Source organism: Bos indicus, chromosome 15 (genome assembly GCF_029378745.1).
Source record: "Bos indicus isolate NIAB-ARS_2022 breed Sahiwal x Tharparkar chromosome 15, NIAB-ARS_B.indTharparkar_mat_pri_1.0, whole genome shotgun sequence".
NCBI classification, from domain to species: Eukaryota; Metazoa; Chordata; class Mammalia; order Artiodactyla; family Bovidae; genus Bos; species Bos indicus.
In genome coordinates, this window is record NC_091774.1 from 47816905 (window position 1) to 47961083 (window position 144179).

At 37.9% G+C, this 144179-nt stretch overlaps 9 protein-coding genes and 1 pseudogene across 9 annotated transcripts; 5 read left to right on the top strand and 5 right to left on the bottom strand.

Annotated features, from left to right (window-relative positions):
* Nucleotides 1-1050: 1050 nt before the first annotated feature.
* On the bottom strand, nt 1051-2453 carry LOC109568871 (olfactory receptor 52E8-like). The gene is made up of 2 exons (XM_019974241.2): nt 1538-2453; nt 1051-1091 (listed from the first exon to the last, which is right to left on the bottom strand). Exons 1-2 carry the CDS (start codon nt 2451-2453, stop codon nt 1051-1053), a joined length of 957 nt encoding a protein of 318 aa, XP_019829800.2.
* Nucleotides 2454-14023: 11570 nt separating this feature from the next.
* On the top strand, nt 14024-15073 carry LOC109568872 (olfactory receptor 52E8). Its single transcript, XM_019974242.2, has one exon. It carries the CDS (start codon nt 14024-14026, stop codon nt 15071-15073), a length of 1050 nt encoding a protein of 349 aa, XP_019829801.2.
* Nucleotides 15074-27139: 12066 nt separating this feature from the next.
* On the top strand, nt 27140-28081 carry LOC109569336 (olfactory receptor 52E8-like). Its single transcript, XM_019974674.2, has one exon. The coding sequence runs from the start codon at nt 27140-27142 to the stop codon at nt 28079-28081; it is 942 nt and encodes a 313-aa protein (XP_019830233.2).
* A 13375-nt stretch (nt 28082-41456) lies between these two features.
* Nucleotides 41457-42395, bottom strand: LOC109569381 (olfactory receptor 52E4-like). The gene has a single exon (XM_019974729.1). It carries the CDS (start codon nt 42393-42395, stop codon nt 41457-41459), a length of 939 nt encoding a protein of 312 aa, XP_019830288.1.
* Nucleotides 42396-59676: 17281 nt separating this feature from the next.
* Nucleotides 59677-60642, bottom strand: LOC109568873 (olfactory receptor 52N2). Its single transcript, XM_019974243.2, has one exon. The coding sequence runs from the start codon at nt 60640-60642 to the stop codon at nt 59677-59679; it is 966 nt and encodes a 321-aa protein (XP_019829802.2).
* Nucleotides 60643-62495: 1853 nt separating this feature from the next.
* LOC109569195 (peptidyl-prolyl cis-trans isomerase E) lies at nt 62496-63124 on the top strand. Its single transcript, XM_019974508.2, has one exon. It carries the CDS (start codon nt 62537-62539, stop codon nt 62852-62854), a length of 318 nt encoding a protein of 105 aa, XP_019830067.2. The 5' UTR covers nt 62496-62536; the 3' UTR covers nt 62855-63124.
* A 12721-nt stretch (nt 63125-75845) lies between these two features.
* Nucleotides 75846-76804, bottom strand: LOC109569306 (olfactory receptor 52N2-like; annotated as a pseudogene).
* A 21080-nt stretch (nt 76805-97884) lies between these two features.
* LOC109569347 (olfactory receptor 52N1) lies at nt 97885-98850 on the top strand. The gene has a single exon (XM_019974685.2). The coding sequence runs from the start codon at nt 97885-97887 to the stop codon at nt 98848-98850; it is 966 nt and encodes a 321-aa protein (XP_019830244.2).
* Nucleotides 98851-108619: 9769 nt separating this feature from the next.
* On the top strand, nt 108620-109585 carry LOC109569318 (olfactory receptor 52N5-like). The gene has a single exon (XM_019974654.2). It carries the CDS (start codon nt 108620-108622, stop codon nt 109583-109585), a length of 966 nt encoding a protein of 321 aa, XP_019830213.2.
* Nucleotides 109586-135532: 25947 nt separating this feature from the next.
* Nucleotides 135533-136542, bottom strand: LOC109569343 (olfactory receptor 52N2). Its single transcript, XM_019974682.2, has one exon. It carries the CDS (start codon nt 136496-136498, stop codon nt 135533-135535), a length of 966 nt encoding a protein of 321 aa, XP_019830241.2. The 5' UTR covers nt 136499-136542.
* Between the last annotated feature and the right edge of the window lie 7637 nt (nt 136543-144179).

The window sequence follows — 144179 nt, forward strand, 5'->3', positions numbered from 1 at the left end:
AGAATTAGTCTAATTCTTATCATTTGCTTGATTATACTTTGGTAAAAATTTTACTGTTTACTTTTAGACAGTACTTTATTTTCAAAATTAAAAAAAATTATGGGAGAATATTTGTTTTACAATGTTGTATTACTATCTGCTGTACAGCAAAGTGAATCAGCTACATATTTATATATATTCCCTTTTATGGATTTCCTTTCCATTCAGGTCCATTTAGGTCTCTGTGTTATACAGTAGGATTTCACTAGTTATCTATTTTATGCATAATATCAATAGTGCATATATGTCAATCCCAGTCTCCCAATTTATCCCACTCCCTCTTCCCCCTTTGTATCCATACATTTGTTCTGTTGACTTAGAATATATTCACAACTTAAAAGTTCAGAGTTATGTTTTATTTGGCAGGAATTTTTAGGACTTCAAGCCAGTAGGCAGTATCTCAAGTAACCCTAATAGAACTGATCCAAGGAGGCAAGCAGGGGAGGGGGGCCAGGAGATACAGAAGTTTTGAAACAAAGGTAGTCTGATCACCAAAAGATTGTTGTTAATTAAAAAAAAAAACAACTGATTTGAGATCTTAAAAAAATATTAAAAAAATAAAAAATAACAGATATCCAAAGTTAAGAAATTTAGTGCTTTTCTGTTTTTCTATGTATGGGAAAGTGCAAGAGTCTAGGCTAACTGAAATCATTCTTTTGGTATGCACCTTAGTCATCTGGGGCCAGTAATCTGTGTTTTCACATTCAGAATTTCTTCGTGGCTCACTCTGAGGAGTGGCTGCAGTCTGATGGCTGCTAGACAGCAGGTATTCTTTTACTTCCTGAGTTCCCTCAAGGCTCGCCAGCTCGTTTATAAAAACTTTGCATTTTACTTCCTACTCGTCATGTGATCTCATTGAATATCCTTATGAAAGAAATCTTATTTCTATCTGAAAGAGATCTAGAGCACCTTACAGTTTTAACAGAAAGCTATTTCTTCAATGAATAAAATCTCTCCTCCTTGAGATTTACTCTTGCATGGCATATTCTATGCCTGGGTCATTAGTGAATATCATTGCAAGTATACATTGAGACACACACAAACACACATGCCTGCAACAGTTACAACCAATATTTCTTTTCTATGTCTACATATAATCTATATGGTACTTATACAACTTTAAGGGACTTCCCTGATGACTCAGTGGCTAAGAATCCACCTGCAGTGCAACAGACACAGGAGAGTACAATCCCTGGATCAGAAAGATCCCCTGGAGGATGAAATGGCAACTCACTCCAGTATTCTTGCCTGGGAAATCCCATGAATAGAAGAGCCTAGTGGGCTGCAGTGTATGGGGTCTTAAAGAGCCTAAGTGACTAAGTTCAAGCATACACACACACACACACACACACACACACACATACACACACACACAGCTAATTTGGGTGAAATACATTGCTTTATTTAATCACAAATGTCAGTCTTCCTAGACTTTATACGTTTCTAAGCTGAATGAATTACCTCTAATTCAATCTTTTTTTTTTTTTAACAAATATACTTTGTACACGCTCCTGGATTTGCTTGGTCCTGATTCCATAAATGACTGGGTTGAGCGCAGGGGGGACAACTACATAGAGATTAGCCAGAAGGATATGGATATACTGGGGGATGCTATGGCCAAAACGATGAGTGAGGAAGGAGAAGAGAGCTGGACCAAAGAAGGCTAAGATAACACAGATATGAGAACTACAGGTATTTAGAGCCTTTAGGCGGGCATCTTGGGAAGGGAGATGAAAGACAGTATTCAATATCCTAGCATAGGAGATAATGATAAGAAACACATCCAGAAACAATACAGAAATATTCCCAAGACCATAGTAGACATTAGCACTAATGCTGGCACAAGCCAGACGAGCCACTCCCATGTGCTCACAATAGGTATGAGGAATGATTCTGTGTCCACAGTAAGGCAGTCTCAGGAGGAGAAAAATGATGGGGGCAATCATGCATAAACTTCTTAGAACTACCACCATACCAATCATACCAATAACTCTATTGGTGAGGGTCATGCTGTACCTGAGGGGATTGCAAATAGCCACATAGCGATCAAAACCCATGGCAAGAAGTACAATGCTCTCCATGACTGTAAAAAAGTGGATAAAAAAGACTTGAGCAATACAGCACCCAAAGCACAGCTCCTGAAGGCTGAACCAGAAGATACCCAGCGTCTTGGGGATGGTAGCAGTAGAAAGACTCGGGTCAATCACTGACAGCATGGCCAGAAAGTAGAACATGGGTTGGTGAAGGCTACGATCTGTCCAGATGACAAGCAGAATAATAATATTCCCAATGAGAGCAATCAGATACACGACACAGAAGGGAAAGCCAAGCCAGATCTGTGCAACTTCCAACCCTGGAATCCCCAGCAATAGGAACGAAGAAGGATGTGACTCAGTGACATTGGGAGAAGACATTCTTCTTCAGGTGGCATGATTTTTAAAAATTGTTGATGATTACCATTGGACAGTCCACAGTTAACTGATATCTATAAAGATTAAAAATAAAAAAATCCCAAACAAAGGATTAGTATTAGGAAGAAGTTTCTCTAAATGTCTTTGATTATTATTTTTTTCTTTTCCAGTTCTCCATACATAATCCTAGTGACTCTTCTCACCTGTACCATAAGTATGAGAGTTGAAGTGTCAAATAGAAGTTAACACCATTTTTCTCTTAAACTTATGGGTTCAGAGTAGATAAATGCACTAACTCTCCTCTTCTCCAAGAAATAAATACTATTAAGCAATAATAAAATTGATAATAATAGCAATAACCACCAGAATAATAACATCTATCTTGAATTGGTTACCTACTATTTTTCAGACATTATTCTTAATATTATGTGCTTATATTATCTCATTCAGTTCTCCCCACAACTTTATGGCACAAGTTTTACTGGTCTCTGGTTTATGAAAGTAAAAGGTTTTGATAAGTTGGTTAACTTATACCATTGCTTACAGAGCTAATAATCATCAGAATCAAGATTTGAAATTAGTTTGGAAGTAGGTTTTGTGACATTGATCTGGACCTATATTTGCAAACTTGTCATTAGAGGTAGTGAAAGAGGGTACAAAGAAAAGTAAGAGATAAGGAAGAATAAAAGGAGTTGGTTCAGTCAAAAATATCTCAAAGAAGAATAAATCTGAAATATTTACACTATCAGATATTGAAATTTTCCATAAAGCTATGATATATCACAGTGTTACTGGCAAAGTAAAAATGTAGAAAAAGAGACAGTGGAACAGAATTGAGAACCTAGAAGCAGATCCACACAATACTTGGGGTCCAGATATCTAAATTTCAGATATCTCCAAGTAGGAATTTAAGATAAATCATCAAGAGGGGAATGATAATCCATGAAGTTTCCTCTCAGAATGAAGTTCATTTTTAAGAACCTGTCGACTCCATTAACTGTTGAGAGAAATGTTGAGACATCAGATCTGAGAAAGCTAAACTGCAAAGTTAAGGCACAGTTCCTAAGACAGTCCTTCCTTCTGCCCAAACTTCAAGTATATGGGTTTCCCCAAACTATACTTGGGTTCAATAATTTACTAGAAGGGCTCATAGAATTTACTGAAAACTATGATATTCATGGTTAGAGTTTATTCTAGAGAAAGATTATAACCAGATAAAGGAAGAAAGGCTTAGGGAAGAGGGTGAGGTTTCCAAACATGAAACATCTATTGTCCTTTCACGTAAAGTCAGGATGAACTACCCTCCTGGCATTGATATGTGGCAATGTGCATTGAGCCAGTGTGCCAACCAGGAAAGTTCACTTGACCTCTTGTTTGGACTTTATATTGAGGTTTCATTACATATACTTGATAGATTTTTTGCACACATGGTTGGACACCCATTGACTGATGCCACATGACCCAAATCTCCCATCCTATTATATTGTTGGTCTTTATGGCAGGGTCAACCCCCACACTCAGGTCTGGTTTGGCCAGCCCTCACCTTAAATAAAGACACTCCTATCAGATATGACATAGATTACTTCATGGAAGCCAAGAGCAAAGGCCAGACCTTTCTCTGGGCAAAGCCAAATTCTTTACTCACATCTGTTCATTTAGTTCCAAAGATATTTTTTTACTATTGCTGTAGTTATGCTTTCCACTTCATGCTTCATATTGGGCCATGCCATCAAATCGTTAATTCAGGTCTCCAAATGATCAAGTTTGAATTCAGTTTAATCCCTTTGAAATACAAAGCAAGAGAAAAAAATCAACAGCTGATCATATTGTATGCTTTCTTTTTTTTTTTTTAACATTTTGGTATGTAGGGAGTCACTAAGTATAAGGGGATTCAAGTTCATCGCTCTAGTCTTATTTGCCTACTCAGCTTTTTTTTCACTTTGTGTTTTTGTGTTTTTTGTGTTTTTTTTTCGCTTTGTGTTTTGTGTTCACATACTACATTATCATGGTAGTATGTGTAGGAAAAAGAAGCAAAAGCATATAATATTTAATATTACTCATCTTGTGGCATGAAACAGAGTCCTGAGTCTGTTCTTACTGGCCTTGTGACCTTAGGTAAGTTGCACTATGTTCTGTGTTTTAATTTTATTTAGAAATAAGCACAGTCATACTTACCTCATATTGAGTGGGATAGGGAAGGCTGCAATATTATAGGTGTCCAGCAGGTACTTTCTCTTCAACTTCTTCCCATGTTAGTCCTCCCGGTATCTCTCCCCAGACCACCGATATGTGCCATTTTATTCCTTACTCCAATACTCAAGGTCTTAACTTGATTTCTGTGAATCAGAATCCCAATCTTAGGCATGCATTATTCAGATCTATCAGGGGCACTGACCAGGTACTCTGTCTTCTGTCGTAGGGGATCACGTAGCAACTGAAAATTCAGTTATTAACATTTTTTAGGTCAGACCCTTGATACATCCCAGAAGTTGTTAACAAATGTTTTCGTGCCTGTGTGTTGAGGAGGATTTGCCATGTCATCTCTAGATGCCAGAAAGTCTGAGGTACTGGAATTAAAATGAATAGGAATTCCCTTTGGTCATTGCTCCAGCTAAAGAGAAGCTCTAGGGAAATCTTAGTGACCTTGCTGCTTGTTATTTGGTCAACTGTCAATTCTTGCTATTTTACATAGTATTAGTGATCCATCATATTTAATCATTTTTCCTCCCTTATTTCTTATCCTGTACTCCTTTAGGTCATAAAATGCTGGGACTAATTTTTTGAACTCTGTTGGGCATCTATATAATCAGAAATTCTTTTTTTAAATTGTAGTAAAATACACATAACATAGAAATTGACCATTTTAACCACACCAGTTCAATTCCTGGATCAGGAAGATCCACTGGAGAAGGGATAGGCTACTCAGTCCAGTGTTCTTGGGCTTCCCTTGTGGCTCAGCTGGTAAAGAATCTGTCCATAATGTGGGAGGCCCTGGGTTCGATCCCTGGGTTGGGAAGATCCCCAGGAGAAGGGAAAGGCTATCCACTCCAGTATTCTGGCCTGGAGAATTCCACGGACTGTATAGTCCATGGGATCACAAAAAGTCGGACATGACTGAACAACTTTCACTTCACTTCACTTCAACCATTTAAAGTATGCAATTCAGTGGCACTTAATACATTCACAGTGGCAACTATCACTATCTAGTTTTTGTACAATTTTCATCACTCTAAAAGAAAACCTGGTACTCATCAAGCAACCACTCCATGTTCTCCCCTTTCTCCACACCGTGGAAGCCACTAGTCTGTTATCTGCACACGTGTGCGTGCTAAGTCGTTTCAGTCATGTCTGACTCTTTGCGACGCTATGGACTGTAGCGCATCAGGCTCATCCATCCATGGGAATCTCCAGGCAAGGATACTGGAGCGGGGTTGCCATGCTCTCCTTGAGGGGATCTTCCTGACCCAGGGATAAAACTGGTGTCTCTTTAGTCTCTTGCATTGACAGATGGGTTCTTTACCATTGAGCCTCCTGGGAAGCCCAATCTGCTTTCTAGCTCTATGAATTTTCTCCAGGAATCAATTCTACATATTTCATATAAATGGAATCATATATATGAGACTTTTGTACCTAGTTTTTTTGCTTAAAAGTGTAATACTTTTAAGTTGAACCCTTGTTGCAGTGTATGTCAGTACTTCATTCCCTTTTTATGGCTAAACAATGTTCCATTGTATGCATATACCAATTTTGTTTATACACTCATAGTTTGGCTATTGTCAATAGTGCTGCTACATACATTCTTATATAAGATTTGTTTGAATACCTGTTTCAAATTCTTTAAGTGTATACCAAGGAGTGGAATATTGGGGTCTTATGATAATTCTATGTTGTCATTTAGTTGCTAAGTCATGTCCAACTCTGCAACTCCATGCATTGTAACCCTCAGACTCCTTTGTCCAAGGGATTTTCCAGGCAAGAACACTGGAGTGGGTTGCCATTTCCTTCTCCAGGGGATCTTCCCAGCTCAGGGATACAACCTGCGTCTCCTGCAGCGGCTGCATTGGCAGGTGGATTGTTTACCACCGTACCACCTGGGAAGTCCAATTCTATGCTTAACTTTTTAAAATTGGAATATAGTTGATTTACAATATGATATTAGTTGCAGGTGTACACATAGTGATTCAAAAATCTTATAGATTATACTCCATTTATAGTTATTTAAAATATTGGCTGAATTTCTTCTGTTGTACAGTATGTCCTTATAAAGCTTGTTTATTTTATCCATAGCAGCTTGTAGCTCTTAATCCTCTACCCTTATCTTGTCTATCTCCTTCTCTCTTCCCACTGATAAATACTAATTTATTTTCCATATCTGTGAGTTTCTTTCTTTTTTAAAATATTCGCTATTTTAATTTTTAGATTCCACATATGTGATAGCAACAGTATTTGTCTTTTTCTGACTTATTTCACTCAGCATAAAACACCCTAAGAACACTCTCAAATAGTCTTTGACATAAATTGTAGCAATATTTTTTTGAATCTGTCTCCTAAGGCAAAGGAAACAAAAGCAAAAATAAACAAATGGGACCTAATTAAACTTAAAGGCTTTTGCACAGCAAGGGAAACTGTTGACAAAACAAAAACACAACTTACAGAATGGGAGAAAATATTTTCAAATTATATGACTGATAAGGAGTTAATATTCAAATTATATAAACAGCTCATACAATTTAATATAAAAAATAAACAACTGGATTAAAAGATAGGTAGAAGACCTCATAGATATTTTTCTAAAGAAGATATACAAATGGCCAACAGGCACATGAGAAGAAATATTCTTTTTATCATTACTTAGCATCATTAATTATTATAGAATTGCAAAGCAAAACCAGAATGAGGTATCACCTCACAGTTGTGTTTTGCTGAAAGTTTTCACTTTCGTCTCAGGTTCAAAGGATTTGTCAACAAAATAAGCCACTAGTTATCTGCAAATAAATAGTATAAATATTTATTAGAGAATTATCTAGCTTACTTTCAATATACTAACATTAAAAGAAAAGAGAAATAGAACAGAGGATACATCACCAAATTGGGTTTTGACCAACATCCAGACTTAATCAGCTCTGGGAAGTCCCATGTCACAGCACATCTGGAGTCCCAATTAGGAAAGGGTCCCAAGCAGTGCATCAGCTCATCCTCTGTAGTCCCCTTCTCCTCCTGTCTTCAATTTTTCCCAGCATCAGGGTCTTTTCAAATGAGTCAGTTCTTCGCATCAGGTGGCCAAAGTATTGGAGTTTCAGCTTCAGCATCAGCATCATTCCTTCTGGTGAATATTCAGGACTGATTTCCTTTAGGATGGACTGGTTGTAAGCCTGGTTTCATGTTAATGCTGTTTGTTTTGTCTAGTAAAACTGGGAATGTTGATAAGCCTGGGATTTGGTTGGCCAGGCCCCCTTCAGAATCTTGGGAACAATCTCAAGATTCCTCCCCTAATTTATCTAAGGTGCTGCAAGTCTTACACTCACAGCAAGCAGTCACTCACAGTCGTTCCCAGTCAAGGCAGTGTCCAGGCAGATTAGAAGCAAGGTTAGAGACCTGTTCTGCTTTGTCTCTGAAGCCTGCTAAGTCACTTCAGTTGTGTCTGACTGTGTGCAACCCCACAGACGGCAGCCTACCAGGCTCCCCCATCCCTGGGATGCTCTAAGCAAGAACACTGGAGTGGGTTGCCATTTCCTTCTCCAATGCATGAAAGTGAAAAAACAAAGTGAAGTCGCTCAGTCGTGTCCGACTCCTAGCGACCCCATGGACTGCAGCCCACCAGGCCCCTCCATCCATGGGATTTTCCAGGCAAGAGTACTGGAGTGGGTTGCCATTGCCTTCTCAATCTGAAGCCTGAACAAGACTATTTTTTAAATTTCCATAACAACTTGTCAGAATAGTTATCATCAAAACCCCGCAAATAACAAGTGTTGACTAGGATGTATAGAAAAGGGGACCCTGGTACACTGTTGGTGGGAATATAAATTGGTGCAGCCACTATGGAAAACACATTGGAGGTTTTTTGAAAAATTAAAAATAGAATTGCCATATGAGTCACCAATTCATTTATGAATATTTACCTGAAGAAAACAAAAACCTTAATTCAAATATTATATGCACTCTAAATTTCATTCCTGAACATGGAACAACAGACTGGTTCAAAATCAGGAAAGGAGTACATCAAGGCTCTATATTGTCACCCTGTTTATTTAACTTACAGGCAAAGTACATCATGCGAAATGTCGGGCCAGATGAAGCATAAGCTGGAATCAAAATGCTGGGAGAAATAATATCAATAATCTCAGATATGCAGATGACACCACCTTTATGACATAAAGTGAAGAAGAACTAAAGAGCCTCTTGATGAAAGTAAAAGAGGAGAGTGAAAAAGTTGGGTTAAAACTCAACATTCAGAAAACTAAGATCATGGCATCCAGTCCCATCACTTCATGGCAAAGAGATGAGGAAACAATGGAAACAGGGCTTTTTCCAATTTCTGTTGGGCTCCCAAATCACTGTAGATGGTGACTGCAGCCATGAAATTAAAAGATGCTTGCTCTTTGGAAGAAAAGCTATGACCAACCTAGATGGCATATTAAAAAAGCAGAGACGTTGCCGACAAAGATCTGAATAGTCAAAGCTATGGTCTTTCCAGTTGTCATGTATAAATGTGAGAATTGGACTATAAAGAAAGCTGAGCACCAAAGAATTGATGCTTTTGAACTGTGGTGTTGGTTAAGACTCTTGAGAGGACAGCAAGGAGATCCAACCAGTCCATCCTAAAGGAACTCAGTCCTGAATATTCATTGGAAGGACTGATGCTGAAGCTGAAACTCTACTACTTTGGCCATCTGATGGGAAGAACTGACTCATTGGAAAAGACCCTGATGCTGGGAAAGACTGAAGATGGGAGGAGAAGGGGACAACAGAGGATGAGATGGTTGGATGGCATCACTGACTCGCACATGAGTTTGAGTAATCTCCAGGAATTGGTGATGGATAGGAAAGCCTGGTGTGCTGCAGTCCATGGGTTGCAAAGAGTCGGGCACAACTGAGGGACTGAATTGAACTGAATTGGACTTTCATTCCAACATTATTTATGATAGGCAAGATTTTGAAGCCATCTAAGTGTCTATGGATAGATGAATGGTGAAGAAGATATGGTATACATATACAATGGAATGCTACTGAGCCATAAAAAATCGAGTCTTTTCATTTGTGACAACATGGATGTATCTGCTGCTGCTGCTGCTAAGTCGCGACAGTCGTGTCCAACTCTGTGCGATCCCATAGACGGCAGCCCACCAGGCTCCGCCGTCCCTGGGATTCTCCAGGCAAGAACGCTGGAGTGGGCCGCCATTTCCTTCTCCAATGCATGAAAGTGAAAAGGGAAAGTGAAGTCGCTCAGTTGTGTCCGACTTCTTGAGACCCCATGGACTGCAGCCCACCAGGCTCCTCCGTCCATGGGATTTTCCAGTTAAGAGTACTGGAGTGGGGTGCCATTGCCTTCTCTAATGGATGTATCTAGGGTTTGTTATATGAAGTGAAGTAAGTCAGATAAAGAAAGATAAACACAGTATCATCTCACTTGTATGTGGAATCTAAAAACAAAACCAAGCAAAATGAAAACAGACTCATAGATACAAATAACAATTATTCGTATTAGTTTAGTTTAAACTATTAGATTAGTTACCAGAGGGGGATAATGTTGCAAGGGTTGAAACAGGTGGAGGGGATTAAGTACAAATCCCTGTTATAAAATAAGCCTTATGCAATATACAACATAAAGAATGTGGTCAGTAATATTGTAGCAACTTTGTATGGGGACAGATGTTTACTAGACTTATTGTAGTGATTATATCATAATTTTGCAAATTTTAAATCACTATGTAGTGTAAGATACCTGAAACTAAGATAATATTGTATGTCAAGTGTATTTCAATAATAGTAATAATAAAGAATTCTTTGGAGTCTATTAACTGCATCAAATCCCCTAAGATACTATTGGGACCCATCCCAGGGGATGTGGGTTTTAATATAAGTGTAAATATCTCCCACTTAGCATAATAAATGGTATGCCAAGGGATGTTTCTTAGAGACCATGGTAAGTTATATAATGGTTAGGCTGTGAAAATATCAAGATGAATGGGGAAAGAGCTTATGCCAAAATAATATGGAGAGTTGGAGGAAAAGTGAAGGTAAAAAAAAGATGAAATGAGAATGCACACTCACAATCTCCTGAGGCTACACTTTTACCTACATGTTCTTATACCTTTGATTGTGCAAAATCTCATTTGGAAAATGTGGAAGGAGATGCACCAATATAGCCTGCATTGATTTAGCTATTGTTTCTGATCTAGTTTGCAATTGTATGTATGTGAATAGCAAGAGGTCAAGGAGTACTTTTCTCTGTTTTCTAGAACTGCTTTTGAATTCATGAATTTGTTAATAAATGAATCTTGAAGCATAGCTCTGGAGAACAGATTGGATGAAAATAAGACTTAGGGCTAGGTTGATGAAGCATCTGAGAAAGGAAATAGCAGGATTACCATGAGGTGACAAAATCAGGCCAGGACAAGAAGAAGGTATGCATGCTGCTTGTGCTCATCAGTTCTGGGAAATGGGAATGTGGATAGTTGGGGTCTGCTGGTGGTTGGTGGAATAGAGTAAGTAGACACCATGTCAAAGAGAGCCAAATATACTCTCATGTAGAACTTTAAAGTTAGAAGGTAAATGAGGGATTGGGACCAGTCTTAATTCTGAACCCAGAGAAATTGAAAGATATATGAATGTATATTGAAATAACAGGTCAGTATACATTATAAAATGATTAAATAATTTTTTGACTTGTTAAGTGTTTACAGACTGGAAATGATGTTGACTCTGAGAGGAGGTAAGCATCCATTTTCAAGTCCACTTAAAAAATTCACAGAAATAAGTGGAATAATTGGTTTTCTTGGGATGTAACTATTTATTTTCTAAAGTTTTGCTGTGTGGTGCCCTTAAGAAAGACTAAGACATCAGATAATTAAGAATTTGGTCATTAATCTACTGGATTTCTGGATAAGGTCATTGAGAGAATATGTTATTCCTTTTTGATGTTATTTCTGTCCACTGTGCTTTCATTTTCACTTTATTCTTACTCTTCACTCCATTTAAAATAAAACACATTTTGTTCTTTGGCTGAAGAACAGTTCTGTGAATCTTAGCCTAAGCCTAACCACCTTCATGCAATTTTTCTGACCCATTTCTATACAAAAGCATTCTGTGCATACTTATAAATTGAACTTAGAATACAATTTCCAAATTTCATCTTTGGAGTTTTATCTCCCTTACTGCTCAATGGTCTCATTGAAGGTATGTGGTTAATTTTATTCAAACTTGTATTCAAATTCCCTAACCTAGGTTGGTACACAGAGGACCTCTTAAGTACTTGATGGACTAAGTTGAGAGAGTACATCTCCACTTGGGCTTCCCAGGTGGCCCAGTGGTAAAGAATCCATCTGCCAAGTGAGGAGATTCAGGAGACATGGGTTGATCCCTGGGCCAGGAATGTCTCATGGAGAAGGAAATGGTAACCCACTCCAGTGTTCTTGCCTGGAAAATCCCACAGACAGAGGAGTCTGGTGGGCTACAGTCCATGGCGTCAGACAGAGTTGGACATGACCGAGCACGGACACACCTCCCCACTTACCTTATATATTCTTACTAATGAAAGACAGTAGCTGTCTCTGAAAGCTTAACATGACAAAATTGAGAACCTCAACTGTCTTCTCCTCAGCCCTAGTAGTCCAATTTTACCCCACAGGTCTATTATATAACATAGCATATAAATATATATATATATATATATATTTCCTGGGAGGATTTCCCAAAGTATCAAATTATCTCTCATTTTTACTAGTCTTCATAGGCTTTAAAGGACACAGCAAATCTTGACATGGGTCAAAGTCAACAGATGTATTTACCTTCTTGTGCATTTATCTCTGATGGATGCTTCTCAACTTTGACTTCCCTCAATATTCAAACATTCCTAAATTTGAATCAAAACTTTCCATATAATTGCACACATCAAACATCCGCATTTTCTATAGAACTAGTTTTCCCCACAAAATCTTCCTTTTTTTGCTTCAAATATTTATTTATTATAACTAAGTTCAGAATTCCCATGTATTCTGGATGAGTGCTATGAAACAAAATCACTTGATAATTCTTTTCAATGTCACTATAAGGAAGGTATCCATAAAGATATGACCACCAGGATAGAAAGAATCCTATTAGGAAGTAAGATTTAGGGTTTCTAAAATGCTCTGCCCTCTCCCCATGGTTACGAGGTAGAAATATATTTGAAAGTTGCCTAGTCCAAAATATTTAATCTCTGCTCCCTCAGCTGGGCTGTATGTGGACAATGTCTTTACTGAATATGTTGAGTTATGAACTCTCTAAATGATAGGCTTATTTAGATTAGAATGATCTCTCAATTCATGTTTCATCATAACTAAAAAAATACTCTGTCAAGTATTTACCTCTCTTTGATCCATTTTCAAATTTCATGGGTACTTTAAAAAAAATTATGATGAGAACTGAGTTGTTTATTTTCTAAAATAGGACATAGAAATTTCTTGTCCTGTTTCTTCTTCAGCAATTCATCTATTTGTGAAGTTTTAAAATTAATTTTTATGTGGTAGAATTTTTCATTCATATATGTAAATAAAAATAAATTGTTTCTTCTGCCCTAAAAAACCAGACCATCTATTATTCACAAACACCACAAAAATGCATAAACATACATACAAGATTATTCACATTATATTTTGAGGGGTTTTTAGATTCCCTAATAGGGTAATAGTTGAGATTACAAGTACCAAAGAAATCACCATACCCCCTAAGCAAAAAATATATGGAATGCTATCACATACATAGACTCTGGAATTTTATTCTTTCTACTTATTTCTGGCTATACTTCAGATTTTTAATTTTCACTGTGCAGAGGATATTATTCTGCCCTCTCTTGTTTATATCAGTTTTTTATTAGGGAAAGCGGCAATAAAGTAAGGTAATTTCTATTCCTGGTGCCATACGATGCTCAGGAGAGGCTAGCAAAAAATAAGGAATGGGAGTGTACTTAACCTTGTTTCTTTTTTCAAAAATTTGATATAATTGATACATAGTGTTGCGTTATGTTCAAGGTATACAGTGTTGATTTGATACATTTGTATATCACAATATGACTACTGCCATAGCTTTAGCTATCACTCCCCTCACATCACATAGACTTTTTTTTTGTGATGAGAACATTCAGTCTGTTAGCAATTTTGAAGTATGTAATCAGTATTGCTGACAAAAATTATTTATCTTATTTTTTTTAATAGAAACAAAGGATGATTAAAATGTTCTTTTGCATCTTAACAGGAGTCTGAAAAAATGGAGACATGGAGGAGGGATCACTGACTGGAAGCCAACAATTGTTTCTGATATGGACAACAGACAAATTGTGGCAGGAATGATGGGGCAGAATAATTGTGGCAGAAAAAATGTCTATGCCTAATGACACCCAGTTCCATCCTTCTTCATTCCTTTTGTTGGGCATCCCCGGGCTAGAAGACATGCACATCTGGATTGGATTTCCCTTTTTCTTTGTGTATCTTGTTGCACTCCTGGGGAACGCTGCTGTCCTATTTGTGATCCGGACTGAGCATAGTCTCCACCAGCCCATGTACTACTTCTTGGCCATATTGGACTCCGTTGACCTGGGTTTGTCCACGGCCACCATTCCCAAAATGCTGGGCATCTTCTGGTTCAGCCTCAAAGATATATCCTTTGGAAGCTGCCTTTCCCAGATGTTCTTTATCCACTTCTTCACTGCCATGGAGAGCATTGTGTTGGTGGCCATGGCCTTTGACCGGTACATCGCCATTTGTAAACCCCTTCAGTACACCATGATTCTCACCAGGAAAATCATTGGCGTTATTGCAGGCATTGCTATTCTGCGGAGCCTGAACATGGTGGCTCCACTGGTATTTCTCCTCCTGAGACTACCCTTCTGTGGGCACCATATCATCCCTCATACCTACTGTGAGCACATGGGCATTGCCCGTCTGGCCTGTGCTAGCATCAAAGTCAACATATTATTTGGTCTTGGGGATATGGCTATCTTATTATTGGATGTACTTCTTATCATTCTTTCCTATATCAGGATCCTCTATACTGTCTTCCACCTGCCTTCCTGGGAAGCCCGGTTCAAAGCTCTCAATACCTGTGGCTCCCACATTGGTGTTATCTTAACCTTTTTCACACCAGCATTTTTCTCTTTCTTAACACACCGTTTTGGCCACAACACTCCTCAATTTATCCATATCCTCTTAGCCAATCTATATGTGATTGTTCCACCAGCCCTCAATCCTGTAATCTATGGAATCAGGACTAAGCAAATTAGGGAACAAGTTTTGAAGAACTTTTTTTTGAAAAAAAAAAAAAAAAGGTTAACCATTAGTAGCCTTAGAATGTTTAACAGTTCATATTTTATCCATATGCTTATTAGAAGGGGGTTATTGTCTAAAAAGATAGAGGGCAGGGAGCCTTAACAGTGATTATTAACAGTAATGACATTCCTTTGTCCATAATTCTTTTAGTTTAAGAATAATACTGAGTTTATGATGATAATATAATCATCTGTAAGGATTATATCTTTTGAAACCTGTTTATAGTTAGATTGATCAAGATAGCCCTGTGACATAGTTACTCTATTTGAACGTTTTCAAATGAGTAGTTAAAGATTCATCTGAAAATTCAGTTGTTATTGGAATGTAGATTGCTAGGGAAGGTAGCTTTAAAATTATAGTAGTTTCTGGATCACCAGAGGAAATGTGAAAGCAATAGAATAAAATCGGTAGCAGGATTTTAGAAATAATAACAATGATATTATTTGGAATCCTTAGTATGTATTGTTCTAGAAAATTTACTTGTATTAATACACATATTTCCTATGTGAGTTCTATGATATGGTTACTTTTAAAATTTGCATTTTTATATGAGTAAATGATGGGTCATAAAATTCTCCACAACAAATTATGATCATGATTTTCACTCTAGGGAAACATGAGAAACCATGCGTTAGAAATGAAATAGGAAATTCTGTCATGGTCCGCCTAGTCAAGGCTATGGTTTTTCCAGTAGTCATGTATGGATGTGAGAGTTGGACTGTGAAGAAAGCTGAGCACCAAAGAGTTGATGCTTTTGAACTGTGGTGTTGGAGAAGACTCTTGAGAGTCCCATGGACTGCAAGGAGATCCAACCAGTCCATTCTGAAGGAGATCAGCCCTGGGATTTCTTTGGAAGGAATGATGCTAAAGCTGAAACTCCAGTACTTTGGCCACCTCATGCGAAGAGTTGATTCATTGGAAAAGACTGATTCTGGGAGGGATTGGGGGCAGGAGGAAAAGGGGACGACAGAGGATGAGATGGCTGGATGGCATCACTGACTCGATGGACGTAAATTTGAGTGAACTCCGGAGTTGGTGATGGACAGGGAGGCCTGGCGTGCTGCAATTCATGGGATTGCACAGAGTTGGACACAACTGAAGTGACTTAGCAGCAGTAGCAGCAGCACTATGAAATTAAAAGACGCTTACTCCTTGGAAGTAAGGTTATGACCAACCTAGACAGCATAATAAAAAGCAGAGACATTACTTTGCCAACAAATGTCCATCTAGTCAAGGCTATGGTTTTTCCAGTAGTCATGTATGGATGTGAGAGTTGGACTATAAAGAAAGCTGAGCACAGAATTGATGCTTTTGAACTGTGGTGTTGGAGAAGACTCTTGAGAGTCCCTTGGACTGCAAGGAGATCCGACCAGTCCATTCTGAAGGAGATCAGCCCTGGGATTTCTTTGGAAGGAATGATGCTAAAGCTAAAACTCCAATATTTTGGCCATCTGATGCGAAGAGCTGACTTATTCAGCTCTTCAGAAAAGACCCTGATGTTGGGAAAGATTGAAGGCAAGAGGAGAAGTCAATGACAGAGAATGAGATTGTTGGATGGCATCACCAACTCAATGGACATGAATTTGGGTAAACTCCTGGAGTTGGTGATGGACAGGGAGACCTGGTGTGCTGTGGTTCATGGGGTTGTAAAGAGTTGGACACGACTGAGTGACTGAACTGAACTGAAATAAATATTTATGAACTTCAACACATGCTAAGTTGTATGTGGCTATTTGGTGATATGCAGATGGAAAGGAGAGTCTTACATCCTGAGAATCCCATGGTAGGAAAGTTACGCTATTAAGGCTAAGAACATTCTGTTATAGGATTGTATATTACTTTATTTTGGGAGGAGACTTTTAGAAAATTTGCAATAATATCCAATAAATATTACAAATATTGCACCAATATATTGAAGAATACCAAGCAAAGCTAGAAGTATATTTGGCTTTTTCCACTTTCTAGAATAATCATACAAAAAATTATTGACTTAGTCCATAAAGGAGGTGTCATTTGAAATTGCATTCAAGAGGGTCTTCCACAGTTATCTCTTATACTTCAGTTACTTCAGAAATTTTTACTTTTGATTCTTCATCAGCTTATAAGCATGGACATTTTACTGCATGACCAGAAACCATCATAGATAAATTAAAAAAATAGATATTGTCTTCTAAATCTTAAAGCTAATTTAACAAAAATGTTGTAAACAGGATAACATAGGTCCATTCAGTTCAGTTCAGTCTCTCAGTCATGTCCGACTCTTTGTGACCCCATGAATCGCAGCACGCCAGACCTCCCTGTCCATCACCAACTCCCGGAGTTCACCCAGACTCACGTCCATCAAGTCAGTGATGCCATCCAGCCATCTCATCCTCTGTCATCCCCTTCTCCTATTGCTCCCAATCCCTCCCAGCATCAGAGTCTTTTCCAATGAGTCAACTCTTTCCATGAGGTGGCCAAAGTATTGGAGTTTCAGCTTTAGCATCATTCCTTCCAAAGAAATCCCAGGGCTCATCTCCTTCAGAATGAACTGGTTGGATCTCCTTGCAGTCCAAGGGACTCTCAAGAGTCTTCTCCAACACCACAGTTCAAAAGCATCAATTCTTCAGTGCTCAGCCTTCTTCACAGTCCAACTCTCACATCCATACATGACCACAGGAAAAACTATAGCCTTGACTAGATGAACCTTTGTTGGCAAAGTAATGTCTCTGCTTTTGAATATGCTATCTAGGTTGGACATAATTTTCCTTCCAAAGAGTAAGTGTCTTTTAATTTCATGGCTGCAGTCACCATCTGCAGTGATTTTGAAGCCCAGAAAAATAAAGTCTGACACTGTTTCCAGTGTTTCCCCATCTATTTCCCATGAAGCGATGGGACTGGATGCCATGATCTTTATTTTCTGAATGTTGAGCTTTAAGCTAACTTTTTCACTCTCCACTCTCACTTTCATCAGGAGGCTTTTTAGTTCCTCTTCACTTTCTGCCATAAGGGTGGTGTCGTCTGCATATCTGAGGTTATTGATATTTCTCCCGGCAATGTTGATTCCAGCTTGTGCTTCTTCCAGTCCAGCGTTTTTCATGATGTACTCTGCATATAAGTTAAATAAGCATAGCCACTGCTAAATCTTTTGTACTTAGAAAATTTAACAAACCAAAAGATCATACTCAGGCAAATTAATAAAGAGGTATCAGATAAATTGAGTCAAGCTAGCCTATATATTCCGGAGAAGGCAATGGCAACCCACTCCAGTACTCTTGCCTGGAAAATCCCATGGGCAGAGGAGCCTGGTAAGCTGCAGTCCATGGTGTTGCTAAGAGTCGGACACAACTGAGCGACTTCACTTTCACTTTTCACTTTCATGCATTGGAGAAGGAAATGTCAACCCACTCCAATGTTCTTGCCTGGAGACTCCCAGGGACGGGAGAGCCTGGTGGGCTGCCGTCTATGGGGTCGCACAGAGTTGGACACGACTGAAGCGACTTAACAGCAGCAGCCTATATATTCAGAACCTTCTGATTCTAGACAGGCAAGAAAGTTTTAGTCATCCAAATAGATGTCAGAGGAGCTCACATTAACAAGCAAAAATAATATTATCATATTAGATGTAAATAAATATATAAAAAAATTTTAGAACATTATCTGTAGCAAATTGGGCCTTTGGATAAAATCATCACAGTAAGAAAAACCTCTCAAAGACTTTTGAGGAAGAACATATAGCTAGCCAATTTGTTTTTCAGTAGTGAAAGGGTGAAAATTAAAAAATATTTTTTGACACATTTAAGTTAGGCATTCCTGGTGCTTACCGACATTTCCAACTTTTCTTTTTCTTCCAGGAACATGTAGGGTTTATGTGTGTAAAACTTCTTGCAGTTAGACTTGGCCATGGGACTTGCAATGGCAAAATATTTGTAGAACTGATCTTTGTCAATTCTTAGTGAAATATTTAAGACTAATTATGTAATTTTTCATTTTCTCTCTCCCACCTCTGTGTTCACTGAAGGCTTTTGTTCAGATGTCATGTCATAAAATTCTGACCTTTGTCAGAATAACTCCCTGAGTGACTACAATACAGCCCCTCCCCACTCCCAAAGGTTGTATTAGTCATGTAGTAGGAATAAGAATTAAACCTTTTATTTCTTAATACACTGAAATTTGGGATGGAGTGAGTATTATCTAAGTATTATCTAGACTATCTTGAATAGTATCACATTCATGAAAAGTGTCCAAGAATAGCCAATTTTCTTTCTGAAGAACTATATTGGAAGACATACGGAAAAACAACAAGACCTGTTCTAAAGCTGTAGTAGTGATGACCTATAATAAAGCACAGTAATTTGGAGAGTATTGTTTTGGTGCAAGTATAGAAAACCAGTCCAATGAAACTGAATAGAGAGTTCAGAAACACCCACAGATACACGTTTGCACGAATTATAGGAGAGATAACATTGTAGTACAGTAACAAAAGGTGATATTTTTAATAAAAGATATTGGATAAATTGGAGAGTCATAGAAAGGAACAGTGAATTTTGATGTTTATCTCACATTATACAAAAAAATCCTTCCCAAATGAATTGTATATGTAAACTTGAAAGGATAAACCATACAACTTCTGGACAAATAACTTTCCAATAAGAATGGATTATAAAGACACAATACATACACATATATGTGCTAACAATATGAGAAATATATTTTTAAAGTTAAGAACATCTTTTATCAAATAAAGCATATCAAATATATATATTTTATCAAATAAATAATAGGGAGAATAGACAAAATAAGAAAATGGAACACTACCACCTAGAAAACTTAGCAAAGGGTTTGTATGGGGCTTTTGCAAAGGAAGATGTCCAAATTTCTAGTGAGCATGAAAAGATGCACTGTTTTCTTAGTCACAAAAGAAATACATATAAAATCACTAAGCAATTCCACTATATACTGACCATAATGGGTAAAGTGAAAGGATCGCAAGAGTCGGACACGGCTTAGCAACTAAACCACCAAAGTACCAAATATGTGCAACTAGAATCCTCAAACATTGCTAGTGAGATGGTAAATTGGTAAAATCATTTTAGAAAACTATTTGGCAGTATCTCAGGAAACTTTCCTTTGCACCCCAGTTCACTCCATCATCACAAACATAGAGTGATTTTGTCTGATGTTCATATCTTGAAAAGTTGTTTATGTTAAGTGGGTATTGTCATGGTCAAGATATTGGTGCCAGTCCAGTGAGCCAATGACAACTGTTAGAACTGCTTTATTCTGTCTCTGAAGAGAGTCAGCTTCATAATTCTGTACTTATCCAGGCTAGACACAGTGCATAATCCTTCTGTGATGTCCACAAGTAATGTAAGTTTATGTTTTCCTTTGTAGTTTTTGTTGTGCCACCTTCTAAGCCCTTTCTAAAGGAAATTAGGTTAGAAAGCATAGAAAACATACAAGTTCTCTGAGTTTCTGTAGCTCTAAAGTTAACACTGTACAACTTAATTATTTGCACATTTATAAGTTGTTAATGGGGCTTCCCTGGTAGTTCAGGGAGAAAGAATCTGCCTGCACAACAGGATACAAAGGATTCAATCCCTGGGTAGGGAAGATCCCCTGGAGAAGGAAATAGCAACATACTCCAGTATTTTTGCCTGGAAAATCTCATGGACAGAGAAGCCAGACAGGTTACAATCCATGGGGTTGCAAAAGAGTCAGACACAATTTAGCAACTAAACAACAACATCTCGTGGTTAGTATTGTCTATGCAACCAGAATATAGGCCTCATGGGGAAAAGATTTACAGATTAAAACATATATGACCACACACTTAATCTTTTTTTGGCCATGTGGCATGAGGGATTTTAGTTCCCTAACCAGGCATGGAACCCATACCCCTTACAGTGGAAGCATGGAGTCAACCACTGGACCACAGAGAAGTCTACACATTCTTAATTTTAAATAAGTATTCAATGGCTACTTGACTTCTAGATCAAGGCAAAGATATTTGCTGGAAAAAAAGTGGTACAATAATTAGAGAATATAACAGCCTTGGGGGACCAGATAGAAAAATCATAGGTTGCTTCAGGTATTATTCTTATAGGACTGATGGCAAGGGAATAATTAGAACTGTTGGGTTCTTAGAGAATTAGAAATACTTGGAAATTTGGAACCTACAGGGAGAAACTTGAAAGTCCCAAAGGCTTCCTTTGCCCATGTCCTTTTTTATGCCTTTGAACCTGTGGTAAGAACTTGTGAGTTCACTTTCTTTGATGCTTTCATACTGTGGAGCCTCAGAAGGGTAGCTACTCTCAGTCCGGGAGAAAATTTTCCATCCCAGTAAGCTTTTCTCTTTGGACCACAGTTACAGTGCTGAGACATGCTTAGCGCATTTATTAGTCTGGATTGTACATTTTTTTTTTTAAATGTTGGCTATTCCTGAAGCTGGTAAGTTGGTACAGGCTTAGCTATGGCTATACACATTTGAACATATAGATTAGGAAAGTTTGGACTTGAATCTCTTGATTTAACCCCCTCACTAACTTTACATATGAAATTAATTTGGAGGAGATAAACCAAAATATTTTACATTCTTATTTCTAATTGATAGAATTGTAGGTAATTCTGTGTATTTTAGTGTTTTATTACTTTTTTGTACAAGTATCTCTAATTTTCATGAAAAGAGGAAGAAAAAGAAAAAGCTAAACAGTCAACTAAGCAACTTGTTATGATATTGCTAAATTCTCTCTCCTCCTTTTCAATCTTTTCTGTCCCTTTCCTTTACATATTCTGCCTTCTTTGTTTCTTTCTGTATCTCTTTCTCCATCCCTCCCATTTCTAATTTTCTCTTTTAGTTTAATTCTACTGAACTTTGTCATGCTACAGGTTATTTTGGAATATTATTTTGTATTTAATATCCAAAAATAGACATTCTAAAATTTTTTTCAAATCAAACCAACACATGATAAAGAGCCTCAATATGTTTAATTACTTTCAGATTGCAAATAGTTTGTAGTTTCTTAAAAGCATACAATGAAATTTCCATGCTGATTTATACATATAAGACTCCTTGTTTACAAATATATTCATTCTTGATTTAGTCTTCCATACTATCAAGCAAGATTAGTGTTAAATGGACTTACCTGGTGACTCAGCTGGTAAAGAATCCACCTGCAATGCGGGAGACATGGGTTCAATCCCTGGGTTGGGAAGATCCCGGGGAGAAGGGAATGACTACCCACACACTCCATTATTCTGGCCTGAAGAATTCCACGGAGTGTATAGTACATGGGGTTGCAAAGGATCAGACATGACTGAACCACTTTCACTTTTTACTTTAGCATTAAATATATAAGCTATATATAAAACACACAACACTAGCAGGTGGTGCTAGTGGTAAAGAATCTGCTTGCCAATGCAGTAGATGCAAGAGACATGGGTTCAATCCCTGGGCTGGGAAGATCCCCTGGAGAAGGAAATGACAAACCACGCCAGTATTCTTGCCTGGAAAATCCCATGAGCCTGGTGGGCTACAGTCCAGTGGATCACAAAGAATTGGACACGACTGAGCAACCGAGCACACAAAAACACATAACAGTTGAAAAATAATCAGTTTTTAAAATCACATCTCTTCTTTGCTGTAAAAGTAGCTATTTGTAGAACTCAACCATTACTTGTTCTTCCAGTCTATTTATTACTTAAAAAAATATTAGAGTCTCCTTTGCTGCCCTGTACATACACACAGACATAAAGAACACACTTTTGAACTTAGTGGGAGGAGAGGCTGGGATGATTTGAGAGAGTAGCATTGAAACATATACATTACCTTATTAAAATAGATAGCTGGTGGGAGTTTAACCTATCACGCAGGGCACCCAAAGCTGGTGTTCCATGACAACCTGAAGGGATGGAGTGGGGAGGAACCTGGGAGGGGGCTTCGGGAGGAAGGGGCCACATGTGTGCCTATGGCCAATTCATGTTGATGTATGCAAAACCATCACAATATTGTAAAGTAATTATCCTCCAATTAAAGTTAAAAAATGTATTAGAGTCAAATTTGGAAAAAGTAAGATGATATTCTCTTTCCCAAATTATGAACACGGATTTATTTATTTATTTAGCTATCCACCTGTTCTATTTGTTATAGAATGGGAAAGTGAATCTCATTTGAGTTGAAATATATCTGATATATAACAGTTGCTTCTGAGCTAGGCTGGCTCAGTGTTGTGCAAAAGAACAATTTTGATCTTATAGACAGATACTCCTTTATCCAGGACTTCAGAATACCTGATTGAACATCTTTCTGGTTTTAGCACTGTTATTGAGCTTTTGTTGTTCATTGTATATAGGAATAAAGATCTTTTAGAGTGAATAAGAATCTTTTGGAAAGGTGACATGCAGGATGAGGCTGTTTTGCCACAATTTCACCCCTATTTTTTTTTTCTTGGCAAAGTAATGTCTCTACTTTTTATTTTATTTATTTATTTTTTACGTCTTAATTTTATTTTATTTTTAAACTTTACAATATTGTATTGGTTTTGCCAAATATCGAAATGAACCCACTTTTAATTTATTTCTATCCTACATAGGGGCCTCCTAAATTGCCTTATTCAGGAGGTTTTGATTTAAGATCTCACAAGTCTTTGGCATCACCCCTTTTCCCCTTGTACAATTCTATTTGGGCACTCTAATATAGAATAAATAATGACTTTATGCTGAAAACAAGTTGAGATTGCAAAAGACTGATTAACTCTGATTTTTGAAAATGTACCACTATGAAACTATATTATTGATGTTTTACTGATGTATTTGAATATCCAAATAGTCAGGAGGTCCCATGAGAGAACAAGTTATGCATGAACAAATCTACCAGTTACATTTTACTTTCTATTTTTGATTGTCGTGATCACCTGCTTTTATAAAATTCTCTCTAGAATGTCCTCCTTGCATTTTCTTTTTATTACATCACGGGCCCATTGATAGCTTCCTTGTCAGGAAAGCTTCTGATCAGAGTTCTCTTCCTTATGTACTCAGAGCACCCTTTTTTGAGCATTATGGTTTTCTTTTTCATTTCTCCATCCTTAACTGCCAGATATACTGTGTGATATCTGTTACCATTCTTCTAACATGAAGACTTTTGACCAGGAGTCAAAATTAATAATTACCTACTCATTCAGTCTTTTTGTAAAAGAAATGTTTTGAGTCACAGCTATCCACCAAATCCTGTGCTAGAGAAATAATGATGAACAAAACCACTTCCTAGCCCTTGATGCAAATCTGCCTGAAGCTTACAATTACATGGGAACTCAGACATTGATTAAATAGCCATACAGAGAGCTATGGAGTAGAATTACAGGGTCTTGGGAGAGAAATATAACAAGTCAACACTGAGTTCCATGAAGCCTTTCTGAGCATGAGTAACTAAAAGACCTGGGAGATTAATGGGAGGATGATGCTGGTTCTTCTTTCTCTTCCTCATATCAGCCTTGATGTATATACCTTACAACAGATATATTTAGATTTTTAGAGACTTTAGCTTCCTATCTTTTCTCCTGAAGTATCGTGCTTCTTTTATTCTTAGAATCTTCTACATAGATTTCCTAAAATCTTAAGGGAACAGTGTACTGTGATGTCCCCTAACTTCCTTAGCTTCAAAGAAAAGATCAAGTCTCTTATTATTAATACTATTTCATTCTCTTCAAAGAGAGAAGAGAATCTGTCCTTCACGGATTATAATTAAGAACACACTCATATTTGGTTCCCTCTTCTTTAGAAATGTGTATTTAGACCAATTATGTTAAAATTTGCAAGAGGTAGTATAGAACAAGGAAGAGTAATTGGAAGAAACTGGAGATTGCTAGCCACAAAGTTAATGTAGCACAAGAAAAAGAATGAAGAACTGACTACTTAGTTCTAAAATAAGCACATTTGGGCAGAACGCTGGGAATACCAGAAGGTCAGAGAGCTGGGTGACTGGAACAAAGCAGTTTTGTTTTGAGGATGAAGACCTGCACCTGAGATTCAGACCAAAAGAAATCACAATGAGGTACCATCTCACGCTGATCAGAATGGTTGCTATCAAAAAGTCTACAAACAATAAATGCTGGAGAGGGTGCAGAGAAAAGGGACCTTCTTACACTGTTGGTGGGAATGCAAACTCAAGTTTGCATTTGAGTACAGCCACCATGAACAACGTGGAGATTCCTTAAAAAACTGGAAATAGAACTGCCGTATGACCCAGGAATTCCAAGGAAACCAGAATTGAAAGAGACACTTGTACCCCAATGTTCATCACAGCACTGTTTACAATAGTTAGGACATGGAAGCAATGTGGATGACCATTGGCAGATGAATGAATAAGAAAGTTGTGGTACATACACACAATGGAATATTACTCAGCTATTAAAAAGAATGCATTTGAATCAGTTCTAATAAAGTGGATGAAACTGGAGCCTATTATAGAGTGAAGTAAGTCAGAAAGAAAAACACCAATACAGTATATTAATGGATATATATGGAATTTAGAAAGGTGGTAACAATGACCCAATATGCGAGACAGCAAAAGAGACACAGTAAAGAACAGACTTTTGGACTCTGTGGGAGAAGGCAAGGGTGGGATGATTTGAGAGAATAGCATTGAAACATGTATATTACCATATGTGAAACAGATCGCCAGTCCAGGTTTGATGCATGAGACAGGGTGCTCAAGACTGGTGCAATGGGATGACCCTGAGGGATGGGAGGTGAGATGGGGGTTCAGGATGTGGAACACATGTACATCCATGGCTGATTCATGTCAATGTATGGCAAAAACCACTACAATATTTTAAAGTAATTAGCCTCCAGTTAAAAAAAAAAAAAAAGAATCCACTTACTCAGGAACCAGAATCAGTCTTGTTTCCCCATGTCTGAATACCAAGTAATATAATTTATTTGAAATTTCCCTGTGAGATTGAGATAAATAATTTTAAATACTTGTATGATGTTATTATTTTAGAATTATTCTCTTCCTTCTTATAACAATGACAATATAATAATGATATAGGTATTTTAGAAATGAAGTAAGCCCAGGTTGTTGGTACAAGAAAATAGGGAAAAATGGGGAGCCTGAAGCATTGTCAGAGCTTTAAACTTGAGTCAACCTCGCTAAAAGAGAGATGGTTTTATATCTAAAATTAATTTTGTAGCATTGAATTTTGTGAAGTCAGTGACCTTATAAGGTAAGGTTCTATTTCAAAGAATAAAGCACATGTCTTCATACATTGATGACAAAAGTAAGAAATAACACAAATTTAGAAGCAAAAAATATATATGCTTAGATTTTTTGTAATAACTTTTAAATTGCAATATAATTGCTTTACAACATTATTTAGTTTCTGCTGTATAACATGAATCAACTGTAATGTATACATATATCCCCTCCCTTTTGAGCCTCTCCATCTCACTCCTCTAGGTCATCACAGTGGATGAAGCTGAGCTCCCTGTGCTGTACAGCAGCTTCCCACCAGCTATCTATTTTACACCTGGTAGTGTACCTATGTCTGTGCTACTTTCATAGCATGTTGAGAAAGAAATATATGTCATATTAAGTACTGGGGGGAAGAGCTCATTGATTTCAACTGGAAACCCCCAAGGGCATATGTTAGAGTAATATTTCTAGTTAAGCAAATGGTTTTAAAGGCTGCTTCTGAAATCTGTAATAATACCAATGCTCACAAATTGTAATCATTTATCAGTGGGATATGTGTATCTTCTTAGAATGTGTGTATCTTCTCTCAATTTATAATTAACATTTCAAAAAGTTAGAGCCTAGTATAGAATCTTATATTAACTGACTTGGTTTAATTTCTCACTAAAACTAATTTAGATGATCTTGTCTAATGTCTCAATATCCATTCATTTCTTTTTTTTTTTAATTTTATTTTATTTTTAAACTTTACAATATTGTATTAGTTTTGCCAAATATTGATCTCCTTCACGTGCCATACATAACAAGGAAAGTAAATGAGAGGAAGAGAAGTCTGTGGAATAACGTGCTCTTTCTTCTATATTTCTAGAGAAAGTGTACATACTTATATCTTATCGTTCTTCCGCAGTATTAGCAATATTGAGGCATTGGGAAGCCTGATATAGAACAAAATATTCCTTCAAATGAGTGGAGCGTGACGATCAAAAGCCTTTGCCAATATGTCTCCAGTCAATAACTCATGGATTCACCCCTCATCTTTCCTGTTGTTGGGAATTCCAGGACTGGAAAATATGCAAGTCTGGCTTGGCTTTCCGTTTGGTATAGTGTATCTGATTGCCCTCCTTGGTAATGTTACCATCCTCTTTGTCATCCAGACTGAACACAGTCTTCACCAGCCCATGTTCTATTTTTTGGCCATCTTGGCTCTCACAGACCTGGGCCTGTCCACAGCCACTATTCCCAAAATGCTAGGCATCTTCTGGTTTAACCTCGGTGTGATTTCCTTTGGGGGATGCTTAACTCAAATGTTCTTCATACATCTGTTTACAGGCTTTGAAACATTCATGCTTGTAGCCATGGCTTTTGATCGCTACGTTGCCATTTGCCACCCTCTTCGATATAACACAATCCTCAGCAACAGAAATACCTGTATTATTGTGGAAATAGGAATGTTGAAAAATTTGGTTTTTGTTTTTCCACTTATATCCCTCCTTCTAAGGCTTTCATTCTGTGGACATAATACTATACCCCACACCTACTGTGAGCACATGGGCATTGCCCGTTTGGCCTGTGTCAGCATAAAGGTCAATATATTGTTTGGATTAATCCTTATTTCTATGATACTTTTGGATGTTGTTTTGATTGCTATATCCTATGTGAAGATTCTACATGCTGTCTTCAGACTCCCATCCCAGGAGGCCAGACTCAAAGCTCTTAATACCTGTGGTTCCCATGTGTGTGTCATTTTAGCTTTCTTCACTCCAGCCTTTTTCTCTTTTATGACTCATCGATTTGGACACAATATTCCACGTTATATCCACATCCTCCTGGCTAATTTATATGTGGTCATCCCCCCTGCCCTTAATCCCATTATTTATGGGGTGAGAACCAAGCAGATCCGAAATCAGGTGGTGACAATATGTCATTTTAAAAAAGCTTGACTCTGAACATTTGTTTGAAAAGAGCCTTAAAATAATTTTCTTTTCCATCCTTTAAAATTAACGTGTCCTTAAGATTTTATGGAGAATATGCTTTACAGAATATGATATTAAACATCATATTGAGACAGTTAATTCCTAGGCAGGTTGATAAGAAGTCCAGGGTTCCCGAGGAGGAGAAAGGAGTCTGGGGCTCTCAAGGAGGACATAGGGTTCTGGAATTCTCAAGGAGGAGGAAAGGACAAACTTTTTTTTTTCCCTCTACATCCCTTAGTCTTAGTCACATAAAATGTTTTTTCTTTAAGCCCAGAACTGCTGATTACACAAAAAGAGCTCAGTTTAAACTCTGTATTAAGGATTATATAACAACAATGTATCTGGCTTGAAGACAGTTTCTCCTTCCTGAAAACCTTCTGGCTAATCCTGTTATCTTAAAATGTAAATTATGGGAGTGGGTCTAGTAAGATCTTAGTAGCCTTGAGACATTCTTTTGATTTATTGTAATAACTAATTAAAAAGTATATAACTCCCTTGCTAACACTAACGAGGGGGGCATTCTCCTTCCCCCTTCTGATGTCTATGTCAGAAGCTTTCTCATCCCTTTTCTACCTTTAATAAAACTCTGATACACAAAAGCTCTTGAGTGATCAAACTTGGTTCCTGGTCCTGAAGCTAAATCTTCTTTGGAGATCATGAATCTGACATCGTTCACTGTAAGCTATCAGTATTTCCTTATTTATGCTGCTAAGTCGCTTCAGTCATGTCCGACTCTGTGCGACCCCATAGATGGCAGCCCACCAGGCTCCCCTGTCCCTGGGATTCTCCAGGCAAGAACACTGGAGTGGGTTGCCATTGTCTTCTCCTTATTTATATGCAGTATCAAATTGGAGATAAATTTACAGAGCAATTATTAGTCCCTAGACAAAATTTAAGTTTTATTGTTAAATAGTTAGGTGTAATTTATTTCTGTAACAGATATTAAAATCAGCTTTTGAGAATTAAGTCTTAATGCAACTCAAGTAGTATTAAATAGTCTCTTTATACAGAATTCACTGATTATATGATAGAGGAGTACTGTACTGCCAAGAACTGTCTTAGCTGTAATGGGTCTAACTAGACAATGCTGCAAGATATGAGTTCCAGGAAAACTAATCAAAGAATCTGAACACAGACCTTTTTGCTTCCATGGTAGAGTTGGTTCCCATGAAAACATAATCATAAGGTAGAAAAAAAATCAACAAACAACATAGATATAATTTTTTATTCAATTTCATGCTTTGTAATAGCAACTGAGGCAATTACACAGAAGTAAAACAACTCAAAGGGCTTATAAGACTTTACAGGATACACTCATTTTAGGCTGTAATTAAGATCAAGGTAAATAAACATAGAAATAAACAGATATAGCAGGCAAACATGCTAACCCTAACCCTAACCCTAATTACAATCAAAAGCTTCTGCACAACAAAGGAAACTATAAGCAAGGTGAAAAGACAGCCTTCAGAATGGGAGAAAATAATAGCAAATGAAGCAACTGACAAACAACTAATCTCAAAAATATACAAGCAACTCCTGCAGCTGAATTTCAGAAAAATAAACGACCCAATTGAAAAATGGGCCAAAGAACTAAATAGACATTTCTCCAAAGAAGACATACAGATGGCTAACAAACACATAAAAAGATGCTCAACATCACTCATTATCAGAGAAATGCAAATCAAAACCACAATGAGGTACCATTTCATGCCAGTCAGAATGGCTGCGATCCAAAAGTCTACAAGCAATAAATGCTGGAGAGGGTGTGGAGAAAAGGGAACCCTCTTACACTGTTGGTGGGAATGCAAACTAGTACAGCCACTATGGAGAACAGTGTGGAGATTCCTAAAAAACTGGAAATAGAACTGCCTTATAAGCCAGCAATCCCACTGCTGGGCATACACACCGAGGAAACCAGAATTGAAAGAGACACATGTACCCCAATGTTCATTGCAGCACTGTTTATAATAACCAGGACATGGAAGCAACCTAGATGCCCATCAGCAGACGAATGGATAAGAAAGCAGTGGTACATATACACAATGGAGTATTACTCAGCCATTAAAAAGAATACATTTGAATCAGTTCTAAGGAGGTGGATGAAACTGGAGCCTATTATACAGAGTGAAGTAAGCCAGAAAGAAAAACACCAATACAGTATACTAACACATATATATGGAATTTAGAAAGATGGTAATGATAACCCTGTATGAGAGACAGCAAAAGAGACAAAGATGTATAGAACAGTCTTTTGAACTCTGTGGGAGAGGGAGAGGGTGGGATGATTTGGGGGAATGACATTGAAACATGTATAATATCATATAAGAAATGAATTGCCAGTTGAGGTTCGATACAGGATGCTTGGGGCTGGTGCACTGGGATGACCCAGAGGGATGATATGGGGAGGGAGATGGGAGCGGGGTTCAGGATGGGGAACACATGTACACCCGTGGCAGATTCATGTTGATGTGTGGCAGAACCAATACAATATTATAAAGTAATTAGCCTCCAATTAAAATAAATAAATTTAAATTTAAAAAAAATTAAAAGAAAAATAAATTGAAAATGTTTAAGCACAACTCCTGGGATGCTTAACCAGTTGTATATAATGAACTTCATCTTTTCTGTGAATCACCAGAAAATGTTCAGACAACTTGTGTATGTGTGCTCAGTCATGTCTGACTCTTTGCAACCCTATGTTTAATATTAGCTCACAAGGCTCCTCTGTCCACAGGCTTTTCCAGGCAAGAATACCGAAGAAGGTTGCCATTTCCTTCTCCAGGGGATTTTTCCAATGCAGGGACCAAACATGTGTCTCCTGCATCTCCTGCATTGGCAGGCAGATTTTTTACCACCTTGCCACCTGGGAAGCCCATAGTTTTACCCAAGCCGAGGGCACATATTTACTGAGAATCTTTTAAACCTTACTGTTTGCATAGAGAAATCTGGGATTTCCAAAGTATGGATGGACATCATTGAATCAATTGAAGGCCTAGATAGAACAAAAGACTGACCTTCCTTGAAGAAGTTCTGCCAGCTGCTAAGTATATCTATTCCAATTATGGATTCTGGAAAAAACCACAAAAGAGTTTCAGAGACATAGTGGGCCAGTGTGAGATGGGTCTGTGCTAAAATTTCATTGCTCATCTGACTTCCAAAAGTCCCTTTCTGACTGTATGGACTTTATAAAATATATATAGATATAATTTTTTTCACAATATACTACTAAGAAAATTAAAAATGCAAGCTCCAGACTAAGAGAAAATACTTGCAACATATACATCAGACAATGGATTTGCATGCAGGCTGTATGAAGAACTTTTTCAGGCTGATAATAAAAAGACAGCTCAATTTTAAAAATGAAGATAAAGTTTTAATAACTATTTCATTAAAAGAACACGAATGTTCAATAAGCAAATGAAAACGTGCTCACTACCACTGGTCATTAGGGAAATGCAAATTGAAGCCACACAAGATACGTTTATAATCAAAATTGTTAAAATTAAAAAGACTGGCTATACCAAATATTAGCAAGGATGTGAAGCAACCAGAACTCTCATATATTGCTGTGCATGTGTGCTAAATCGCTCAGTCATTTCTGACTTTTTGCGATCCCACGGACTGCAGCCCGCCAAGCTCCTCTGTCCACGGTGATTCTCCAGGCAAGAGTACTGGAGTAGATGGCCACATCCTCCTGCAGGGGATCTTCTAGACCCAGGGATCAAACCAAAGTCTCTTATGTCTCTTGCATTGGCAGGTGGGTTCTTTACCACTAGTGCCACCCGGGAAGCCCCTGCTACCTTGATGTAAAATGGAAGACTTTGGAAAACAGCTTTGTAGTTTTAAAAATACTGTTTAACACATGCTTATTATATGACCCAAACAATATACTCCGAGGTGTTTACCCAAAAGAAATTAAAGAAAAAAAATTTTTACCAAAAAAAATGGCTACACACAGATATTCATAAAAGCTTTATCTGTAAGAGCTTCAAACTGAAAACAAGCTGTTGAACCTACAAGATTTTAATTTTCTAACATAATGGCATAAGGGAAAACAACCTTTTAATATACAATACTTCATGAGTTTTACAATACCTATTTCACATACTTTGGTTAATCAAGAGATGAACTAAAAATAAGAACACAAGATGGTGCAAAATTAATGAGCACTAACTAAAGCACAATGAATAATTCCATTTTCATAAATACAGTCATCATAAATATTACTAGACACTGGATATATTTCCTAAAATGTATATATATATATATAATTAATATTATGATCCAAAAATATTTAAATGTAAATAAATAATTATAAATATAAATGTATCCACTGAACATACTTAGAGGGTTAATATTTAATGTGTTAATATGTATCTTTGTAGGTATTTGGAAAGTTCTGGTACAACATCCTATTCTAGATCATCAATTTGATCTTTAAATCCTTACTGGTTGTGCCTGGAGACTAGACTTTACTATGCATATTTGTTGTCACCTTTTATAGTATTTTCTAAAACATAAATAAATAAATAATCCAGAAGAAATAAAAATAAAACTTTTCCTATCTAATTGGAGAAAAGAAAAGCAACTGGTAATAATATTCCAAAGAATTGCTTACTATATTTTAACAAGTGAAAATAATAACACAAGAACTGTATTTTTAGTAGTCTATTATTTGTTTAATTTAAAGTATAGTTGATCTACACAAAGGATCAATCCAAGAAGAAGATATAACAATTATAAATATATATGCACCCAACACGGGAGCACCACAATATGTAAGACAAATGCTAACAAGTATGAAAGGAGAAATTAACAATAACACAATAATAGTGGGAGACTTTAATACCCCACTCACACCTATGGATAGATCAACTAAACAGAAAATTAACAAGGAAACACAAACTTTAAATGATACAATACACCAGTTAGACCTAATTGATATCTATAGGACATTTCATCCCGAAACAATGAATTTCACCTTTTTCTCAAGCGCACATGGAACCTTCTCCAGGATAGATCACATCCTGGGCCATAAAGCTAGCCTTGGTAAATTCAAAAAAATAGAAATCATTCCAAGCATTTTTTCTGACCACAATGCAGTAAGATTAGATCTCAATTACAGAAGAAAAACTATTAAAAATTCCAACATGTGGAGGCTGAACAACACGCTGCTGAATAACCAATAAATCACAGAAGAAATCAAAAAAGAAATCAAAATTTGCATAGAAACGAATGAAAATGAAAACACAACAACCCAAAACCTGTGGGACATGGTAAAAGCAGTCCTAAGGGGAAAGTTCATAGCAATACAGGCACACCTCAAGAAACAAGAAAAAAGTCAAATAAATAACCTAACTCTACACCTAAAGCAACTAGAAAAGGAAGAAATGAAGAACCCCAGGGTTAGTAGAAGGAAAGAAATCTTAAAAATTAGAGCAGAAATAAATGCAAAAGAAACAAAGGAGACCATAGCAAAAATCAGCAAAACCAAAAGCTGGTTCTTTGAAAGGATAAATAAAATTGACAAACCATTAGCCAGACTCATCAAGAAACAAAAGAAGAAAAATCAAATCAATAAAATTAGAAATGAAAATGGAGAGATCACAACAGACAACACAGAAATACAAAGGATCATAAGAGACTACTATCAACAATTATATGCCAATAAAATGGACAAAGTGGAAGAAATGGACAAATTCTTAGAAAAGTACAACTTTCCAAAACTCGACCAGGAAGAAATAGAAAATCTTAACAGACCCATCACAAGCATGGAAATTGAAACTGTAATCAAAAATCTTCCAGCAAAAAAAAGCCCAGGTCCAGATGGCTTCACAGCTGAATTCTACCAAAAATTTAGAGAAGAGCTAACACCTATCCTGCTCAAACTCTTCCAGAAAATTGCAGAGGAAGGTAAACTTCCAAACTCATTCTATGAGGCCACCATCACCCTAATACCAAAACCTGACAAAGATGCCACAAAAAAAGAAAACTTCAGGCCAATATCACTGATGAACATAGATGCAAAAATCCTTAACAAAATTCTAGCAACCAGAATCCAGCAACACATTAAAAAGATCATACACCATGACCAAGTGGGCTTTATCCCAGGGATGCAAGGATTCTTCAATATCCACAAATCAATCAATGTAATACACCATGTTAACAAATTGAAAAATAAAAACCATATGATTATCTCAATAGATGCAGAGAAAGCCTTTGACAAAATTCAACACCCATTTATGATAAAAACTCTCCAGAAAGCAGGAATAGAAGGAACATTCCTCAACATAATAAAAGCTATATATGACAAACACACAGCAAACATTATCCTCAATGGTGAAAAATTGAAAGCATTTCCTCTAAAGTCAGGAACAAGACAACACTTTCACCATTACTATTCAACATAGTTTTGGAAGTTTTGGCCACAGCAATCAGAGCAGAAAAAGAAATAAAAGGAATCCAAATTGGAAAAGAAGGAGTAAAACTCTCACTGTTTGCAGATGACAGGATCCTCTACATAGAAAACCCTAAAGACTCCACCAGAAAATTACTAGAACTAATCAATGACTATAGTAAAGTTGCAGGATATAAAATCAACACACAGAAATCCCTTGCATTCCTATACACTAATAATGAGAAAACAGAAAGAGAAATTAAGGAAACAATTCCGTTCACCATTGCAACGGAAAGAATAAAATACTTAGGAATATATCTACCTAAAGAAACTAAAGACCTATATATAGAAAACTATAAAACACTGGTGAAAGAAATCAAAGAGGACACTAATAGATGGAGAAACATACCATGTTCATGGATTGGAAGAATCAATATAGTGAAAATGAGTATACTACCCAAAGCAATTTATAGATTCAACGCAATCCCTATCAAGCTACCAACAGTATTCTTCACAGAGCTAGAACAAATAATTTCACAATTTGTATGGAAATACAAAAAACCTTGAATAGCCAAAGCGATCTTGAGAAAGAAGAATGGAACTGGAGGAATCAACCTACCTGACTTCAGGCTCTACTACAAAGCCACAGTTATCAAGACAGTATGGTACTGGCACAAAGACAGAAATATAGATCAATGGAACAAAACAGAAAGCCCAGAGATAAATCCACGCACATATGGACAACTTATCTTTGACAAAGGAGGCAAGAATATACAATGGATTAAAGACAATCTCTTTAACAAGTGGTGCTGGGAAAACTGGTCAACCACTTGTAAAAGAATGAAACTAGAACACTTTCTAACACCATACACAAAAATAAACTCAAAATGGATTAAAGATCTAAACATAAGACCAGAAACTATAAAACTCCTAGAGGAGAACATAGACAAAACACTCTCTGACATACATCACAGCAGGATCCTCTATGACCCACCTCCCAGAATATTGGAAATAAAAGCAAAAATAAACAAATGGGACCTAATTAACCTTAAAAGCTTCTGCACATCAAAGGAAACTATCAGCAAGGTGAAAAGACAGCCTTCAGAATGGGAGAAAATAATAGCAAATGAAGCAACTGACAAACAAGTAATCTCAAAAATATACAAGCAACTCCTCCAGCTCAACTCCAGAAAAATAAGTGACCCAATCAAAAAATGGGCCAAAGAACTAAATAGACATTTCTCCAAAGAAGACATACAGATGGCTAACAAACACATGAAAAGATGCTCCACATCACTCATTATCAGAGAAATGCAAATCAAGACCACTATGAGGTACCATTTCACACCAGTCAGAATGGCTGTGATCCAAAAATCTACAAATAATACATGTTGGAGAGGGTGTGGAGGAAAGGGAACCCTCTTACACTGTTGGTGGGAATGCAAACTAGTCCAGCCACTATGGAGAACAGTGTGGAGATTCCTTAAAAAACTGGAAATAGAACTGCCTTATGATCCAGCAATCCCACTGCTGGGCATACACACTGAGGAAACCAGAAGGGAAAGAGACACGTGTACCCCAATGTTCATCGCAGCACTGTTTATAATAGCCAGGACATGGAAGCAACCTAGATGTCCATCAGCAGATGAATGGATAAGAAAGCAGTGGTACATATACACAATGGAGTATTACTCAGCCATTAAAAAGAATACATTTGAATCAGTTCTAATGAGGTGGATGAAACTGGAGCCTATTATACAGAGTGAAGTAAGCCAGAAGGAAAAACACCAATACAGTATACTAACGCATATACATGGAATTTAGAAAGATGATAACAATAACCCTGTGTACGAGACAGCAAAAGTGACGCTGATGTATGGAACAGTATTATGGACTCTGTGGGAGAGGGAGAGGGTGGGAAGATTTGGGCGAATGGCATTGAAACATGTAAAATATCATGTATGAAACAAGATGCCAGTCCAGGTTCAATGCACGATACTGGATGCTTGGGGCTAGTGCACTGGGACGACCCAGAGGGATGGTATGGGGAGGGAGGAGGGAGGAGGGTTCAGGATGGGGAGCACATGTATACCTGTGGTGGATTCATTTTGATATTTGGCAAAACTAATACAATTATGTAAAGTTTAAAAATAAAATTAAATTAAAAAATAAAATAAAATAAAATAAAATAAATTCGATTATAAAAAAAAAGTATAGTTGATCTACAATGTTGTCTTAGTTTCAGGTGTACAGTAAGGTGATTCAGTTATATAGATATGTATCAATATATCTAATTTTTTCAGATTCTCTTCCCTTATATGTTACTGCAAAATATTGAAAATATAGTTCCCTGAGTTATACATTAGTTCCTTGTAAAGCATATTTTTTGGAGAAGTTTTAGATTCATGAAAAAATTGAGTGGAAGATACAGAGATTTTTCTTATATCCTCTGTCCCCACATAGGCATAGTCTCCTCCATTAAACATCACTCACCAAACTAATAACATTTGCTACCACTGATGAACCTATATTGACACATCATTATTACCCAGAGTGAGTGAAGTTTACAGTAAGATTCACTCTTAGTACTGGTATTCTTCATGAGTTTGGACAATTGTATAATGACATATATTCACCACTGCAGTATCATACAGGGTCTTTCCCTGCCCTAAAAATCCTCTGTGCTCCTGTGCTGTTCACTCCTGTCCGAGCCCTCAACTTATGGAAACCACTGGCCTTCTTACTGTTTTCATACCTTTTCCAGGATGTCATATAGTTGGAACTATACGGTATGAAGCCATTTTATATTGGCTTCTTTCTCTTAGTTATATGCATTTAAATTTCCCCCATGTTTTTTTCATGGCCTAATAGCTCACTTCTTTCAATGCTAGCCAATAATCTGTTATTTAGATGTACCACAGCATCTTTCATCCATTGAAGGACACCTTGGTTGTTTCCAAAATTTGGCAATTATGAATAAACTTTCTGTAAACATCTGAATGTAAGCTTTTCTATGAATATAGTTTTCTACTCCTTTGGGTAAATATTAGCAAGCATGACTGATTTATGGATTATATGGTAATACTGCATTTCATTTTATAAGACTACCAAATGTCTTCCAAAGTGGCTGTACCATTTCATTTCCACCAGCTATGCAGAAAAGGCAAAGGAATGAGAAATCAAATTGCCAACATCTGTTGGGTCATCAAGAAAGCAAGAGAATTCCACAAAAACATCTACTTATGCTTTATTGACTACACCAAAGCCTTTGATTGTGTGGATCACAACAAACTGTGGAAAGTTTTTAAAGAGATGGGAATACCAGATCACCTGACCTGCCTCCTGAGGATTCTGTATTCAGGTCAAGAAGCAACAGTTAGAACCAAACATGAAACAACAGACTGGTTCCAAATAGGGAAAGGAGTACATCAAGGCTGTATATTGTCATCCTGCTTATTTAACTTACATGCAGAATGCATCATGCGAAATGCCAGGCTGGATGAAGCACAAGCTGGAATCAAGATTGCCGGGAGAAATATCAATAACCTCAGATATGCAAACGACATCACCCTTATGGCAGAAAGTGAAGAACTAAAGAGTGTCTTGTTGGAAGTGAAAGAGGAGAGTGAAAAATTTGGTTTAAAACTCAACATTCAGAAAACTAAGATCATAGCATCTGGTCCCATCACTTCATGGCAAATAGAGAAACAATGGAAACAGTGAGAGACTTTATATTTGGGGCTCCAAAATCACTGCAGATGGTGACTGCAGCTATGAGATTAAAAGGTGCTTGCTAATTGGAAGAAAAGCTATGGCTAATCTAGACAGCATATTAAAAAGCCCAGACTTTGCCAACAAAGGTCTGTCTAGTCAAAGCTGGGTTTCTACTGTTTTTTTCCAGTAGTCATGTATGGATGTGAGAGTTGGACTATAAAGAAAGCTGAGCACTGAAGAATTGATGCTATTGAACTGTGGTATTGGAGAAGACTGTTGAGAGTTCCTTGGACAGCAAGGAGATCCAACCAGTCCATCCTAAAGGAAATCATTCCTGAATATTCACTGGAAGGACTGATGCTGAAGCTGAAATTCCAATACTTTGGCCATCTGATGCTAAGAAATGACTCATTAGAAAAGATCCTGATGCTGGAAAAGATTGAAAGCAGGAGGAGAAGGGGACAACAGAGGATGAGATGGTTGGATGGCATCACTGATTTGATGGACATGAATTTGAGCAAGTTCTGGGAGTTGGTGATGGACAGGGAAGCCTGGTGCTGCAGTCCATGGGGTTGCAAAGAGTTGGACGTGACTGAGTGACTGAACTGAACTGAACTGAGTAATGCTTTTTTCTTTTCCTAGTCTTTCTCATTTCCCATTCAGCTAACTTCAGTAGTTTTCATAACCCTCTGCAATAAAAATCTGGAAAGATTTCAAGCTTTTACCACTGATCATTTTGTTTTTATGCTTTGATAGGCCTACTTATCTGTAATGTGGCTTGATATCTGGAATATTCATCTGTTTTGATCTGAACTCCTAGATATGAGATACAGGTCTTGTGCTGTGTGTGCATATGTATTAAGTCATTTCAGTTGTTTCTGAGTCCTTGCAACCCTATTTGCTGTAGCCTGCTAGGCTCCTCTGTCCATGGGATTCTCCAGGCAAGAATACTGAAGTGGTTTGCCATGCCCTCCTGCAAGGGATCTTCCCTACCAGGGATCAAGCCCTTTTCTCTTATGTCTCCTGCATTGGCAGGCAGTTTCTTTACTGCTAGTGCCACGTGGGAAAGCCATATAGGCCTTACCAGAAATCTATATTTACTATTATAAAATTAATTTATATAGTATAGTATTGGCACATGGATAGAAAAGTGGATGAGTAAATCAAGAAATAGACCTATCTCTATATTAGAATCTGATTTACTCCCAAAGTGTCCTGAAATACAGTGCAGAAAAGACGGACTTTTCAATAAATGGTTCAGGATTAACTGGGATGTCTTATAGCAAACTTGGAGAAGGCAATGGCACCCTACTCCAGTACTTTTGCCTAGAAAATCTCATGGACGGAGGAGCCTGGTAGGCTGCAGCCCATGGGGTCAGACACGACTGAGCGACTTCACTTTCACTTTTCACTTTCATGCATTGGAGAAGGAAATGGCAACCCTCTCCAGTGTTCTTGCCTGGAGAATTCCAGGGACGGGAAGTCTGGTGGGCTGCCGTCTATGGGGTCGCACAGAGTCGGACACGACTGAAGCAATGCAGCAGCATAGCAAACTTGGTCCTAATTTCACATCAGACACAAAAATCAATTCTAGATGGATCATAGAGCTAAATGTGAAAGTAAAATAATAAAGCATATTGAAGGTGTTGTTGTTTTTCAGTCACTAAGTGATGGCCAATTCTTTTGAGACCCCATGGACCATAGCCCAACAGGCTCCTCTGTCCATGGGATTTTCAAGGCAAAAATACTGGAGTGGGTTGACATTTCCTTCTCCAGGAGATCTTTCCAATCCTGGAATTGAACTTGTGTCTCCTGCATTGGCAGGCAGATTCTTTACCACTGAGCCACCAGGGAAGCCCATATTGAAGGTAACATAAGAGAATATCTTCATGTTATTGAGTTCATCAGAAATTTCTTCAACAAGACTAAACAGCTATAGATTTATTGAAAAATATTTATAAATTGAACTACATTGAACACAACAACTTGAATTTCTCAAAAAAACACCACGTAAAGGCTTAAAAGCTAGATCACATAGCAGGAGAAGATACCTGTAGGCTACACATATCAGAGAAAAAACTCAAATACAGGCCATAAAAAGAACTTTCATGATGTCACTGGAAAAAATTCTACAAAAATGAGCACAGATTTTACAAAGTGTTCTAAATAAAACATCCAAATGGCAAATAGCCATAGTTTTTAAGACACCATGAATGACCAAGAAAACGTATACTAACGCATCACATATCCCATATAATGGTAACAAAACGGTAACATCCACATCCACCCACAAGTATACATTAAAAAGAAATACTGCTGGTGAGGATGCACAGCAATCAGCTGATACATAACTGCTAAAAATGTAAAATGATGTATAGTTCTGGAAAACTGGAACTTTCTATTAATACAAAAATAATCACTCAGAAGTCATACCCTTAGAAGTTATAACTGCCTGAAAGTGTCTCCCAAAAAACATGCAGAGAAATATTTATAACAGCTTTATTGAAAATAACCAAAAATAGGATAAAGCCTAGATGCCCATTCAGAATGGATAATTAAATTTGGTACATTCATAAAATGGAATGCTGTACGACAATAGAAAGTAACAAGTTTCAATATATGCAATCACATGAATTTGTCTTATAGATATAATTTTGAATAAAATAAGCCACCACAAAGGATGCATACTACATGACTTGATTAGTATTAAAACTAGAAACTAATTTATAGTACCAGATGTGAATAAATGACGAACTCTGAAAGTTACTGACTAGCAGTGGCATGAAGGCTTCTTATGAGTTGTTGGCAGTGCCACATAGTTTGATATAAGTAGTAGGTTATGAAGATTCTGTGCTGTCCTTAAGAAGCACAGGTACTCAAACAAATGCTTTTTCTGGGGCCACTGACTACGTGAACAGTTTGAATCACGTCCGAGTCAGCATGCCGGAACTATTTTGATAGACCAACCTTTAGCAGTCTCGTGAAATGAATACTGCACCACCCAATGGAGCAATCTGTTTTCTAGGTCACTACCCTAAAATTGGGGCCACTTAAAAGACCTTTGGCTTCTCTATAGGCAGTATTCCTGGAGCTCTGTGGGCCTTAATCACATTTCATTATGAATGAAATAATCCTAAGGTCAAAGTCTTTTTTTCTGTCCCAAGATTCTGTAGTTGAGAAACACAGTCTCCTTTCCCTAGACTAAAACAAATATCTCTGAGACATCTTGCATCAGCCTTTTCTCAAAAAGATGCTTGAAACCCTCTCCTGAATCTGCTTAGTCCTCACTCCATAAATAACAGGATTAAGGGCAGGTGGAACAACAACATATAGATTAGCCAGGAGAATATGAATGTATATGGGGACATTCCTGCCAAACCGGTGGGTCATGAAGGAGAAAAATGCTGGAGTGAAGAAGACTAGAATAACACAGATATGGGAGCCACAGGTATTAAGGGCTTTTCGTCTGGCCTCCCGAGAAGGAAGGCTGAAGACAGCTTGGAGTATTCTCATGTAGGAGATGACAATCAGAACCACATCAACAAGTACCATGGATATGAGAATCAATCCAAATATCATGTTCACCTTTATGTTGGCACAGGCAAGTCGAGCAATTCCCATGTGTTCACAGTAAGTGTGGGGGATTATATGGTGTCCACAGAAGGGAAGCCTCAAGATGAGAAACACCAGAGGGATAACCAAAATGAAATTAACACCAAACACCACGATGAGGATGAAACCAATAGTTCTGTTAGTGAGAATCAGACTATACCGCAAAGGATTGCAGATGGCAACATAGCGGTCAAAGGCCATGGCAACCAGCACGACAGTCTCCATAGCAGTGAATATATGAATGAAGAACATCTGGGTGACACAACCCCCAAAGCTGATTTCCTTTAAATTAAACCAGAATATGCCCAACATCTTAGGGATGGTGGATGTAGACAGACCCAGGTCAATGCAGGCTAACATAGCCAAGAAGTAAAACATGGGCTGATGAAGACTTTGGGTATTCTTGATCACAAACAGGATAATGTTGTTCCCCACAAGGGCAATCAAATATACAGAACAAAAAGGAAATCCAATCCAAACGTGCATCTCTTCAAGGCCTGGTACTCCCAGCAGGAGGAAAGAGGAGGGGTGGAAGTCAGTGGCATTTGAGGGGAACATCTTCTCCCTGTTCTCTTGGAATCCCAGAGAAGACAAACAAATGATCAAATAATTTAAAAAGTCAAACCATCTCAAAGAAAAGAATATAGTAAATTGTGAGCACTGATCCGTAGGAAATTGTGAAGGAGATTATATGCTAGCTTTTGAAGTATGGATTCATTTACGTCTTCAAAAACAATAATTTTGCTAAGTGTAGAAAGCAAAGTCTTTGATTTCATAATATTACTAGTTCAGAAATGAGACAGTAGTCAAAAAACAACAGATATGTACATGTATACATGTGTATACATATACGTATATATATAATGCACATATATATTTATATATACACATGTACAGCAGGTAGATGGTAGAAAAATAAGTGCTTTGAAATAAAGCAAAACATGACAAGTTAGATGAAGCTGGTGTCATTTTAAATTTATCACGAAGAAAATCCTCTAGCAAAGTGACATATAAGAGGTTACATGAATGCAGTATGAGATGATTCAGCTTAATGTTAGTAATGAACATCAAAGACCTTTGACATGGGATGATACTTGAATTTTAATTCTAGAAAGAAAAATTTTTAGGGCTGCAGAGTGTAAGCTGAAAGCAGTGATAATTGTTCTCTCATAAGGCTATGAAATAATGGCTTTAGGAAACTCAGTAACACTCCCTGGGGGATGAAGAAGCAGGTTTGTGAGGAGTAGTAAAGAAGAAATTGAATCCTCCCTCCTTGTTTTATTTTCTTCTTCTGTTATAAGTGGCTGGTGTGGCAAATTGGAGCTAGGGGTATCTCTGCATGGGAGGTTCTCTGAACACCTCAGCTAAGCGAGACTCACTCAAGATGGACAGACCAAGAAAGTCATTACCTTCAACGTTTTCTTTTTTTTTTAAATCAAACTTTCTATTGAAACATCTGTAGAAATTGACTAAAAATTCTGGACAGGAGGAAAAAGATTGTGCCTTATTTTAAAATATCCTTTTTGGTCTATGATTTTAAGAAAAACTGAGATTAACAAAAAACAAAGTGGAAGACTTTACCCTATCCTACCAAAAATATTCCGGCAACACCTACCTTATGCTTCTCTGTTCCTTACAGCTCCAGTCCTATTCAGGGGATCATTGTTTATCAATATTTGTCAGAACTCATGTCCCTCATGTCTGGCAATTCCTTACTCCTAGATCCCAGCCTTGAGCAGCACCACCTGCCTTAGCCATGTCCGTAATTCATATGCATGATCCTTTCAGGATCAGATTACAGCAATATCTCCCCATCTGACTTTATATAATTGTCATAACTATAGAGAAAATTTATACTTCTGCTGTAATTAGTCCCAACCCCAAACCCATCTCACACAGAACTATTAATCCCTAGGGTCTAGAAGGTCCCTCTTCTGGAAAAAAAAAAAAAAAAATCCTTCTGTGACTGTATTTTTGTACCATGAGGTCTATGGTTACCACCTTCATTATTAGTGTCCACTCTACCCAGTTCCACAGACTCTATCCCTAAATTTGGTCTAGCAGCATTAAACTCATAAAAGCTGTTGGCTTTGATTTACAAAAACAGAAGGAAGATGATATAATTAGCATGTATGATATAGCCTGGAATAATAATGAATATAAAAATGCTAATACTGTGGCTTGTAAACATGGTACTGAATTCTGTGAGCAGGAGTCCAGGCCTTCTGGAATACGCATGTCAAATCTTCTAGAATTGTGCTAATTCATGGAATTTCATGGAGATTGGAGCAGTAATAGGTTTTTTACTAGACAAACTCTGAACTCACAGAGATCCAGCATTCCCTCCTGTGACTGAAAATAGCAGCCTTAGTCTTCCATGTCGGTATTCAGATTTCAGACATGCCATCTCATGATGTCTAAGCTCCTTGTCCTTTTTTGTTGAGATGACCAACATGCATTACACTCCCAGAGTCTAGCTTACACCATGGATGAGTAGATTTACCTAACCAGGACAAAAGAGTGGTTGGCGTAAAGAGGCTAGAAATCCTCACGCATGTGAGTGGATACAGGTAAATAAATGCAAAATGGAAATTTAAGAAGTCAGTGAACATGGAAAAATAGTTTAGGAGGAAGGAATACTACTACTACTAAGTTGCTTCAGTCGTGTCTGACTCTGTGCGACCCCATAGATGGCAGCCCAACAGGCTCCCCCGTCCCTGGGATTCTCCAGGTGAGAACACTGGAGTGGGTTGCCATTTCCTTCTCCAATGTATGAAAGTGAAAAGTGAAAGTGAAGTCGCTCAATCGTCTCCGACTCTTAGCGACCCCATGGACTGCAGCCCACCAGGCTCCTCGGTCCATGGCATTTTCCAGGCAAGAGTACTGGAATTGGGTGCCATTGCCTTCTCCAAGGAGGAAGGAATAGCAGAGAACAAAATAATTTACTGTTGAAGATGGCGGAGGAATAGGTGGACATGGAGTATATCTCTCTCCATGATACATCAGGATTACACCTTTATACACAGAAGTGCATGCAGAACACCAGCTGAGAGCAGACAGAAGTACCTGACCAATGGAAAATAATATATAGAACTAAAGTAGGATGAAGGAACTAGGGGGAAAAACAGGAGTGTTAGTAGGACTGGACCTGCCCTCAGCAGGTGGGGGAACTGAAGCAGGGGTCTGATAACCACATTGGGGCAGTTCTCTGAGTCAGAAGAGAAACATTTAAGGCTGAGAGTGAAACAGCTTATCTGTGGCACCCTAAATATAATAAGAATCAGACAGTCCTTGCTGCAGCCACACTTCAGACAGGGATGCAGGTGCCCTAGAAGGCACAGTGGCTGGGAGCTGGATTTTAGGAATTGTGGAGCAATTCCAGGGTGAGGGCTGCTGTTGACTGCAGAGAGACAGATCGAGGGGATGTGAGGGAGACTGTGGTAGGAAATGCCTGTGGAGGAAAGCCAGGCAGCCATGGAAGCAAGGCAATACTGCTGAGTCACGTGTAGGGGGTGGAGTCATCACCACAGACTCTCTGTCCCCACACGCCAGCATTGGCAGCTGAACAATAGAGAAGCTGGCCCATCAAACCCCTGACACACTGACCTACAGAGTACAACCCCACCCATTGTGCCCCTTTAAGTACCTGACACACTGATCTACAGAGTAGGACTCCAGCCAGGGGGCCCCCTCTATGTGCCTGACCTACTGAACAACAGAGAAGGACCTCAGGCAAGGGAGTCCTCTAAATGTCTGAACAGGCAGAGCTATGGAGAAAGTCTGGACAAAGAGGCCTTCTGATCATCAGCTACAAGTGGCTCGAAAAAGGACTCTGAAAGGACCACAACTCCTGCGGGAGAGGCAGTCCATGTCCCCTGCACACTTGGCACCACCAGGGTCCCTGCAAGCCAAGCAGCTAGCCACCTTCACGCTCAGCCCTCACTGGGGCAGAGTTGCCACAGTCAAAAAAAGTCTTGCATCTATGCACGCAGGGTCACTTCTGTCATGTCCGGCTCTTTGTGACCCTGTGGGCTATGGCCTGCCAGGCTTCTCTGTCCAGGGGCTTCTCCAGGCAAGAATGCTGGAGTGTATTGTCCAATTCTAGTTGCTGTACCCTTCTAGACCACTGTATTTCCTGCTGTCCTAGACGTCAACTCCCCTGAGTACCTGGTGCTACCAGAACCCCTGCCACCTAAGCAACTTCACCACCTCCATACTTGGCCTTCACCTGGGCAAACCCAAGTCCTCCAGGGCAGCCTCAGGAGCAAACTCAGTGGACAACCCACATGCAGAGGTGGAAATAAAACCACAGTTGAAAGCCAGGGCAGTGTGGCTAAGTAAGAAGACTCAAAACCTTCCAACCAGCTGTACAAGCTGCAGATTAAATCCACACAATCAACGAGGCAGACTCTGTGTCTATGGAATATATAAAAAGAACACTGAGAGTGCCCACAAAAGAAAACACACTAGTTCTGACAGCTGTAGACATTGGAGGCAAGAATACACAGGAGTAGGACCAGATTAGAATCTGAGCTGCCCCCACAGCAGGTCCCGAGACAAGCACAGTGTTGGAGGGCATCCTGGGGAGGTGAGGTGGACTGTGACTCCCAGTGAGGGAAAGGACTCTGACAGCAGTAACTCAAGAAAAATTTTTATTATTCTTATGTTTTGACTTGTTCTGTAGATTCTTTGGGATTTTTTTTTTCTTTCTTTTTTTCCCTCTCCCCACCCCTTTTTAGTTGTTGATTTTATGGCACTATGAAATCTAATTAAGCTTTTGAGCTTTTTTTCCCCTCAGTCACATTTTTTATTGTTGTTATAAACCTCTGCCTCTACACTGGGCTTTTGCAGTTCTGTGGAGTTTTCCTCTTTTTTTTTTTTTTCTTACTTTTTTCTCTCTCTTTTTTTAATTTTAATTTTTAAACCTATTATTATTTTTATACATTTATTTCTTTATTTGTTTTTCCTACTGTTCTTTTCCCCTTGCAGTTAATCTTTAATGTGTATAAATCTTCTTTATCTACCTCTATTTAACTTTGCATATCTAATCTTTCTTTTCTTTGTTTCCTTTCCTCTCAACATATTTGTTAGTTTTGTTTTCATTGCTTTATTTCCCACTTGGCACCTTGCTTTAGTTTTGTTTTTCAATTTGTGCTTTAATTAGTTTTGTTCTTAACTGGTAGATGTAAATGTTGGTTTCCTTTGTTTGCTGGGTCAGTCTATTGTACTTTATTTTTGTTGGACTGTTTTGATTTTGTTTATGGGTGTATATGCATATGTGTATATTCCATTATACTAATTATTACTTGCCTGATTTTGTAACTGCCATTTGTCTGGGGTTCATCTTTGGTTTCTCATTTTTAGCTATTTGTTTTAATCTCACTTAACACCATAACAAAACACTTGTGGAATATTCATTCCTGACAAGACCCTAGACTACCAAAGAACTAACCCTGGGGGGTATCAAATAGTGAGAACTCACACAAAGGAAACCACTTTAATACTAGACCCTGCATGACCCAACCACCAGTGCCTGTGCAGGATGCCTCATCTAAACAACTAACAAAGCAAAACTACAAACCCAATCATCAGCAGACAGGATTACCACCTCACTCAGCCTTTCCAATCAGAGGAAAAACAAACAAAAACAAAAACTCAGCACAAATCTCACCCAATAATAAGCTCACACAATCCGCTGGACTATTCTTAGGAGGGCAGAAACCAAAAGGAAGAAAGAATTCAACCTTGAAGCCTGGGAAAAGGAGACCTCAAGCACAATAAATTAAAAAAAAAAAAAATAATGAAAAGGCAGAGAAATACTACACAAATGAAGAAACAAACAAGAAACACAGAAGAGGAAATAGGTAAACTACCTGAAAAAGAATTCAGAATCATGATAGTAAAGCTGATCAAAACCTTGAAAACAAAAGGGAGAAAATGCAAAAATCGAATAACAAAAACCAAGAATTAAAGAACAAACCTACAGAGACAACAATTACTGAGATTAAAAATACTCTAGAAGGAATCAATAGCAGAATACCCGAAGCAGAAGAACAAATCAGTGAGCTGGAAGATAAAATGGTGGAGATAACTTCTGAAGAGCAGAATAAAGTAAGAAGAATGAAAAGAACTGAGGATAGTCTCAGAGACCTCTGGGACACTATCAAACAATACATAAGAAAAACACTAACAGACATTAAAGGAGAAATTGATAGTAACATAGTAAGAGTAGGAGACTTTAACATCCCACTCACACCAATGTACAGATCATCAAAACAGAAAGTTAATGAGGAAATACAAGTCTTAAATGATACATTAGATGAGATGCCTCTCATTGATATCTTCAGGACATTCCATCTAAATGCAGAAGAATACACCTTCTTCTCAAGTGCACATGGAACATTCTCCAGGATGGACTACTGCTTAGGTCACAAATCAAGCATCAGTAAATTTAAGAAAATTGAAATTGTATCAAGCATCTTCTCTGACCACAATGTTATGAGATTAGGTTTCAATTATAAGAAAAAAACTGTAAGAAACACAAACACATGGAGATTAACAATACATTTTTAAATAACCAACAAGTTACTGAAGAAATCAAAAGGGAAATAAAAAAAATTCTAAAAACAAATGACAATGAAAACACAACAACTCAAAACCTATGGAATGCAGCAAAAGCAGTTATAAGAGCAAAGTTTATAGCAATACAATCATACCTCAAGAAACAAGAAAAACATTGAATAGACAACCTAACTTTACACTTAAAACAACTGAAAAAAGAAGAAGAAGAAGAACAACAACAAAAAACAAAGTTAGTAGAAGGCAAGAAATTATAAAGATCTGAGCAGATATAAATGAAAAGGAGTGAAAGAAACAATAGTAAAGATTAATAACATTAAAAGCTGGTTCTTTCAGAAAATAAACCAAATGGACAAACCTTAGCCAAATTCATCAAGAAAAAAAGAGAGAAGAATCACATCAACAAAATTAGAGTTGAAAAAGGAGAGGTTACAACAGACAATGCAGAAATACAACGGATTACAAGAGGCCATTATGAACAACTATATGGCAATAAAATGGATAACCAGGAAGAAATGGACAGATTCTTAGAAAAGTTCAATCTTCCAAGACTGAACCAGGAAGAAATAGAAATTATGAACAACATAACTAGAATCACTGAAATTGAAGCTGTGATTAAAAAAATCTCCCAAGAAACAAAAGCCAAGGACAAGACAGCTTCACAGGAGAATTCTATGAAACATTTAGAGAAGAGTTAATGCTTATCCATCTAAAACTCTTTCAAAAAATTTCAGAGGAAGGAACACTTCCGAACTCATTCTATGAGGCCAACATCACCCTGAAACCAAAAGCAGACAAAGGCAAAACAGAAAAAAGGAAACTGATCAGTTTTCACTGATCAACATAGATGCAAAAATCCTCAACAGAATTTTAGCAAACAGAATTCAGCGATTCATCAAAAAGCTCATACACCACGATCAAGCTGGGTTTATTCCACGGATGCAAGGATTCTGCAATATATGCAAATCAATCAATGAGATACACAATATTAACAAATTGAAAGATAAAAAACATATTATAATCTCAATAGATACAGAAAAAGCCTTTGACAAAATTCAGCACCCATTTATGATTAAAACTCTTTAAAAAATGGGCATAGAAGGAACCTACTTCAACATAGTAAAGACCATATATGATAAATCTCCAGTTCAGTTCAGTGACTCAGTCATGTCTGACTCTTTGCAACCCCATGGACTGCTGCATGCCAGGCTTCCCTGTCCATCACCAACTCCTGGAGCTTACTCAAACTCATGTCCATTGAATCAGTGATGCCATCCAACCATCTCATTTTTGGTCATCCCCTTCTCCCACCTTCAGTCTTTTCCAGCATCAGGGTCTTTTTAAATGAGTCAGTTCTTCACATAAGTCTACAGCAAACATTGTTCTCAGTGATAAAAAACTGAATGCATTCCCCCTAAGATCAGGAATAAGACAAGGATTTCTGCTTTCACCACGATTATTCAGCATAGTTCTGTAAGTCCTAGCTACAGCAATCAGAGAAGAAAAATAAATTTAAAAAATCCAGATTGGAAAAAAGTAAAGCTCTCACTGTTTGCAGTGGACATGATACTGTACATAGAAAACCCTAAAAATAGTATCAAAATTACTAGAGCTAATCAGTGAATTTAGCAAAATTTCAGGCTACAAAATCAATACACAGGAATCACTTGCATTTCTATATACTAACAATGAAAAATCAGAAAGAGAAATTAAGGAATCAATCCCTTTCACCATTGCAACAAAAATAATTAAATATCTAGGAATAAACTTACCTAAGGAGACAAAAGAACTTCACACAGAAAATTATGACAGTAGTGAAAGAAATCAAAGATGACAGAAATAGATGGAGAGATATTCCATGTTCCTGGGTAGGAAGAATCAATACTGTGAAATGACTTTACTACCAAATGCTATCTACAGATTCAATGACATCCCTATCGAATAACAAATGGCATTTTTCACAGAACTAGAACAAAAAATTTCACAATTCATTCTGAAACACAAAAGACCCCGAATAGCCAAAGCAGTCTTGAGAAAGAAGAATGGAGCTGGAGGAATCAACCTTCCTGACTTCAGATTATGTTACAAAGCTACAGTCATCAAGATAGCATGGTACTGGCACAAAACCAAAAATATAGACCAATGGAACAAGATAGAAAGCCCAGAAATAAACCCATGCAGCTATGGGTACCTTATTTTTGACAAAGGAGGCAAGAATATACAATGGGGCACAGAAAGCCTCTTCAATAAATGGTTGTGGGAAAACAGGACAGCTACATATAAAAGACGAAATTAGAACACTTCCTAAAACCATACACAAAGATAAACTAAAAATGGATTAAAGACCTAAATGTAAGACTAGAAATTATAAAACTCTTAGAATAAAACATAGGCAGAACACTCGATGACATAAATCAAAGCAAGATCCTCTATGATTAACCTGCAATAGTAACAGAATTAAAAACAAAAATAAACAAATGGGACCTCAATAAACTGAAAAGCTTTTTCACAGCAAAGGAAATTATAAGCAAGGTGAAAAGGCAACTCTCAGAATGGGAGAAAATAATAGCAAATTAAACAACTGACAAAGGATTAATTTCCAAAATACACAAGCAGCTCATACAACTCAATACCAGAAAAACAAACTACCCAATCAAAAAGTGGGGAAAAGACCTAAACAGACATTTCTCCAAAGAAGACATACAGATAGCTAACATACACATGAAAAGATGCTCAACATCAGTCGTGAGAAATGCAAATCAAAACTACAACGAGATACCATCTCACACTTGTCAGAATGGCCATCATCCAAAAGTCTACAAACAGTAAATGCTGGAGAGGGTGTGGAGAAAAGGGAACACTCTTGCACTGTTGGTGGGAATGTAAATTGATACAGCCACTATGGAAGATGGTATGGAGATTCCTTAAAAAACTAGGCATAAAACCACCATGTGACCCAGCAGTCCCACTCTTAGGCATATACCCTGAGGAAACCAAAATGGAAAAAATACATATGTTTCCTATTGTTCATTGCAGCACTATTTACAGTAGCTAGAACATGGAAGCAATCTAGATTTCCATCAACAGATGAATGGATAAAGAAGTAGTGGTACATATACTCAACGGAATATTCAGTTTAGTTCAGTTCAGTCACTCAGTCGTGTCCGACTCTTTGCGACTCCGGGAATCGCAGCACGCCAGGCCTCCCTGTCCATCACCAACTCCTGGAGTTCACTCAGACTCACGTCCATCGAGTCAGTGATGCCATCCAGCCATCTCATCCTCTGTCGTCCCCTTCTCCTCCTGCCCTCAATCCTTCCCAGCATCAGAGTCTTTTCCAATGAGTCAACTCTTCGCATGAGGTGGCCAAAGTACTGGAGTTTCAGCTTTAGCATCATTCCTTCCAAAGAAAGCCCAGGGCTGATCTCCTTCAGAATGGACTGGTTGGATCTCCTTGCAGTCCAAGGGACTCTCAAGAGTCTTCTCCAACACCACAGTTCCAAAGCATCAATTCTTCGGAGCCTGGCCTTCTTCACAGTCCAACTCTCACATCCATACATGACCACAGGAAAAACCATAGCCTTGACTAGACAGACCTTAGTTGGCAAAGTAGTGTCTCTGATTTCGAATATGCTATCTAGGTTGGTCATAACTTTCCTTCCAAGGAGTAAGCGTCTTTTAATTTCATGGCTGCAATCACCATCTGCAGTGATTTTGGAGCCCAGAAAAATAAAGTCTGACACCGTTTCCACTGGTTCCCCATCTATTTCCCATGAAGTGATGGGACCAGATGCCATGATCTTCGTTTTCTGAATGTTGAGCTTTAAGCCAACTTTTTCACTCTCCACTTTCACTTTCATCAAGAGGCTTTTTAGTTTCTCTTCACTTTCTGCCGTAAGGGTGGTGTCATCTGCATATCTGAGGTTCTTGATATTTCTCCCGGCAATCTTGATTCCAGCTTGTGCTTCTTCCAGTCCAGCGTTTCTCATGATGTACTCTGCAATGGAATATTACTCAGCCATAATAAGAACACATTTGAGTCAGTTCTGATGAGGTGGATGAACTTAGAACCTATTATACAGAGTGAAGTAAGTCAGAAAGAGAAAGATAAATATCATATTCTAATGCATATATACCGAATCTAGAAAAATGGGACTGAAGAATTTACAGGGCAGAAGTGGAGAAATAGACATAGAAAACAGACTTATGGACATGGAGAGAGGGGAGACGAGGGTGAGATGTATGGAAAGAGTAAGATGGAAACTTACCTTACCATATGTAAAATAGATAGCCAATGGAAATTTGCTGTATGGCCCAGGAAACTCAAACAGGACCTTTGTATCAACCTAGAGAGGTGGGATGGGGAGGAAGATGGGAAGGAGGTTCAAAGGGAGGGGATACATGTGTACCTATGGCTGATTCATGTTGAGGTTTGACAGAAAACAACACATTTCTGTAAAGCAATTATCCTTCATTTAAAAAATAAATTAATTAAAAATAATTTACTGTCTTATGTGATGGGGAGAACTGTGAGCATGATCCACTGTCTCAACATTCAGTATTGAACTGATGACTCATCTATCAACAGATTACATAGTATTCAGTAGGAGACCAACTGTACCTCTGAGTGTCCAACATTCAGGAACCCTGAAAGATGACCACTTATTTATCAGTCTAATCAGTTAGACCAAGGAGGGCTCTGCTTGTCATGCCTAATTCCATCAGAAACCTAGGCCATTTAAATCCATAAATCTGAGAGTCTGGTCATTAACATTGTTGAAGATGACACTGCTGCTGCTGCTGCTGCTGCTAAGTCCCTTCAGTCGTGTCCGACTCTGTGCAACCTCATAGACGGCAGCTAACCGGGCTCCTCTGTCCCAGGGATTCTCCAGGCAAGAACACTGGAGTGGGTTGCCATTTCCTCCTCCAACGCATGAAAGTGAGAAGTGAAAGTGAAGTCGCTCAGTCGTGTCTGACTCCTAGTGACCCCATGGACTGCAGCCTACCAGGCTCCTCTGCCCATGGGATTTTCCAGGCAAGAGTACTGGAGTGGAGTGCCATTGCCTTCTCCTGAAGATGACACTGGTGAATACTAAATAATATACTCATGAAAACTGCCAAGGAATTATTTACAAGGAACATCTTTATGCGGGCTATCTATATCATTAGGCAAGTGGTTCATTTAATTCTTCAGGGGAAGTAGGCACTAAGCACATGCAACTCGTCATTGTGTCGATTTTTGCGGTTTCTGCCAGAACTGTGGAAGATATAAGCCATTAAATAATTAGCAAAGAGTTTGCATAGCCTAATGATAATGAATTATCTTTCCACATGCTTCAATTGGTATTCAGTGAAGACTGGTTCCAAATAGGAAAAGGAGTACGTCAAGGCTGTACATTGTCACCCTGCTTATTTAACTTATAGGCAGAGTACATCATAAGAAATGCTGGGCTGGAAGAAGCACAAGCTGGAATCAAGACTGCCGGGAGAAATATCAAGAACCTCAGATATGCAAATGACACCACCCTTATGGCAGAAAGTGAAGAGGAACTAAAAAGCCTCTTGATGAAAGTGAAAGTGGAGAGTGAAAAAGTTGGCTTAAAGCTCAACATTCAGAAAACGAAGATCATGGCATCTGGTCCCATCATGGGAAATAGATGGGGAACCAGTGGAAACGGTGTCAGACTTTATTTTTCTGGGCTCCAAAATCACTGCAGATGGTGACTGCATCCATGAAATTAAAAGACGCTTACTCCTTGGAAGGAAAGTTATGACCAACCTAGATAGCATATTCAAAAGCAGAGACATTCCTTTGCCAACTAAGGTCTGTCTAGTCAAGGCTATGGTTTTTCCTGTGGTCATGTATGGATGTGAGAGTTGGACTGTGAAGAAGGCTGAGCACCAAATAATTGATGCTTTGGAACTGTGGTGTTGGAGAAGATTCTTGAGAGTCCCTTGGACTGCAAGGAGATCCAACCAGTCCATTCTGAAGGAGATCAGCCCTGGGCTTTCTTTGGAAGGAATGATGCTAAAGCTGAAACTCCAGTACTTTGGCCACCTCATGCGAAGAGTTGACTCATTGGAAAAGACTCTGATGCTGGGAGGGATTGGGGGCAGGAGGAGAAGGGGACAACAGAGGAGGAGATGGATGGATGGCTCATTCCATAGTTCATCAGGCACGCTATCTATCAGATCTAGGCCCTTAAATCTATTTCTCACTTTTACTGTATAATCATAAGCGATTTTATTTAGGTTATACCTGAATGGTCTAGTGTTTTTCCCTACTTTCTTCAATTTAAGTCTGAATTTGGCAATAAGGAATTCATTATCTGAGCCACAGTCAGCTTCTGGTCTTGTTTTTGCTGACTGTATACAGCTTCTCCATTTTTGGCTGCAAAGAATATAATCAATCTGATTTCGGTGTTGACCATCTGGTGATGTCCATGTGTAGAGTCTTCTCTTGTGTTGTTGGAAGAGGGTGTTTGCTATGACCAGTGAATTTTCTTTGCAAATTTCTTTACCTTTAAGTAATCTGTTGTAACTTTCTGCATTTGCCTTTAAAATTGTTATTGTCATTTTGATTAAGTGAATAAGTGCTGTTTCACAATAGCCTATGATCCTTCTTGACCAAGTGTTTTAAAATCTCTTGAACAATAACCGGGTGTACGAGACAGCAAAAGAGACACTGATGTATAGAACAGTCTTATGGACTCTGTGGGAGAGGGAGAGGGTGGGAAGATTTGGGAGAATGGCAATGAAACATGTAAAATATCATGTAGGAAACGAGTTGCCAGTCCAGGTTCGATGCATGATGCTGGATGCTGGGGGCTGGTGCACTGGGACGGCCCAGAGGGATGGTATGGGGAGGGAGGAGGGAGGAGGGTTCGTGATGGGGAGCACATGTATACCTGTGGCGGATTCATTTTGATATTTGGCAAAACTAATACAATTATGTAAAGTTTAAAAAATAAAATAAAATTAGAGAAAAAAAAAAAAAAAGAAATTGAAAAAAAAAAAAAAATCTCTTGAAGACTGTTTTGTATACTTCTTACAAACTTTTCAAAGGTCTGATTTTAATTAATTTCTTTTGATATCTAATTAACTTTGGAATGCTTTGGAGGGGTTCTCAAACACGTAAAGAGATATTAAATTAATTAGGGTTACTTGGTACGTTAAGTTGCATGGAAACACTGTTAAATGAGTGGTGCTATACTTCATTGGGTTATATTATACAATTAAATGTCATAATCTAAATGTTCTAGAAATTATATGATATTAAATTTCTAAAATTTGTGTATGTCCTAGGATATTATCTTTCATAATTCTAGTTATTATTGTAAAGTATTATATGTCACAAAAATAACTGAATTTCTTTCTCACTTGCATTGTAATCAGATCCTTAACCATGACCTGTGAGTCTTTGTCATATATTGACAATTATTTTTGTCTCCAATGATTTTGAAAAATGCTTCATTTTCAAGAAGATTCATACAAAGGACTTTTAGACAATGACACATTTCTGATAAATTTCAGGTCATAACACTGAATTGGGTAAGATATTAAAGAATTCTAATGGAAACTGATGACTTTATAAAAAAACTGTGGACAAAAGATTAAGATCAAGGATTAATTACATAGTTGAACTAATGAAGAAGGTCATAAGTTTTATGTCTTTTGCCTAAAGTATTACTGAATTAATTTTTGCTTTCTGTATATTAGGAAATCTTTCCCCTTAAACTAATTACGACTTACAGAAATTTAGTAAATTGTACTTTTATAAGTAGAATTGAAATATTTACTTTTTCTATCTACCTAATTCAGCCAGAATTTGGAAACTCTTAGTGAGCATTTTTATTTTTAGTAATATAGGTACTTACATAAGTTCAGTAAGGGTCTCTCCTCATAACAGATATAACTGGAAACATTGGTTATATTACTATGGTGTTGAAAGGAATATTATATTTGTGAATACCCATAAAATCAGATATAATCAAACTGCTTTAAAAAACTAAATGTATGGACCTGTGAAAACTCTTGGAAAAACCACCTGGTATCTTGCTTACCGAGTTTCCCAGCAGCCTTACCAGTTTACCAGAGTAATCTACCTTTAGATGAAGATTTAATGCCCCATGATCTGAAACCCAGAGATTATGCACATTGGAAAAGATATCATATAAAAGACTTTTAGCAGCCACATTGAAAGGAATCGTGTCAGGACTCCTCTCCTGAATGGATTGCAATTCATAGACAACAAGAGAACATCTGAAGTAGACAGCTGACCCAAAATGCTGGACCAGGTCTGTATATGATTACCTTGATGATTGTTCACACTTTTGTTTATAAATAAATGTACTTCTCTCTTGGGATCAATCATATTCAAGTATCAAAAACCAGTTCAACTTTAGTTTAGTGGTCAATTTCTAGTACTCCTAGGTTACCTAGGTTGATCTGTCCTCATCATTGTTCTAGTTGGATAGCCCTTTAGGAAGTTTAACAGAAGGAAGTTATAGCTCTGTTCTGATCACTATTGATATTACTAGATAAGACCCTTTTGTGTTGTTGATCAATCACAGTTGCTCTGACCATGGCCATAAATGGGAGCTTTCTTTAAAGTTACACAGACTCCATTAGAGCAAAGAGTTAAATTATAGTCAAAGAATATAACTTCCCTGTTATTAGAAGGGCCACTTCCTCAATTATGGAATGAATTTACATGGCTAACAACAAGCTATGGTCATTTAAGTTTAAAGGTCCTCATGTTGGGAATAGTTAAATCATTTTAAGGATAATCAACCTAATAACACTAGGAAATTGAGCTGTGTGCCTTATGAACAATGGATATATCATTACCTTTCATATTCAGTAATTGTTTTGGAACTGATTGAGATGACCAGGAAAATACTGGGTAGCTTTTAATAGGACCCAGTGGATTTATGGAACAAACTATGGTCTTGGCTCACTCCAGGCTGGTAGGGAGATGCACAGTTGGTTTCCCTTGGACTCAGGTTTGTCAGATAGGGCTTCCCTGATGGCTCAGTTGGTACAGAATCTGCCTGCTATGCAGGAGACCCTGGTTTGATTCCCATCTCCACTAGAGAAAGGATAGGCTACCCATTCCAATATTCTTGGGCTTCCATTGTGGCTCAGCTGGTAAAGAACCTGCTTGCAATGCAGGAGACCTGGATTCAATCCTTGGATTGGGAAGATCCCCTGGAGAAGGGAAAGGCTACCTTCCAGTATTCTGGCCTGGGGAATTCCAAGGACAAGTCCATGAGGTCACAATGAGTCAGACATGACAGAGTGACTTTCACTCACTCACTCAGGTTTGCCTATGGGTAGTGTTGAAAGTGACCCTGACAATCTGCTTTTAATGTAGCACACTGGGGCCAATACGTTTTCTAGTGGTAAGGTCATTGGGCTGCAATGTTTGTTTCTTTACCTGGAATGAAGGTTGTCATTAATCACATAGAGGCTTTAAAAAAATTTACTCAGCAAGCTTTGAATGATAGTAATCAAGCCATTAACTTGGTAAATTTGAAGCCTCCATGATGACAAAAGTGGCCCTACAGAATACCATGTCCTTCAGCTTCGCAAGGGTGGGACTTATGCTATATGTACTAAATGTTGTGTTTTTAAAGCTGATGACTCTTCTAATATAAACAATCTTATGATACATAAAAAGAGTGAAATTTCTACTCTGAACGATCCTTTTCTCAGTTTAGGCAAAATACGACGAAAATAGTTTGGTTAAGGAGAATCTGGCTTAAATCTTTACTAATGGCATTGTTACTCTTATTGGCAATTTGGATTACTTGTGTAAGATAATATCTAAAAAAGTTGAACTACTGGTCACATCTGTAGTTGTTTATAAATTAATGAGCATGAACAATGTACTTGCAAGGTAAAATTGGCATAAGTCCTACTGGACAACTTGAAATTGACTGTCAGTCCTTCTAGACATCCTGTCAATATAGCCTATATAAGAGTAAAGAAATAACTAGACTATTAAGACCTGGAATTGAGGGACATGATGGATTCAGGACAGGAAAGCAACCATGATGGCATCAATGGATGAAATAATTGATCACCTAATTCTTGAAATAATGAAATAAAATTATTTTTATGGCAGGAAAAGAAAAATTCTACATAAAATTTTCTCTGCTGTTTAAGCCACTACCATCATTTGATAAAAAGCATGGAAGCTGAGATTTAGAGAGATTAAAGTCTGTCAAAGTCTTGTAATTAGAAATTAAGACACAAAATTTATACTTTGGAACTCTTCAAATCCAAAATTAATGTGTTCCCCAACTCTTCTGCACTGATTTTTTGCTCTCTCCATATTGAATTCACTTTTTATCATGTCTTCTGTTTCACATTTGTTTCCTCTCACAATCTCTGGCTAAAATCTAGCTTCTGAGCACATTGTTGCCAGGGATTACATCAGAATCAGTTCTTCCTTTCTTTCATTAAACCCAAGGTGTGACCCACAATATGACTTTAATAAGTATCTAGAAAAAAAATGAATGAGTGAATGAATTATAACAAATACTAGAAATTAAACAAGTGCCTTTGCTTGCTTGACTGATAATATCACAATTATATTTTTAGGTGTATTTTAAATGGAGGGTCCCAAACTGATGAAATGAAAAAAAAAAAAACAGAAAACTTAGATATCTATAAAATGAAAAATATTTTAAAATATTTAGTTGATAGTTAAAATTGGGAGATTTCACAAAACATCTGAAAAAAATACTGGAAAGTATTTAATACTTGGCCCACATAACCCCATAGCAATAATGTGCTTGATTTGAGTAGAATCTGTCCTTTATGGAGAGGATGTGCTTGATACATATCACCACAGCTTCTTGTTTTTACACACAATGCTTGCATTGACATTAGGCCTGTGATTTTCATTTTCTTACCTATCTGTTCACATGTCATGAGTCTATTAACCCTTATTTAAAATATAAAATCTATAAGAAATGAATATGTTACTTCTTTATACTGCATTTTCTTTTTTGGTAGAACTCTACATAGAAAAAAAAATTCATAATGTATACTTGAAAAGGTTTCAAAGAATCTATCTACTGGAGGACTTAATTTTTAATACTAGTTTTTTTACAAATGTTTCACAGCTTTTACAAATTTCTTGCTTCTTTTACAAATTTGCTCACATCTTTTACAAATTTCTTCTTCATTCTATTTTACGCTCTCCCCCCCCCCCCATCACCCACCCCAAGCAATGTATCTATTTTAAGATTTATGTGTCTTGGGTAAAAACGACCTTCTCTCCAAGTAAAAATTTGATCACACCCTCATGAATCAGTTTGGTCTTGATACCATAAACAATTGGGTTCATTGTAGGAGGCAGGAGCAGATAAAGGTTAGCCACAATGATGTGTATGTGGTGAGGGACACTGTGTCCTCCAAAACGGTGGGTGAAAAAAGTGAAAAGAGCTGGGACATAGGTGATCACTATAGCACAGATATGTGATGTACAGGTGCTGAAGGCTTTGTGATGAGCATCTGTGGATGACAGGCTCACCACAGCTCGCAAGATCATAGTGTAAGACACTGCAATACAGCACATGTCAAACACGCCGATGAGGAGAGCAACCATCAGACCATAAATAGCATTGACCCTGAAATTGCCACAGGACACCTTGGCCACAGACATGTGGTCACAGTACGTGTGGGGAATGAAGTTGCCTCGACAATAGGGCAGGCGCTTGGTAAGGAAAGTGAATGGAAAGATGAGCATCACACCCCTCAGCAGAGTGGCAAGACCAGCCTTGGCAATGACAGCACTGGTGAGGATGGTGGCATAGCGTAAGGGGTAGCAGATGGCCACAGAGCGGTCCAGCGCCATGAGCATGAGCACCCCAGACTCCATCCCAGTCAATGTGTGGACAAAAAACATCTGAGCCAGGCAGCCATTGAAGTCAATCTCCTTCAGGTTGAACCAGAATATGCACAGCATGTTGGGTACCGTGGTGGTGCACAGGGTGACATCTGTGAAGGAGAGCAGGGCCAGAAAGTAGTACATGGGGTGATGCAGGGCCTCCTCATGGCCGATGAGGTAGATGAGTCCACAGTTGCCCACAACAGCAATGATGTACATGAAGCAGAATGGCAGGGAGATCCAGATGTGTGCGGTTTCCAGCCCAGGAACACCATTCAGGATAAAGAATCCTGGTGTCATGCTGGAGATATTGGCTCCAGACATAATGCCTGACAAGTGGGGGGCATTTTATATTCTTTGTCCACAATTGCTCTCTGTATAGGAGATAGAGGTGGGGTTAGAGACCAAATATAAGAATGGTTTGTAGAACGATAACAATGAAAGCCATGAACATCATCTTGTTAGGATAATCAGGATGGTTTTTTATTTCCCCAGCTCTAGCAAAAGAATCTTTGAACTATGTTATCTAAAAATAAATAGTAGAGTCTTACTTTGTTTAATGTGCAGCAGCAAACTTTCTGCTTAGAAAGTTAGAAAGGATACTTTCTACTATCCTTACTGTCTCTGTCTCTTACAGCTCTTGCCTTGAAGATTATGAGGAAAGCAAGTTATTGCAAAATTGTTCTGGATATCTTGCTAATGATAACATACTGTAGAAACTCAATAAAATTTTTGAAGTAGTAAGGATTTAATATGATTGGCATTCAATCTCTGATGCCAATATCATGCTTTTCCATGTTGTGAAAATTCAGTTGTTCTTGAGAAGGAAAAAAAAAACCAGTATTTACATTTCTTTTTTTTTTTAATTTAATTTAATTTTTAAATTTTACATAATTGTATTAGTTTTGCCAAATATCAAAATGAATCTGCCACAGGTATACATGTGTTCCCCATTCTGAACCCTCCTCCCTCCTCCCTCCCCATACCATCCCTCTGGGTCATCCCAGTGCACTAGCCCCAAGAATCCAGTATCATGCATCGAACCTGGACTGGCATCTCATTTCATACATGATATTTTACATGTTTCAATGCCATTCTCCCAAATCTTCCCACCCTCTCCCTCTCCCACAGAGTCCATAAGACTGTTCTTTTATATTTCTAAATCATGAAAAAGTTTCAGTCATTTCTACTGCCCTACAAGAAATAACAATCCAAAGATATGGTATTGTCTGCTGTAATTTAAACAATATTTCATTATAACTGTACAGGTAATCAGTACAATAGACAATACCATATCTTTGGATTGTTATTTCTTGTAGGGCAGTATAAATGACTGAAAGATATTTGAAGAAATTTATAGATTCAGGGATATCTGAGTAAAATGAAGGTTCCAAATGGTTAAAATTGTTCTTTTATTAAAAAAAATAAAATGATGCTTAAGCTGTGCCATAAACCTGAGTTCTCATGCAGCAAAGTCAGTGTCAAATACACCCATCATTCAGCAGACTCAAGTAGATACTTGTAGTGCGATGGCATGTATTACATGGCAGTGAAGCCACAAGATACAGATTCTTTTCACCTAAATATTCAAAAAATTACCATTATGTCTACTTCTACTGACCAGACTACATAGAAACCACCACAGAAAGAAGAAATACAAAGGAATACAAGTTTCAGAGGCTCATGGTTTCTGCTTCCTAAGCTGACTTCATCTTGTGTGAACCATCTCTTCTAATAAAAAAGGCTCTCCCAAACCTCTCCTGAAATTTCACCACCTGGAGAAACTATCATTTCATGGACCTGGATTAGAAACATTTAAAGATAAAAATCTCCAGTGTCCACCATCTTTTATGTATACACCATGAGGAAATGAATAAAGTGGAAATGAGGTTAAGTCTAGCCACCCATAAAGACAAAAAACCATTGTCTCTTAAGAAGTGAAAGGGAAGGAGAAATACATTGCTTTTTGCTAATGTTGTCTTTTGGTAATTATGCCTATATTCTTAGCCATTGTATTATTATCCAGGAATATCTCTATCTTTTTCAAATGGCTATTTTAAAAAATTACCCAAACTTACCTCAGTGTTAGGCACAAACAAGTTCTTATTCATGGCTGAGAATCCTTAGGAGTTTTTCAAAATCTGGGCTGGCATCTTCTTACTTACATTGAAGCTTTGGCTTCAAGGGCAGCAGTTTCCACCGCATCATCCCCCAGTTCATGTGCCAGGGCGGTGATTTCACCAACCACAATGGCACCGGGGGCAAGTCCATCTACGGGAAGAAGTTTGACGATGAAAACTTTATCCTCAAACACACGGGACCAGGCCTGCTGTCCATGGCCAACTCCGGCCCAAACACCAACGGCTCCCAGTTCCTCCTGATGTGTGACAAGACGGATTGGCTGGACGGCAAGCATGTAGTGTTTGGGGAGATCACGGATGGCCTGGACGTCTTGCGGCAGATTGAGGCCCAGGGCAGCAAGGACGGGAAGCCCAAGCAGAAGGTGATCATCTCCGACTGTGGGGAGTACGTGTGAGAGGGGAGCTGTCAACCCGGGGCACCGGCACCCGAGGTGTCCCATTGGCAGCGAGCAGGGCTTCGTGTCATGGCCCTTCCTCAGGGTCAGTGTGGGACACCTCCTCTGGCTCTTCCTCAGGTGTGGCCTTGGGCCCAGGGCTGCCCTCCCCACTGTGGACAGCTGTGCATGGCCTATCCAGGCCTTTGCCACGAGGGCTTCTCGTGGGCCCACCTGTGTGACTCCTGGACATTTTCTTTTGGTAAAATAAATCCTAGTTTTGATTAAAAAAAAAAAAAAACAACTAAAAAAGGAATTTTAGTTTCCCTGGAGAATCTTCAGCAAGGTATCCCAGGTGATTGACTCTCCACAATTAGATGTCTCAGAAGAATCTGTTTGAAAGAGAAGGAACTTTGGGCTTATGGTACTAGATAGGCATTTAGAAACTTTTGAATAGAAAAAGGAACAACAAAAGCAAAAACATATTAAAGTTTAATGTTGTATTCCCAAGTGAGAAATATGACCACCAAGACTGGTGGAGACAAATATCATTTAAAAGTTTCTTCTCTTATTGCAAAATAAATACATTTTTTTAATGTAGAAAAAAATCTAAAAAGAAACTATAGAAAAGCATAATAAAAACTTGGAAAATCACTTGTTATTCTAATGAAGCAATAACCATTTAAAAATTCTTTATCTACTTGTCCAATAATTTTGGATTACTATGTATAATATTCTCTTTCATATAAACTTCATACTGTATGAAATTTGCACATTTTCCCCTATTTAATATAATGTACATTTCTCATGTCATTCTATATGCCTTGCAATTGAAAGTTTAGAGCTAAACTTTCCATTCAATAGTTGAAGCAAAATTAAACATTTTATTACTCTTGAATATTTAAATTGTTTCTAATTTTTGTTATCAAAGAGAATTATTTTATGGATATCCTAATCTGTTTGTACTATTGATTTTCCCCTCTTAGAATTATTAGAAATAGATTTGAAGTTTGTGGAAAAAGAGGCATAGACAATTCAATTATGTTGATAAAAGTTGGAAAAATTCATCTTTGTAAAAAAATCATCTTCATATGGGATTTTCACTCCCATACACTATTAGTATGCTATCCCTCTAAAGTACTAACTATTATATGCCTGCTCTCTTTTCCCCAACTGAATTTGTTATTTAGCTTGATATTTTGATATTTTAGCTAGACTTAAAATCAACTTTGTTAGTAGGGCCTATGAACATTCTTTTCAAGTGTTTTTTGGTCAGTTGTTTTTCTAATATTTGGATTATTCTATGCTTCTCCTTATCCATCCCAGTAGAGGTGTTAGCTTTGATTTTATTGCTTGCTGGGAACTTTCAGTACTAAAATATGAACACATCTTCTGTCATAGTTTGCAACCATTTTCAAAGGTAGTCTTGTTACTAAACTGAACTGGAATCCACTTGCCAGATGCACAGCAAATCAATCTACTGACACCAACTTGTGGGGAGGGGAAGTATAGCATTTATCGCAGGGCACCAAGCAAGGAAAAGAGGAAGATGGTAAAGAACCTGCCTGTCAATGTTGGAGATGTAAGAGACACAGATTCAGTCCCTAGGTCTGGAAGATCCCCTGGAGGAGGGCATGGCAATCCACTCTAGTAGTTTTGCCTGGAGAGTCTCATGGACATAAGAGCCTGGCGGGTTGTAGTCCATAGGGTCACAAAGAGTCAGATACTACTGTAACAACTTAGCACACACACATGAGTGCATGCTCAAAAGATCCAAACCCCTCGTGTCTTTTAAGGAAGGGTTTTCAAAGACAGTGAGAAGAATAGAATCATAAGATGTGTGATCAGTTTTGCACAAATCTCTAATTGTTGGTGAGGATATATCAAGGTGAAGTTTCAGGAATCAACATCAACAGTCTTCTGACTACAACCAGTCTGGTGTCTGTGTGATTGTGGTGAGCAGTCTCCATTGGTGGGGCTCTGGTTTTTGCAAAACAACTGAGGAATGCACATGAGCCCTTTACCTATATCTTCCAAAAGGAACTGGGAGTTCTTTATGGCTGACATTGTTTAAGTTATTATTACTTTTCTTGTCTGACTGCTTTTACTTTGTACTTTGCCTCTACATTCCCTTACTTCTCTAATGTTAATTCCTTGGGCTTTCTCTTTGGAATTTGGAGAAGGACTAGGAGACTAAAGCTTTTTCTATAAACAAGAAGCAGGGGAACACAGAGGGGTCTTGTCACCAAGAAGGTCCCTTGGGGTCCTGCCCCAGTTTCAATTCCCTCTTTTCTTTGATACTCCTCCATCCTGAAGGGAACAGGGGTGACGATGGCTCTGGCTACTTTCTGATGGATGGGGGCAGCATCAATTTTTCAGGATTAGAGAAGTGATAATCATAGAGTTTCATTTCAAAGAATTCTCAAGTCCTAGGCTTGGCATCAACATTTTGCATTAGGAAGACATTACTCCTTTGTGACTGCCTGTCAATGCACCTAGACAATCATATGAACATTAGTAGATGTATTATAATGAAGATGATGATCAAGACGCATCTTTGTAGAATTCCTGAGAAAACCCTCCCGTTCCAGACAGCAACCAGGAAAATAAATCTTGGAGTGGGTCCTCTTTTTATTGATTTTGTAACCAAGTGGCCTTTTGAAATAATCTATTCATTAGGCTTTCAACTTCTCCTGAGGTATTTGTATATGTACAGCCTGTGGCGAGTACACATATCCCTCTGTGTTTGGTCAAAATGAAATCCAAGGAAATTCTGTTATCAAAGACCACCAGAACCAAAGAATCTAGAAATACATGTTGGGGCATGATGTTTTTTGGGCAATCTGTCCAATTGTAATAGACAGGTTGCTTATCATATCTATTGATATATTGACATGGACTCTAGCAGTTGTGATGAGGATACCAAGAATACTTTGTCCTACTATCCTACCAACATCTTCTTAAGGTGTATTCTATTTCTAGGAAGAGATGTAAAGCTTTCTGAGCTGTGCACACACACACACACAAAAAGAGTTAGAAAATATTCAGTATAAGCAGGACCCTTCATGAGGTTCGTGACATTGTACAGGAGACAGGGATCAAGATCATCCCCATGGAAAAGAAATGCAAAAAAGCAAAATGGCTGTCTGGGGAGGCCTTACAAATACTGTGAAAAGAAGAGAAGTGAAAATCAAAGGAGAAAAAGAAAGATATAAACATCTGAATGAAGAGTTCCAAAGAATAGTAAGAAGAGATAAGAAAGCCTTTTCAGAGATCAATGCAAAGAAATAGAGGAAAACAACAGAATGGGAAAGACTAGAGATCTCTTCAAGAAAATCAGAGATACGAAAGGAACATTTCATGCAAAGATGGGCTCGATAAAGGACAGAAATGGTATGGACCTAACAGAAGCAGAAGATATTAAGAAGAGATGGCAAGAATACACAGAAGAACTATACAAAAAAGATCTTCATAACCCAGATAAACATGATGGTGTGATCACTGACCTAGAGCCAGACATCCTGGAATGTGAAGTCAAGTGGGCCTTAGAAAGCATCACTACGAACAAAGCTAGTGAAGGTGATGGAATTCCAGTTGAGCTATTCCAAATCCTGAAAGATGATGCTGTGAAAATGCTGCACTCAATATGCCAGCAAATTTGGAAGACTCAGCAGTGGCCACAGGACTGGAAAAGGTCAGTTTTCATTCCAATCCCAAAGAAAGGCAATGCCAAAGAGTGCTCAAACTACCACACAACTGCACTCATCTCACAAGCTAGTAAAGTAATGCTCAAAATTCTCCAAGCCAGGCTTCAGCAATATGTGAACCGTGAACTTCCTGAAGTTCAAGCTGGTTTTAGAAAAGGCAGAGGAACCAGAGATCAAATTGCCAACATCCACTGGATCATTGACAAAGCAAGAAAGTTCCAGAAAAACATCTATTTCTGCTTTATTGACTATGCCAAAGCCTTTGACTGTGTGGATCACAATACACTGTGGAAAATTCTGAAAGAGATGGGAATACCAGACCACCTGACCTGCCTCTTGAGAAATTTGTATGCAGGTCAGGAAGTAACAGTTAGAACTGTACATGGAACAACAGACTGTTTCCAAATAGGAAAAGGAGTACGTCAAGGCTGTATATTGTCACCCTGCTTATTTAACTTCTATGCAGAGTACATCATGAGAAATGCTGGACTGGAAGAAACACAAGATGGAATCAAGATTGCTGGGAGAAATATCAATAACCTCAGATATGCAGATGACACCATCCTTATGGCAGAAAGTGAAGAGGAACTCAAAAGCCTCTTGATGAAAGTGAAAGTGGAGAGTGAAAAAGTTGGCTTAAAGCTCAACATCCAGAAAACTAAGATCATGGCATCCGGTCCCATCACTTCATGGGAAATAGATGGGGAAACAGTGGAAACAATGGCACAATTTATTTTTCTGGGCTCCAAAATCACTGCAGATGGTGACTGCAGCCATGAAATTAAAAGACGCTTACTCCTTGGAAGGAAAATTATGACCAACCTAGATAGCATATTCAAAAGCAGAGACATTACTTTGCCAGCAAAGGTTCATCTAGTCAAGGCTATGGTTTTCCCGTGGTCATGTACGGATGTGAAAGTTAGACTGTGAAGAAGGCTGAGCGCCAAAGAATTGATGCTTTTGAACTGTGGTGTTGGAGAAGACTCTTGAGAGTCCCTTGGACTGCAAGGAGATCCAACCAGTCCATTCTGAAGGAGATCAGTCCTGGGATTTCTTTGGAAGGAATGATGCTAAAGCTGAAACTCCAGTACTTTGGCCACCTCATGCGAAGAGTTGACTCATTGGAAAAGACTTTGATTCAGGGAGGAATTGGGGGCAAGAGGAGAAGGGGACGCCAGAGGATGAGATGGCTGGATGGCATCACTGACTTGATGGATGTGAGTCTCAGTGAACTCCAGGAGTTGGTGATGGACAGGGAGGCCTGGCATGCTGTGATTCATGGGGTTGCAAAGAGTGGACATGACTGAGCGACTGATCTGATCTGATCTGATCATGTTGCCAGCTCTCCAGCCCATAGTATAACTACCCTCATGTCAAAGGGTCTCTTCTTATACCACAGACAAAAATATAACTGGCCAGGGGCGCAAGTTTTCCTTACCATTGTGGTATCATTAATATCTTCATTGTCAGAAAGTACAGAGATTGCCTTATGAAGCCAAATTTTCCATATTCCATTTACATGATATCCAATCTGTGTGACTTTCATGTATTACCTATTGACATTTATACTTTTTGTACATGGATCAGTTGTACATTAGGGGTAGGTGACACATTTTTTCATGTGAAATGCAGGGGATTGCAAGGGACGGATAATCACCTTTTCTTCAATGGAGATTATTTCAGATAAGTTGAGAGAGGGGACCAGACATTCTGAAGTTCCCTGGTTAATTAAAACTGGAAAGAGAATTTTCAAGGAAGAAGATTATAAGAAGTCTTGAGCTCTAACACTGCATCAAAATTGACTATTGGGACCACTGCAGGGAGATACTGCCTATAGAAGGTCAGGAGAATTCTATGTTAAATCCATCACTCACTTCAACTTTCCCCTCTGGCTAGGCTTTGTGGCAGTTTGATTTAAAATATCAATATTTTCCTTCTAGGAAGTGGCAGACCAAGTGGGTTAAGACAGAAAATGGAGAGAAAAGGCCATCATCATTTTAATAGCAACTTCCAAAGTTATCTAACAGATTTGGCCAGGTACCAAACATTTCTAAGAAAATTAGATAGGCCCATAGTCAAGTAAGGGAATACCGATAGGTCAGAAAAATGCTCCAGTCAACCACAGATGTCACTATGAAAAGCTGTAATCAATACACTAGTTATTTAAGATACTTAAAAATTTTTTAGTCTGAGTCCTAGTCCAGGTTCACAAGACTATCAATTTTGAGCCAGTGTGATGGCCATTTCTCCAGTACTTGTTGAAGCCTGTGGAGCTGCAGTCCGGTCAGAAGCTGACTTTACTTAAGTGTGGTGGATCCACAGCTTAATTCCTGCTAATATGGAAGAAAAATGAGGTTTTAGCAGAATCTGATAAGGTTCCACCTATCAGGTCTGGAAATGATTCTCTACATGTGTCTCTTTCCAAGTTTTAGGGGTATCCAGTCCCTAGTATAATGCAGTGAAGAGGGGCATTCAGGGAGCTTTCCTTATTAGCAAATGTATGAAGCGCATTCAGAACCACCTCCAGGTTTGTATGTATCTCACAGTGTCTAGTTTCCTACCCTCTGATCAGGTGCTTGAACCCTTAAGTGCTCAGAATACGAAAAGGGTTTCTTATATGAAATTTCATAAGAACTCAGTTGGAACTTGTTTCTAGGAGCCACTCTAATTCTAAGTAGTGCAGCTAGCAGCTCTTTATACTAAGCTAAATTAGTCTCTGGACAGATTTTTGCTATGGTCTTCTTTAAAGTATGGTTCATTATCTCTGTCTTTCCAGCTGATTGAGGCCTCTATGATTCATGTAAAGTATACTTTATTTCCAGTTATTTAGATAACTCTGGTATCACCTTGGCAACAAAGGCTTACTCCTGTTATCATTCTGGATTGAACCAGGGAAGTTTACCCAAATCTGAGTACTGTTTCTTTGAGCAGAGCCTTTACTATTTCACTTCAATGGGGAAATGCCTCTACCCAGGTTGTGAAAGTATCCACCATCACCAGTAGATAGCAGAAATGGAAATTTCCCTTGTCTTTAGGCCAAGCTATAGACTCTATTTGCCAGCCCTCTCCTGGTCATTCTCCTTAGCCTGGATCCTCATGCAAGGTGAGGTAACCAGGCCTTGAAGTTGCTTTCTTTTTTTTCATTGCATTTTTTAAATTAATTTAGTTGGAGGCTAATTACTTTACAATGTATGGTTTTTGCCATACATTGACATGAATCAGCCACAGGTATACATGTGTCCCCCATCCCAAACCCCCCTTCCACCTCCCTCCCCATCCCATCCCTCTGGGTTGTCCCCTGCACCAGCTTTGAGTGCCCTGTTTCATGCATTGAATGTGGACTGGTCATCTATTTCACATATGATAACATACATATGTTAAAGTTGCTTGTTTGCATAGATCATGCATTTTTGTACCACCTTCTGAATTGTTTTGTTCAATATAATGTTGAATCCACTGGAGAGTATTCTAATTTCTTTATCTCTGTACATCTACACATGTGACAAGTTACACGTGATTGGTTAAAGTGTTCTTAAGAGTATGTAGGAGCAAGATAACTTTCACTACATTTGGTATCATCTTGCAATTTCATTCCCCTAACTTTCCCTTGGTAATAATATTCCGTAGATGAACAGGAAATGTGATTTAAATAAATTGAAATATGAGTGGGAGTTGCTTGTACCCAATTCCTTGGTTCTAGATCTAATCAAATTGTGTGAGGTTGATGTGGAAAGATTGGACCATTGCCCTGAGGTCTGCCTCACAACTTGGTCTCCAGACAGGAGATGGAATTTGAAATTCCATCCACCTTTTATCTTGTCCTCACCTCTCCTCTCCTGTTCTTCCCCCTCCATCTCTAACTACCCCCTCCCATGAATGCAGAGTAGAATTTTCTTCCTTCACTCTCTGCTTCATAACAGTTTAAGAATTTGTCAATGATTCTGGCCTCCTGGCTCTAATTCAGTGGTGAGTCTTAGTTTTACCAATTATGTTGTTGTTCATTTCTTTCTGTGAAACTCATCTTTGACTTTGAAATGGGGAAGATGATATAAAATTAATTGGAAATTGTTACTTGAGTGTGTCAAAGTTTTTATTCACTACATTTATTTTTCCAGGTTTTTGTTTTCTGCTCTGTGTTTATTGTGGCTGTTGCCTCTCACACACTCTTCCCACAGCATATGCCTATTCACATTATGGTATTTAAATTTAAGTATTCTGAGAGTCACCCAGCTGGCTGTTTGTATTTCTCATAAACCTCAATTATCAAATGAGAGGGACTTCCCACAGTGTGCTAGTGGTAGAGAATCCACCTGCCAATTTAGGAGACTCAGGAGATTTGGGTTTGATCCCTGGGTCAGAAAGATCCCCGTGAGTACAAAATGGCACCTCACTCCAGTATTCTTGCCTGGAAAATTATGCTATAGTTTTGAAATAAATGTTTGCATATTTTATATAAAACATTATTTTTTTTAATATACATATATTTTAATAATTTATCACTGCATTTGACAAAAACCATAAGTGATCTAACACATTTTTTAAAATTCTAACAGATGCCATTCTATACTGAATTTGGATATATTCCACAACAAGTAGAACCTGTAAGTAAATGTATTTTTCATTAAAAAAAGAAAAACTAACTTTTGAAACTACTCGCTAAATAAACTATTAAATCTACCAGTGACCTTTAGTCAGAAACCCACCAGGAACACACCACTAGTTGGACAAAATTGGATTTATCCACTCACTGCAGCAGGGGAGGACACACACCATGAGGAACTGTGGAGGGTCTTAACAGGAAGGGTTGGAATGACTTCTCACAGGGTCTGGTCTTGTGTCAGTTGATTTGGGGGAGAGTTCACATTACTTTTGATTGGGAGTTCTCAAGAACTGGGCTTCCCTGGTGGCTCAGATGGCAAAGAATCTCAAGAACTGGGGGTAGTTCTATGACTGGGTAACTTAACAATTCTTACCTGAAAGGTAAGAATGATGGAGTGAGGCAAAGACCATGATCAGTAAAAAAACAGAAATTCTTCAGATTATCCAGGACCTAAGGATGCCTGATATTTTCATGCCTTGCACAGGGACCTTGCTGTGGGCAAGATTACCAAGTAATTTTTGATTTACCAATTTTCTTGATTGCACTTCATCATGTTCAAAAGTGATCTTGCCTGATATTGGTATTCTGTAGGATTGTTAAGGTACAACAGGAGAACACCAGCGTCCAGCAGAGAATGTCAGGCCAGCTCCTGCAAACACTGCAGCAGAGCTATTGTGTTAGGCCAGTTTCTCAGTGTCAGGAGTTGCTTTTCTCTTTCTCAAAACCAAACTATGATTTTTGTTTTTAAGAAACTAATTGAAGTTGAGAAGGGTATAACTGCCTTAGGTGCAAGATAAATGTTTTAAGGATTATTAATTTATACCATTTTAAACTTTGCAACTTTTAAGGTTATGCCAGTAGAACAGCAGCAACCAGTCTTTGATCCCTTCCTAGGCACAGCTCCTGAAATTGCTGCAATGGTAAGTTTCCTTACCACACTTTGATAGTTCCTGGAAATCAGCAACTGACAGCCTACAGCTCCTTCCACTATTGTGCATTTTAATGATACTGTTATTATTATTCCATCAACAATTATTACTCCTTCACCCTGTAATCTTTTGCCACACAAGATTCAATTCACTCAGTTCATCAAATATTTACTGAGGAGCTAATACATGCCAGATACTCTCCAGCAGTTCAGTTCAGTTCAGTCGCTCAGTCATGTCCGACTCTTTGAGACCCCATGAATTGCAGCATGTCTGGCCTCCCCGTCCATCACCAACTCCCGGAGTTCACTTAGATTCACGTCCATCGAGTCAGTGATGCCATCCAGCCATCTCATCCTCTGTCATCACCTTCTCCTCCTGCCCCCAATCCCTCCCAGCATCAGAGTCTTTTCCAATGAGTCAACTCTTCGCATGAGGTGGCCAAAGTACTGGTGTTTCAGCTTTAGCATCATTCCTTCCAAAGAAATCCCAGGGCTGATCTCCTTCAGAATGGACTGGTTGGATCTCCTTGCAGTCCAAGGGACTCTCAAGAGTCTTCTCCAACACCACAGTTCAAAAGCATCAGTTCTTCGGCACTCAGCTTTCTTCACAGTCCAACTCTCACATCCATACATGACCACAGGAAAAACCATAGCCTTGACTAGACGGACCTTTGTTGGCAAAGTAATGTCTCTGCTTTTGAATATGCTATCCAGGTTGGTCATAACTTTCCTTCCAAGGAGTAAGCATCTTTTAATTTCATGGCTGCAGTCACCATCTGCAGTGATTTTGGAGCCCAGGTACACTCATTTAAAGTCAGGTATTAAAAGACATCCGTGTTTGTTGGCATATATGCATACTCTTTCTAAAGGATAGATTTTAGTCTAGAAAACTAATAAAGTATTTACCTCTCAAATAAAATCCTTGCTTTACATCTTAATCCTACTGCTTTATATTCTTCCCAATTTTGACCTTGTGTTTGAACTTGTAGTCACTTTTCTTTCTCACCCTTATAGCCAGCAGAAGTGTCACCATATTTACAAAAAGAAATGATAAATTTTGAGCACACAAATGCAGGAATTTTCATTCCTTCAACTTCACAAAAACCCAGCACAACAATTTTTTTTACTTCTGCTGTGGACCCAATTATTACCACAGAGCTAACAGAAAAGAAGGTAAAGTAATCAAAGATTCTTTTTATGAAAGAAATGGGTCTCTAAATAGAAAGTATAAAAATAAAGTTCATGCTTGATTTATAGGACTTAGTTATGTAAATCATGACAATGTTAAGATACAGTAGAATATATGGTCTTAACCTTGAATAAGAAGACCAATAATTTCTTTCAGATAATCAATCAGAATCTAATTTAATTTTTATTTAATAAAAGCTTCTTATGCATATTTTTTCTCACTAGGCCAAGACTGATAGCCTGAAGGAATCATAAGATGTTGTCCTAATCATTCAGCGTTTAGGGTAGGTATTTGCCAAGACGCATGCCTTACATTCCATGACATATCCTAAATTAAAAGAAAAAAATTGTAAGAATAACTAAAGGTATATACCAAAATGAAAAAAAAAAAAGTTAGTGCTTATATATTCCTACAAAGCTAACAATAATTATGAGCAATTTTACTAGCAAATTTTTTAGTCAAAATAAATTTTTGAGGATAGTGTCTGTCTACGTCATAAACTTTTCATAAACTCTCAGAACACAAATAGCAAATATACTAGGTCCATGTTACAGACATTCTACAGACAGTAAAAGCAAAGTGCTATGCTGTGCTGAGTTGCTCAGCCCATGCCCAACACTTTGCAACCCCATGGACTGTAGGCCACCAGGCGCCTCTGTCCATGGGGATTCTCCAGGCAAGAATACTGGAGCAGGTTGCCATGCCCTCCTCCAGGAGATCTTCCCAACCCAGGGATCATATCTGGGTCTCCTATACTGCAAACAAAATCTTTACCATCTGAGCAACCAGTGAAGCTCATATATAAAGTCAGTTCCCCCAAATCACCACTTCACTTTGCAAGCTAAAAGTAATGCTAATACATCTGTGTTAGTTTGGAGTGAAATAAACTCTCAAAGTAATTTTTTTTAAATGCATAATCACATGGAAATTTAAAATTCCATGATTTTTATATTAACTATTACTTTATTTTTTTTTAATTTTATTTTATTTTTAAACTTTACATAATTGTATTAGTTTTGCCAAATATCAAAATGAATCCACCACAGGTATACATGTGTTCCCCATCCTGAACCCTCCTCCCTCCTCCCTCCCCATACCATCCCTCTGGGTCGTCCCAGTGCACTAGCCCCAAGCATCCAGTATCGTGCATCGAACCTGGACTGGCAACTCGTTTCTTACATGATATTTTACATGTTACAATGTCATTCTCCCAAATCTTCCCACCCTCTCCCTCTCCCACAGAGTCCATAAGACTGTTCTATACATCAGTGTCTCTTTTGCTGTCTCGTACACAGGGTTATTGTTACCATCTTTCTAAATTCCATATATATGCGTGAGAATACTGTATTTATGTTTTTCCTTCTGGCTTACTTCACTCTGTATAATAGGCTCCAGTTTCATCCACCTCATTAGAACTGATTCAAATGTATTCTTTTTAATGGCTGAGTAATACTCCATTGTGTATATGTACCACAGCTTTCTTATCCAAAACATTATTATAATACATGATAAAATATATGTGTTTAAAACTGACAGTAGGGAAAAGTGCTATGTTTTGGTATGGTTTAAAAGAGAATACTTTGAGTAAAATTTTCCAAATCCAAAAACACAATTTCAAGAGAGAACAACCTTACTGATTATAAGCTTATAAGTAGCATTACAGAGAAGCACTTTTGTATTGATAATATGTTTTTAAAATTCAGGTTTTGCTTCAAAGCATGAAAGTTATCTTGCAAAAATATGTCAAGTGGTAAACATATTTCATAATCATTTGACTATGTATATAATATGATATAGGGCTTCCCTCGTAGCTCAGTCAGTAAAGAATCTGCCTGAAATGCAGGAGACCTGAGTTCAATTCTAGTGTCAGGAATCCCTTGTAGAAGGAAATGGCAACCCACTCCAGTATTCTTGCCTAGAGAATCCCACGGATAGAGGAGCCTGGAAGGCTACAGTCCGTGGGGTCTCAAGAGTCAGACACAACTTAGTGACCAAACCACCAATATGATATTAAAATATGTTCTTCATATTAGCAGGCTATAGAAGAATATGGGGCTCCCCAGGTAGCCCAGTGGTAAAGAATCTGCCAACCAATGCAAGAGTCCTTCTGCCAATGTAGAAGACTCAAGTGTCTTGGCTTCAGTTCTTGATCTAGGAAAATCCCCTGGAGGAGGGAATGGCAACCCACTGAAGTACTCTTGGCTGGAAAATTCCATGGATGAAGGAGACTGGCAGGCTGCAGTCCATGGTGTCACAGAGTTGGACATGACTGAGCACACGCAAACATGCATAGAATATACTCTTAATCAATATCACTAATTTCTCTATTTCTTTATATGCTTCATTCTGTGCCCATTCCAGAAAGTCTAAATAAAGTTAAAGTCTGTGGGAATATAATTATTTCCTGTCATTTTTTTCTATAAAATTTAGGTATCAGAGTTGAAATTTTGTGATTTTATCATAAATCTTTGAGCAGAATACTGACAGGTAATTTTTCTGACCTCATGGCTGATGAATTTTACATTTATTCTCTTCTTTTACATACTTTTATTAATTTTTGTACTAAATACAGAATTCTATATCATAGATTATCTCACACTCAAAATGTCTTTCTCTCCAAAAAGCAATTTGATCACCCTTTCATGGATCTGCTTGGTCTTCACTCCATAGACAATTGGATTCAAGGTGGGAGGCAGCAATAGGTAGAGACTGGCTATAAAATGTGTACATGGTGAGGTATGTTGCATCCCCCAAAGCGGTGAGTAAAGACATTGAAGAAGGCTGGGACACAGGTGATGACAATAGCATATATGTGTGATGTACAGGTGCTGAAGGCTCTATAACAAATACCTGCAGAGGACAGATTTTTTACAACATGGAAAATCATGGTGTAAAAGAGGGAAATACAGATGATATCAGACCCTCCATTCAGTACGGCAGTTATGAGACCATAGGTGGCATTATTCTTGATATTGCCACAGGATAATTTGGCCAGAGACATATGGTCACAACGGTGTGTTGACCAAGGTTTGTCCTTGCAATAGGGAAGATGCTTGATCAGGAAAGTGAACAGTACCACCATCAACACACTTCAAGTCAAGGTGACAAGGCCAGCCTTGGTAATTGTGGTGTTGGTGAGGATGATAGAATAGCAGGGAGGGTAGCAAATGGCCGCATAGTGATCCAGAGCCATAAGCATGAGCACACCAGACTCCATGCCTGTCAGCATGTGGATGAAAAACATCTGCACAAGTCAGGCATTAAAATCAATCTCTTTGAGGCTGAGCTGAAAGATACACAACATATTGGGAACAAATGAAGTGTACTCACTAATATCTATAAGGGGCAGTAAGACTAGGAAGTAGTACATGGGCAGATGCAGGGCTTCCTCATGGCTGATGATGTATATGAGCCCACAGTTCCCCACGACAGCAGTGATGTACATGAAGCAGAATGGCAAGATCCAAATGTGTGCAGCTTCTAGCCCAGGAATCCCATTGAGGATGAAATATTTAGGTGTCAGGCTGGAGCTGTTGACTCTATGCATGATGGTCAATGGCAAAGCATGTTACTTTTGGTTCTAATGAATATGTCCTGCACAAGAGACAGTAGTAGATTGTTTTTAGTCAGAGACAAAAGAAGAATGAATATTTTTCACAATAAATAATACATTTCGGTGAAAATTAGCTTTTTACACCCAGATGTGTTGTTTTATCTTGCTGAGGGTACTTGAGTCTGTTACTGAATCAAAAGAACGCATAGTGCAAGCATAGCAAAGACCTGGTCTTTCTTACTTTCATACCATAAGCTCTTTCTGTATGTTCCCAGTCATATTGCCAGACCATGCACTAGTACTTGCTTCTGTCCCATTGATCAGTTTCCAGATAATGGACCCTGTTTTAATAACACTGATTCTATCAACTTCTCATATAATTTCCCTTCTTCCACATGGTTCTTCCACATGGTCCTTCCAGGTATGTCCACTGGATTATAGCCATTTAAATTGTGTAAGAATTTACTTATTGCACACATATATTATGAGGTGAACATAATCTCTCTACAAGTCTGGATATTCCAAGTTAGAATAATCAGGGACAAAAATTTGGCAGGCTTAAAATTACATCAGATCAGATCAGATCAGTCGCTCAGTCGTGTCTGACTCTTTGCGATCCCATGAATTGCAGCACGTCAGGCCTCCCTGTCCATCACCAACTCCCGGAGTTCACTGAGACTCACGTCCATCGAGTCAGTGATGCCATCCAGCCATCTCATCCTCTGGCGTCCCCTTCTCCTCTTGCCCCCAATCCCTCCCAGAGTCAAAGTCTTTTCCAATGAGTCAACTCTTCCCATGAGGTGGCCAAAGTACTGGACTTTCAGCTTTAGCATCATTCCTTCCAAAGAAAGCCCAGGGCTGATCTCCTTCAGAATGGACTGGTTGGATCTCCTTGCAGTCCAAGGGACTCTTAAGAGTCTTCTCCAACACCACAGTTCAAAAACATCAATTCTTCGGCACTCAGCTTTCTTCACAGTCCAACTCTCACATCCATACATGACCACTGGAAAAACCATAGCCTTGACTAGACGGACCTTTGTTGGCAAAGTAATGTCTCTGCTTTTGAATATGCTATCTAGGTTGGCCATAACTTTCCTTCCAAGGAGTAAGCGTCTTTTAATTCATGGTTGCAGTCACCATCTGCAGTGATTTTGGAGCCCCCCAAAATAAAGTCTGCCATTGTTTCCACTGTTTCCCCATCTATTTCCCATGACGTGATGGGACCGGATGCCATGATCTTCATTTTCTGAATGTTGAGCTTTAAGCCAACTTTTTCACTCTCCACTTTCACTTTCATCAAGAGGCTTTTGAGTTCCTCTTCACTTTCTGCCATAAGGGTGGTGTCATCTGCATATCTGAGGTTATTGCTATTTCTCCCGGCAATCTTGATTCCAGCTTGTGTTTCTTCCAGTCCAGTGTTTCTCATGATGTAATGTAAAATCTCATGATTAAATGTCAAAAGAAAATGTTTCACGTTTGTCAAGAAGAAACAATTAAATGTTTAAGGGAAAATGTATATGGCTGTGCATTGTACATTGCAACTTATAAGTTAACGTTGCAATGTACAATGCACAGCCATATACATTTTCCCTTAAACATTTAATTGTTTCTTCTTGATAAACGTGAAAGATTTTCTTTTGACATTTAATCAGTGACATTTTAAGCTATAATTATTAATAGTTCTTGTGGATTCTTAAATGTCTGAGTAGGTAAAGAAGAAATATATATGTATAAATAATTATACCTTAATTTTTATATTTATAATTTTTAGCCCTTAATAAATATGAAGAAGTTCCAAAGAATAGCAAGAAGATGTAAGAAATCCTTCTTCAGCGATCAATGCAAAGAAATAGAGGAAAACAACAGAATGGGAAATACTAGAGATTTCTTCAAGAAAATTAGAGATACCAAGGGAACATTTCATGCAAAGATGGGCTTGATAAAGGACGGAAATGGTATGAACCTAACAGAAGCAGAAGATATTAAGAAGAGATGGCAAGAATACACAGAAGAACTGTACAAAAAAATCTTCACGACCCAGATAATCATGATGTTGTGATCACTGACCTAGAGCCAGACATCCTGGAATGTGAAGTCAAGTGGGCCTTAGAAAGCATCACTATGAACAAAGCCAGTGGAGGTGATGGAATTCCAGTGGAGCTATTTCAAATCCTGAAAGATGATGCTGTGAAAGTGCTGCACTCAATATGCCAGCAATTTTGGAAAACTCAGCAGTGGCTACAGGACTGGAAAAGGTCAGTTTTCCTTCCAATCCCAAAGAAAAGCTATGCTGGAGAATGCTCAAACTACCACACAATTGCACTCATCTCACACGCTAGTAAAATAATGCTCAATATTCTCCAAGCCAGGCTTCAGCAATATGTGAACTGTGAACTTCCTGAAGTTCAAGCTAGTTTTAGAAAAGGCAGAGGAACCAGATCAAATTGCCAACATCTGGTGGATCATGGAAAAAGCAAGAGAGTTCCAGAAAAACATCTATTTCTGCTTTATTGACTATGCCAAAGCTTTTGACTGTGTGTATCACAATACACTGTGGAAAATTCTGAAAGAGATGGGAATACCAGACCACGTGATCTGCCTCTTGAGAAATTTGTATGCAGGTCTGGAAGCAACAGTCAGAACTGGACATGAAACAACAGACTGTTTCCAAATAGGAAAAGGAGTACATCAAGGCTGTATATTGTCACCCTGCTTATTTAACTTCTATGCAGAGTACATCATGAGAAATGCTGGGCTGGAAGAAGCACAAGCTGGAATCAAGATTGGTGGGAGAAATATCAATAACCTCAGATATGCAGGTGACACCATCCTTATGGCAGAAAGTGAAGAGGAACTCAAAAGCCTCTTGATGAAAGTGAAAGTGGGGGGGTGAAAAAGTCGAATTAAAGCTCAATATTCAGAAAACGAAGATCATGGCATCCGGTCCCATCACGTCATGGGAAATAGATGGGGAAACAGTGGAAAAAGTGTCAGACTTTATTTTGGGGGGCTCCAAAGTCACTGCAGATGGTGACTGCAACCATGAAATTAAAAGACACTTACTCCTTGGAAGGAAATTTATGATCAACCTAGATAGCATATTCAAAAGCAGAGACATTGTGTATGGTGTTAGAAAGTTTTCTAGTTTCATTCTTTTACAAGTGGTTGACCAAATTTCCCAGAACCACTTGTTAAAGAGATTGTCTTTAATCCAGTGTACATTTTTGCCTCCTTTGTCACAGATAAGGTGTCCATATGTGCGTGGATTTATCTCTGGGCTTTCTATTTTGTTCCATTGATCTATATTTCTGTCTTTGTGCCAGTACCATTCTGTCTTGATAACTGTGGCTTTGTAGTAGATCCTGAAGTCAGGTAGGTTGATTCCTCCAGTTCCATTCTTCTTTCTCAGGATCGCTTTGGCTATTCGAGGGTTTTTTTTTTTTTTTTTAATTTATTTTATTTTTAAATTTTACAATATTGTATTAGTTTTGCCAAATATAGAAATGAATCTGCCACAGGTATACCCGCGTTCCCCATCCTGAACCCTCCTCCCTCCTCCCTCCCCTACCCTCCCTCTGGGTCATCCCAGTGCACCAGCCCCAAGCATCCAGTACCGTGCATCGAACCTGGACTGGCAACTCGTTTCATACATGATATTATACATGTTTCAATGCTATTCTCCCAAATTTCCCCACCCTCTCCCTCTCCCACAGAGTCCATAAGACTAATCTATACATTGGTTTTTGTATTTCCATACAAATTGTGACATTGTTTGTTCTAGCTCTGTGAAGAATACCGTTGGTAGCTTGATAGGGATTGCACTGAATCTATAGATTGCTTTGGGTAGTGTACTCATTTTCACTATATTGATTCTTCCAATCCATGAACATGGTATATTTCGCCATCTATTAGTGTCCTCTTTGATTTCTTTCACCAGTGTTTTATAGTTTTCTATATATAGGTCTTTAGTTTCTTTAGGTAGGTATATTCCTAAGTGTTTTATTCTTTCTGTTGCAATGGTGAATGGAATTGTTTCCTTAATTTCTCTTTCAGTTTTCTCATTATTAGTGTATAGGAATGCAAGGGATTTCTGTGTGTTGATTTTATATCCTGCAACTTTACTATAGTCATTGATTAGTTCTAGTAATTTTCTGGTGGAGTCTTTAGGGTTTTTTATGTAGAGGATCCTGTCATCTGCAAACAGTGAGAGTTTTACTTCTTCTTTTCCAGTTTGGATTCCTTTTATTTCTTTTTCTGCTCTGATTGCTGTGGCCAAAACTTCCAAAACTATGTTGAATAGTAGTGGTGGAAGTGGGCACCCTTGTCTTGTTCCTGACTTTAGAGGAAATGCTTTCAATTTGTCACCATTGAGGATAATGTTTGCTGTGGGTTTGTCATATATAGCTTTTATTATGTTGAGGTATGTTCCTTCTATTCCTGCTTTCTGGAGAGTTTTTATCATAAATGGGTGTTGAATTTTGTCAAAGGCTTTCTCTGCATCTATTGAGATAATCATATGGTTTTTATTTTTCAATTTGTTAATGTGGTGTATTACATTGATTGATGTGTGGATATTGAAGAATCCTTGCATCCCTGGGATAAAGCCCACTTGGTCATGGTGTATGATCTTTTTAATGTGTTGTTGGATTCTGATTGCTAGAATTTTGTTAAGGATTTTTGCATCTATGTTCATCAGTGATATTGGCCTGTAGTTTTCTTTTTTTGTGGCATCGTTGTCAGGTTTTGTATTAGGGTGATGGTGGCCTCATAGAATGAGTTTGGAAGTTTACCTTCCTCTGCAATTTTCTGGAAGAGTTTGAGTAGGATAGGTGGTAGCTCTTCTCTAAATTTTTGGTAGAATTCAGCTGTGAAGCCGTCTGGACCTGGGCTTTTGTTTGCTGGAAGATTTTGGATTACAGATTCAATTTCCGTGCTTGTGATGTGTTTGTTAAGATTTTCTATTTGTTCCTGGTCGAGTTTTGGAAAGTTGTACTTTTCTAAGAATTTGTCCATTTCTTCCACGTTGTCCATTTTATTGGCATATAATTGTTGATAGTAGTCTCTTATGATCCTTTGTATTTCTGTGTTGTCTGTTGTGATCTCTCCATTTTCATTTCTAATTTTATTGATTTTATTTTTCTCCCTTTGTGTCTTGATGAGTCTGGCTAATGGTTTGTCAATTTTATTTATCCTTTCAAAGAACCAGCTTTTGGTTTTGTTGATTTTTGCTATGGTCTCTTTTGTTTCTTTTGCATTTATTTCTGCTCTAATTTTTAAGATTTCTTTCCTTCTACTAACCCTGGGGTTCTTCATTTCTTCCTTTTCTAGTTGCTTTAGGTGTAGAGTTAGGTTATTTATTTGACTTTTTTCTTGTGTCTTGAGGTGTGCCTGTAGGTTATTTATTTGACTTTTTTCTTGTTTCTTGAGGTGTGCCTGTATTGCTATGAACTTTCCCCTTAGGACTGCTTTTACCGTGTCCCACAGGTTTTGGGTTGTTTTGTTTTCATTTTCATTCGATTCTATGCAAATTTTGATTTCTTTTTTGATTTCTTCTGTGATTTGTTGGTTATTCAGCAGCGTGTTGTTCAGCCTCCACATGTTGGAATTTTTAATAGTTTTTCTTCTGTAATTGAGATCTAATCTTACTGCATTGTGGTCAGAAAAGATGCTTGGAATGATTTCTATTTTTTTGAATTTGCCAAGGCTAGCTTTATGGCCCAGGATGTGATCTATCCTGGAGAAGGTTCCATGTGCGCTTGAGAAAAAGGAGAAATTCATTGTTTTGGGGTGAAATGTCCTATAGATATCAATTAGGTCTAACTGGTGTATTGTATCATTTAAAGTTTGTGTTTCCTTGTTAATTTTCTGTTTAGTTGATCTATCCATAGGTGTGAGTGGGGTATTAAAGTCTCCCACTATTATTGTGTTATTGTTAATTTCTCCTTTCATACTTGTTAGCATTTGTCTTACATATTGCGGTGCTCCCGTGTTGGGTGCATATATATTTATAATTGTTATATCTTCTTCTTGGATTGATCCTTTGATCATTACGTAGTGACCTTCTTTGTCTCTTTTCACAGCCTTTGTTTTAAAGTCTATTTTATCTGATATGAGTATTGCTACTCCTGCTTTCTTTTGGTCCCTATTTGCATGGAAAATCTTTTTCCAGCCCTTCACTTTCAGTCTGTATGTGTCCCCTGTTTTGAGGTGGGTCTCTTGTAGACAACATATGTAGGGGTCTTGTTTTTGTATCCATTCAGCCAGTCTTTGTCTTTTGGTTGGGGCATTCAACCCATTTACGTTTAAGGTAATTACTGATAAGTATGATCCTGTTACCATTTACTCTATTGTTTTGGGTTTGAATTTATACACCGTTTTTGTGTTTCCTGTCTAGAGAATATCCTTTAGTATTTGTTGGAGAGCTGGTTTGGTGGTGCAGAATTCTCTCACTTTTGCTTGTCTGAAAAGCTTTTGATTTCTCCTTCATACTCGAATGAAATCCTTGCTGGGTACAATAATCTGGGCTGTAGGTTATTTTCTTTCATCATTTTAAGTATGTCTTGCCATTCCCTCCTGGCTTGAAGAGTTTCTATTGAAAGATCAGCTGTTATCCTTATGGGAATTCCCTTGTGTGTTATTTGTTGTTTTTCCCTTGCTGCTTTTAATATTTGTTCTTTGTGTTAGATCTTTGTTAATTTGATTAATATGTGTCTTGGGGTGTTTCGCCTTGGGTTTATCCTGTTTGGGACTCTCTGGATATCTTGGACTTGGGTGATTATTTCCTTCCCCATTTTTAGGGAAGTTTTCAACTATTATCTCCTCAAGTATTTTGGATTAAAGATCTAAACATAAGACCAGAAACTATAAAACTCCTAGAGGAGAACATAGGCAAAACACTCTCTGACATACATCACAGCAGGATCCTCTATGACCCACCTCCCAGAATACTGGAAATAAAAGCAAAAATAAACAAATGGGACCTAATTAAACTTAAAAGCTTGTGCACATCAAAGGAAACTATTAGCAAGGTGAAAAGGCAGCCTTCAGAATGGGAGAAAATAATAGCAAATGAAGCAACTGACAAACAACTAATCTCAAAAATATACAAGCAACTCCTACATCTCAATTCCAGAAAAATAAATGACCCAATCAAAAAATGGGCCAAAGAACTAAATAGACATTTCTCCAAAGAAGACATACAGATGGCTAACAAACACATGAAAAGATGCTCAACATCACTCATTATCAGAGAAATGCAAATCAAAAGCACTATGAGGTACCATTTCACACCAGTCAGAATGGCTGTGATCCAAAAATCTACAAATAATAAATTCTGGCAAGGGTGTGGAGAAAAGGGAACCCTCTTACACTGTTGGTGGGAATGCAAACTAGTCCAGCCACTATGGAGAACAGTGTGGAGATTCCTTAAAAAACTGGAAATAGAACTGCCTTATGATCCAGCAATCCCACTGCTGGGCATACACACTGAGGAAACCAGAAGGGAAAGAGACACGTGTACCCCAATGTTCATCGCAGCACTGTTTATAATAGCCAGGACATGGAAGCAACCTAGATGTCCATCAGCAGATGAATGGATAAGAAAGCAGTGGTACATATACACAATGGAGTATTACTCAGCCATTAAAAAGCATACATTTGAATCAGTTCTAATGAGGTGGATGAAACTGGAGCCTATTATACAGAGTGAAGTAAGCCAGAAAGAAAAACACCAATACAGTATACTAACGCATATATATGGAATTTAGAAAGATGGTAACAATAACCTGGTGTACGAGACAGCAAAAGAGACATTGATGTATAGAACAGTCTTATGGACTCTGTGGGAGAGGGAGAGGGTGGGAAGATTTGGGAGAATGGCATTGAAACATGTAAAACATCATGTATGAAACGAGAGCCAGTCCAGGTTCGATGCACGATACTGGATGCTTGGGGCTAGTGCACTGGGACGACCCAGAGGGATGGTATGGAGAGGGAGGAGGGAGGAGGGTTCAGGATGGGGAACACATGTATACCTGTGGTGGATTCATTTTGATATTTGGCAAAACTAATACAATCATGTAAAGTTTAAAAATAAAAATAAATTAAAAAAAAAAAAGAACAACAACAACAACAACAAAAAAGCAGAGACATTACTTTGCCAACAAAGGTTCGTCTAGTCAAGGCTATGGTTTTTCCTGTGGTCATGTATGGATGTGAGAGTTGGACTGTGAAGAAGGCCGAGCGCCGAAGAATTGATGCTTTTGAACGGTGGTGTTGGAGAAGACTCTTGAGAGTCCCTTGGACTGCAAGGAGATCCAACCAGTCCATTCTGAAGGAGATCAGCCCTGGGATTTCTTTGGAAGGAATGATGCTAAAGCTGAAACTCCAGTACTTTGGGTACCTCATGCGAAGAGTTGACTCATTGGAAAAGACTTTGATTCTGGGAGGGATTGGGGGCAGGTGGAAAAGCGGATGACAGAGGATGAGATGGATGGAGGACATCACTGACTCGTTAGATGTGAGTCAGTGAACTCCGGGAGTTGGTGATGGACAGGGAGGCTTGGCGTGCCGCGATTCATGGAGTCGCAAAGAATTGGACACGACTGAGCGACTGAACTGAACTGAGTTATGAAGAATGATGTTTAGTAGGGTAAAATATTTATTAATCAATTTAGTTAGCTTCCAACCTCTCTTCTGTGTTCTGAGACATGGATACAGCCTGAAAGCTTTTGATTAAAATCATAAGACTTCAGGATCTTTAAAAATTTTTTTTGCATTCTGGCTTGCTTCACTCTGTATAATAGGCTCCAGTTTCATCCACCTCATTAGAACTGATTCAAATGTATGCTTTTTAATGGCTGAGTAATACTCCATTGTGTATATGTACCACTGCTTTCTTATCCATTCATCTGCTGATGGACATCTAGGTTGCTTCCATGTCCTGGCTATTATAAACAGTGCTGTGATGAACATGGGGGTACACGTGTCTCTTTCCCTTCTGGTTTCCTCAGTGTGTATGCCCAGCAGTGGGATTGCTGGATCATAAGGCAGTTCTATTTCCAGTTTTTTAGGGAATCTCCACACTGTTCTCCATAGTGGCTGGACTAGTTTGCATTCCCACCAACAGTGTAAGAGGGTTCCCTTTTCTCCACACCCTCGCCAGCATTTATTGTTTGTAGACTTTTGGATCGCAGCCATTCTGACTGGCATGAAATGATACACTAATGCATATGTATGGAATTCAGAATGATGGTAACAATAACCCTGTATACGAGACAGCAAAAGAGACACTGAGGGAGAGGGTGGGATGATTTGGGAGAATGGCATTGAAACATGTATAATATCATATATGAAATGAGTCACCAGTCCAGGTTCAATGCACGATACTGGATGCTTGGGGCTGGTGCACTGGTATGACCCAGAGGAATGGTATGGGGAGGGAAGTGGGAGGAGGGTTCAGGATGGGGAACACGTATATACCTGTGGCTGATTCACGTTGATATTGGCAAAACCAATACAATATTGTAAAATTAAAAAAAAAAACAAATAAAAAAATAAAATAACATCAAAAAAAAGAAAAAAAATAAAATTTTTTTGTAAAAAAATTTTTGCTATGTTTTTAAAAGCTCTTGCTTAAGTTTGTATTAGATTATAAAATTGATTCATTCATTAAATCAGATATCAATTATATGTTTTCTTTCATTAAGGATTATTATATACATATGTTCTATTATATTTTAATCTCCCCATATAATAGATGTTAAAAGTTCTAATTTTTATAGCTACCATTCTCTCTTTTTCTCTTTCTCTCTCTTTGAGATTTTGTCTAGTGTCTTAATCTTTATCTTTAATCAGTGGAAAAATTTTTAAATAATATTGGATAAATTATATCAATACATAAAAATGATAAAAGCAAAGTTTTTCAGAACATAGGAACAAGTTAAAACTGAAAACTTTTAAAAGCAATTTTCTCAACTGTAAATTTTTTACTGTTCAGAAGAGTAAAATCATGGAGTTTTTTTTACCACAACCGGGAATATTGTCAGCAAGCTATATAGTACCACTACAATTATTATTAGTGTCATTACCATTATTTTGTTTTATAAAATGCATGTTAGTAAAGTCATCTCTGCTGCTGCTGCTAAGTCACTTCAGTCGTGTCCGACTCTGTGCAACCCCATAGACGGCAGCCCACCGGGCTCCCCGGTCCCTGGGATTCTCCAGACAAGAACACTGGAGTGGATTGCCATTTCCTTCTCCAATGCATAAAAGTGAAAAGTGAAAGTAAAGTAGCTCAGTCGTGTCCGACCCCCAGCGACGGTATGAACTGCAGTCTTTCAGGCTCCTCTGTCCATGGGATTTTCCAGGCAAGAGTACTGTAGTGGGGTGCCATTGCCTTCTCCAAAAGTCATCTCTAGTCTTCCCTTAAACCTTCAGTATCTTCACATTTCAGATCAAAAGCCAACATCCTTATTTTATTTACAAATTGTTCATCGCAGCACTGTTTATAATAGCTAGGACATGGAAGCAACCTAGATGTACATCAGCAGATGAATGGATAAGAAAGCTGTGGTACATATAGACAATGGAGTATTGCTCAGCCATTAAAAAGAATACATTTGAATCAGTTCTAATGAGGTGTATGAAACCGGAGCCGATTATACAGAGTAAGGCAAGCCAGAAAGAAAAATACCAATACAGTATACTAACACATATATATGGAATTTAGAAAGATGGTAATAATAACCCTGTATGCGAGACAGCAAAAGAGACACAGATCCATAGAACAGTCTTTTGGACTCTGTGGTAGAGGGCGGGGGATGATTCGGGAGAATGGCATTGAAACATGTATAATATATAAGAAATGAATCGCCAGTCCAGGTTCGATGCAGGATACAGGATGCTTGGGGCTGGTGCATTGGGATGGCCCAGAGGGATGGTGTGGGGAGGGAGGTGGGAGGGGCGTTCAGGATTGGGAATACGTGTACACCCGTGGCGGATTCATGTTGATGTATGGCAAAACCAATACAATATTGCAAAGTAATTAGCCTCTAATTAAAATAAATAAATTTAAATTAAAAAAAAAAACAAAAAATCCTACACAATTAGGACCCCTTTAAATCTCTGAATATATCTCTCATTACTTGTATTCCTTAAATCCATCCATACTTACTGGAGGTTTCTCAAGTTCAACAAATGTGCACAATCTGGGGCGTTTCCAGTTTTCATTTTCATTGCCTGCTAAGTTCTTTCTCAGGCAATATCAGCATATACCCTTCATAATTCCAGATCTCTGGTTACTGTCAATGCCAATCTAAAGCTTTTCCTTACTTCACAGTTTAAATTTGCAACCCCCAGACCCTTGCTAATAAATGGCTTGTATTATACTTACACACCCTAAGGACATACATGGGCTTTCCAGGAAGCGCAGTGGTAAAGAATCCGCCTGCAGGAGATGCTGGAGACCCGGGTTTGATCCCTGGGTTGGAAGATCTTCTGGAGTGGGAAATGGCAATTCACTCCAATATTCTTGCCTGGAAAACTCCATGGACAGAGGAGCCTGGGGGGCTAAGGTCCATGAGATCACAAAGAGTCGGACATAACTGAGCAACTGAGCACACAGCATAAAGGCGTATGTTGAATATGAATATGTTGAATATGAAAAGTTATAAGAAAGTAGACTTGAGTTTGATAATATTGGTCATTCATGCTGATATAAATTTTAGTTAGATAACAGGATAACTGTCATCAGATATATTCAATCAAAAGGAAAATTAGACGGTTCATGAATGTCATTGTCAGGAAGTTGGGATAGATGGTCATTGGAATTCCTTCCAACTCTTGCACTAACTTTTTTTGGCAAAGACTTCCCACTTTCTCAGTAACACTCTTACATTTATGGAGAACCAGAGGAGTTTTCCTATTACTGTACAGAAATGTGCTTACCTGTAATATTATCTCTTTGGTCCTTGTTATATTAGAATCATACAGTCTTCTTCCTCCAGTACCTAAATTATTTTTAATTCTCCCCACATTTTGCTTTCTCTTCAGGATTATTTGCAAATCCCTTTGGATTCAAATATAAAGAGATAATTTAGTCTTCCTTATTTGCCTACCCTCTGATTCAAATCCCCCATATTTAGCAATATCTATACTTCTTGTGCATTTTTTCTTGAATCACCCAATCTCACCCTGAGTTTGGGTGGTTTGCCAGATGTTTCTAAATCTCTATTTAAAACCTTGTTCACCAAGGGCAGGTGGGGAGGAAATATGTGTCTTTTAACAAGATATGATAAACGTACAAATATTCTTGAACATAAAGTGAAAGTAAGACAATAAAATTTGTGCCTGATGAAAGAGGCTCCTATTCAAATAACCAAGATGTGATTAAATAACTAGAATTCTAATACACATAACTTTTTAAACAATAAAAGAATAAGATTACTTGTATAAAAAATTGTTCAGTAATATTGTGCTGCATTAGTTTAGAAAGCTTCTATAAAACACTTGCCTTAGGATTTTCCAAGAAAAAGAAAAAAATTTGTTTGTAGGTTCCCAGAGAAATGTTCCCACAGGTCTCTAATGAGAAAGGAGGTAAATTTAGCTTTGTTGAAAGTAGATATACATTTAGAAAATATTTGAGCAGAGGGGAAAATCTCAGTAACTACCTTTAAATTTTAACAACTTTTCTCTGATGGGGCATATGGACTGTACCTGACATTCATTGACGTATAAACCTGGATTTATTAATATATCTGACTTCCTAGAGTGATTCAATTCCAGATTCATAACTTTGGTTATAGCTTTATCTACATAGCACTTATGGGGTTCAAAGCTTTCTAGAAAATATTGAGTGAACTATTTCAGAATTTTATGGGATAAAGACTTGTTAAAATTTATTTTATGTACTAAGGTTTTATGCTCATTTGAAACACTACAGTCTTGTTCAGTTGTCAAGTCGTGTCCACCTCTTTGAGACCCCATGGACTGCGTGCACCACTCCAGGCTTCCCTGGCCTTCACCATCTCCTAGAGCTTCCTCAAACTGATGTCCAATGAGTCAGTCCTGTCATTCAACCATCTTATCCTCTTTCACCCCCTTCTCCTCCTGCCATCTTTAAATGCTTTTTTTTTTTCATTCCTGCTCCTCTCTACCTCACTACAACATTCTTTAAAGTTTCAATTTCATTTAGTAGATCTTGATCAAATCTAAGGAATCACAGAAGACTGAAATTTTCCCAACAGTGAAGGAATTTCTGGGTACATGTAGCATAGTACATCATGACAACAATATAATATTATACCTGGGGTTTGTAGAAGTAAGTACAGGCTAATGGAGGGTGAAAACAGGAAGTAATCTGGCACAACAGTATACCTTTCTTCTAGAATAGGAAGCGACAAGGGGTAGACAGACATAAATTGTGATTTTTGGTTGGCAGTGAAAAAATTCACTTTCTAAAACATGTTTAACAAAAAAAAAAAAAAAAAAAAAAAAAACCTCTCAACCACAGATCTCCTGGCCAGAGTGAAAGTTTTCAATTATAAGAGATCTCGTGAAGCACGGCTTCATTCCAGAACAGATAGCTATGATACATGAAAAGTCTAGAAGCAAACCTTCCTTTGATATATGCTGAGTTATAATATTGATTGCATTATGTAAAGTAGTATTTAAATCAAATAAATGCATGCTGTGATTTGTGGGGTCACAAAGAGTCGGGCACGACTGAGCGACTGAACTGAACTGAGCAGATGGCACATATACTCCCCAGTTCCTAAGTTCTACAAAGTAATTCTTAAAGGAACAAAATCTTGAATGAAAACATATCTGCTTAAAGTCTGTTTTGCTTTTTCGGGTTAAAACTATATTAAGCGAGTACATGTGCTTATAAATATTATGCATGTATTTTAACATATCATATACTTATGAAATAAATAATACATAGGCATAAAAGTCTCAGTGAAGCCTGTTTATCCACATGTGGTTTATCGTCTGTACAACAGTTGGCAGGGTATAATAATGTGTGCCAAGATGTCTAAAGATAATTCTTCTATGTAAAGATGATTCTTCTAAGTTTATGAGAGAATATGGAAGTGAAGGGGGCTTCCCAGGTGGTGCTAGTGGTAAAGAAACGACCTGCCAATGCAGGAGAATTAAGTGATAGAAGTTCGATTCCTGGGTTGGGAAGATTCCCTGAAAGAGGGCATGACAACATGCTCCAGTATTCTTGCCTGGAGAGTCCCATGGTCAGAGGAGCCCAGCAGACTACAGTCTACAATCCATGGGGTTGCACAGAGTCGGACATGACTGAAGCGACATGGTCATAGCATGACATGGCTCAGCACATAGAAGTGAAGAAATGGACAAGAGGTCTAATTGATAAGAGGAAATTAGAAAGTTCTTTTTCTCATCGTATAACTGAAAATATTTTTAATATTAGGTAAATGAGATTAAATGAATATTAAAAGGTCAAAAATTTATGTTAATATTCTATTCCTTCCTTTGAGAAAGCCTCTCTGAGTTAAGCTTAGTTCAAACTACTACCTAACAAACATGAAAATTTTTCAAGAGGTTCTCCTAAGATCCTGTTAGGAAAAAGTTCCCTGATATAAAGGACATACAAGGTGATTTTTGTAGGAATGATATAAGGATCATATTAGTTATGACTCAATAGCAGGCAGAAAGCTGATGTGTGAAATTCAGTGCAATGCAGTTGTGAATAAGTCTTTGGTGATTGATGTGCGTGCTTTGTTGCTTCAGTTGTGTCCGACTCCTTGAGACCCTATGGACTGTAGCCTTCCAGGATCTTCTGTCCAAGGGATTCTCCAGGCAAGAATACTGAAGTGGGTTGCCATGTCCTCCAGGGGATCTTCCCGACCCAGGGATCAAACCTGGGTCTCCTGTGTCTTCTGCATCACAGGTGGATTCTTTACCTCTGAGCCACTGGGGAAGCCCTCCTGAACTTAAATCCTTCTATTTCATTTAATGGCTATATGAATTATGTTGTTCATTATCACCTATAAACTCCTATTGGTATCAAGCCATTTTAATCTCTATATCATTATAATAGTATATATCTCAAAGTCATGTTTCAAATTTTAAATCACATAATCTAAAGATAATGGATTTTTACTTTTACTCTGTAATATCAAGAACAACATTATTAATGTTCAAATGCTAAGTAAGTCTCTTATTTTTGGGATAAACTCCAATGTGCTATGTGTAACTTTCCTTTTCATGTATTGCAAAGTTCAATTGTTAATATTAGTATTTCATTTGAGCTTTTTACATCTGCATGTAAAAATCATAAGGTACATTGGTCTCTAAATTTTCTTCCTTATAATAAGTTGTTAAGGTTTTAATATTGAGGCTCTGCAGCTTCATTAAACAGTTTGGAAGTGTTGCAAATTGTTTCTCCGAAAGAGTTTATTTTGTATACGTGTGTGTGTGTGTGTATGATTAAATGCATTAAATATGTGGAATATCCAAGTGTCCATCAACAGATAAATGCGTAAATAAAGTGTGAGGTGTATAGACTATTATTCAGCCATCAAAAATGAGACTTTGCTTTTTTGCTTTTGCCATAACATGGATGGATCTGGAGGATATTGTACTTAATAATTCAGACAAAGAAAGATGAAACATGTATGTTATCACTTTTATGTGGAATCTAAGAAGTAAAACAAAAGAATAAATACAGCATAAGAGAAATGGACTCACAGATATAGAGAGCAAACTATTGGCTATCATGACAGAAGAGGTGAGGGGATGGAGGGCAAGATAAGGGTAGGGATTAAGAGGTCCAAACTAGTGTGTATAAAAAAATGATGCACAAAGATGTATTGTGTAGCCCAGGAAATAGAGTCAAAATTTTAATAACCTTGAGTGTATTCTATAAAAATATTTAATCAATATGCTGTACATCTGAAGCTAATATGGGCTTCCCAGTTGGCTCAGTGGTAAAGAATCAGCCTGCCAATGCAGGAGACACAGGAGATGTGGGTTCAATCTCTGGGTTGGGACAATACCCTAGAGAAAGAAATGGCAACCCACTCCAGCATTCTTGCCTGGGAAATACCATGGACAGAGGAGCCTGGCATGCTACAGCTCATCAGGTCACTGAGTCAGACACAACTGAGCATGCTTCTATTTTTTTCTATGAAACTAATATACTATAAATCAACCATATTTTAATACAAAAAGAAAAGGCTAATCATTATACATCAATGTGTTCAATAACATGGAGAATAATCATATGACCACCCCAATAGATGTAAGTTCATAATACTATAACTTTGAATATTTACTATAAGAAAATATACCTGAGAAATCCTGCAACAGAGAAAAAAAATTAAACTTACTACATCATCACTTGAATACTCCCAAACTCATTTCATGAGGCCAATATCATACAGATACCAAAGACAGATAAGACTACAATAAGGTAAACTGCAGGCAAATATTCTTGAAGAATATTAAAAAAGTATCTACAAAATGCTAGCATATGATTAACTTTTATTATTGCACAGATGTGCTTCTGTACTGGAATATAAGTCCATGTCTTTAATATGACTGTAGAATGAGGTTTCTCTACCTGTAGTGGGTTTTACTATACTCAGTCATGATAAAGAAAGAAAAATATCCAGATCATTCAACATTGTGTAGGAGGGATATCCTAGTCAATAAAGAAAGGCCAAAAAGGAAAAACAAAAACAAACAAACAAAAAAATTAAAGGGAGAAGTAAAATATTCTTCATATACAGTGAGATGGTATATATCTAGATAATCCAAAATAATCTATTCAACATTATTTAATAAACACCTTTATTAGGGACACTAACAGTACTTTGGCCACCTCATGTGAAGAGTTGACTCATTGGAAAAGACTCTGATGCTGGGAGGGATTGGGGGCAGGAGGAGAAGGGGATGACAGAGGATGAGATGGCTGGATGGCATCACTGACTCAACGGACGTGAGTCTGAGTGAACTCTGGGAGTTGGTAATGGACAGGGAGGCCTGGCGTGCTGCAATTCATGGGGTCACAAAGAGTCAGACAAGACTGAGCGACTGAACTGAACTGAACTGAACATATACAAGTTCACATATAAAAGTTTCTTATATATCAGCATTATTTAATTATTCTTCAAAAATATTTTTTCAGTATGATTTTGTGCATGACTTTGTGCTGAGATTTGAAAAATGTGAACAGATCAGTCTCCCCAAAGGATTTAATTCTGAAAGTTTAAAAGGTCTCAGAGCTACATATTCTCTGTTGTACTTATAAAAAATTATACCGGGAGTCCTAGACTATGATTTGAGACAAAATAATTCCTAAAGCAATTCCCAATTGCCGAGCCAGCGTCCTTAGGACCCAGGTATATCTGATTCCTAAGCCTTTTTTTATAGATAACTTAAATACATGTACATGGAAAATAACTTTTCCTCTGAGACGATAGTAGAACGAGATAGTAACAAGTTTTTCCAGCTCTTCAACTTCAGATAATATCATATACACATACCACATGCACCAAATAGAAAATAGAAATATTCCCTTCTCCATCTACTTCCTCATGGTCTTGATACAGGTCTTACATTTGTCCTGCATGATCATCATGTAGACATTAATATGACTTCATTTGTAGATATGTCTTCAATTTCTTGAAGAATTCCAGCAGCTTTCAGGGTAAGCAGATTTCTGAATTGAGTGTGCATTTTGCTTTTTAAAGGTGTGGGTACTGATTATGATAATGAGAGGAGAGGAAAAAGGAGAGAGTTGTCAAAAAGGATTATTGTCCTAAGTTTTGAAAGGGCATGATGGACCGTATTGTAAGTGTGCTTCTACATACTGGCTTGTATGCTCCATTTTTATGTTGGATAAAATATGCTTTTATACTCAAATCTTGTGGTTCATACTGAATAATCCTTGTGAGGAGTATTCTAGAGAAGTGATACATCCCACTGGCTGTGAAAACTAAAAACAGCATTTCTGTGAAAAAAAAAATTTATACAATTGTGGGAAAAAGGAAAAGAGAAATGATGGCCTTATTTCATATATTCTCTGTTTCTCATCTATTTTTCATTTTAGAGAATTGCCTTGATTTCACATCACACTTATGATATTTGAATTGTTTCTCAATTCGAAGGGGCCCTAGATTTCATCTACTCAGACTTTATCTTTTAAAAACTAAGGATATAAAATTTTTGTAAAAGACACATATGAGGAAAGGAGAACCAATTTTTCCCAACCTTAAATTTTCAACAGAAATGTCGCTGAAGTGGCAGGTGAGTTACCTCTTGTATACACAGGAATATAAATCTGAATATTGATAATTGTTATTCAAAGAGATTATTATTTTTTCTCCAATAGTCCTCTCTTTTGGACTTCCTCCCTTATCAAAAAACTTGTACATTTTTCCCCCTAAGTCAGCACACTCCGACCTGCTTATTCAGACTTGTACATCCAATTTGCATACATTCTATGTTCAAAATGTGTCCTTATTTCTTCACAATACACTATTACAACAAATATTTTCTTTCTTACTACTCAGAACCATTTTTGTCAGTCCTTATTTTTCCCACTGCTTTTTTTCTCTGTGGATTTGAAAAATGTATTGAGAATCTCCTTTGTACTATAAAAAATTTAGTTTTGGAGATAGCACAGACTGAGAGATATTGATTCTATAATTCTCTGAGGTGGTGATCAGGTTAGGAAATACAGTAGGATGTTGTAAAGCGAAAGTGAAAGTCACTCAGTCATGTCTGACTCTTCAAAACCCTGTGGACTGCAGCCCACCAGGCTCCTCTGTCCATGGGGATTCTCCAGGCAAGAGTACTGGTGTGGATAGCTATTCCCTTCTCCAACTATGTTCCAAAGGAAATGTCAATTGTGTTAGTTTACAGTGATGGATCCTCAGTTCTTATCAGATTAGGCTATGCAGTCCATTAGAAGAGATTATAATCCTAGAAAAATAATATTAATTTCCCATAAGTTATTGTGCTTCCAATGATTCTTTACTATCTATTTCTTTTGGTATTGTCTCGAGTGGCCCTTTGATGGTTAGAAAGAGTATTATTATTAATTTTTACCTTTAAGATCATTCTATAATTTTTTTTAAAGAAAGCTTTTGGCACAGGGGATGATTTATAGTTTTCTGTATTTAGATTTTCTGAGAACCCAAAGTAGAGGATTTGAGCTAAAACTGGGTTAATAGCATTGTCAGTATGCCTCCCTAGATTAGACTGGTTAACTTTGAAAATGGAACCCACCAGAGCCATTGAAGAGTGATAAAATTTCAGAAAGGAATAGACATCTTTGATTAAGGTGGTGACCAACTGGAACACAAAATATTTAATCAATCCTTGATCATCCATTGTTTAAAGGTAAACTTCAGCCTAGGGAATGAACTATATGATCTTTTTAAAAAGGCACATTCAGAGCCAGCACATCAACTAGATTCAATCAGTTCATCTGGTCAGTGTCTAATGGTTAAGGCATGATCCAATGAGAGTGTTCAGTTCAGTTCAGTTCAGTTGCTAACTCATGTCCAGTTCTTTCCAGCCCCATGGACTGCAGCATGCCAGGCCTCCCTGTCCATTACCAATTCCCAGAGCTTACTCAAACTCATGTCCATCGAGTCAGTGATGCCATCCAACCATTTCATCTTCTGTAATCCCCTTCTCCTCCCACCTTCAATCTTTCCCAGCATCAGGGTCTTTTCCAGTGAGTCAGTTTTTTGCATCATGTGGCGAAGTATTGGAGTTTCAGCTTCAGCATCAGTCAGGATGCCATGATCTTAGTTTTCTGAATGTTGAGTTTTAAGCCAACTTTTTCACTCTCCTCTTTCACTTTCATCGAGAGACTCTTTAGTTCTTCGTCTTCTGCCATAAGGGTGGTATCATTTGCATATCTGAGATTATTGATATTTCTCCCCAAATTCTTGATTCTAATGTGTACTTCATCCAGCCTAGCATTTTGCATGACATACTCTGCATATAAGTTAAATAAGCAGGGTGACAATATGCAGCCTTGATGTACTCCTTTCCTGATTTGGAACCAGTCTGTTATACCATGCCCAGTTCTAACGGTTGCTTCTTGACTTGCATACAGATTTCTCAGGAGGCAGGTCAGGTGGTCTGGTATTCCCCTCTCTTTAAGAATTTTCCACAGTTTGTTGTGATCCACACAGTCAAAGGCTCTGGCGTCATCAATAAAGCAGAGGTTTTTCCGGAACTCTCTTGCTTTTTCGATGATCCAATGGACGTTTGTAATTTGATCTCTGGTGCCTCTGCCTTTTCTAAATCCAGCTTGAACATCTGGAAGTTAATGGTTCATGTACTGTTGAAGCCTGGCTTGGAGAATTTTGAGCATTACTTTACTAGCGTGTGAGATGAGGGCAATTATGTGGTAGTCTGAGCATTCCTTGGCATTGTCTTTCATTGAGATTGAAATGAAAACTGACCTTTCCCAGTCCTGTGGTCACTGCTGAGTATTCCAAATTTGCTGGCACTTTCACAGCATCATCTTATAGGATTTGAAATAGCTCAACTAGAATTTCATCACCTCCACTAGCTTTGTTCATAGTTATGCTTCCTAAGGCCCACTTGACTTCGCATTCCAGGATATCTGACTCTAGGTGAATGATCACACCATCGTGGTTATCTGGGTCATGAAGATCTTTTTTGTATAGCTCTTCTGTGTATTCTTGCCACTTGTTCTTAAGATCTTATGCTTCTGTTAGGCCCCTACCATTTCTTTCCTTTATTGTGCACATCTTTGCATGAAATAGTCCCTTGGTGTCTCTAATTTTCTTAAAGAGCTCTCTAGTCTTTTCCATTCTATTGTTTTCCTCTATTTCTTTGCATTGATCACTGAAGAAGGATCAGAGGGTAATGTCACATAATGAGAGTGTAATATTACATATTCAACATAAGAGAATGTACATGTGATTGATCTACAAGAAAGACAAATTATCAACTATGATAAAGAAAATCTTACTTGTCAGCTCATCTCTGATCTTATTTTTTCTGCCTACAGAGCAATTCTGTAACCGGTGTATCATGAACTTCCAACAGACAGTATGTTACTTCTGAATGACACTAGCCTAACTCCAGTCTCATTCATCCTAAATGGCATCCCTGGATTGGAAGAAGTGCATCTGTGGGTCTCCTTCCCTCTGTGTACCATGTATAGCATTGCAATCACAGGGAACTTTGGCCTTATGTATCTCATCTACTCTGAAGAAGCCTTACACAGACCAATGCACATCTTCCTAGCCCTTCTTTCCTTCACAGATGTTCTCATGTGCACCAGCACTCTTCCCAACACTCTCTGCATATTGTGGTTCAATCTCAAGGAGATTGATTTTAAGGCCTGCCTGGCCCAGATGTTCTTTGTGCACACCTTCACAGGGATGGAGTCTGGGGTGCTCATGCTTATGGCCCTGGACCGCTACGTGGCCATCTGCTACCCCTTGCGCTATGCTACTGTTCTCACTAATTCAGTCATTGCCAAGGCTGGGCTCCTTACTTTTCTTAGAGGTGTAATGCTTGTTATCCCTTTCACTTTCCTCACCAAACGCCTGCCATACTGCAGGGGCAATGTCATACTACATACCTACTGTGACCACATGTCTGTGGCCAAGATATCCTGTGGCAATGTTAAGGTCAATGCCATCTATGGTTTGATGGTTGCCCTCTTGATTGGGGGCTTTGACATCCTGTGCATCACAGTCTCCTACACCATGATCCTGCAAGCAGTGGTCAGCCTGTCCTCAGCAGAGGCTCGGCAGAAGGCCTTCAGCACCTGCACTGCACACATCCTTGCCATCATCATTACCTATGTCCCAGCCTTCTTCACCTTCTTTACACATCGTTTTGGGGGACGCTCCATTCCTCCACACATACATATTATTATGGCTAATCTCTATCTACTCATGCCTCCTACAATGAATCCTATTGTGTATGGGATAAAAACCAAGCAGATACGAACATGTATTACTAGGTTCTTGCTTAAAGGAAAGGACAATCCTTCTCATAACATTTAATTAGAGACTTCTGAGAAGTTTTCTTAGTCAGCCCGAGGTCAATAGGGACGACATTTTTTAGTCAATGCGGAGTCCTCCAACTGAAAGCAAATATCTGGTCATAGGAAATATTTGTTGTGATTTTTATCTTTAAACTTCTCTTAAAAGGGTACCACTATGTGTATGTAAGCAAAGACCCTTTCTTCTAAAATTTCATGTTCTCTAGAGCCTCTTTTATTCACAGGAGACTTCAAAGTTCAGTTCATGTAATTTTCATAGACTGACATTTTGCTCCTGAATGACAATCCACAAAACTTTGAGTTACAGTGTTGGATCATAAGAATTGGAAGTAAACATTAAAATATTTAAATCCCTGGCAAATGTTAAGGTGTATTCATCAATGCTTGTGCTTTTATTTACCTCAGCATTCTCCTTCCAACACCACTTGGAGTTTATTCTTATTTTCCAAGTCCTTATCTGATGTTTTCTTTACTAAGTTTGTCAGCTGTGTATCCAGCAATGCATACGTATGTTCACCAGAAAACTTATTAAAGGTGTAAGGTGCAGTGTTTTCAATACCTATAAGCTATGTCCATTATAATCCAGCTGAATAAGTAAATAATTGTGGTCTGTTCACATAAACTGTCAAGTGAAAGAAACAAAGTCACACATATTTATAATTTTATTTATATAAAGTCCACCAGTAGGCAAAACTCATTTGTGGTGTTAGAAATCAAGATGATATTTAACTTAGAGAACAAGGGCATAGGTAATGATTGGATAGGATATGAGAGGGTGATTCTGAGGTGCTGTCAAGGCTTTAGCTCTTGACCTAAATGGTAATTACAAGGACTTGGTGAATTTTCATGAAGCTGTACACTTATGGTGTATGCTCTTTTTTGCACTCTTATTATGTTTTAATAAAATACTTATTTAAAACAATATGTCTTGATTGTATTCATGCATCTCCCTAAACTGTGAAACATTTTCTTCCTTGCCTCCTATGTTGTCTATGCCTTACTTCTTTTTTCTCTCAGAAGTATGCTAAATTTAGTGCAAATATATGTACTTTTATACGAATTATATCAAACAACATAATTAAGATAATCATAAGAAACAGAAGTCAAAACTTTTATCTTGAACACCCTTTATTTTAACTCATAACCACATGTTCATTTCCATTTTCTTTATTGGGATAGAAGAAGGAAGAGAAGGGGACAGTAGAGGTTAAGACAGTTGGATGGTGTTACCGATTCGATGGACATGAATTTGAGCAATCTTGGGGAGTTGGTGATGGACAGGGAAGCCTGGCGTGATGCAGTTCATGGGGTCGCAAAGAGTTGGACATGACTGAGAGAGTGAACTGAACTGACTAGGATAATCTCATATAAATAATTAAAGACATTGACTTGAGTTAACTTATTTAAATTAGTGTGTAAGTCACTGAGAATTTACTTGTCCTTTAAAAAATTATTTTTCTGAGATATAAGTGGCATAAGGCATTGTATAAGTTGAAAATATATGACGTGTATTACTAAAACTCCAGGATTTATTTATCTATTTGTTCCACGTTCATACTCTTACACAACATTGACCCAAATCCCCCATATCCCAAACTCTGGTAACCACCATTCTACTATCAGTTTTCATGAATCTGGCTTTTTCTGCTGTCACATGTAAGTGATACCAAACAGTAATTATCTTTCTGTCTCTGACTAATCTCATGTAGCATAATGCCTTCAAGATTCATCCATCTTGTCACAAGTGACAAGATTTCTTTCTTTCTTATGGCATAAAAATTTTCTGTTGTGAGTATATATAAATGGAAACAATAAATGAAAAATACCTGTGATCCTGATATATTTTTTATTTTTTTTGAATTGATTCTTTTTTTTTCTGTTTTTGTTTTTTTAATTTTATTTTATTTGTAAACTTTACAATATTGTATTAGTTTTGCCAAATATCGAAATGAATCCGCCACAGGTATACCTGTGTTCCCCATCCTGAACCCTCCTCCCTCCTCCCTCCCCATACCCTCCCTCTGGGTCCTCCCAGTGCACCAGCCCCAAGCATCCAGTATCGTGCATCGAATCTGGACTGGCGACTCGTTTCATACATGATATTATACATGTTTCAATGATATTCTCCCAAATCTCCCCACCCTCTCTCTCTCCCACAGAGTCCATAAGACTGATCTATACATCAGTGTCTCTTTTGCTGTCTCGTACACAGGGTTATTGTTACCATCGTTCTAAATTCCATATATATGCATTAGTATACTGTATTGGTGTTTTTCTTTCTGGCTTACTTCACTCTGTTGACTCAAATGTATTCTTTTTAATGGCTGAGTAATACTCCATTGTGTATATGTACCACTGCTTTCTTATCCATTCATCTGCTGATGGACATCTAGGTTGCTTCCATGTCCTGGCTATTATAAACAGTGCTGCAATGAACATTGGGGTACACGTGTCTCTTTCCCTTCTGGTTTCCTCAGTGTGTATGCCCAGCAGAGGGGTTGCTGGGTCATAAGGTAGTTCTATTTCCAGTTTTTTAAGGAATCTCCACACTGTTTTCCATAGTGGCTGGACTAGTTTGCATTCCCACCAACAGTGTAAGAGGGTTCCCTTTTCTCCACACCCTCTCCAGCATTTATTGCTTGTAGACTTATGGATCGCAGCCATTCTGACTGGCATGAAATGGTACCTCATAGTGGTTTTGATTTGCATTTCTCTGATAATGAGTGATGTTGAGCATCTTTTCATGTGTTTGTTAGCCATCTGTATGTCTTTTTTGGAGAAATGTCTATTTAGTTCTTTGGCCCATTTTTTGATTGGGTCATTTACTTTTCTGGAGTTGAGCTGTAGGAGTTGCTTGTATATTTTTGAGATTAGTTGTTTGTCCGTTGCTTCATTTGCTATTATTTTCTCCCATTCTGAAGGCTGCCTTTTCACCTTGCTAATAGTTTCCTTTGTTGTGCAGAAGCTTTTAAGTTTAATTAGGTCCCATTTGTTTATTTTTGCTTTTATTTCCAATATTCTGGGAAGTTGGTCGTAGAGGATCCTGCTGTGATGTATGTCGGAGAGTGTTTTGCCTATGTTCTCCTCTAGGAGTTTTATAATTTCTGGTCTTACATTGGGATCTTTAATCCATTTTGAGTTTATTTTTGTGTATGGTGTCAGAAAGTGGTCTATTTTCATTCTTTTACAAGTGGTTGACCAGTTTTCCCAGCACCACTTATTAAAGAGATTGTCTTTAATCCATTGTATATTCTTGCCTCCTTTGTCAAAAATAAGGTGTCCATATGTGCGTGGATTTATCTCTGGGCTTTCTATTTTGTTCCATTGATCTATATTTCTGTCTTTGTGCCAGTACCATACTGTCTTGATAGCTGTGGCTTTGTAATAGGGCCTGAAGTCAGGTAGGTTGATTCCTCCAGTTCCATTCTTCTTTCTCAAGATAGCTTTGGCTATTCGAGGTTTTTTGTATTTCCATACAAATTGTGAAATTGTTTGTTCTAGCTCTGTGAAGAATACCGTTGGTAGCTTGATAGGGATTGCACTGAATCTATAGATTGCTTTGGGTAGTATACTCATTTTCACTATATTGATTCTTCCAATCCATAAACATGGTATATTTCTCCATCTATTAGTGTCCTCTTTGATTTCTTTCACCAGTGTTTTATAGTTTTCTATATATAGGTCTTTAATTTCTTTAGGTAGATATATTCCTAAGTATTTTATTCTTTCCATTGCAATGGTGAATGGAATTGTTTCCTTAATTTCTCTTTCAGTTTTCTCATTATTAGTGTATAGGAATGCAAGGGATTTCTATGTGTTAATTTTATATCCTGCAACTTTACTATAATTATTGCTTAGTTCTAGTAATTTCTGGTGGAGACACAAAATCCTAATAGCAATCATTTTCTTACTGTTGGTAGTATGTGCTGTTTAAAAGTGTTTTTATTGCTGCATTTTTCTCTTTTTAAATTGAGTATAATATTTTAGAATTCAGAATAAAAACAACTAAGCACTATATAAAATCACACACATATATATTTTTATTTATTTTTAATTGCCTTAGGTAAGAATTTCCAACTTGTAATCCTAAACGCTGGATATTGGTATCATAGGATTTACTTTCTGGACTTCTCTCATTCTGGAACCAGCTGGTTGGGGTTTATTTTTTCCAAATATCTGAAGCTTTGTATCATGCCCTCCCTTAGGGCTCTATAGTCTTTGGGGATTTAAGCCCTGTTTCACATTGAGACTTGGGAGTCCTAAGGATGTGAGATTAAACCTGTTTCCCGTGAGAAGTCTGCTAGACTAAGCACTTCAGATCTGTGGGTTATAAGGTGAAACCAGGGTGCTACCATCATGTACATTCCTGAGCCCTCTCCCTGGTATGAGCGCCTTTCACATTCCTTTTAGTCTGGATCTACTGTGTGGGTAAGGTAATGCCTTTCAGATTCTAGGCTTATGACAAAACATTGTCTTGTTTCATTCTACTGTGTCATCACAGGCCATAGAGGGCTTTGCCCTACAGAATAGGTTATTTGGTTATTTCTTGGTGAAGGAAAATTTAGGAAGAACATAATCCACCTTCAAAGGAGAGATAGTATTAACAAGGAATGTGTGCTCTTTTGTGGGCAGGAGTAAGACTGTTGCTGCTAAGTTGCTTCAGTCGTGTCTGACTCTGTGTGACCCCATAGACGGCAGCCCACCAAGCTCCCCAGTCCCTGGGATTCTCCAGGCAAGAATGCTGGAGTGGGTCACCATTTCCTTCTCCAATGCATGAAAGTGAAAAGTGAAAGTGAAGTCGCTCAGTCGTGTCCGACTCTTAGCGACCCCATGGACTGCAGCCTACGAGGCTCCTCTGTACATGGGATTTTCCAGGCAAGAGTACTAGAGTGGGTTGCCATTTCCTTCTCTCTCAAAACCTTTAGAGTATAGAGGTAATTCTTTATTTTTTTAATATTCACATTTATAAAGTATGGCATAATGGCAGAGACAGAGAATTAGACACTAATAAGTTTAAGATGACTTATATCAGGAAAGATAAATAGGTACATTCCTTTCCCTTGAAGTCACTAGCTCAAGCTTCCCCATCACCTTTCCTTTCTTCAGTTCAGTCATACAACTTGCAGTCATCCAATCGCTTCAGTTGTGTCTGACTCTGTGGGACCCCATAGACGGCAGCCCACCAGGCTCCCCCGTCCCTGGGATTCTCCAGGCAAGAACACTGGAGTGGGTTGCCATTTCCTTCTCCAATGCATGAAAGTGAAAAGTGAAACTGCTCAGTCGTGTCTGACTCTTAGAGACCCCATGGACTGCAGCCCACCAGGCTCCTCTGTCCATGGGACTCTCCAGGCAAGAGTACTGGAGTAGGGTGCCATTGCCTTCTCCAATCTGATTTCAATTTGCTTATTTTTTAAAATCCAGGTACTATCTTCATTCATGGGTAACATAGCACACAGGTCAGTAAAGGTATATAATAAACATGAAAGACCTTCTGGTACAGGTCTGCAAGTTATCATCATCTTGAAAAAAGGGGGAAAATGTGAGGGTAGCAGAGAGAAAGAAGAGTGACTTTCAAGTAAAGAGTCTGTTTTGAATAAAGAAAGAAGGAGCTGTACTTCATCAGCATTTAGTATAGACAGCACAAAATTTTTGTATCTTTTTGGCAAATTTTAAACATATTGTATCTCAGTTAGATAGAGTGGCTATCATTGCACTCATTCAGTTCAGTTCATTTCAGTCACTCAGTCATGTCCGACTCTTTGTGACCCCATGAATCGCAGCACGCCAGGCCTCCCTGTCGATCACCAACTCCCGGAGTTCACTCAGACTCACACTCATTAAAGGAATCTAATTGAATTCAAAGATGAATTTAAATAATAAATAAGTAAATATATTTAAATAGGTAACTAGCACTGCTGCTTCTTGTTTCTGTAGACATAGATAAATACTTGAGCTGGTATGCAAACTGGCTGTTTATGCACAAGGTAAACCTAAAATAGCCCGAGGAGGCACAGAAGACCCTTATGCTAAATGCTGAAGGTGCGTTGCCTAGCACTTGGTGGATGCTTAATGAAATTTCTAAAAAATTTAACAAATGGAAGTGCTTAATTTAGATTCCATACACTTGAAATATTCAGTGTCAATGATAGCATTGTGTATCACTAAAAAAGTAAATTTGATATTTCAAGAAAAACATTTAGAATAACAATAACAAAGAGTGAAACTATCTCAGAGAACTTAGAACTTTCTTTTCAGGATTCAGCATTTTCTCTCACATTCCTCTCCAAAGGATCATGGAAAGGATTCTTCATATGCCTGACAGAATTTTAGTCTGTGTCTCAGAATCTAAATTCCTAAAAATCGCTGTCCTGGGCCATCTCTAGAGAAACAGCATAAAGGTTTTTTAAAAACTGAGAAGCATGCTTTCTTAGGGCCTAAGCAGTTCCTGATTCATTCTGATTTTGAGGGGATGGATGCTGAAGTCAAACAATAGTCTAAATATGCCTGTTTTCCATTATAAACAGCCACAGGCAGCAATGGGTGCTGCATACTATTTTCAACAAATAATGGCTGCCTAGTGCGGGATGAGGGAACAGGAGAAGAAGCAGCAATAACATTAGTCCCTGTACTTCCCATCAGGTCCTGCAGGCTTAGACTCTGGATCAGGTAATGGCATGTATTATCATCAAGGAGGGAACGTGAGGTGGTATTGTATAGCACAGCACAATGTGGGATGCTTTTTGTAGTACTGTGTGCTGCCTTGCCTCTTTCATTGAAAAAAGCTCAGTGCAAGATCAAAAATACACTTTGAGGTGGATCTCTCTTCCTGTGATTTAGTCATTGTACTTCCAATACTTTTCTCTATTCTGTCTCCTTAATACTTCCCTAGAATCACAGGCAAAAATAAGGAAGTAGGAGAAATTCTGGGTAAGTCTGAATAGTATTTGTAACCAATTTACCTTTATCTTTGAAAGAGAAAGTATGGATCATCCCACAATCATCCCACAACACAGTCCTCTTGTTCTTTGCATAGAAGATGACTGGGAAACTGGGCAAGGAGAAATTTTAAGAAGCAGGAGATGTAAAGATCCCTATTTGAAACACGGAGGCTCATATTCCTCCAGAGAAAACAAGCCAGTAAACAAACACAAAACAAATAAATGAGATTGATCCACAGCTTGTTAGCTTTTGTAAAGGATTTGGTTTAGTGAAACAGATGTGAAGTCTGAGATAGAAAAACCTAGATTTCACTTTGAATTAATCACTATTATCTTTCAGTTCAGTTCAGTTGCTCAGTCGTGTCTGACTCTTTGCAACCCCATGGACTGCAGCATGCCAGGTCTCCCTGTCCATCACCAACTCGAGGAGATCACCAAAACTCATGTCCATTGAGTCAGTGATGCTGTCCAATCATCTCATCCTCTGTTGTCCCCTTCTTTTCCTGCCTTCAATTTTTCCCAGCATCAGGGTTCTTTCAAATGAGTCAGTTCTTTGCATCAGGTGCCCAAAGTATTGGAGTTTCAGCTTCAGCATCAGTCCTTCCAATGAACACCCAGGACTGATCTCCTTTAGGACAGACTGGTTGGATCTCCTTGCAGTCCAAGGGACTGTCAAGAGTCTTCTCCAACACCACAGTTCAAAAGCATCAATTCTTTGGTGCTCAGCTTTCTTTATAGTCCAACTCTCACATCCATACATGACCACTGGAAAAACCATAATCTTGACTAGATGGACCTTTGTCAGCAGAGTAATGTCTCTGCTTTTTAATATGCTGTCTAGGTTGGTCATAACTTTCCTTCCAAGGAGCAAGCATCTTTTAATTTCATGGCTGCAGTCACCATCTGCAGTGATTTTGAAGCCCCCCAAAATATAGTCAGTCACTGTTGCCACTGTTTCCCCATCTATTTGCCATGAAGTGATGGGACCAGATGTCATGATCTTAGTTTTCTGAATGTTGAGCTTTAAGCCAACTTTTCCACTCTCCTCTTTCACTTTCATCAAAAGGCTCTTTAGTTCCTCTTCACTTTCTGCCATAAGGGTGGTATCATCTGCATATCTGAGGTTATTGATATTTCTCCCAGCAATCTTAATTCCAGCTTGTGCTTCATCCAGACCAGCATTTCTCATGAGGCAAGCAAATAAAACATCCTGGCTCTGTCCCTGGGTCAGGGAACTAATGACAGTAACTTACCCTGGACTCTGGGATGCCTGTCCTTTTTGAAGGAAGTGATATTCTGTCTCAGTATTCAAAGAAAATATATCAAGAATGCTATATGGTGGATAGGTTTTCAAATAAGGGAAATAAATTGAACAAAGTCAACATAGGCTAGAGGTATATGCTGTAGCTGAAATGTGAAAGTGGTCACCAAAGTCTAAGCATGAAATGCTAAGTTATGGGATACTGTGATCATATAATACATCATCCAAATGAGGATACTCTTGGGTGCTTAAGGAATGGAAAGAAATAACACTGGAAAGAGAAGATAAAAACTAAAGTTTACTTTATATAATGATATGCCAAGAAATTTGAGCTCTATATTCAAATTGATAAGGAGATTTTGAAGATTACCAAGTAGGATTAAAATGTCTTCAAAAGTATCTATAGAACATATTTGCTTTGAAAAATACAAAAGGTTATGCAAATAAACGAGTGGATGTAGCTGGTGGTCTTTAAAAGACAGCTAAGAGTGGTAATAGGAAGGAAGGACTGATATTAAATTTATTTCTGGTTTAAAAATACAGCTTTTCCCCTGACTAAGGATAGAATACAGATAATATTTGTGCTGAGATGACCTGGACAAAGTAAGAACTAAGAGACTTTGAGTTATAAGGAAATATATATATATCCAAAATAAGCTAGAGGCACACCTGAGAAGGTCACAAAGATGTTGGTAGATCGTGTGTTAGACATCATTATCTAAAAAGCAGAACTCAGTAATGGAGCTTATTTTGCCATGGGATAGAGGCTGAAATGATTTAGTCTTGGATATGAAGAATGTAAACTGTCTGTGGAAATTTAAGATAGAAATATCTAGTGTGCATTTAGAAGGGATACTCATGAATTGTGGCATAGATTGCTTATACATTACTTGTCTGAAAATTATCTTTATGTTGGTTACACCTGAGGTTATGAATCTAGTTTTGCTTGATATTCAACATTATTCTGGAGAAGGCAATTGTAACACACTCCAGTACTCTTGCCTGGACAATCTCATGAATGGAGGAGCCTGGTAGGCTGCAGTCCATGGAGTCTGTGAGAGTCGGATTCGACTGAGCAACTTCACTTTTCACTTTCATGCATTGGAGAAGGAAATAACAACCCACTCCAGTGTTCTTGCCTGGAGAATCCCAGAGATGGGAGAGCCTGATAGGCTGCTGTCTATGGGGTTGCACAGAGTTGGACGCTACTGAAGTGACTTAGCAGCAGCAGCAGCAACATTATTCAATCTTTCTCTACCTCAGTATCTTCTTTTATTTGGTGACAAAACAAAAAGTACAATTTTGCAATTGTGGTTCTAAAATTACATTTAAATTGTTTACAAAACTTTAAAAATATTCTGTAATATTTTTTTATTCAAAAGACTGTGCATTTTAATAATCACTATTATTCAAAATTGTTGGTACTGTTATAAATATAATTTTATGCCAAACAGAAGTCTACATTCTCAAGGATGATCTAAACTAAATTTATATATATATATATTTTTGTTTCTTCTCCTAGGGTACAAACTTATGGATGGAAAAAATAGTGTCTCTTTATTGAATTAGTTATGCTGGTTTCCAACAATTCATGTGTGCCCCCCAAATATTTTATTCTTAATGGCATTCCTGGTCTGGAAAGAGTACATGTATGGATCTCCCTCCCATTCTGCACAATGTATATCATCTCCCTTCTGGGAAACCTTGGCCTTGTGTATCTCATTCATCATGAGGAGTCCTTGCATCATCCAATGTATTTTTTTCTGGCAATGCTCTCCCTCATTGATCTCTTTTCCTGTACCACTATCTTACCCAATGCACTCTGCATCTTCTGGTTCAATCTCAAGGAAATTAACTTCAATGCTTGTTTAGTCCAGATGTTCTTTGTCCATGGGTTCACAGGTGTGGAGTCTGGAGTGCTCATGCTCATGGCTCTGGACCGCTATGTGGCCATTTGCTACCCACTGCGCTATGCTACCATACTCACTAACCCTATCATTGCCAAAGCTGGACTTGTCACCTTCCTGAGGGGTGCATTGCTGATGATTCCTTTTCCGTTCTTGGTTAAGCGTTTGCCCTTCTGCCAAAGCAATATTATCTCCCATACATATTGTGACCACATGTCAGTGGTGAAGTTATCCTGTGCCAGTATCAAGGTCAATGTCATCTATGGTCTGGTGGTTGCCCTCCTGATCGGAGTGTTTGATATCAGCTGCATATTTGTATCGTACACTATGATCCTTCGGGCGGTGGTCAGTCTCTCCTCAGCAGACGCTCGGCAGAAAGCCTTCAGCACCTGCACTGCCCATATATCTGCCATTATTGTCACTTATGTTCCAGCATTGTTCACTTTATTTACTCACCGTTTTGGAGGACACTCTATTCCGTCTTGTCTTCACATCATTGTGGCTAATCTTTATCTTCTTCTTCCCCCAACTCTCAACCCCATTGTTTACGGGATAAAGACAAAACAGATTCGAGACAATGTCATAAAGCTCTTGCAGGGTGAGAAAGGTGCAAGTACTCAGGACAAGTGAAATGAGATAGAATAAAGATGAATGAAAAACAACAAAGAAGAAACTCATGTGTGATATTGTGTCTTTTCTATGAACTGTTTTATGCAACTACAGTGGGAAAAGTTACAGATAATTCTGGATTTATATTCCAGTGACTCCCCATATTTTTTTCCTCTATCACTAGTTTGAACCAAGTCATTGATATTGGTTTCTCACACCTTTCATCTTAATGTATTCATGTAGGATATTTTCTTAACCTTTTGAGAGTTAAGTGTCTTGTCTGTGATTATAATCTTCCTTTGCTGTTCAGTTGTTAAGTCATGGCCAACTGTCTTGCAACCGCATGGACTGTAGCCTGCCAGACTCTTCTGTCCATGGGATTTCCCAGGCAAGCATACTGGAGTGGGTTGCCATTTCCTTCTCTATGTAATCGTCCTTGTGGATAAGAAATTAAATAGCTTTTCAGGGCATTTTCCAGCCTAGGCATCATTGAAGTTAATTTAGTTTAAGAATTACACTGATAATATACAGGCAAAATGGCAGTCACTGATTTTTTCAAAAATGGTACTTAGTAAACATCATATTGTAACAATCACCCAGGACTGATCTTCTTTAGAATGGACTGGTTGGATCTCCTTGCAGTCTAAGGGACTCTCAAGAGTCTTCTAGTGCAGTTTGAGATTTTTCATTTCTATTTGTTTTCACCTGGTATAACTGGCTTTTAAAAAAGTTGATCCAGTTTTCAATATGAAAACTGGACCATATTGTTAAAAAAAAAAAACATACAGACCAATTTACTGAAGAAATAAATATGCAATCTATAGCTTAGCTTTTATTTTTATTTTATTTTTTAATTTAATTTTATTTTTTAACTTTACAATATTGTATTGCTTTTGCCATGTATCAAAATGAATCCACGACAGGTATACATGTGTTCCCCATCCTGAACCCTCCTCCCTCCTCCCTCCTCATACCATCCCTCTGGGTTGTCCCAGTGTACCAGCCTCAAGCATCCAGTATCATGCATCAAACCTGGACTGGCGACTCATTTCATATATGATATTATACGTGTTTCATTGCCATTCTCCAAAATCATCCCACCCTCTCCCTCTCCCACAGAGTCCAAAAGACTGTTCTATATATCTGTGTCTCTTTTGCTGTCTCGGATACAGGGTTATTGTTAGCATCTTTCTAAATTCCATATATATGTGTTAGTATGCTATATTGGTGTTTTTCTTTCTGGCTTACTTCACTCTGCATAATAGGCTCCAGTTTCATCTACCTCATTAGAACTGGTTCAAGTGTATTCTTTTTAATGGCTGAGTAATACTGCATTGTGTATATGTACCACTGCTTTCGTATCCATTCATCTGCTGATGGACATCTAGGTTGCTTCCATGTCCTGGCTATTATAAACAGTGCTGTGATGAACACTGGGGTACACGTGTCTCTTTCAATTCTGGTTTCCCCAGTGTGTATGCCCAGCAGTGGGATTGCTGGATCATAAGGCAGTTCTATTTCCAGTTTTTTAAGGAATCTCCACACTGTTCTCCATAGTGGCTGTACTAGTTTGCATTCCCACCAACAGTGTAAGAGGGTTCCCTTTTCTCCACACCCTCTCCAGCATTTGCTTGTAGATTTTGGATCACAGCAATTATATGCCAATAAAATGGACAACGTGGAAGAAATGGACAAATTCTTAGAAAAGTACAACTTTTCAAAACTGGACCAGGAAGAAGTAGAAAATCTTAATAGACCCATCACAAGCACGAAAATTGAAAATGTAATCAGAAATCTCCAGCAAACAAAAGCCCAGGTCAGGACGGCTTCACAGCTGAATTCTACCAAAAATTTAGAGAAGAACTAACACCTATCCTACTCAAACTCTTCCAGAAAATTGCAGAGGAAGGTAAACTTCTAAACTCATTCTATGAGGCCACCATCACCCTAATACCAAAACCTAACAAAGATGCCGCAAAAAAAGAAAACTACAGGCCAATATCACTGACGAACATAGATGCAAAAATACTTAACAAAATTCTAGCAATCAGAATCCAACAACGCATTAAAAAGATCATACACCATGACCAAATGGGCTTTATCCCAGGGATGCAAGGATTCTTCAATATCCACAAATCAATGTAATACACCATGTTAACAAATTGAAAAATAAAAACCATATGATTATCTCAATAGATGCAGAGAAAGCCTTTGACAAAATTCAACATCCATTTATGATAAAAACTCTCCAGAAAGCAGGAATAGAAGGAACATACCTCAACGTAATAAAAGCTATATATGACAAACCCACAACAAACATTATCCTCAATGGTGAAAAATTGAAAGCATTTCCTCTAAAGTCAGGAACAAGGCAAGGGTGCCCACTTTCACCATTACTATTCAACATAGTTTTGGAAGTTTTGGCCACAGCAATCAGAGCAGAGAAAGAAAGAAAAGGAATCCAAATTGGGAAAAAAGAAGTAAAACTCTCACTGTTTGCAGATGACATGATTCTCTACATAGAAAACCCTGAAGACTCCACCAGAAAATTACTAGAACTAATGATGCTTACTCCTTGGAAGGAAAGTTATGACCAACCTAGATGGCATATTCAAAAGCAGAGACCTTACTTTGCCAACAAAGGTCCATCTAGTCAAGGCTATGGTTTTTCCAGTAGTCATGTATGGATGTGAGAGTTGGACTGTGAAGAAGGCTGAGCGCTGAAGAATTGATGCTTTTAAACTGTGGTGTAGAAGACTCTTGAGTCCCTTGGACTGCAAGGAGATCCAACCAGTCCATTCTGAAGGAGATCAGCCCTGGGATTTCTTTGGAGGGAATGATGCTGAAGCTGAAACTCTAGTACTTTGGCCACCTCATGCGAAGAGTTGATTCATTGGAAAAGACTCTGATGCTGGGAGGGATTGAGGGCAGGAGGAGTAGGGGACGATACAGGATGAGACGGCTGGATGGCATCATTGACTCGATGGACTTGAGTCTGAGTGAACTCTGGGAGTTGGTGATGGACAGAAAGGCCTGACGTGCTGCGATTCATGGGGTCACAAACAGTCAGACACGACTGAGTGACTGAACTGAACTGAAGTGAAACAATAAATATAGTAAAGTTGCAGGATATAAAATTAACACACTGAAATCCCTTGCATTCCTATACACTAATAATGATAAAATAGAAAGAGAAATTAAGGAAACAATTCCATTCACCATTGCAATGAAAAGAATAAAATACTTAGGAATATATCTACCTAAAGAAACTAAAGACCTATGTATAGGAAACTATAGCTTAGCTTTAAAAGCAATACAGGCAATATACATCTCAAAACAGCTATGTTGTTTCAGAATACGGATTTATTTTTCCTTTACTGATATTGAGGCTTTTTCTCTATTAAATAAAATGGCTTATCTATAATGCCAATGGAAACTACATAAGTAATGCTCACAACTACCAATTTTATAAAAACATCTTGGATATAACCTCTCCACTGTAATTCCCAATTCAACAATTTATTTTTCTTGGTTCACCGATAATCAATCATCTACCTTGCTTCTCCCCTTCTACCTTAGGAGTTTTTAATACAACATGCATTGAGGTATTGAGAACCTCAAGACCATTTGGGAATTTGTGTGATGTCACAACAATTTTCATAGAAATATTAAGGCATTTTTTGCATTTTTTCAGTTTCATTCTCTTACTAATGTACAAAGGGATTTTCTAGAGTCCATATGATGTGAGATTATCACTGAAAAGTTAAGTATGTCGACATTTGGAAGATCTGCATAGCACAGTGAGCCAATATTTCCAAATGACAAATTTTGATCCCAACCAGGGGATTGAATCCACATCTTCTGCGTTGGTAGGCAGATTCTTTACTGCTTAGGAATCAGGGAAGCCTTCTGTCTTAATTTATTTGTGCTCTATTCATAAGAATTCAGCTCTTAAATATGAGATAAAAATCCTATTTATGTCCTTCATCTTTTCTTTTCATAGTTCTAGTGCTTATCATTAAAACTGATTTTATTGTTACATGAGAACTTTAGGCTCCACTTGCAATTCATTTGAAAAATTCTCAATGATCCAAGCTTATACCAAATATTGTAGTATTGACCATAATTACATTAGACTTTTTCCAAAGTGAATTTTAAATGATTTCGATACATGAGAGTTTAAGATTTGTGGAAACTGGGCTCATATTATTCTGTGGGAGACTTATATTAACACAAGAACATGGTCACTTATTTATAAGTACAGTTATCATACTACATATTGCCTATTCCCATTTCTAAACTATAAAAAATGCTTCTTCCTCACTAGTCAGTTCTCAGTTTTACACCTCATTTCTTTTCCTAATATGATGGTTTGTTTCTCCAAGTAGATTTTCTTATCTAAAATGGATAAATGCAGTCACAAGTAAATGCCTCTAGAAATGAAGCAAGTATATTAGATTCTTATCCTGAGAACAATGGAAAGGTAGGTGAAAAACAACCACTGTGATCATGAAGAACTATTTTCTTGTGTTTCCCCCACTTCTTCTAGTTACAGGGGTTGATTCATACCTGACATCCACCATGAAAGAACCAAAGGATCCTATTTGCTTTTAGAAAAATCACTACATAGTCATTATGGGAAGTCAAACCGAATTGCAGTCTGAGAAATGGGCAAAAACATTTTCAGAAAATTTAGTCTTTTACAGCACTTCTGCCCTTAAATGTGGGGTGGAATCAAGCCAGGGTTTCTGAGGATACAATAATGAATTCATGTACACTCAAAGTCTATCTCTGCTTTATCCCAGCACAACAAACAACAGCAAATACCCTACTCTTAATCCCATGTTCATATGTCCTTTGATATCTTAGTTTCTGGATAGCAAAGTAGCTGAATGCAATTGGGTCAAGGTGTTTAGGACATCAGTAAAAAAAAAAAAAAAAAAGCACTATTCCATAATATCTGTACATTAGTGTCCTCAACTTTTAAATCCCTTGATATTTGTACTATTGAATTGAATATTTAGAGATTAGGATGTGTGTTATATATCCCAGAGGATAAGTGCAAAACACTCGAGATGCAAGTACTGGTATGGGAATTAAGCTAATTTAATTAGAGAAGAAAAGTGTGGAAATTTTCCATTCTTACTATAAAGTGATACACAAGTAAGAGCATTTTTTTTTCTTCTGCATGTTTCTATATTTGTGTGCTTTTGTCTGAGATATATAAATACAGAAATGAAAATTATCAGAATTTAATGAACATTAGAAATTTTAATATGTATTTTTTACTTCTTTTTGTGTCATATCTCTAAGCACACAAGCTGAAAACATTTACAATGCTTCTGAAAATTTCAATCACTCACATGTACATTCTTTTATGTGTTCCTTTGTATATTTATCTTACTTTCAAGCGAGGACAATAATAAATATTATGACACTCTAGAACTTCTTCAAAATTTCAGACTTACTCTGCTTAGATATTAAGTTAGGGAAATTTAGATTACCAAGTTTGAGATAATAATGATGATGGTGTTAATGTCAAAAATAATAATAAAGCACATCTGATTCTAATTTTATATTCTTTAATTAGACAATAAAAGTAGTAGGTCTAAATGTTTATGAATTAAAAGAATAAAAAAAGATTTCAGAATTAGATAAATCTAAACCTTAAATTCTGTAATGTAAAGAATCCCGGTGCCAATGCAGGAGACGTGAGTTCGATCCCTGGGTAGGGAAGATCCCCTGAATGCAGAAATGCAACTAACTCCACTTTTCTTGCCTGGAAAATTCCATGGACAGAGGAGCCTGACAGGGGATCAGAAGGAGTTGGAAATGACAGAGCATGCATGCACACATACCACATCTTCTTTATCCATTCATCTGTTGATGTATGCTTGTGTTGCTTCCATGTCTTGGCTATTGTAAATAGTGCTACTATTAAAAGTGGGGGGCATGTGCTTATACATTTTTAGTATATATTTTTTACATACGATTTTGAAAAGAATGCTTGAAAAATATCATATTAAAACATAATTATGGCATTTTCAATTGACTTTATAGAATAAGTAAATTTAAAACAGGATTATTCATCAGTATTATAATTGAATAAAAGGGTGATTTTGTTTTCACATAATATATTTAATATTTTTTTATTCTTGGACATATATGTTCCTTTCAGTTCAGTTCATCCCTCAGTCGTGTCTGATTCTTTGCGACCCCATGAATTGCAGCACGCTGGGCCTCCCTGTCCATCACCAACTCCCGGAGTTCACTCAGACTCACATCCATCGAGTCAGTGATGCCATCCAGCCATCTCATCCTCTGGCGTCCCCTTCTCTTCCTGCCCCCAATCCTCCCAGCATCAGAGTCTTTTCCAATAAGTCAACTCTTCACATAAGGTGGCCAAAGTACTGGAGTTTCAGCTTCAGCATCATTCCTTCCAAAGAACACCCAGGACCAATCTCCTTTAGAATGGACTGGTTGGATCTCCTTGTAAGGGACTCTCAAGAGTCTTCTCCAACACCACAGTTCAAAAGCATCAATTCTTCAGCACTCAGCCTTCTTCACAGTCCAACTCTCACATCCATACATGACTACTGGAAAAACCATAGCCTTGACTATACAGATCTTTGTTGGCAAAGTAATGTCTCTGTTTTTGAATATTCTGTCTAGGTTGGTCATAACTTTCCTTCCAAGAGGTAAACGTCTTTTATTTATTTTGGCCTTGAAAAACTGTTTCTTCTCTTTCTTTCCCTTAACTTTTTTTTAAAATATAAATTTATTTTATTTGGTGGTTAATTACTTTACAATATTGTATTGGTTTTGCCATACATCAACATGAATCTGCCACAGGTATACATTTCATGGCTGCAGTCACCATCTGCAGTGATTTTGGAGCCCCCCCAAAAAAGTCTGACACTGTTTCCAGTGTTTCCCCATCTATTTCCCATCAAGTGATGGGACCAGATGCCATGATCTTCGTTTTCTGAATGTTGAGCTTTAAGCCAACTTTTTCACTCTCCTCTTTCACTTTCATCAAGAGGCTCTTTAGTTCCTCTTCACTTTCTGCCATAAGGGTGGTGTCATCTGCATATCTGAGGTTACTGATATTTCTCCCAGCAATCTTGATTCCAGCTTGTGCTTCTTCTAGCCCAGCGTTTCTCATGATGTACTCTGCATATAAGTTAAATAAGCAGGGTTTCTCAGACGGTAAAGCATCTGTCTACAATGTGGGAGACCTGGGTTCGATCCCTGGGTTGGGAAGATCCCCTGGAGAAGGAAATAGCAATCCACTCCAGTACTATTGCCTGGAAAATCCCATGGACAGAGGAGCCTGGTAGGCTACAGTCCATGGGGTCCCAAAGAGTCGGACACGACTGAGTGACTTCACTTCACAAGCAGGGTTTTGGAAATCTCAGCAGTGGCCACAGGACTGGAAAAAGTCAGTTTTCATTCCAATCCCAAAGAAAGGCAATGCCAAAGAACGCTCAAACTACCACACAATTGCACTCATCTCACATGCTAGTAAAGTAATGCTCAAAATTCTCCAAGCCAGGCTTCAACAATACGTGAACTGTGAAATTGCAGATGTTCAAGCTGGTTTTACAAATTGCAGAGGAACCAGAGATCAAATTGCCAACATCTGCTGAATCATGGAAAAAGCAAGAGAATTCCAGAAAAATATCTATTTCTGCTTTATTGACTATGCCAAAGCCTTTGACTGTGTGGATCACAATAAACTGTGGAAAATTCTGAAAAAGATGGGAATACCAGACCACCTGATCTGCCTCTTCAGAAACCTATATGCAGGTCAGGATGCAACAGTTAGAATTGGACATGGAACAACAGACTGGTTCCAAATAGTAAAAGAATAGGATAGAGAAAGTCGTTTCTCCACTGGATATCTTTCCCCCTTTGTTGTAGATTAATTGATCATAAGTGTGTAGGTTTATTACTGGGTCATCTATTCTGTTCCATTGGTTTATATTTCTGTTTTTTTTTTTTTTTTTGCCAGTATTGAAGTGTTTTGATTACTGTAGCTTTGTAGTATAACTTGAAGTTAAGCAGCATGATTCCTCCAGCTCTGTTCTTTCTCAAGATTGTTTTGTCTATTTAGAGTTTTGTGTTTCCACACAAATTTTAAAGTTATTTGTTCTAGTTCTTTGAAAAAATGTTTTTGGTATTTTGGTAGCTATTGTTTTGAATCTGTGGTTTGCTTTGAGTGGTATGATTATTTTAACAATATTGATTCTTTCAATCCAAAGGTATGGTACATCTTTTCAACACTTTGTATTGTTTTCAATTTCTTTCATTCATGTCTTATAAATTTCCAAGTATAGGTCTTTTATTTCATTAGATAGGTTTATTCCTAGGTACTTTATCCTTTTGATGTGATGGTAAATGGAATTATTTCCTAACTTCTCCTTCTTATAGTTTGTTATTAGCATATAGAAATGCAACATATTCTCTCCAATAAGTGGTGATGGGAAAATTGGATAGCTACATGTAAAAGAATTAAATTAGAACATTTTCTAACATCATATACCAAAATAAACTCAAAAATTCATTAAAGATTTGAATGTAAGACTATAAATAATGAAACTCCTAGAGAAAAACATAGGCAGAACAGTCTTTGACATAAATTGTAGCAATATTTTCTTTGATCTGTCTCCAAAACAAAAGAAACAAAAGCATTACAAATAAAAAATGGTACCTAACTAGGCTTAAAAGCTTCTGCAAAGCAAAGGAAACCACTGACAAATTAAAAGAGAATCTACTGAATTGTGAAAATATTTGATATGACCTGTAAGGGATTAACTTCCAAAATATATAAACATGTCATACAACTCAATGTTCCCTCCCCCCAAAAAAGCATTTAAAAAAGGTCAGAAGAGGGGGGAGGAGCCAAGATGGCGGAGGAGTAGGATGGGGAGAACACTTTCTCCCCCACAAATTCATCAAAAGAGCATTTAAACGTCGAGTAAATTCCACAAAACAACTTCTGAATGCCGGCAGAGGACATCAGGCACCCAGAAAAGCAACCCAACTCTTCGAAAGGAGGTAGGAAAAAATATTAAAAACAAAAAAAAAGAGACAAAAGAGGGAGGGACGGAGTTCCGTCCCGGGAAGGGAATCTTAAAAAGAGAGAAGTTTCCAAACATCAGGAAACCTTCTCACTGCCGAATCTGTGCCGAGCTTTGGAAGCACAGAGGGCAACATAACAGGGAGAAAAAATAAATAAACAATTTAAAACTCGCAGATTGAGAGCCCTACGATAACTCCCCCAGCAGAGAAGCAGCGCAGACGCCTGCATCCGCCATTAGCAAACCGGGGCTGGGCAGGGAGGCGCGGCGTGGGCTGCATCGCTGAGAGTAAGAATCTGGCCTGAATACCCTGAGCGCTATCTGAGCGAAATAATTTGGGCTAGCAAACCAGACTGTGGGATACCTACCACGCGAAAAGCCAGCCCTAACCTAAGACCGCCAGGCCCGCGCACGGAACAAAGGACTGAACAGAGATAGCCGGCTGCAGACCTTCCCCCCGCCGGTGACAGGCAGCCAGAGCCGGAAGGGGGCAATCACAGCCCCAGAGAGACATTATCTATAAAATTGTAAGCAGGCTTCTTTGCTAACTAAAACTTCTTGGGGGTCTGGACGGTCAACATCTGCCTGAGAAGGTGCGCCGGTTTTACATCCAGATAACCGAGTGGCGGGGAGGCGATAAGTCGCAGCATTGGCGCTCGCCTGGGAAGAGCAAATTGGCGCTCGGACCTGGGAAGAGCACAAAACGCAGGCCCAACTGAGTCTGTGCCTCTGAGGACTACCCGAGTGCCTGAACCTGAGCGGCTTGGACCTGGGAGGTGCATGCAGCCCAGGGCCAGCCTCGGATTGTTCCCGGCGGAACAACCTAGAGTCCGAGCAGTGTGGACAGGAAGGCTACACGCGCCGTGAGTGGGGGCAGACCCAGGGTGGCTGAGGCACTGCGAGCCCACGCCAGTGTTATTTGTTTGCAGCATCCCTCCCTCCCTCCCCACAGCGCGACTGAACAAGTAAGCCTAAAAAAAAAAAAAAGTGTCCTCCACCGTGCCCTTTGAGTCAGGGCGGAAACCAGATACTGAAGAGACTAGCAAACAAAAGAAGATATAACAGAGGGAAACGCCTTGGAAGCTACAGGCAATAGATCAAAACCCTGTGGTTACTACGGACTACATAGGAAGGGGCCTATAGATCTTGAGAAATATAAATCTGACCAAGGAACTAGCCAAAAATGAACTGAACCCACAACACCCACAAAAAAGTCCTAGATATATTTTTATTATTTTTATGATCATTCTTTCTTTTCTTTTTTTTTAATTAAAAAAAAAAATTTAAGTCCTCTATTGTTCCTTTAATTTTCACTTTTATAACCTATTACTTTGCAAAAAAAAAAAAAAAAAAAGACCCTATTTTTTTCTTCTTCAGCAAACTTCATATATATATATTTTATAATTTTTTGACCTTGTTTTTTTTTGTTGTTTTTTTCTTCTTTTCTTTAACATTGTATTTTTGAAATTCCAAACTCTACTCTAGATTTTTAATTTTCGCTTTTTGGTATATGTTATCAATTTTGTACCTATAGTTTTTTTTTTATATAATTTCTGTGACTTTTTTTTTTTTTTCTTCTCTGTTTCTGTCTCTTCTTCTTTTATATAACATTGTATATCTGAAATTCCAAACTTTACTCTAGATTTTTAATTTATGCTTTTTGGTATTTGATATCAATTTTGTACCTGGATTTTCTTTATAATTTTTGTGACATTGTTCGTATTTGTTTGTTTGTTTTCTCTCTTTATTTTTCTTCTTTTTTTTTTTTTTTAACATTGTGTTTTTGAAATTCCAAACTCTACTCTAGATTGTTAATTTTTGCTTTCTGGTATTAGTTATCAATTTTGTACCTGTACTTTCTTTATAATTTTCGCGACCTTGTTTGTTTTTGTTTGTTCGTTTTTTCTCTCTTTTCCTTCTTCTTTTCTTTAACATCGTATTTTTTGAAATTCCAAACTCTACTCTAGATTTGTAATTTTCGCTTTCTGGTATTAGTTATCAATTTTGTACCTGTACTTTCTTTATAATTTTCTCGACCTTGTTTGTTTTTGTTTGTTCGTTCTTTCTCTCTTTCTTTTCCTTCTACTTTTCTTTAACATCGTAATTTTGAAATTCCAAACTCTACTCTAGATTTTTAATTTTTGCTTTTATGTATTTGTTACCAATTTTGTACCTTTAAGGACCCAATCTTCAGGACCCATTTTTCACTAGGGAGTGAGATTACTGGCTTGACTGCTCTCTCTCCCTTTGGACCCTCCTTTTTCTCCACCAGGTCGCCTGTGTCTCCTCCCTAACCCCTCTCTACTCCACCCAACTCTGTGAATTTCTGTGTGTTCCAGACGGTGGAGAACACTTAGGGAACTGATTACTGGCTGGATCTGTCTCCCTCCTTTTCATTCCCCCCTTTTATCCTTCTGGCCACCTCTGTTACCTTCCTCCTTCTTCTCTTCTCTGTATAACCCCGTGAACATCTCTGAGTGGTCCAGTTGTGGAGTGCACATAAGGAAGTGACTACTGGCTAGCCCACTCTCTCCACTATTGATTCACCTCATCTCATTTGGGTCACCTCTAACTCCCTCCTCCCTCTTCTCTTCTCCATGTAACCCTGTGAACCTCTCTGAGTGACCCTCACTGTAGAGAAACTTATCATCTTTAATGTAGATGTTTTATCAATGGTGCTGTATAGAAGGAGAAGTTTTGAAACTACTGTAAAAATAAGACTGATAATCGGAAGCAGGAGACTTAAGTCCAAACCCTGACTCCAGGGAACTCCTGACTCCAAGGAACATTCATTGACAGGAGCTCATCAAATGCCTCCATACCGACACTGAAACCAAGTACCCCACAAGGGCCAATAAGTTCCAGGGCAAGACATACCAAGCAAATTCTCCAGCAACAAAGGAACACAGCCCTGAGCTTCAAGATACAGGCTGCCCAAAGTCACCCCAAAACTATAGACATCTCATAACTCATTACTGGACATTTCATTGCACTCCAGAGAGAAGAAATACAGCTCCACCCACCAGAACACCGACACAAGCTTCCCTAACCAGGAAACCTTGACAAGCCACCTGTACAAACCCACACACAGTGAGGAAACGCCACAATAAAGAGAACTCCACAAACTGCCAGAATACAGAAAGGACACCCCAAACTCAGCAATTTAAACAAGATGAAGAGACAGAGGAATACTCAGCAGATAAAGGAACAGGATAAATGCCCACCAAACCAAACAAAAGAGGAAGAGATAGGGAATCTACCTGATAAAGAATTCCGAATAATGATAGTGAAATTGATCCAAAATCTTGAAACTAAAATGGAATCACAGATAAATAGCCTGGAGACAAGGATTGAGAAGATGCAAGAAAGGTTTAACAAGGACCTAGAAGAAATAAAAAAGAGTCAATATATAATGAATAATGCAATAAGTGAAATTAAAAACACTCTGGAGGCAACAAATAGTAGAATAACAGAGGCAGAAGACAGGATTAGTGAATTAGAAGATAGAATGGTAGAAATAAATGAATCAGAGAGGATAAAAGAAAAACGAATTAAAAGAAATGAGGACAATCTCAGAGACCTCCAGGACAATATTAAACGCTACAACATTCGAATCATAGGGGTTCCAGAAGAAGAAGACAAAAAGAAAGACCATGAGAAAATACTTGAGGAGATAATAGTGGAAAACTTCCCTAAAATGGGGAAGGAAATAATCACCCAAGTCCAAGAAACCCAGAGAGTACCAAACAGGATAAACCCAAGGAGAAACACCCCAAGACACATATTAATCAAATTAACAAAGATCAAACACAAAGAACAAATATTAAAAGCAGCAAGGGAAAAACAACAAATAACACACAAGGGAATTCCCATAAGGATAACAGCTGATCTTTCAATAGAAACTCTTCAAGCCAGGAGGGAATGGCAAGACATACTTAAAATGATGAAAGAAAATAACCTACAGCCCAGATTATTGTACCCAGCAAGGATCTCATTCAAGTATGAAGGAGAAATCAAAAGCTTTTCAGACAAGCAGAAGCTGAGAGAATTCTGCACCACCAAACCAGCTCTCCAACAAATACTAAAGGATATTCTCTAGACAGGAAACACAAAAACGGTGTATAAACTCGAACCCAAAACAATAAAGTAAATGGCAACGGGAACATACTTATCAGTAATTACCTTAAATGTAAATGGGTTGAATGCCCCAACCAAAAGACAAAGACTGGCTGAATGGATACAAAAACAAGACCCCTACATATGTTGTCTACAAGAGACCCACCTCAAAACAGGGGACACATACAGACTGAAAGTGAAGGGCTGGAAAAAGATTTTCCATGCAAATAGGGACCAAAAGAAAGCAGGAGTAGCAATACTCATATCAGATAAAATAGACTTTAAAACAAAGGCTGTGAAAAGAGACAAAGAAGGTCACTACATAATGATCAAAGGATCAATCCAAGAAGAAGATATAACAATTATAAATATATATGCACCCAACACGGGAGCACCACAGTACGTAAGACAAATGCTAACAAGTATGAAAGGTGAAATTAACAATAACACAATAATAGTGGGAGACTTTAATACCCCACTCACACCTATGGATAGATCAACTAAACAGAAAATTAACAAGGAAACACAAACTTTAAACGATACAATAGACCAGTTAGACCTAATTGATATCTATAGGACATTTCATCCCAAAACAATGAATTTCACCTTTTTCTCAAGGGCACATGGAACCTTCTCCAGGATAGATCACATCCTGGGCCATAAAGCTAGCCTTGGTAAATTCAAAAAAATAGAAATCATTCCAAGCATTTTTTCTGACCACAATGCAGTAAGATTAGATCTCAATTAAAGGAGAAAAACTATTAAAAACTCCAACATATGGAGGCTGAACAACACGCTGCTGAATAACCAACAAATCACAGAAGAAATCAAAAAAGAAATCAAAATTTGCATAGAAACGAATGAAAATGAAAACACAACAACCCAAAACCTGTGGGACACGGTAAAAGCAGTCCTAAGGGGAAAGTTCATAGCAATACAGGCACACCTCAAGAAACAAGAAAAAAGTCAAATAAATAACCTAACTCTACACCTAAAGCAACTAGAAAAGGAAGAAATGAAGAACCCCAGGGTTAGTAGAAGGAAAGAAATCTTAAAAATTAGAGCAGAAATAAATGCAAAAGAAACAAAAGAGACCATAGCAAAAATCAACAAAACCAAAAGCTGGTTCTTTGAAAGGATAAATAAAATTGACAAACCATTAGCCAGACTCATCAAGAAACAAAGGGAGAAAAATCAAATCAACAAAATTAGAAACGAAAATGGAGAGATCACAACAGACAACACAGAAATACAAAGGATCATAAGAGACTACTATCAACAATTATATGCCAATAAAATGGACAAAGTGGAAGAAATGGACAAATTCTTAGAAAAGTACAACTTTCCAAAACTCGACCAGGAAGAAATAGAAAATCTTAACAGACCCATCACAAGCATGGAAATTGAAACTGTAATCAAAAATCTTCCAGCAAACAAAAGCCCCGGTCCAGATGGCTTCACAGCTGAATTCTACCAAAAATTTAGAGAAGAGCTAACACCTATCCTGCTCAAACTCTTCCAGAAAATTGCAGAGGAAGGTAAATTTCCAAACTCATTCTATGAGGCCACCATCACCCTAATACCAAAACCTGACAAAGATCCCACAAAAAAAAGAAAACTACAGGCCAATATCACTGATGAACATAGATGCAAAAATCCTTAACAAAATTCTAGCAATCAGAATCCAACAACACATTAAAAAGATCATACACCATGATCAAGTGGGCTTTATCCCAGGGATGCAAGGATTCTTCAATATCCGCAAATCAATAAATGTAATACACCACATTAACAAATTGAAAAATAAAAACCATATGATTATCTCAATAGATGCAGAGAAAGCCTTTGACAAAATTCAACATCCATTTATGATAAAAACTCTCCAGAAAGCAGGAATAGAAGGAACATACCTCAACATAATAAAAGCTATATATGACAAACCCACAGCAAACATTATCCTCAATGGTGAAAAATTGAAAGCATTTCCTCTAAAGTCAGGAACAAGACAAGGGTGCCCACTTTCACCATTACTATTCAACATAGTTTTGGAAGTTTTGGCCACAGCAATCAGAGCAGAAAAAGAAATAAAAGGAATCCAAATTGGAAAAGAAGAAGTAAAACTCTCACTATTTGCAGATGACATGATCCTCTACATGGAAAACCCTAAAGAGTCCACCAGAAAATTACTAGAAATAATCAATGACTACAGTAAAGTTGCAGGATATAAAATCAACACACAGAAATCCCTTGCATTCCTATACACTAATAATGAGAAAACAGAAAGAGAAATTAAGGAAACAATTCCATTCACCATTGCAACGGAAAGAATAAAATACTTAGGAATATATCTACCTAAAGAAACTAAAGACCTATATATAAAAAACTATAAAACACTGGTGAAAGAAATCAAAGAGGACACTAATAGATGGAGAAATATACCATGTTCATGGATTGGAAGAATCAATATAGTGAAAATGAGTATACTACCCAAAGCAATTTATAGATTCAACGCAATCCCTATCAAGCTACCAACAGTATTCTTCACAGAGCTAGAACAAATAATTTCACAATTTGTATGGAAATACAAAAAACCTCGAATAGCCAAAGCTATCTTGAGAAAGAAGAATGGAACTGGAGGAATCAACCTACCTGACTTCAGGCTCTACTACAAAGCCACAGTTATCAAGACAGTATGGTACTGGCACAAAGACAGAAATATTGATCAATGGAATAAAATAGAAAGCCCAGAGATAAATCCACGCACATATGGACACCTTATCTTCGACAAAGGAGGCAAGAATATACAATGGATTAAAGACAATCTCTTTAACAAGTGGTGCTGGGAAATCTGGTCAACCACTTGTAAAAGAATGAAACTGGACCACTTTCTAACACCATACACAAAAATAAACTCAAAATGGATTAAAGATCTAAACGTAAGACCAGAAACTATAAAACTCCTAGAGGAGAACATAGGCAAAACACTCTCCGACATACATCACAGCAGGATCCTCTATGACCCACCTCCCAGAATATTGGAAATAAAAGCAAAAATAAACAAATGGGACCTAATTAACCTGAAAAGCTTCTGCACATCAAAGGAAACTATTAGCAAGGTGAAAAGACAGCCTTCAGAATGGGAGAAAATAATAGCAAATGAAGCAACCGACAAACAACTAATCTCAAAAATATACAAGCAACTCCTACAGCTCAACTGCAGAAAAATAAACGACCCAATCAAAAAATGGGCCAAAGAACTAAATAGACATTTCTCCAAAAAAGACATACAGATGGCTAACAAACACATGAAAAGATGCTCAACATCACTCATTATCAGAGAAATGCAAATCAAAAGCACTATGAGGTACCATTTCACACCAGTCAGAATGGCTGCGATCCAAAAGTCTACAAATAATAAATGCTGGAGAAGGTGTGGAGAAAAGGGAACCCTCTTACACTGTTGGTGGGAATGCAAACTAGTACAGCCACTATGGAGAACAGTGTGGAGATTCCTTAAAAAACTGGAAATAGAACTGCCTTATGATCCAGCAACCCCACTGCTGGGCATACACACTGAGGAAACCAGAAGGGAAAGAGACACGTGTACCCCAATGTTCATCGCAGCACTGTTTATAATAGCCAAGACATGGAAGCAACCTAGATGTCCATCAGCAGATGAATGGATAAGAAAGCAGTGGTACATATACACAATGGAGTATTACTCAGCCATTAAAAAGAATACATTTGAATCAGTTCTAATGAGGTGGATGAAACTGGAGCCTATTATACAGAGTGAAGCAAGCCAGAAGGGAAAACATAAATACAGTATACTAACGCATATATATGGAATTTAGAAAGATGGTAACAATAACCCGGTGTACGAGACAGCAAAAGAGACACTGATGTATAGAACAGTCTTATGGACTCTGTGGGAGAGGGAGAGGGTGGGAAGATTTGGGAGAATGGCAATGAAACATGTAAAATATCATGTAGGAAACGAGTTGCCAGTTCAGGTTCGATGCATGATGCTGGATGCTTGGGGCTGGTGCACTGGGACGGCCCAGAGGGATGGTATGGGGAGGGAGGAGGGAGGAGGGTTCGGGATGGGGAACACATGTATACCTGTGGCAGATTCATTTTGATATTTGGCAAAACTAATACAATTATGTAAAGTTTAAAAATAAAATAAAATTAGAGAAGAAAAAAAAAAAAAAAAGGTCAGAAGACCTGAATAGACATTGTTTCAAAGAGGAAATGAAGATGGCCAACAGACACATGAAACAGTGCTCAACATTGTGTGTCATTCAGTTCAGTTAAGTTCAGTCACTCAGTCATTTCTGACTGTTTGTGACCCCATGAATCACAGCACGCCAGGCCTCCCTGTCCATCACCAACTCCCAGAGTTCACTCGGACTCACGTCCAACGATTCAGTGAGGTCATCCAGCCATCTCATTCTCTGTCATCGCCTTCTCCTCCTGCCCCCAATCCCTCCCAGCATCAGAGTCTTTTCCAATGAGTCAACTCTTTCCATGAGGTGGCCAAAGTACCAGAGTTTCAGCTTTAGCATCATTCCTTCCAAAGAACACACAGGACCGATCTCCTTTAGAATGGACTGGTTCGATCTCCTTGCAGTCCAAGGGACTCTCAAGAGTCTTCTCCTACACCACAGTTCAAAACCATCAATTCTTCGGCGCTCAACCTTCTTCACAGTCCAACTCTCACATCCATACATGACTACTGGAAAAACCATAGCCTTGACTAGATGGACCTTTGTTGGCAAAGTAATGTCTCTGCTTTTGAATATGCTATGTAGGTTGGACATAACTTTCCTTCCAAGGAGTAAACGTCTTTTAATTTCATGGCTGCAATCACCATCTGCAGTGATTTTGGAGCCCAAAAAAATAAAGTCTGACACTGTTTCCACTGTTTCCCCATCTGTTTCCCATCAAGTGATGGGACCAGATGCCATGATCTTCGTTTTCTGAATGTTGAGCTTTAAGCCAACTTTTTCACTCTCCTCTCTCACTTTCATCAAGAGGCTTTTGAGTTCCTCTTCACTTTCTGCCATAAAGGTAGTTTCATCCGCATATCTGAGGTTATTGATATTTCTCCCGGAAATCTTGATTCTGGCTTGTGTTTCTTCCAGACCAGCGTTTCTCATGATGTACTCTGCATAGAAGTTAAATAAGCAGGGTGACAGTATACAGCCTTGACGTACTCCTTTTCCTGTTTGGAACCATTCTGTTGTTCCATGTCCAGTTCTAACTGTTGGTTCCTGACTTGCATACAGATTTATGAAGAGGCATGTCAGGTGGTATGGTATTCCCATCTCTTTCAGAAACTTCCACAGTTTATTGTGATCTACACAGTCAAAGGCTTTGGTATAGTCAATAAAGCAGAAATAGATGTTTTTCTGGAATTCTCTTGCTTTTTCCATGATCCAGCGGATGTTGGCAATTTGATCTTTGCTTCCTTTGCCTTTTCTAAAACCTGCTTGAACATCAGGAAGTTCATGGTTCATATATTGCTGAAGCCTGGCTTGGAGAATTTTGAGCATTACTTTACTAGCATGTGAGATGAGTGCAATTGTGTGGTAGTTTGAGCATTCTTTGGCATAGCCTTTCTTGGGGATAGGAATGAAAACTGACCTTTATCATTAGGGAAATGCAAATCAAAATCGCAATGATATATCACCATAAACTATTAGAGTGGCTATCATCAAAAAGACACAAATAGCAGATATTGGTGAGGATATGAAGAAAAGGGAACTCTTGTACATTGTGTGTGGAGATGTAAATTGGTTCAGTCACTATGGAAAACTTGTAAATGAGCTCTGTTGAGATGGCTTAAAGAAAATTTAATTTTAATTCCCACATAAATGTTCAAAAAAAAAAAAAAAAAGGCTAACCCAAATGAACTTCAGGTTCATGTGATCAGAGAAAAATTCAATATTGTATGAAAACTGGTGCTAGAGTTAGTTTAAGTTTGTTGGTTGATTAATACAGACCTATCTGTATAGTCACCAATATTAAGTGTAATAATTTTATTATACCTAGACTTACTGTAAGCCAGTGAGATCTTATTATTTCTATTATAAAAGTTTGTCAGCAAGAAAAATAACTTGGTCTGATGAAACTTTTAAGTAAATTAAATGTAAATGAAATATGAGTTTTTAGGCAAACGTTTTAAGAATAATTATGTTTTAGGTTTGTCTATCTAAGAATAGTTTCTCCAGATTTTTGGTAACTTGCAACTTTAGAGTTTTTGTAAGTTAAGTTAAATAATGTTAATTCATTGAATAACAGTTATCATTTCCAAAAAAGATAAAGCACTGAAATATTAATTGCTAAACAATCTTAAGTTTACCTATCTTTGTCTTCTTGTTAGAGAAAAACTAAAGATGTTTACGTTGGCTGGACACACATCTTGTACTACATTGAGGAAAACATTATACTATGAGAAAATGAATGTTTCTAGAGTTTACAGAATCTATTCATAAGCTTGTCAATTGGGAAATACTGATATGACAAACATTTCACAGTTACTTGCTTCTTGGTTTTTGCTAAAGTTTAAGGTTTTAAGGTTAAAGATTGAAATATATATAGATATGTGTCACTAAAATTATAAAGAAATAATAAAAATATTTTAGTATGGAAATAAAGTAGGATGTATGTTTTCAGTAAAATGAGGCATGAGAATAAGGTATGAGAAGTGGAAATGTATTTTAAAGGAAGAAAAAGTAATTTTATCCCAAATTTGGTTGTTTTTCAATATGAAAAAAATAAGGGGAAAATTAATATGAATACAGGAAGTTTTGGAAAGTTTTTGGAAAAAGAACCCTGAGAAAGAAATTTAGTGTATGATAAGGAACAGTTAGAACTGGACATGGAACAACAGACTGGTTCCAAATAGGAAAAGGAGCACGTCAAGGCTGTATACTGTCACCCTGCTTATTTAACTTCTATGCAGAGTGCATCATGAGAAATGCTGGACTGGAAGAAGCACAAGCTGGAATCAGGATTGATATGCAGATGACACAACCCTTATAGCAGAAAGTGAAGAGGAACTAAAAAGCCTCTTGATGAAAGTGAGAGAGGAGAGTGAAAAAGTTGGCTTAAAGCTCAACATTCAGAAAACGAAGATCATGGCATCTGGTCCCATCACTTGATGGGAAACAGATGGGGAAACAGTGGAAACAGTGTCAGACTTAATTTTTTTGGGCTCCAAAATCACTGCAGATGGTGATTGCAGCCGTGAAATTAAAAGACGCTTACTCCTTGGAAGGAAAGTTATGACCAACCTAGATAGCATATTCAAAAGCAGAGACATTACTTTGCCAGCAAAGGTCCATCTAGTCAAGGATATGGTTTTTCCAGTAGTCATGTATGGATGTGAGAGTTGGACTGTGAAGAAGGTTGAGCACCGAAGAATTGATGGTTTTGAACTGTGGTGTAGGAGAAGACTCTTGAGAGTCCCTTGGACTGCAAGGAGATCCAACCAGTCCATTCTAAAGGAGATTGGTCCTGTGTGTTCTTTGGAAGGAATGATGCTAAAGCTGAAACTCTGGTACTTTGGCCACCTCATGGAAAGAGTTGACTCATTGGAAAAGACTCTGATGCTGGGAGGGATTGGGGGCAGGAGGAGAAGGCGATGACAGAGAATGAGATGGCTGGATGGCATAACTGACTCTTTGGATGTGAGTCTGAGTGAACTCTGGGAGTTGGTGATGAACAGCGAGGCCTGGCGTGCTGCTATTCATGCGGTAGCAAAGAGTTGGACACGACTGAATGACTGAAGTAACTAACTAAGGACTAGCTTGGTAACACAGTCCAGTATTCTTGCCTGGAGAATCCCCATGGCCAGAGGATCCTGGTGGGCTAGAGTCCATGGGGTCGCAAAGAATCAGACACGACTGAACAACTTAGAACAAGGACTGGCTAAAATTAAGTTGAAATTAATTGGGTAAATGACTTTTGTTATTAAAAATAATTTGGAGCAAAATCAGAATTTGATTTTCTGTCTCTGTTAAGAGAACAAAGTTTTGTTGAAATGCTGATCTGTTTTAGATAATGGATTATAAATTTCTTTACCTTTAAGTAATCTGTTGTAACTTTCTGCATTTGCCTTTAAAATTGTTATTGTCATTTTGAGTAAGTGAATAAGTGCTGTTTCACAATAGCCTATGATCCTTCTTGACTAAGTGTTTTAAAATCTCTTGAAGACTGTTTTGTATACTTCTTACCAACTTTTCAAAGGTCAGATTTTAATTAAATTTCTTTTGATTTCTCATTAACTTTGGAATGCTTTGGAGGGGTTCTCAAATGTGCAAAGAGATATTAAATTAATTAGGGTTACGTGGTATGTTAAGTTGCATGCAAACACTGTGAAATGAGTGGTGCTAAACTTCATTAGATTATATTATATGAGTAAATGTCATAATCTAAATGTTCTAGAAATTATATAATATTAAATTTCTAAAATTTGTGTATGTCTTAGCATATTATCTTTCATAATTCTAGTTATTATTGTAAAGTATTATATGTCACAAAAATAACTGAATGTCTTTCTCACTTGCATTGTAATTGGATCTTTAACCATGACCTGTGAAGTCTTTGTCATTTATTGACAATTATTGTTGTCTCCGATGTTTTTGCAAAAATGCTTCATTTTCAAGAAGATTCATACAAAGGACTTTTAGACAATGACACATTTCTGATAAATTTCAGATCATAATACTGAATTGGGTAAGAAATTAAAGAATTCTAATGGAAACTCTGACTTCATAAAAAAACTGCTGACAAAAGATTAAGATATAGGATTAATTACATAGGAATGTGTGAACTAATGAAGAAGGTCATAAGTTTCATGTCTTTTGCATAAAGTATTATTGAATTAATTTTTGCTTTCTGTATATTAGGAAATCTTTCCCCTTAAACTAATTACGACTTACAGAAGTTTAGTAAATTGTACTTTTATAAGTAGAATTGAAATATTTACTTTTTCTATCTACCTAATTCAGCCAGAATTTGGAAACTCTTAGTGAGCATTTTTATTTTTAATAATATAGTTACTTGCATAAGTTCAATAAGGATCTCTCCTTATAACAGATATAACTGGAAACATTGGTTATATTACTATGGTGTTGAAAGGAATATTATATTTGTGAATACCCATAAAATCAGATATAATCAAACTGCTTTAGAAAACTAAATTTATGGACCTGTTAAAACTCTTGGAAAAACCGCCTGGTATCTTGCTTACCACGTTTCCCAGCAGCCTTACCAGTTTACCAGAGTAATCTACCTTTAGATGAGGATGATCTGAAAGCCGGAGATCATGCACATTGGAAAAGATATCATATAAATGACTTTTAACAGCCACATTGAAAGGAATTGTGTCAGGACTCCTCTCCTGAATGGATTGCAATTCATAGACAACAAGAAGAGAACATCTGAAGGAGACAGCTGACCCAAAATGCTGGACCAGGTCTGTATATGATTACCTTGATGATTGTTCACACTTTTGTTTTTAAATAAATGTACTTCTCTCTTGGGATCAATCATATTCAAGTATCAAAAACCAGTTCAACTTTAGTTTAATGGCCAATTTCTAGTAATCCTAGGTTACCTAGGTTGATCTGTCCTCATCATTGTTCTAGTTGGATAGCCCTTTAGGAAGTTTAACAGAAGGAAGTTATAGCTCTGTTCTGATCACTACTGATATCACTAGATAAGACCCTTTTGTGTTGTTGATCAATCACAGTTTCTCTGACCATGGCCATAAATGGGAGCTTTCTTTAAAGTTACACAGACTCCATTAGAGCAAAGAGCTAAATTACAGTCAAAGAATATAACTTCCCTGTTATTAGAAGGGCCATTTCCTCAATTATGGAATGAATTTACATGGCTAACAACAAGCTATGGTCATTTAAGTTTAAAGGTCCTCATGTTGGGAATCGTTAAATCATTTTAAGGATAATCAGCCTAATAACACTAGGAAATTGAGCTGTGTGCCTTATGAACAATGGATATATCATTATCTTTCAGATTCAGTAATTGTTTTGGAACAGATTGAGATGACCAGGAAAATACTGGGTAGCTTTTAACAGGACCCAGTGGATTTATGGAGCAAACTTATGGTCTTGGTTCACCCCAGGTTGGTGGGGAGATACACAATTGGTTTCCCTTGGACTCAGGTTTGCCTGATAGGGCTTCCTGATGGCTCAGTTGGTAAAGAATCTATCTGCCTGCAATGCAGGAGACCCTGGTTTGATTCCCATCTCCACTGGAGAAGGGATGGACTACCCACTCCAATATTCCTGGGCTTCCCTTGTGGCTTAGCTGGTAAAGAACCTGCCTGCAATGCAGGAGACCTGGATTCAATCCTTGGATTGGGACAATCCCCTGGAGAAGGGAAAGGCTACCCATTCCAGTATTCTGGCCTGGGGAATTCCAAGGACTAGTCCATGAGGTCACAATGAGTCAGACATGACTGAGCGACTTTCACTAACTCACTCAGGTTTGCCTATGGGTGAGTAGGCACTTTCAGGTAGCCTTGAAAGTGACCCTGACAATCTACTTTTAATGTAGCACACTGGGGCCAATACGTTTTCTAGTGGTAAGGTCATTGGGCTGCAATGTTTGTTTCTTTACTTGGAAAGAAGGATGTCATTAATCACATAGAGGCTTTAAAAAAATTTACTCAGCAAGCTTTGAATGATAGTAATCAATCTATTAACTTGGTAAATTTGAAGTCTCCAGGATGACAAAAATGGTCCTACAGAATCACATGTCCCTCAGCTTCGCAAGGGTGGGACTTATACTATATGTACTAAATGCTGTGTTTTTAAAGCTGATGAGTCTTCTAATATAAACAATCTTATGATACACAAGAAGAGTGAAATTTCTACTCTGAACGATCTTTTTCTCAGTTTAGGCAAAATATGAGGAAAATAGTTTGGTTAAGGAGAATCTGGCTTAAATCTTTACTAATGGCATTGTTACTCTTATTGGCAATTTGGATTACTTGTGTAAGATAATATCTAAAAAAGTTGAACTATTGGTCACATCTGTAGTTGTTTATAAATTAATGAGCATGAACAATGTACTTGCAAGGTAAAATTGGCATAAGTCCTACTGGACAACTTGAAATTGACTGTCAGTCCTTCTAGACATCCTGTCAATATAGCCTATATAAGAGTAAAGAAATAACTAGACTATTAAGACCTGGAATTGAAGGACATGATGGACTCAGGACAGGAAAGCAACCATGCTGGCATCAATGCATGAAATAATTGATCACCTAAATCTTGAATTAATGAAATAAAATTGTTTTTATGGCAGGAAAAGAAAAATTCTACATAAAATTTTCTCTGCTGTTTAAGCCACTAACATCATTTGATAAAAAGAATGGAAGCTGAGATTTAGAGAGATTAAAGACTTCCCTGGTGGCTCAGACGATAAAGCACTGTCTACAATGCGGGAGACCTGGGTTCAATTCCTGGGTTGGGAAGATCTGCTGGAGAAGGAAATGGCAATCCACTCCAGTACCTGGAAAATCCCATGGACAGAGGAGCCTGGTAGGCTCTAGCTACAGTCCATGGGGTCTCAAAGAGTCGGACACGACTGAGCAACTTCACTTTCAAAGTCTGTCAAAGTCTTGTAATTGGAAATTAAGACACAAAATTTATACTTTGGAACTCTTCAAATCCAAAATTAATGTGTTTACCAACTCTTCTGAACTGATTTTTTGCTCTCTCCATATTGAATCCACTTTTTATCATGTCTTCTGTTTCACATTTGTTTCCTCTCATGATTTCTGGCTAAAATCTAGCTTCTGAGCACATTGTTGCCAGGGATTACATCATACTCAGTTCTGCCTTTCTTTCATTAAACCCAAGATGTGACCCATAATATGACTTTAATAAGTATCTGGAAAAAAATTAATGAGTGAATGAATTATAACATATACTAGAAATTAAACAAGCACCTTTGCTTGCTTGACTGATAAAATATAATAAATATATATTTATAATATAATATATATATAATTATATATAAAATATAATAAAAAATTATATTTTAGGTGTATTTTAAATGGAGGGTCCCAAACTGATGAAATGAAAAAAAAAAATAGAAAACTTAGATATCTATAAAATGAAAAATATTTTAAAATATTTAGTTGATAGTTAAAATTGGAAGATTTCACAAAACATCTGAATTTAGCTTGCTTAAAAAAATACTGGAAAGTATTTAATATTTGGCCCACATAACCCCATAGCAATTATGTGCTTGATTTGAGTAGAATCTGTCCTTTATGGAGAGGATGTGCTTGCTACATATCACCACAGCTTCATGTTCTTACACACAATGCTTGCATTGACATTAGGCCTGTGTTTTTCATTTTCTTACCTATCTGTTCACACATCTTGAGTCTATTAACCCTTATATAAAATATAAAATCTATAAGAAATGAGTATGTTACTTCTTTATACTGCATTTTCTTTTTTGGTAGAACTCTACATAGAAAATAATTTTTCATAATGTATACTTGAAAAAGTTTCAAAGACTCTATCTACTGGAGGACTTAATTTTTAATACTATTTTTTTTTTTTACAAACATTACAAATGTTTACAAACATTACAAAGCTTTTACAAATTTCTTGCTTCTTTTACAAATTTGCTCACATCTTTTACAAATTTCTTCTTTATTCTATTTTATGCTCCCCCCCCCCATCACCCACCCCAAGCAATGTATCTATTTTAAGATTTATGTGTCTTGGGTAAAAACAACCTTCTCTCCAAGTAAAAATTTGATCACACCCTCACGAATCAGTTTGGTCTTGATACCATAAACAATTGGGTTCATTGTAGGAGGCAGGAGCAGATAAAGGTTGGCCACAATGATGTGTATGTGGTGAGGGACACTGTGTCCTCCAAAACGGTGGGTGAAAAAAGTGAAAAAAGCTGGGACATAGGTGATCACTATAGCACAGATATGTGATGTACAGCTGCTGAAGGCTTTGTGACGAGCATCTGTGGATGACAGGCTCACCACAGCTCGCAAGATCATAGTGTAAGACACTGCAATACAGCACATGTCAAACACGCCGATGAGGAGAGCAACCATCAGACCATAAATAGCATTGACCCTGAAATTGCCACAGGACACCTTGGCCACAGACATGTGGTCACAGTACGTGTGGGGAATGAAGTTGCCTCGACAATAGGGCAGGCGCTTGGTAAGGAAAGTGAATGGAAAGATGAGCATCACACCCCTCAGCAGAGTGGCAAGACCAGCCTTGGCAATGACAGCACTGGTGAGGATGGTGGCATAGCGTAAGGGGTAGCAGATGGCCACATAGCGGTCCAGCGCCATGAGCATGAGCACCCCAGACTCCATCCCAGTCAACATGTGGACAAAAAACATCTGAGCCAGGCAGCCATTGAAGTCAATCTCCTTCAGGTTGAACCAGAATATGCACAGCATGTTGGGTACCGTGGTGGTGCACAGGGTGACATCTGTGAAGGAGAGCAGGGCCAGAAAGTAGTACATGGGGTGATGCAGGGCCTCCTCATGGCCGATGAGGTAGATGAGTCCACAGTTGCCCACAACAGCAATGATGTACATGAAGCAGAATGGCAGGGAGATCCAGATGTGTGCAGTTTCCAGCCCAGGAACACCATTCAGGATAAAGAATTTTGGGGTTAGACTGGAGCTGTTGGCTCCAAACATAATGGCTGACAGGAGGAGGGCATATTATATTCTTTAGAAGTGATCCTTTCCTGGACAAGAAAATAACTCAGGTGAGCAGAGGGCTTGAAAACAAAAAGTAAAACAAAGTAACCAAAATGACTTTTCAAATGAGAAGTATTGATTAAGTTCCTTGGGGTCACCTTATCTAAATTCATATTCCATCTCTGGTTCTTACCTAGGATATGCTATTGATGAGTTATTTAGCCATTGTATATCTGTTTTCTCAATATACAATGAAAATAATAACTTTGCCTGGCTCAGAAAGTTGTCAATATTGCTCAATAAGATAATCTGTGTGTTGTGCTAAAACTGTGTATAACACACAGTGTTATACAAAAAATAGTGGCAGCAGTATTGCTGTTGTTATCACTATTATTATCATTTCTTGCATGGGTGCTAAGTTGCTTGTCATGTCTGACTCTGTGTGACCCTATGGACTGCAGCGCATTAGGCTCCTCTGTTCCTGGGATTCTCCAGGCAGGAGTACTAGAGTGGGTTGCCATGCCCTCTTCCAGGGGATCTTTCTGACCCAGGGATCAAACCTGAGTCTCATGTCTCCTACACCTCAGGTGAGGTAAGGTGAGGTAAGAGTGCCCCTTACCTCAGGATAAACACGTCATGTGATCAAAATTGCCCTGATTAATATAGTAAATTCAAATGGAGCTGCTCAGGTCTGCTGTAATTCAAGTGCCATTGTGCACTTTAGGACAGGACAGGTAATATGAGATTTTGAAAAACCTCAATTATATTGAGATGAGTGAGAGGTGAATTTTAGATAGCAAGTGCTAGTAACTGGGAACTCCAAGATTAAAATATATTCTCATATCTTAGAAAAATAATTATAAATGTCTCAACCCTGAAAATAAATTTAGGGACATCTGATCCAGCTAAATACCTGCAAGTTCTTGCTGATTCCAGGTAGCAGGTAAGCATGTAGCAATTGGAACTTCTGCAAAGAGAATTGGCATACATGAGATTCCACCTCTGATGTCTGCCTCCTTCTAAGATAGCTCGAGGGCACTAAAGTCACAGGACTGAAAAGAAAAGACCAAGATATTAAGCTACCAGAGGAGGAAAAACTTTTGGCTCTGCTCATCTGGCTTGTAAACTAAAACTGATTATGGCAAATTCTCAGGCTCTTCCAAACGTCAACACCATATAACTAAATAATCTATCCACACTTATTAAATCATAAACAGATGAACAGATCAATTCAGTGCCAGTTCTTTTCCTCTTAACTTCAGTAAGATTTATCTTCATACCCTCCCTGCCAGATGATTCTGCTATAACATGAGCTATTTTTAAATGTAAAATATATTTGTAAAAGGAAAAGTAGATGGATCTCTGAAAATATGAGAACAAAGTTTTATTGTATGCTTATTTATATAGACATAGACACGCAGACTCCTTGATGGACTTGAACAAGTCTCACATCTTCCTTTTTAAAATTTTCGTGACTTTTAAAGAAGGAGGGAGGTGATAAAAGTACATAATTAGAGGTGTTAGAATGGGTAAATAGAAGTTAATCCTCCAAGTGGTGTCTAATAATTCATTAATGTACATTACATATTATAATAGTAAAAATAACTCTCTGGCTATATGCTAAAATGTATGTATTTAACAGAGGCTTAATGTTTAACTAGAGGCTTAATAATAAGCCTCTAGTTAAGCATTCTAGTTTCTAGAGATATAGTCATGACTGAAATAGAAAAAACCCTCTCCATTCGTGGAGCTAATATTCCAATGGAGGTTAACTTCTACCTTCGAACCTGTAACAATGGCTAGGGTGTGTGTTACCATCCTCATTTTATGTATGAGGAAATGTAAGTTCAAGGTAACTTGATGTGAAGTGTGTCAGCAAAAATTTAGAAATTGGTAAAGTCAGGATTCAAATCCAGGTTTGTTTGACCTTGAAGCTGTGTGTTTAATCATTCTATATCTGTTGCCTAAACTGAAGAACTGCATTAACTGGACATAACTAGCTTAATTTGTGATGGCAGAGGAAGAAAGAAAAAGCTTGCTCTTATTACTATCATAGAGAATAGATAGAATAAATGTGTGAAGTTATATAGAAAGTCAGTCTTTATGTAAAAGACCTATCTACAGAGAGAGAACTTATCTGTGAAATAGCCAGATGCCTATTCCTGGACTTGTGGCAGAGGAAGAAAGAAAAAGCTTGCTCTTATTACTATCATAGAGAATAGATAGAATAAATGTGTGAAGTTATATAGAAAGTCAGTCTTTATGTAAAAGACTTATCTACAGAGAGAGAACTTATCTGTGAAATAGCCAGATGCCTATTCCTGGACTTGTTCACATAGACACTGCATAAAACCTGGTAGGGGGGGTTGCATGAGATTTCTGCTTCCCTGGTGGCTCAGTGGTAAAGAATCCACCTGCCAATGCAGGAGACAAGGGTTCGATCCCTGGCTTGGGAAGATCCTCTGGAGATGGAAATGGCAACCTACTCCAGCATTCTTGTCTGGAGAATACCATGGACAGAGGAGCCTGGCAGGCTACTTCTGTGGGATTCCGGAAAGAGTCAGGCACCACTCAGCGACTGAACAACAACAACAAGAAAATATCTACAGGGAAGCCACTCAGGAACTCCCCTCACTACCTTCTAAGATTCAAGTATATGCACCAATTACTTTCCACAACACCCATTCTCCTGGAAGCAGTTTTGAGTATAGATATCTATTAATGAAGGCAAAAACTTTTGTTTTCCTCACTTTCAAGTCCACTGTTGTCTGTAATTCATCGTTAGTGAACCATGAGGTAGTTTTAAATATATTTCACAATTAGGGGGATGTTGTTTCTTTCCTTAGTCCCCAGAGAAATCGTCATCTATTTTGCTTAGAGTCAAAAAGAAATACTGAGTTTCTAATCAATAACATCTCAAAGAAATTGCATTTCTTGTATGAAAACTTTACCTTTGGGGAAAGTGCAAGTCTTTGGGAATCTCTGAAACTCACCTCAGTGTGGGCAAAGACCAGACTCATGGGCATGACTGAGACTTCTGAGTGTCAGAATTCAACAATCAGTTTCTACCTCTACATAGAATTTCTGTGTCTTTTGAGGATTCCACATACTGGGGTGTTTACAGCTGATTGGATCTCCACATTGATATGTCAGAGGGCTCAGGTTAGAGTCAAATTCCTTTGGGACTTTCAAAATTATTTCTATATTTATCAGCTTTTATATTCATAATTATCAGCAGGAGAGATGTTGATAAGAGTATTAAAGTTAAATATCTTCCCCCAGGTGTGGTTTCTAACCAAGAGTTCTGATAATCATAAGAATTATTTGCTTTTCAGTTATCTTGCTTTATAAAATAATGATCTAACTATGTAATCATAAAATTTCAAAAATATACTGAAACATATTCAATGCATATATCTATGTTGCATATATGTTCATAATATATTTCCATGGGAATGTGTAGTATAATATTTATTTTATATTTAGAGAGAGAGGCAGAAATTGAAAGTGACAGATACAGAGAATAAAATCTATCATATAAGAATAATAGAAATATTTTGTGCCTACTTTGTGGTTTGTCCTGAGTTTATTAGATAAGCTAATAAATACACAAACCCACACATGTGAGAATATTATATATATGTGTATATATTGTGGCAAAGTAGTTTTATATTTATCTTACATTTTATTACCTGAGCTTCCCCTGTACTATTTAATATGAAGAAAACTAATTCTGGAATGATTGAAAAGCAAATTGAAATGATTTTTGTCATTCTCAATGGTGAATATGTAAAGATTCCTTTTAAATAGAGCAGTTGGAATTCTCTCAACCATTGAAAGTGTATCACAAAACTCTCCTGATACTGTGATACTCTAACACAATATTGGGGAAAGTTTAAAATTGTATGGCTATTTTGCAGAAAAGCTGAAATACTTATATACTGGGAACTATAAAATACTGATACAGAAAACTGTAGATGATTCACAGAAATGGAAAGATACGCCTTGCTCTTGAGTTGGAAAATCAATATTGTTAAATGACAAAACTATACAAGGCAACCAACAAATTCAATGCAATCCCTCTCAAATTACCAATAGTGTTTTTTCAGAGAACTAGAACAAATCATTTTAAAATGTGTGTGGCAACACAAAAGACTGAATAGCCACCGAAATCTTGAGAAAGAACAGAGCTGGAGACAGCATGCACAGGAACTTCGGGCTATACTTACAAAACTATTGTCATCAAAACAGAATAGAGAACCTGGAAATAAACGCATGCAATTCTGGTCAATTAATCTACAATAGAGGAGGCAAAAACTTACAATGGAGAAAAGACAGTATCTTAATAAATGTACAGTTTACAAGTAAGAGAATAAAATAACTGGACAGCTACACGTATGAGAACAAAATTTAGAACATTCTCTAACACCATATACAACAGTAAACTCAATAACACCTCTGCCTTTTCCACCCCAGTTCAGCAAGTTCTATCAGAGGCAAGGAAGTTAGCCTCAAAATATCAACAATTTTATGACACACATCGGGGAAAATAAAGCTTTAGATCTTCAGTCAAAAGGGCTTGTTTATATTTTGCCCCCAATTTAGGTATGTTTGCTCACTCAGGCAGCATAGACAAATGAAAATCTCAATGGGAGGGGCTGGCTACTAACTACACCAATGTGGATAGATCAGAATGTATGGTCTATTCAGAGAGAGGTTGACTAGTGTGAGGGAACAGGGCTTAAGTTATGACTCACTAACATCAGATGCCCAACCGAAGCTTCTTATTCAGATGAATGAGTTAGAACAAAAAGTTAAGAGTTTCAGTCTAAATGAGGACCCTATACTTTAAGTAATGACTGAGAAGAATAATCGTCCCCTGCCTCAAGTCTCCTTTTTTTCCCCCTTTGCTTATGAACATTACTATTTGTTCTTTCCCATTGTACCATGTCTTGTACAATATTCAGATTGTGATAACCTCCCTTAAAATTTCCTTTTCTCTCTTCTCCTTTTCCTTTTATTCTGTAATGCTTTTATTTCTCTTTCTTTCCTTTTTGCTTGAATTTCTTCTTTTATGGCTTCAAAATTCCAGATTTAAGTGCAACCTAAGTGCTTATCGCTGCTCTAGGGTGCAATATTTTACTCTCGAGAACTGTGCTTAGCAAAATGCTCCACTTGATACACACAACTCTTTCTCCACAGAACATTCAGCACTGCTTGCACACAACCCCATAAACAGCAGCCTACAAACTCTTTGTGTGCTATTGTTCTCTGGGGGCTTAGGGTGTGTTTGGGTGCATGAAGATAGTATTGGTTATATAAAAAAATCTGTGCCTTTGATCTTTTAACATAAAATATCCAAAGGTAAATAGATAAGCAGAATTGTCTAATATTTCTATAGATACTTATTTTTCCAAAGGAACTGGGGGAAAATACCAGACTAATACTAAACTTCTTTTCTGTTGACTGAGATGCCTTTGACTTCTGAGCTCAAACATAGAAATGGTAAACTCAAAAATCTCTAATTATCCTACAAAATAATTAAACCATCTCTATGCAATCTTGTTCAATTTTTAGCATTCTATAAAATTGCTTTGGAAATAGCTTAAAGTTACTTTGAAAGACAAGGTAGATGCATGGTGTTTTTCATTTCAAAAAGAACAAATAAATTTGTTATTCATGGATTCTGAGAGACAGAACTCAGGGAAAGAGTGAGATAAGATTCTAGTTATAATTTTGGCTTAACTTTTCCAGCTCATTAAAACATAAAACCATACTGTTGGCAGAGTCTTGTGAAAAGGTCGTGTGGAATGCTCACTGAATTTTGTGTTCTCCTAGTTGTACTGTTTTGTTGTTATATTTTCTTTATGTCTATATATCTACACATGTGTCCATATAGAAGTGGCCAAATGATTCTGGAGATTCATAAGAAAGATAACTTTCACTACCTTGGCATCCCCTTGTAATTTCTTTATACTTCCTCTCCTTTGGAAATATTAACATATCATATTTTAAAGGAATTATGATTTAATTAAACTGAAATATGTGTGGGAGTTCTTTGTACCTAATACATTGGTTCTAGATCTAATCAAACTATGTGAGGTTGAATGTGGGAAGACTGAGTCTTTTTCACGAAGCCACTGAGCCTAGCCTCACAACTTTGTTACTAGGGCACGAGATGGAATTAGAAATTGCATCCACCTTTTTTTCCATTTCTTTACTTCTCTCCTTCTCTCTTATTTTCCTCTTTCTATGCTTTTCTGTATCTTCCTTCTCATAAATACTGAGTAGAATATTCTTTTTTTTTCTTTTTTAACTTTACAATATTGTATTGGTTTTGCCATACATCAAAATGAATCTGCCACAGGTATACATGTGTTCCCCATTCTGAACCCTCCTCCCTCCTCCCTCCCTATACCATCCCTCTGGGTTGTCCCAGTGCACCAGCCCCAAGCATCCAGTATCGTGCATTGAACCTGGACTGGTGACTCGTTTCATATATGATATTATACATGTTTCAATGCTATTCTCCCAAATCATCCCACCCTCTCCCTCTCCCACAGAGTCCAAAAGACTGATCTATACATCAGTGTCTCTTTTGCTGTCTCGTATACAGGGTTATTGTTAGCATCTTTCTAAATTCCATATATGTCAGAAACCAGTGTGAGGAACTCCGCCTGTGGCAAAGATCATGAGGAAGGAGGCTTGACATACGCAAAGGCAGGATCGACCCTCAAGAGTCCCCCTGGAAATTCTCGAGCATCTACCCCCAAAACCAGAGTCTGCCTACTTTACTACTTTGTGCTCTCACCTACACCTCTGACTTTACGGGGTGCTGTCCTCCACCACCTCTTTCGTAGAAGGAGTTAACTTAGAGCTCTAGTTAATAATAATTCCTGGGTGTGATAGGAGTGTTTCAACCTACAAACTCTTCTGAAGTTTCTCTAGCCTGCCTGACAGGCTTGTCCGGCCACATGTGATTGCTCACAGCCTCCCAACCGTGAGAGGCAGGAGATGCTTTAAACCTTCTAAAAATAGGTTCTTTAGAGAAGTTAGGAAACTATTAGTATAAGTTTGGTGGGCTGATTAGAAATTGTATTGGTGAAGGGTTTTTCATTTGTTGAGCCAATGTTTGCTGCTAAGTCTCCACATCCCCTGCCTTTATACACATTAATGAATATATAGAAGAAATAAGTATTAACCTTTGATATTAACCAACATTAGACCATAGGCTAAGCAAATTCTTTTCTTAATTAAAACCCACTTCACCCTCACCCTATAGGAATATAACTTTATCTGGTACCTTTGGAAGGTGGCGTCTGTTTTAAGAATAATCACCCCTGAAGAAATAAGTGTTCTGGTTGACTGACCACTGTCACAAGGAGAGGGTCATAAATTGTCAGCAGGCCTCCTGGCCAGAAGATGATGTAACACCCCTAAGACCTCTGTATACATTTGTATGAAGCACCTGACTTTAATAAAAGTCAGGACTGCTGACCTCACCTGAAGTTTGTATAACATCTCAGTGTGTAAAAACAGACCCTGGAAAAGTAAAGAATGGGATCAGTTCCTCGAAAGACTGGTTTCCCCATGCCATTCTTTCTCTCAACCTCTGGCTGAGTTCCCATCTGGAACGTGGAGGCTCGTCAAGCCTACTAATTATGCCTGGGCTTCTAAG

What these genes read in the sequence shown, in the direction of transcription:
- LOC109569381 (XM_019974729.1), bottom strand. Translation starts at nt 42,395, where the DNA reads ATGTTCCCCTCAAATGCCACTGACTTCCACCCCTCCTCTTTCCTCCTG.
- LOC109569343 (XM_019974682.2), bottom strand. Translation starts at nt 136,498, where the DNA reads ATGTTTGGAGCCAACAGCTCCAGTCTAACCCCAAAATTCTTTATCCTG.
- LOC109568873 (XM_019974243.2), bottom strand. Translation starts at nt 60,642, where the DNA reads ATGTCTGGAGCCAATATCTCCAGCATGACACCAGGATTCTTTATCCTG.
- LOC109569318 (XM_019974654.2), top strand. Translation starts at nt 108,620, where the DNA reads ATGCTGGTTTCCAACAATTCATGTGTGCCCCCCAAATATTTTATTCTT.
- LOC109569195 (XM_019974508.2), top strand. Translation starts at nt 62,537, where the DNA reads ATGTGCCAGGGCGGTGATTTCACCAACCACAATGGCACCGGGGGCAAG.
- LOC109568872 (XM_019974242.2), top strand. Translation starts at nt 14,024, where the DNA reads ATGTCTATGCCTAATGACACCCAGTTCCATCCTTCTTCATTCCTTTTG.
- LOC109569347 (XM_019974685.2), top strand. Translation starts at nt 97,885, where the DNA reads ATGTTACTTCTGAATGACACTAGCCTAACTCCAGTCTCATTCATCCTA.
- LOC109568871 (XM_019974241.2), bottom strand. Translation starts at nt 2,453, where the DNA reads ATGTCTTCTCCCAATGTCACTGAGTCACATCCTTCTTCGTTCCTATTG. An exon ending in AATCCAGGAGCGTGTACAAA is followed by an intron (nt 1,092 to 1,537) that starts GTATATTTGTTA and finishes TAACTGTTGCAG; the next exon opens with GCATGTGTGTTTGTGTGTGT.
- LOC109569336 (XM_019974674.2), top strand. Translation starts at nt 27,140, where the DNA reads ATGTCTCCAGTCAATAACTCATGGATTCACCCCTCATCTTTCCTGTTG.